This window comes from Arvicola amphibius, chromosome 1 (assembly GCF_903992535.2).
Source record: "Arvicola amphibius chromosome 1, mArvAmp1.2, whole genome shotgun sequence".
Lineage (NCBI taxonomy): Eukaryota > Metazoa > Chordata > Mammalia > Rodentia > Cricetidae > Arvicola > Arvicola amphibius.
The window spans coordinates 150119508-150222522 of record NC_052047.1 but is presented as its reverse complement, the minus strand read 5'-3'; the positions used below and the strand labels follow the sequence as shown (position 1 = coordinate 150222522).

Below are 103015 nucleotides of genomic sequence, written 5' to 3'. Positions count from 1 at the left end.
TCCGTGGGGTCCATAGTTCGAAATGGGGAAAACACGGGCGTGTGTTTCTTTCCCAGATCAGTTAGGCTGGGAAGGAGACTCAGGGTTCAAACTCAAATCTGGGCAGCCTCGGCACTGCTGTCAAGGGAGGGGGAAGGGCAGGCAAGAATTTGGATTCATGTTGTTTGTTTGTTTGTGTTTGTTTTTTTATAGGGTCCCAGCTAACCCAAGCCGGTCTAGAACACACTGCGTCGCCAAGAGCTGATATTGCTTGAGGGAACCCTGCTGGATCTCTCACCTGAGGGATTCTGGGCCTTCCTTGGCGCCGGGCAGCGATGGGGCCCACAGAAGGTATGAAGCCACAAGGCGGCGCCAGAGACCAGGAGAGGCGCGTATGTCTGGTGTAAGCGAGTTCTCATTGGAGATCTAGGAGGCTGGGACCCGTGCTGGAATGCTGATTTTCCAGCTACAGGGGTCAGTCAAGGCCTCAGGTCTTGGCGCACTCTCTGCATCACTTCCACAAGGCCCTTAACCTCTCTGAAAGCTGAATGATAAGAAAAGCCCATCCCTAAACAGCCTTCAACGCCACACCAGAGAGAAGGGGAAACTGAGTCCAAAACTTAGTGCTGCACTGGTGCAAAGCTGGGATTCATATTTGTACTGGATACTTCCACTGGACATGGTGGCTCAGCGCTCCAGAGACAGAGGCAGGCAGATCTCTGGGTTCGAGACCAGCCTGGTCTACATAGGGAGTTCTAGGATAGCCAGGGCTATATAGAAAGACCGGGTTGTAGAAGTGCACATCTTTAATCCCAGCACTCAGGAGGCAGAGGCGAGTGGATCTCTGTGAGTTCGGGGCCAGCCTGGTCTACAGAGTAAGTAGCAAGTTCCAGGACAGCCAGAGATGTTACATACACAGAGAAACCCTGTCTCAAAAACAACAACAATAAAAAATAAATAAAAATAAAAGAGCCTGTCTCGATAAATAAATGAATAACTAAGCACTCTGGATCTCTCAGGCACTCAGCTCTTTGGGGTCTATATTGATGTCTTGTTTGATTGTTTTAAAACTCAGTTGTATGTTTCCTGGGTTGGCCTTCAGTTCTCCACACTATAAAGCAAAGGTTGACTTTGAACTCATTCTTCTGCCTCCACCTCCTCCTATGTACCTGTTTCATAAAGTTTCAGGGAAACAATCCATCTTAGGGAAGCCCTCAGCCCCCCTGTATTAAGTTTTGTCTCATCATTTTGGCAAGCTGCTGCTTTCCTGTCTAAGTGGTCCCTACTGCGCATGTCATTGTAACCTCACTGTCAGAAAGCCCTCCAAGGCTCCCTCTCTGCCGGCCCCTGCTCTGGCTTCAACAGATGCTCAGACTTCTAGCCCCAACACTCACTCACAAAAGCTCCTAGACCTTTATCCTACTGGTTCTGTTCTCTGGTCTCCAGTGAACTAGGCTCCCTGGACTTGAGGCCTGGCTTTGCTCATGGGCAGAGCACTATACTTGACTCATGGTCCAGCCCAGTCGAGGAGGATTTGTCAGCCTCAGCCCCAGCAAGTCTGAGCAGTCAGGCCCTTGTCATTCTGTCTTATTCTGGTCACTGCCTCCCAGGAGGCTCAACCAGGTCTGCAGGAGGGACCTGCTACCCTGCAGCTCTCCCTGGCTTCCCAGGCTTCCTTGGTGTGGAGGTGTTGGCACCAGCTCTTGGGAGAGGCCCTGGCAGTAGATAACACCTTAGTCTCTTAAGGAGCTCCTTGGTGTTTTAAAGTGGTCACAGATCTCTTATCTCCACCAGAGACAGGCATGTTATTATCCACCCCCTTCACAGATCAACACAGGGAGGCCAGGAGGCAGTGACAAAGAGCTCCAGGTTCTTCGTGTAGTGCACACCCTGAGTGCCCGGCTTCCCCATTGCCAGCAGCAGCAGGGTACCCTGGGCTGTGGGACATAAAGAACAATGCAAGGCCTCACATACCTAGGTGGATTTGGTAAATGCTCCTGTAAAAGACCTTGGATGAAGAAAAGGAAGTTGCCGGGCAGTGGGGGTGCACGCCTTTAATCCCAGCACTCAGGAGGCAGAGTGGATCTCTGAGTTTGTGAGTTTAAGGCCAGTTTGGTCTACAGAGTGACTTCCAGGACAGACTCCAAAGCTACAGAGAAACCATGTCTCGAAACACCCCCCCCCAAAAAAAAAGAGAGAGAGAAAGAAGAGGAAGTTATAAGTTGTCAACATAGAGCTCCAGGCCCAGAGAAACTTCCTGGGAGAGACCCAGAAGGGGAAGGTACTCGGAGCAGGAAGCCTAGGTGTTTCTGATACCCTCTGAGTCTGGAAAGAACCAGATTCGGAAGAGTGCACGTGATTTTTGTGACCACATTTCGGGCTTCCTGAACTCAGGCGTGCAGTCCCCCCTTCTAAAACACACACTCAGCCCATGGGAGTGACTGCGTCTCCCAGCCCTGGTTCCAGAAGTGGCCCAAAAGCTCGGCTTCTGCATTCCAAGAATGGCTGCCTACCCCTCTCTACCCCAGAGCTGGGAACAAGAGGCTGGAGGTCGCACAGATCTGCTTGTTGTGGCTCAGGGATAGCACCTTGGGTGCGTCCTTACCCTCTCTCTGAACACTTTTTGTGTATAAGTGAAGAGCCACCTGCTTGCGTACAAAGGAAAATGGGGTGGACTGGGGCTCCTGTTGACCTAACATTTCTGTCTAGGAATAGCTATGGTGCAAGGAAGTCAATATCCCCACCCTCTGCTGTTGAGGGATTGTTTGAAGGTTTCTGTTGGCCAGTGGAGAACCCTCAGATTTTAACCCGTCAGCTCCTACACCGCTTTCCTGCCTGTCACACTGTGGTTATTTCCTGCGTAATATCCAATGTTCCAAATGGGTGGACAGATGGTGGTTTCATCATCCAGGGATTTCTTCCCAAATCCTCCCCTGTGCTGCTCCAGCTCACCACAGGGGCTCCCACGCTCTGCTCAGCAGCAGCCCATGTGGTTTTGCAATTACCAGTCTCTCTGGGTGCACAGGAAGCCAGGCCTGAGCCCCCTTACCTTGCATCCCTGCAGCTCATGGGCACCACCCTGTCTGAGCTGCTTCAGGGAAGGGTGGGTCTCCCTGTTTTATTCTGAGTGTTGGGTGGGGTACCATGCTCCCCACATTCCCCACCCTCCTGAATAGCCCTACCCAAGATGCTCAGGGAAGGAGGCTGAGCACAGGTCTCTTTGGAGTCCAAATAGGCTTCCAAGGCACAAGTCAGGCTCAGCTCCAGCAAGGAGCAGAGCTGGAGTTTAGACAGGCAGCTGTTTGATCAAGACTGCTGTTCGAATGCCGATTGCTGACAACTGATTCATTTACTGCAGTGCTGGGGGATTAAACCCAGTGTCTCATGAGTGCTATGCATACAAACTTTAAAGCATGTATTGGGCAGATTATTTGTATGTATAGGTGCATGTGCACATACATGCCTGTGTCCTTCCTCAATACCATTCACCTTACGTTTTCAGACAGGGTCTCTCATGGGCTTGGCTGGCTGGACATCCCAGCGGTCTGCCTGTCTCCCTCGTACAGGGGTTCTGAGCATCACCACCACACTGGTTTTATGAGGGTCCTGGTTATTGAACTCAGGTCTTTGTACTTGCCATTAACCCAACCCAAGCATTGAAGCTTTGATTTTGAAAGCAGAGGACAGGAATGGTGGTTGGTTGTCCTTTTATTATTTTAGGTGTATGGGTGTTTTGCATCCATGTCTATGTACCGATTTGAGCAGTGTCCTTGGAAGCCTGAAGACAGTGTTAGATCTGCAGGAACTGGAGCTAGAGTTGTGAGCTGCCACACGAGTGTCAGATCTGGAGCCTCTGGAAGAGCAGCCAGTGCTCTAAATTGCTGAATCCTCTCTCCACCCCCCTTGCCCATTGTCCTCTTACCGGCCCACTGGCCTTGGGCAAGCCCTTTGACCAAGTAGGAAGGATCCTGCAAGAGACCTCAGCAGCACACTCAAGCACTGGCATGTGCCGCACAGAAGTGGGCCCTGCACCTCTTAGGTCTCAGATTTGTGTGGTGCTGTGGGTTAGGATGACAGACTGTCCTGAAGGCCTCTTATCCTAGGGCTTGGGAGCAGGGTGGAGAGAATTTGCTTCCTGATAGAGCTTAGCTTCTAGGAAACTAGAAAGGAGGCAAGGGCGCAAGGGCCAGCCCTCCAGGTGGACATCTCTCCTTCATTCCCCACATGGCCCAGAGTTGTGGAAGCCAAACCTGCTCTCAAGTTCATGGGCAGCAGGTGATGCCTGCCTTTGTTCTGCCTCAACCTTCTAGTTCACTGGGCACCATGTGGGTATCCTCTGGGGAAATCCCTCAGAGGGATGGGCCTGAGTGGACAGAATACCACTAGGCCCCCAGGCAGGGTAAAGGCCTTGCGCCAGTTTTCTTTGGTGCTGAAAACTTGAGCAAGCACAGGACATCTATCTCTGCAAAGCTGACCAATGGTCCCAGGCTTCTAAAACCTCAGGCGGAGTGACAGCTTTGACTCTTTTTGAGCCTGAGAATAGTGGCAATTAAGGGTGAGGTGGGCTGGGGATGCACAAAGTGTGCTTTAAAAAGTGTTTCCATGAGAACCTCCTCAAGAACAGGACCAGAGTTGGTAGGCTTGAGTTTGAATCCTTTTGGCTACCATTGCTACATGTGTTGCCCTGTTCTGGGCCCTTACTGTATGAAGTAGCAAACCTAGCACAAGGTAGGACCACACTGAGTGTCAAGTCTGTGGCGCCTCCCTTGGCCACAGCAGAACCCTGGAGGCAGCTCTGCATCAGAGATAAACACCTGTTTGTCCCAACTGCTGACCCAACGGCCTGGAGCAGTCTCTCCCCAGCCCTACTTCCCATCTGCACCCTTCCGGACATGTCACTCCCAATTTGTCATCCTATCTGTGAAATCAGCTGGCTCTAACCAACCCCACCCAGAACTGTGAATTTGGTCTGCTTTGTGTCTTCAGAGTAGGCTGCCACTGTCTCCAAACCTGCCTTGGGGCAAGTCTTTGTTTGAAAGACCCCTCCCAAAATCCCAAGCACACTACAGATGACCCCATTCACCAGTCTGTAGCTACAAGGTGGTGGTCAGTGGGTCTCCAGTAATTCTGCTGTCAATCTCTGCTGGTGTTTGAACTCTTGGCCCTCCCTCCAAATCCCAAATTCTGGGACTATGGGTGGGCACCATCAAGTTCAGCTTCCAGAGAGTCTTGTCAGTTTCAACACTGCACAGGTGGGTGGGTGGTCACGGGCTTCTTGCAAAGGCTTCCGGGGGCGCCTCCGTGGCCAGGAAAAGACCATGGAGCATGAGAAGCTTTGGCACAATTAAACTTTCTTTAATACAAGGAACAAAGTCTTCGCCCAGGCAACCCCCCCCACACACACACACAGGTAAGGACTGAGCCCGCTGGACTTTAATGAACCTGTGAGGCCATCTCACCTAACTCTCAGCCAGCGGCCAGGGAGAGAGGCTGAGGCAGGGAGCTAACAGGCTGGAGCTCAGCATCAACAAGGCCCAGAGCAGTGCTGGGGGGTGGTAGGCAGCTCCCTGAAGCCCACCTGCAGTGCGGGGTGAGCAGGCTGCAGCCGCCCCACCCACCTCAATAGAAAGCCAACCACTGGCCATAGGGTGTGCCCAGAGGCTGCAGTGGGGTGGTTAAAGTGGTCATTTGCTAGCTCTGGCTTCTGGGGATCTCAGGACACCCAGACCTCCTTGGCTCAGCAGGGGAGGAGGGGAGGAAGGAAACGAGAGGGAAGGGGTTGGGTTTTCCCCAGTCCTGCTGCTCGGCCACTACACCCAGGCCAGAGCCACAGGCTTCCTCTTACCAGCACCAGACCACCCCAGGTCACAGGGCCCACTGCCCGCCCCAGGCAGCCAGGGGCTCCAGGAAGCTGCCGTGAAGACTGACTTGAAGTGAGGACATTTCAGAGCACTCAAGAGCAGGACTAGGATGACCTTCCCTCAGCTAGACCGCAAAGCCAAGGCCAAGGGGTCTGCTCTGTGCTGGAACTGATGGATGTTGGGGTACAGGAAAGGGAAGACAAAGATCACAGCTTTGAACAAGTGTCGTGGAGTTACTGGAAACCTGGTCAAGTATAAAGAGTCGCTTACAGAACGATACCTAGCTTATGTATTTTCCTGGAGGACACTGTCTCTCACTCCTCCTGTCCCCACAAAAGTTAACAGTGGCAGGGTCTTAACCTGTGGCTGCTGTGCTGGCTGGGATGTCAGAAACGGGTGTGGAAGCAACAGCACACCATAGCAGAGACATGGAGCAGCTTCCCCGAGTGCTAGCAGGAAGCAAGTCACTGCCCATGAATAAACCTCAGGTTGAAAACAAACTGGGGGGCTCCTGTCTACACACGGGTGTGCCAGGGTGGGCTGTGAGGGGTGGGTCCCCAGTCACTGTGGCTGCCTGGTCAGGGCAGGGCAAAAGTAAAGGCTGAGTGTGGTGGGGCTGCCAGACAGAGGAGGAGGCAAGAAAGAAGGCTGCCTCTAACATTATATATTAAAAATATCCATGGTTCTTGTGCACAAAATCCACTCTTCACATCCAAGCATCACCCATGCTTCCCGGCTGAACCCTGACAGCTTTAAAAGAAAGATGGTGGTTTTCCTATTCAAGAGCTGAGGAAACGCCGCTCAGTCTTTATGGACCTTGAAAGATGGTGACCCTTTCCCTCCCCAAATCTCTGCCCCTCCAGGCTCAGGCCCAGGCCCACATGGGTGGGTTAGGCACCGGCAGGTAGAAAGTGCCAGCGCCCTGGGGCTTGGGGGCGTGTGTCAGGCACAGCTGTCACTCATGCCTCCGTTTGGAGGGTGGGATGAGATGTGGAGGAAGGTCAGCGGGTAGCTCGTGGCCCTCTAACTTGACCTTGATAAGGTGGTTGGCCAGGGCAAACTCCTCATCATCCAGCAGGCCGTCCTTGTCCACGTCAGCCAGCTTCCAGATCTTCCCCAGCACGGTGTTCGGCAGCTTGGACTTCACCATCTCCTTCTTGGCGTTGGCGCCAGTGATCTTGCCGTTGACAGGAGACAGCGTATAGAAGATCTCGTCGTAGGTGGGTTTGTCCTTGCCAACCACCCACTCAACATCATCGATGCCCTCGCCAGCCCCCTCTCCGTAGCCATGCCCAAAGGGCCCATTCATGGTGCCATCAAAAGCCCCGCCCTTCACAGCCTGTGAGGGCATCAGGGATTCCTCCTGGCGCACCATCACCATCAGCCGGGCTATGTCGTTGGCCAGCATATCATCCACTGTATCTAGCAGCTTGGGCTTCAAGGCCTGGAACTTGCTGAAGTCCTGAGTCTGCAGGAGTTCCTGTGAGTGGAGAAGGAGAAAGGAAAGCTTGGACGGGACAGCCTCCCAGACTCCAGGCCCAGTGGACTGAGCCAGGCTACCTAAGCAAGGAGAGTGGGGATCCACTTACTGGCTCAGGCAACTAAGCTAGTGTTGCAGGCCTGGGCTCCACACAGTGAAGATTCCCCGACAGCCATGCCGCACCCCCACGCTGAGTCACCACATTCCCCTCTTCAGTGTCAGTGTCTCGACCTAGGTCAACTCTGACTCGGGTGGGGAACTGGTGACTAACCCAGCTGCTTCCTTTTGTGGTTCCCTCCAGAACCACCGCCCAGCCCCACACAGAGCACTCAGAATGGTCCAGGCTGGCCTGGGGACTGTACCTGCATCTTGCGCAGGCTCGGGAAGTCGCCAGGGGAGATCTGGTGTTCCCGCTCGATTTTCTGGTAGATTTCTCCCAGGTTATTCACCAGCTCTTTCTTCTTGCTCTCTTTCCCAAAGACATTGGGCATCTCCTTCTTGAGGGAGCTGATGATGTAGGCATGGACCTGAGGGGATAGGAAGCAGGGGGCATCAGGGACTTGCTTGGCATACTGCCCTGTGTCATCGAGGCCTCTAGTGCCTGAGGTTCACTCCTTGGGTAGAGGAAAGCAGAAAGATCAAAGTCAAGCTGAAAGTTGAAGCCACCATCAAAAGAACCCAAAGGCCCAGGAATGACACACGATTTTGACAAGGACCATGACAGCTCACTGCCACGGGAATGAAAGCAAGGAAAGGGCACTCCGAACAGAGGACAGATGATGATGATCTTACAGAAACTACAATTCAGTTCTGCCTGTTTTTCTCCCTGTGCTGCCCTCCCAATAATACAACATGCTGCAGAGCCCCAGAGAGCTGTGTGGGAGCCGCTGTCCGCCACACATCTACACAGTGCTCAGGATTCCCAAGCTGAATCCACTTGAGCAATAAGCCACATGTCACCAGAACAGGTCTGGATGACCCAGGACTAGAAAATTCCATGAAAGCTTTCCTCAGCTCCCCCAGCACATCCACTGCTCCCTATGCAGCACAGGGGACAGCCTGGCCCCAAACCATCCAAGATGCGTAGCCCTTCCTGGATCCTGGGGCTGGTGTCTGGGCCTTCCCAGGAAAGCAGGGGGTAGGTAGGTCACGCAAAGTCAGTCACAGGTCTGCCTGCACAAGCCAAGATGTCGCTGTCACTCGAGGGAAAGCAAGCCGCAGGACAGAGCTGTGTGGAGCAGCACTGGAGATAGGATTTCCAGCTGTGCTGACTGCAGTCCAGGGAGTTGTGCACTGCCAGGCAGCTCCTTTAGGACCCTAGGCAGCCAGAGGTGTTCGCATGAGTTCCTTTCTCAGACCTGCTCAGCTCATGAGGAGCTCCTACACACCTAAACATCTAGAGTTCCAGGGGTGGGAGGTGGGGGTGGAACCACCTCTGTACCCTCCTGTAGAGAGGATGGGAAATGCCTGCCACTTTGCCAGTCAGGGGACTTGAGTGACAATGGCGGACACTTGACAGTAGTGAAGGATAAAGTGTCAGTTCTGATTGCCCTAGCCAGAACCCCCCAAATATTTCATGACTGGCCCTGAAGTAGAGTGAGTGCCTGGTTTCTAGGGTGCAGACACCAGTCTCAGCAGCAAACAGCAACTGACAGAGCTGGCTGAGAATCACTTCTCAGGCCCTGGGGTGGCTGTGTCCATGGCCATAGGCACTTGGTGCCTGCCTCTCCTTCTCCATGGACCCTGGTCAGTTGTAAACACCCTACCCTGCGAGATGTCTCACTGGAGACTGGGTGCCTCACAGAACTGGTCTCTTGAGCCGAGAGGCAACTCCTTTCAAGGGAGGGGTAGGCAAGAACCTACTTTTGCGTTTGAGACAGTGTCTTGTTGTATTATTCAGGCTATCCTCCTGCCTCGGCCTCCAGACTAGCCTGATAATGGGTTCTTCACAGCATCTGCTTAGAGTCCATTTCTGAAAAACTGAACTGTGTGCTGAGAGTCTGAAAGGGACAACAGGAATCCCGCTGTCTGGATAGAGTTGCTATCCTCCCATCCATTCCACATCAAGTCTTCCTGTTCAAAGGACTCACCTGAACAGCCCTTCCCAGTGACTTATTTAGGCAACTCACGAGGCAGAGACTTCTAAGGCCTCAAACACCTCGGAAGCTCCTGCTGAGCCTGGGTGTGGCCCGCATTCCCACCAAGTGACTGGACTGTAGCATCCAGCACAGTCTGGGACCCAGATTGGCATCCATCTTTTTTCTAGTTACTTCTAGCTTACACAGCCGTCCCACGGAGTCCTCCTAAGTCCCTTTATCCTACCAGATGGCTCCCCAGTCCTCCACTCCACAGAACCCTTTACCTCCCCAGCGTCACCAGATAACCAAGCTTTCCCTTCAGAAGTGCACTGCTCTCCACGAAGTCCCCACTGTCCAATGCCGAGCTGGCACACTAGTGCGCAACCAACCCCCAGGGGTTTGCTGGAGTCCACGGCCAGTGCATCCCACTTCCCGTGGCCTCCTTTCTTCTGTAGTAACTTCCTATTTGACATTTCTACTGCGAATGCTTGTTGTTTGCATTTCTGATCTGGGTGGGGCATACGCCTCAGAAAGAAAGGCTGAGGTGACACAGGTTACAGGCCTTAGGCAAGAGTAGGCCGCACAGCAGTAGGACACTACTTTCCACACACAGGGAATGTGATCCATGTTTGCTAAACTGGGCCCCAAGTGCCAGTCCCAGAGCCCCTGGGCCTATCTGGTAGCAGCCAATCCCCTCACCCAGCCACAGGGTCTACCTTGGCCAGCCTGGCCCGCTTGATCAGGTCATTGAGCTTCCTAAGGGCAGCATTTCTGGGTAGAGACTGGATGTCTTTGAAGAGGTCCTGCTCCTCTGCCTCGAAGAGCTTCCGGTTGTCAGGGATAAGCAATGGGTGTGACCAGAAGGAGCCAATGTAGACCCGGACCACCTCGGGGGTGTTGATGATCTTCCCCAGCGACCACATGAGAGCTCCATACACTCTCATCAGCTGCTGGGTCTCAATCTGGTCCGCCTTGTTCAGCACCACACGGATCTTGTCCTCGTGATTTTTGAGGGCCTTGATAACTTCTGAGAACTCGTCTGAGATGTCCAGCTTGTGGGCGTCAAAAAGTAGGATGATGCGGTCCACGCGCTCAGCAAACCACTCGAGGACAGCAGCAAAGTCATAACCTGAGGGAGGAGAGGACTGAGCATGGCCTCAAGGTCCAGGCTTCCCTAGCCTTTCTGAGCACTAAGGTGGCCTGAAATTTCTAGGTTATTTTGTAAATTCCTAAATTGCTCTGATCTGAACAGCACAGCAGCCCAAAGGCAGACTCATTGATCTCTGCCTCAAAGGGTATTTTTGCCCATATGACATACACAGATGCTCAGGCAAAGCAGGCCACTAAGCTCATGTGACAGCTCAGCACAGAAACACACGCAGAGAAAGACTCGTCAGCTGTGCACCTTGAACAGCAGTGACACCCGCATCTGCAGCTGCCATCTATCCAGTGTCTAAACACCAGATTCTTGTGCAAGCCACACTCATTTTTTACATGGGGACTGGCAAGCTCAGGGTCCAAACTGGCCCATCACTTGCTTGTATGAATAAAGTTTTATAGAAACAAATGCACTCATTTACATGTCTATGCCAACTTTTGTCTGTAATAACTCAGTTCAATTGTTGTAACAGAAACCGAAAGGTCTACATAGCTGACAATACCAACTCCCAACCCTCCCAGAAGGTCTACTGACCTCTGTTTCCAACAAGCCCTCAAAAGTACCACAGACCACTTCCTTTTTCTGTAGGTCTTAAATGCTTCTCTAAACCAAGTTGCTGACCTGGGCAGACTTGGCCTATATCCTACTCTATGCTGTTTCCCACCCCAATTAAAGTGTCCTGAAGCCGGGTGGTGGTGCTGCATACCTTTAATCCCAGCACTATGGCAGAGGCAGATGGATCTCTGTGAGCTGGGGGGTGGGGGAGTGACCCAAGTCATCTATGACCGAGACATGACTGGAATTCCCCTTAATAACAGCACTATTAGCCCGGCATGGTGGTTAGTGCTGGCAATCCGAGAAGACAGAAGCAGAAAGAGCAAGGTCACGACCCTTAGCTACAGAACCAATTTAAGGTCAGCCTGGGAGATATGCAACTGTTTCAAACAAAACAAAACAACAAAAAAGTATGACCCGGAGCCAAAAAGATGGTTGAGTGTAAGGCACTGGGCGTGCAAGCCTGCTGACGTGACCCCTGGGCCCACAGATTGAGGAAGAGCAACAGCTCCGAGAGCCGTCCTCTCCGCCTCCACAACTGCACTGTGCCATGTGTTCGTGACACACAAACAAATGAAATTTAAAAATGAAGAAGAATGACTATGAGACTGTGTATGAGCCTCCTGTGGTTTCCTTCTGCGGACTGGGATGCAGATGTAGGGGTTAGAGGTCTGGACATCACTGTCTGACCTGGCCCGAGGCTGTCACTTAGGCCGGTGGCTTCTGGACTCAGCATCCATCCTGCCTGACAACTATGCTCCTTCAAATGTCACTCTGCTGCTCCCGGAAGTGAGGACTCCTCAGCTTTCATGGACACTAAAGTAGAGCTGGGAAGACTGGAAACAACACCTTAGAGCCTACGGCACAGCCTGACCTCTCCAGCGGACCCTGCACACTCTCCTTGGCCCTGGGTTCAGTCTGTCACTCGCCTAATACCCACAGGTTTTCAGGTCACCCCAGATGTAGGCCAGCCCTCTAAGAACCACTAAGTATTGCCAAGAGCCTGAAAGATAAGCCAGAGAAGCCCCTCATGACAGAAGAGGATACTGCCTGCCTGGCTCGGGCAGGCTCTCTGGGAAACCACTCCAGCAGCCACACCGTGGGAGGGCTGACGTGCGGCCCGGCCCCCAGATGTAGAAGGCATGAAGACGACAGGAGAAGGGCTGTGTCAAGGACTGCAGACACTGGCACACAACACCCCACTGTCCCAGTCACAAAGGCCTGTTGACACTGCACCATACAGCTAGGGAGAGACCATGGGGCTCTGCTCCCCATCCTGTGTGCAAAGCTCCTGGGCTCTGGGGTGATGGCATTTTGGAGGTGCTAGGCTAGACAGGCCAAGCAGAAACAAAGCTCGGAGAAATCAAATTAGCACTCTGCCACCAGTCCCTTCGGGGCCAGCGAGTCCCTCCCACAATGGGCTATCCAGAAAGAACACAGGCTTTGAAACTGGCAGCATAGTATGAGGATGGCTCTGGGTTCAACTCCAGGCAATGCCAGAAAACAACTAACAAAAACTAAACCAGCCCAATGAGACGGCTTGGCCAAAAGGCACCTGCCATGGGACCCCTGGGACTAAGATGACAGCAGAGAGAAACTTCTCTACAAGGCTGTCTTCTGACCTCCACAAGCCCAGCACACAGGGATTTGGAGCAGACTGGTCAGCAGCTCGGACCTCACAGGTGGAGGTACCCTGAGCTGCAGTCTGGGCGGGAAGGGTGGCTGGTCGGGTGTCAGTTTCAGGTTTCTGTGTACAGCAAGTACCAGGTCACTTCATGTCAGCGGTCAGCTACTAGTACAGACGGTCAGTTCCAAAGTACAAAGCCCAGGGCACCCTTGCTCCCTGCAGCTGGCTCTCAGAGCAGGGAGGGGACACCTAAGGAGTGAACTGTCAGCAGAAAGCCGGAAGGGAAGGTCTAGAGCAGCAGAACAGTGGGGAAGCAGAGGCCAGGAGAGGTGGCTATTGCCCAGGGCTCTCTGGGCTGTACCCAGCTGAGCCCCGGGGCCTGTGTGAGTTCTAGGAACATAGCACAGCGCTGAAGACACGCTGACTCTGGAACTCTGACTCCCCTGTGACAAAGTCAGGCCTCTGCTCCTTCCCACTCACTCACTGGGCCTCATCTAAAATTGAAGTTAATTCACACAGTTGGGGCAGCAGCGAGGCCAAATCCCAGTTCCTGGGAACAGGGGCACTCTGGGCCAAGCACCACTGGTCCTATTGGCTTTGGCAAGGCAGCCAGAATCACAGCAGGGACGCTGAGGTCACCTTCCCAAGCCCTACCCAGTATGGCCTCAATCCCTTTCCCTCTTGGTGGGGAAAGGGAACCTAGAAATGGGAGAAATGGGAAGAGCCTCTTTGCCTGCTCCTCTTGCTTGGCTATCACTTCAAGTTGGTTGTTTTTTTGGCTTTTTTTCTTTATTTTCCAGGAGGACAGGGTCTCACTATGTAGCCCTGGTTGGCCTGGAACTCACTATAAGACCAGGCTAGTCTTCAAATTCAGAGATCCACCTGCCTCTGACTCTCAAGTACAGGAATTAAGAGCATGAGTCACCATGTCCAGTGCCATTTAAGTCTTTTTCCTTTCTTCCTTTTTTTCCAGGTAAAGGGAATTTTTCATTTATTTAATTATTTTTGGAGTTTTAAAACAGAATGGCCTCAAACTAGTAACAATTCTCCTGCCTCAACCCCCTGAGGGTTATGATTGATTTCCTGTTCACTGTGGAAAACCACTTCTGGTGGGAGGAGACACTACGGGTGAGCAGACCTAAAGGGCAGCAGTCACGGGTCACAGGCAGATGACTGTGCCAGTGCAGGCTGCTCTGGCCTTCTCGAACCCTTAGAGAGGAGACACCAGTTTCCAGGGGCACTGGAGACCACAGTGCAGTGGCAGTATGGAGTTTTTATAATCAACAGTGCCCAGGCCTCACAGCACACTGCCTGGCATGTAGCTCAGGCAGGTGACAAGGGCTGGCAAAGCAATAGGCCTCAGACTCTTTAGATATACTAGGTAGGGTCGCATGTCCCTCCACACACACAGCAGCAAGCCCACAGCATAAAGGGCGCTGTGTGCCACTAAGAGGAAAAGAAGATCCTACAGGAATTGGGTGGTGGTTGAGCACACCTTTAATCCCAACACTCAGGGAGGCAGAGGCAGGCGGATCTCTGAGTTCAAGGACACCCAAAAATATACAGAGAAACCCTATTTCGAAAAACCAAATTAAATAAAAATAAAAAATAATTTTAAAAAATGCCCTACAGTGATACGCTGCACTGGCTGGCTGGAGAGAGTGGACACAGTTTCCACCAGAGACTCAGAGCTACAGTCAGAGAGAATGAGCTAGACAGATAAGCAGGGAGACGAGCTTCAGTGGAAACCAGAGCCACTTCAGATAAGGGACAAGTAGCCATGTCAATAAATGAAATAAACCAGCCTAAGAGGACAAGCCCCAACAACCATGGACCCCTCAGAGAGGACGGTGGAACCTGTGCTGGGATGGAGAGCAGGCTATTAGTGTTTACTGAGAAGTCTTTGGGAAAACAAAGAGTTCTAAGGTAGATAGGGTGACAGCTGCACAGCAATGTGAAGAAACAAACCACACTCAACTGTACCTTAAGAATGTATAAAACAGTACACCTTACATATATTAGGTAAATTTTACAAGAGTCAAAAAACAAAGGAAATTGCCTGGCAGTGGTGGTGGCGCAAGCCTTTAATCCCAGCACTTGGGATCTTTAATCTCAGCACTTGGGAGGCAGAGGCAGGTGGATCTCCGGGAGTTCAAGGCCAGCCTGGTCTATAAAGTGAGTTTCAGGGGGGCTGGAGAGATGGCTCAGAGGTTAAGAGCATTACCTGCTCTTCCAAAGGTCCTGAGTTCAATTCCCAGCAACCACATGGTGGCTTACAACCATCTGTAATGAGGTCTGGTGCCCTCTTCAGACCTGTGGTCATACACACAGACAGAATAATGTATACATAATAAATAAAATAAAAAAAAAAGAAAAAGTGAGTTTCAGGATGTGCTCCAAAGAGAAACCCTATCTCGAAAAACCAAAAGATAAAAATAAAGGAAATTCAGGTGTGATAATGCATGCCTATAATCCCAGCACTTGGAAGGTAGAGGCAGGAGAATTAGACATTCAAGGTCATCCTTGGGGAAATGATATATCTCAGGCTATGTTATATTCTTTTTGTGTTTTTGTTTTTTTAAGACAGGGTCTTACTATGTAGTTGCCCTAGAATTCACAATGTAAACCAGACTGGTCTCGAACAGAGATCCTCCTGCCTCTGCCTCCTGAGTGTTGGATTAAGGGCCTGGGCACCACACCTGGCTGACATTTTTCCTTTAAAAACAAAAACAAGGGCTGGAGAGATGGTTCAGTGGTTAAAGATTATACTGATTGTTTTTCCAGAGGACCCGGGTTCAAGTCCCAGCATTCACATGGCAGCTAACAACTGACTATAACTCCAGATCCAGGGGATCTGACGCCCTCACACAGACATACATGCAGGCAAACAAACAAACAAACACAAGATAAGACAGGCATGGTGGTCCACATTATACAATCCTAGCACTCAAGAGGCTGAGTAGGAACATGGCAAGTTTGATGCCATCTAGGGGTGTCTCAAAAAATTAAGACCCAGGGGAGGCTGGAGAGTTGGCTCAGAGGTTAAGAGCACTGGCTGCTCTTCCAAAGGTACTGAGTTCAACTCCCAGCAACCACATGGTAGCTCACAACCACCAAGATGAGATCTGGTGCCCTCTTCCAGCCTGCAGGCATATAGAACACTGTATACACAATAAATAAATCTTTAAAAAAAATTAAAACCCAGGGCTAGAGAGAAGTCTAGTTGTTCTTCCAAGATTCAATTCCCAGCACAGATTCATCAGCTTCTTCTGGCCTTCAAGAGCAGACAGGCATGCACAAATATGCATACAAAGTAATTCTGAGGAAGCAGAGGGAATAGAGTGGAGCAGAGCTGACCTGGAGTAAGTATTGGGGCTGCTGAGGGTGACCCCAAGGCCAGCAAAAGTGCTGCTCCCAACGCCTCCGTAGGCCCACTGTGTGCAGGGAGCCCAGGTCGCCCCAGGTGCTGCTGGCCCATCTACAAGTCAGCTGACCTTCCTGACAAGAGGGTCAGAGGTGGGGACCCAGGCTGTGATGGAGCACCCCACCCTGCAGCAGCACTCCCAAACACAGGTAGTTCCACAGCCAGGGAAAGTTGTTTCACACATTCCAAAAACTTGCGGAACATAAAACAATGGGGTGTTTGTCTCCATACACTCTTACTTCCTGTCATTCAAGCTGCATGGGCCTCATGATTTCTCACCACAGAGCTACCTCACAGTTTCCAGCTGTACTGACCCTGGAGACAGGAGCCCAGGGCTGGGGGACTAGTGGCACAAAGATGACTCCTCCTCATGCTCAACTTCTTAAGGAAGGACCACTCCAAATAGCACAGAGGTTAAGCAAGGGGACTCCACCCCTAGGCATTTGCCACAGGGAAACAAAAGCTCAGGTCCACGTCAAGTCCTGTACACAGATGTTTCTGGTATCTTAATTCAACTCTGCCTCAAAGCCGGGTGGCCCAGACCTCCTCTAGAGTGAAAGAACAGTGATAAAGAGGGGTGCCACCACCCCTCTACAGCAAGGAGCAGCCCAAGGGCTGGGAACATGAGGCTCTAGGATGATTCCATCTCTAGAAACAGTAATGTTTTAACAGCACAAACCCTTGACCTTCTCAAACACATGGATAAATCTCAAAAGGGCCAGGTTCCATCACAGAAAATGACCACTCTGCCTGATTCCACTTAAGAGACATTTTGGGCCGGGCAGTGGTGGCACACACCTTTAATCCCAGCACTCGGGAGGCAGAGGCAGGTGGATCTCTGTGAGTTTGAGGCCAGCCTGGTCTACAAGAGCTAGTTCCAGGACAGGCTCTAAAAAAGCTGCAGAGAAACCCTGTCTCGAAAAAGAGAGAGAGAGAGAGAGAGAGAGAGAGAGAGAGAGAGAGAGAGAGAGAGAGAGAGAGAAAGAGAGAAAGAGAGAGAGAGATCTTGGAAAAGGCAAGCAGCAAGCTTAAGCTTCAAAGACAAATGCCACTGAGTTACCTGGGACAATAACTCAGAAGAGACTGACTGTACAGGGACGTTTTCCAGTTCAGGGGATGCTCTATATCCTGGTAGCAGGGGGTATGGCTTTGCAGAAAGGGTTGATCCAACACATGTAATGTGGCTCTAAATGCATCTTAACTGAAAATAAGTGACAGCACAGCGATGGGAGGAAGGGCAGACAGACTATGGTTGAACCCACATTTCAACCCTGAACCCCTTAGACTCAGGAGGCAGGTGGGCCACTGGAGCAGGCCACTTGCCCTCTCAGAACCCCCAGCCCCTTCTCTGTAACATGACAGTAAGTTCCCACCTCCGAGACCACTGGTAAGGCTGGGTGTGCAGTGCATGCCTGGCAGACAACCAGCGCTCTGTGAATGTTTGCTCCTATTTATTTCAGGCATTTGCACTGGGCCCCATAAACTCAAATCTGATGGATGAGTAGGCAAGGGTAGCGTCTAGGCGTGAAGAATGCTGCGTACCCCAAATATAAACCCAACATTTGCAGGCACTTGGGCCAGCTGCTCCCTAGCCCGCTGCTGGGAAACAGGTGCCAAGGCCAGCACAGCCTGGTACGACGCCTCCTCAGGCAGAGCCGGCGCACCCACACCAGAAGGAGAGGCCAAAGCAGCATGCTTGCCTGGAGTGGGGGAGACAGGAAGGGATGGGGGTTGAAGGCTTTGGGCCCAGTCAGTCCTCAGGGGGCTGTGGAGTTCTGAGGAGAAATCCAGCTGAAGCAGAATTGCCTAAGCTTCCTCTCTGAGACATTACTCAGAAAACAGCAAAGTCTGGGAAACCCTGGGGTTTTTCAGTCTCATTATTAACTGGCTGACATTTGCACACTTAATTGTGTCAGGCATTAGGTAAAAGCCCAGCATACAGGAGTCCCTATCACGGTTACCAACAACCCTAAATGTCCACTTGTTACAGACACTTGGGTTTCTGCAGTACTAACCTGGGAGCTAAATCTGTGTCGTCCTGTGTGGTAGGCTCTGAAACCAAGAGGGGGTTCAGCACTGAGCCTGGCCCCAGGCTTCTGGGCCAATCCCTGAAAACAGTCTACAAAACATCCTGAGACCAGGCTGGAGAATGTCTATGGCAAACATCTCAGGGGATGGTCAACAGGGCAGAACTACCATGGCATAGCCCCACTTCTGGGTCACTGGGCTCCAGGATGCATGGATGGGAGTCTGGGCCAAAGGTCCTAGCCAATCTCTAGGAACAGAATAGCTTAGGCTGAGCCTGGGAACCATGACAGTGGTAGAAAGGCAAATGAAAACACAGAGGAATAGTCAGATTGGCCTTGAGCTCTTCCAAGGAGAGCATGAAGTGCTTTTTGGTTTTTGTTTTAACTATTTATTTATTTGTTTGTTTGTTTGTTTGTTTATACAGTGTTCTGTCCTCATGTCAGAAAAGGGTACCAGATTATGGTTGTGAGCTACTATGTGGTTACTGGAAATTGAACTCAGAACCTCTGGAAGAGCCGCCAGTGTTCTTAACCTCTGAGCCGTCTCCCCAGCCCCGCATGAGGAGGTTTCTGGCTGGAGACAGGGCACAGAGAGAAGACACAAGACAGCATAGCTATTCAAAGTCCTCATGTTTCCTGGACTAAGGTCTGGCCATGGTGGCCTATGATTCCAGGAAGCCCAGCCCAGCAATAGCCTCAGAGGGTCTGACCCCACACAGGTGCCCATGCTGACAGTTTCTCTGGGCTACTCTGCAGGTGCACAGAGCCCCTCCCAGGTCTGAGTCTGCAGACACTAGCCAGTTGTGCGCCCCCCAGGCTCATCTCTCAGTGCTCCTCAGACAGAGTTCCTCATCAGAAAACAGTGCCTTCCTCCTCTACACAGCTACAGAGATAACACAGAGGGGCACACAGATAAGACAAGATAGTAAGAGGGCAGGCGCCAGGCCAGATAGGATGGTACTTCGCTAACCCTAGCTGAAGCCATACTCCCTCTGCTAATAGAATTTTCCTGGGGTCAAGCGAGGTACCAAAGTTACAGCAAAGCTCACAGTCATACAGTGACAATGGCAGGCAGGGCCCTGGCATGCTCCCTGCCACTGCCCACCAAGGACTGACACAGGACGCTCACAGTCCTAGGTACAGTGTGATTATGTAGTGGTAATGACCCTGGAAGCCAAGGGCATCAGCCCCACTCAGCCCTGGATGCCCTTTGAATCCCTTTATCAGTCACACGAGTGGCACTCAGGAATAAATGCTGCTCCCAAAGGCCACCTTACCCTGCTGACACAAGAGAATGTTATCTCTCAAGTTGCAGCAGATAGGCAATGTCAGGAAGCTGACCCTGGGACCCTAAAGGACCACAATTATCAGGGGTCCCTAGCAGAGCCAGGGCAACTTGACCGCTTTGGTTTATGCCAGCCCTACTTACCATTCTAGATTGAATTTCCTGCACATATGAGGGAACGTGAGGGAAAAGGCTAAAAGTTATGAGGGGTTAGCCAACAGGGTAGGAATGAACCCAAAGGGAGCAGGCAGGGGATGATGTGTTTTCCAAGGAACAATTATCGACTTCAGCAAAGCCTGTCACTCATGCCACGTGCTCTGAGGGAAACACCTGCTTTCCACGGGAACAACTCCCCGGTTCACTGCTGGGTGGGGTCTCTGAGATATGGCTTCCCTCATCCATAAGCTATGACCACTTTGGAGCCACACCTCTAAAAAGGGCCACGTGATCATCTTGATCATCACCATGAAATGTTCACCCCCAAATCTTAACTGGGTAACATTTAAATGGGGACTGCTAGGATTATGGAGGGGGAAAGGGTTAGAACAATTGGTTCCATCTTGGTATTGCACTGCAGAACCCACTTTCAATGGGAGCCTTCTGCAAACAGAAGAAACTGGTTGCAGGGACCCATTAGCCACCTGAAGGGCACAGAAAGCCCACAGAACTAGTGTGCCGTGTCACCTACACAGCGTCCTGTCTGTGTACACCAATAGCCTCTTTAGCCCTAACCAAAATGCTGCAGGGGGTGCGGTGTGGCTCAGTGGTAAGAGCACTGATCCAACACACTGGAGACTCTAGATTCAGTCTCCAGCACAGACACAAAGAAAAAACACACTCTCAAAGCATCACTTCGGTGGTTTTCCCCAGACACAAGCAGTTTAGGTCCAGCCATGTTGCTCTGCTAGCAGGAAAGCAACAGGAAAAGTCGTGTCCCTGTGGCCCCAGTGGCATGCTGGGGATCCCAGGGCATGACATCCGTCTTCTGTCCAAGCTGGTCTGCCGGGAGAGCAGGAGGACACAGCAGGGCAGACCAACACCACTATGGTAAGTGCTGGCAGCCTCTTGAGCTCCTTCTGAGGAGCTACACGGGCTACAGGAACCTCTGACCCTTCCCATTCCACCCCTCCCTCTAGCCCTGAAGGCCTCACCTCCGCCTTACCAGCAGTGGCATTCTGGCAAGATAAGCCTCTGGGGGCGAGCTATTGTCCCCTATCTGAAGCTGTGTTCTCACCACACAGCAGCCTGCTGGAGTCTGGCTCAGCCCAAAGATAAGCCTGTGGGCCTCAAACAATGGCCGAATACCTCCGCCTAAGTGCGGGCTGGACCAGGCTCCTACTGGAGTTTTTCTCTTATTTAAAAGAAGCTTACTTGGATCTTCCAGCTTTACTCTGGCTTTGGGGAAAGAGTTATTTCTGGGTTCCCTTTATGAGCCTACAAGGACAAGAACCCCAAATCCTCTCTCCCCGACTCCTACCACCTTCACTTCACCCTAAAATTCCATGAGCAATGGTGTTCCAGCAAGGAAAGTGCAATGCCAAACATGGCGGTATATACCTTTAATTCCAGCACTGCAGAATATACACCTTTAATTCCAACACTGCAGAATATATACCTTTAATTCCAGCACTGCAGAATATATACCTTTAATTCCAGCACTGCAGAATATATACCTTTAATTCCAGCACTGCAGAAGTAGACACAGGTGCATCTGAGTTCAAGGTCAGCCTGGTCTACAGAGTAAGTTCCAGGACAGCCAGGGCTACTAGTGAGACACTGTCTCAACATCCCTACCACCCAAAAAAGAAAGAAAAGAGTATTGTTTACCTAGCTTTATCTCTTTTCTCTTTAGGATGAGAATTAAACCTGAGGCCTCATGCATGCAAGGCAAAGGCTCTACCACTGAGCTATATTTTCAGGGGTGTTCATGTGTGGGGGTCAGAGATCAATGCCAGACATCTTCCTTTGTCCATTTTCAAACAGACTAGCTGGTCTCTGTCCTCCAGTACTGGGATCACAAATCATACCAGCTGCACAGACACAAGTTTGTATGGCGGGCACCTTCCCAACTGAGCTTTCTCCCCAACGCCCCCCCCCCATCTTTTTATTTTGGAACAAGATCTCAATAACTTGCCCTGAGCTCACTCTGTAGCCCAGGCAGGCCTGAAGCATGAAGCATGTATGTTTTGTCTCATCTCTGAGGAGCTGGGGTCACAGGCTTGTGTCACTTGTTCAGAAGGTGTTCTCCTAAAACAGGTTGACTAGTAAAAGCAGTAACAAAGAAGAAATGTGGCCCCTGCTTTTTTGCAAGGGTCTCAAAAATCTGTTCCCTTGACCTTCCAAGAGAGTCAGTCACTCTCATAAGAATGGGTGAGGCTGAAAACTTAACCAGTGTCAGGTATGAGGTCCACTTAGAATCCTGGCATCTGGGATACTGAGACAGAGGGATAAAGAATTGGAGGTCAGCCTGTCTCCAAAAAAATGAGGAGGAGGAGGAAGAGGAGGAGGAGAAGGAGGAGGAAGAGGAGGAGGAGGAGGAGGAGGAAGAAGAAGAAGAAGAAGAAGAAGAAGAAGAAGAAGAAGAAGAAGAAGAAGAAAGACGAAGAAGACGGCGGAGGAGGAAGAAGGAGGAGGGAGGAGGAGGAGGAGGAGGAGGAGGAGGAGAAGAAGAAGAAGAAGAAGACGACGACGAAGAAGAGGAGGAAAAAGAAGGAAGAGGAGGAAGAGGAGGAGGAGGAGGAGGAAGGGAGGAAGAGGAGGAAGGAAGAAAGAAAGAGAAAGAAAGAAAGAAAGAAAGAGAGAGAGAGAGAGAGAGAGAGAAAGAAAGAAAGAAAGAAAGAAAGAAAGAAAGAAAGGAAATTCAGCTCAACTGGCTGCTTCTAACCCAATCAGAGACAGCACTGTGGTCTGTGCACAGCTCCCACCATGCTCGCTGGGGTCCCTACAACCACAGAAAAGAGGAGGGAACACCACAGCTGCAAGGACACACAGGCTTGGTCCCAGGCTACTAACTTCAACGTGCCCTACCTCACAGCAAGGGCCAAAGGACAGACAAGTAAGTTAATGAAAATAAACGTAACCACAGGTGCTTGTTAGAGCTTGAGAATGGAAGTGACCTCCTGCCTTGGCCTCCCGAATGCTGGGATTAGAGCTGCTACCCAGGCTCTTGTATGTCTTCCTTTTCTTTCTTTCAAACTTTTCAATTACATTTTGTGTGTGTGTGTGTGTGTGTGTGTGTGTGTGTGTGTGTGTTTGAGTGCCACGGCATGAATAGACAGGTCAGAGGGGTGTGTGTCTGTGTGTGTGTGAGAGAGAGACAGAGAGAGAGAGAGAGAGAGAGAGAGAGCGCCACAGCATGAATAGACAGGTCAGAGGATAACTAGTGGGAACTGGTTCATACCTTCCATGATATGGGTTCCAGGGATCAAACTCAGGTCACCAGGCATGGTGGCCTTTAAACACTGGTCCATTTTACTGTTTCCTCTCTTTTCTCCCCCTTTCTCTTTTTCCAGCACTGCTCTTAGACACATTTCTTTTTTTTTTTCTTTTTTTGCAGTGCTGGGGATTGAACCTAGGGCCCTGTGCATTCTCGCCCAGTGACCTCCCCCTGAGCTACATCTCCAGTGAGGGTATTGTATTTCCTCCTCTGTAGAGGTTAACTCTACTTCTGGCCAGCCCTTAATCACCTCCTGGAAGGTATTCCAACCCAATGGCTGGTGCCTAGCCCTCTGCTAAAGAGCCAGGGTTAAAACAAAGTCAGGCTTGTCCTGAACCAGGACCTCAAGGCAACGTGATAGACAGACTGGAGGATCCCCTAGCCTTGTGATCAGTGTTGGAATACAGCCTGTGAGACAGTTCTCCGACGCTCCAGCCCCTCTTTGAGATGGGGGTCTGTTTTTGTTTTTGAGACAGCCTCAGACTTGCTGTGTAGCCAAGAAGGACCCTTCTTCATGAATTACTGATCTTCTTGCCTCTCTTTCACTCCAAGTGCTGGAAGCCAGACATGCGCCACCACGCTCTGTCTGTGCTGTACTGGGGACTGAACCTAGGGCTTCTGCATGCTAAGCAGGCACTCTACTAACTGAACCCCACCCCCAGCCTCCCAGCCCCTTTTAACCACTCTGGAAAACGTTGTTATCTTTATGCTTTATGGAAATAAAGTTTTATTTCATAAAATAAACAAGCCTAGAAAAATTTTAAAAAGCATGGCGAAAGCTGGCCAGAGCTGACACAAGTAGACTGACCAGAGCACCAGGACCTAGCAGAAAAAACCCCTGCCCTGGCCCTGGGAGGCCGCTGAGCAGCAAGGGCTAAGCAAATGTAAGCAAATTTCCACCAGCGCTCAGGCAGGCGGTACACAAGTTTCTCCTTTTGCCAAGCTGGCTGAACTAACTAGGAACTGACATGACACCGAGAGGCACAGTGTTCCTCCTACACAAAAGGGGCAAGGAGGCCAGGGGTCAGCCAACGCTGGCTGGACACTTGGGCACAGGTATCAGGCAATTTCCTGCCATTTTGCTTCACAGCCCAAGGCCGAAGCCTCAAAGGGTTCAAAAATACCTGGCCATCCAGCATGGACTGGACTGTGATCTCAGCTGGGCCATTCTTGTCACCTGAGCACAGGAGGCAGCTGTGGCCCCTCAGGTCACCAATGTGTAGATGAGGTATGAGGTAAGAAGCCTGTCACCTGAATATATTTTTTAGAGCCTGGGGCTGGAAGAAACCTGGAAGGCAGCAGGGGTGTGGCTCTCCAGCACAGAGCCGGTTACCTCGGCTGATGCGCTGCTTCTCGCCAGACAGGATCCCGGGAGTGTCGATGATGCTGATGCTGTCCAGGACCGGGTTGGGCAGTTGTGCACACATGAACCTGCAGGGCAGTAAAACCAGGGAGACATCAGAGTGGGGCTGACACTGACTGATCCAGGTCATGGGAGGGCTTTTTAGCCTCTCTCCCCCTGCAGAAACTGAGAATGCTATCAGAAGGGTCTAACTGGAGAACAGCAGGGCTTCCCTCCTTGTCATCTCTTCCCCCCGGGGTTCCCGAGTTTAGCTTCTCAGTTGCTGACTTGTTAGCAAAGCTGTATGAGCCCAGACCATGCTTCAGTTCTGAAGGGAAACAGAAGCGTGACACTGAGACTTTGCAATTCCATCCTAAAATACAGTGGAAGGAGAAGGCTGACCTGCACTACCCACTCATCTTCACAGTGCTGTGACATACAATGCTAACACAGAATAAATAAGTGGAAAGAAATAACACAGCTGGGCATGGTAGCGCACACCGTTAATCTGAGCATGCAGGAGGGAGAGGCAGGCAATCTCTGTAAATTCAAGGCCACCCTGGTCTACAAAGAGAGTTTCAGGACAGCCAGGGCTACACAGAGAAACCCTGACTCAAAAAATAAAATAAAATAAAATAAAATAAAATAACAACAAAAAGAAAACCCAACAGCTTAGCTGAATTCCCAAACACTAAAGAGGAACAGTCTCTTTCTGTGTATGTGTATGTACATGTGTGCAAACACACATGACGGCTAGAGATTGACCTCAAGTGTCTTCCTTTATCATCTTCTGCCTTACTGAGACAGAATCTGTTACTGAGCCTGTAGCTCACAGATTCAGCTAGGCTGTCTGGACAGGGGGTCCCCAAAATCCACCTTGGTATCCACCCAGGCTGGATTGCAGGCCTGCAATACGATCCTGTACCCAATGTTTATAGGGGTGCTGGAGCTCTGAGCTCGCCGAGCCATCCCCATCAGCCCCTGGGATGGTCACTTTCTACTGCTGCTGGGGCCAGCTGCTTGTGAAGGGACTGTGATGGGCCACCAGTAGTCAAATGGTGTGGAAGGAGTACAGATACACCATTCTCTGAAAGTCAAAACCAGCCTCAGGAGAGAGGAAGCCACAACAGAGAGGGAAAACCCTTCACGGGGGCTGAGCTACCAGAGAAAAGCCTCCTTTAAAAACCTCTCTAATGTCAGCAAAGAAAATACAGATCCATTAGACCAGACCCATTCATTGTCTGCCAGACACAGACTCCAAGCTGCTCTTCCAACAGTGGGGAGCACTCAGGCAGATCAAGTGTCTCCTGAGACCCCACACCCCGATGATGATCAGTGTCCCCACAGGCTGGAGGGACTAAGTGAAAGGTACCGTCTCAAAGTGCAGAGACCCTACTGCTGTAAGCCACTGCAGGCCAGACCTGAGTTTCTTCTTGCTTGGGAAGAAACTCCTAGACTCAATGGAGAGAGAGAGTGATGGAGGAAAAAAGGAGTGGAAGTGGAGCTGGCTCTGAGAAGCAGCACACACAAAAGGGCCCAAAAGGAGCATCTGCAGGTCCAGGAGAACCCGCTACTCTGCAAGGCCTGATAAGTGTATAGCAAGAAAGGCGGGGGCAGAAAAATGCTTCTCTTGGCAACAAGATGGAGACTCCAGTTCGTAGGACAAGAGGGTAGGTCTAGTTATGCAAGGAGGAGCCATCACAAACCACTCTTGGGTTTCCTTCACGTCTGCTTCCATCTATTCCTCTCACTATCTCTGCGGAGCACTCAAGAGAAAGAGAAAGCAAGTCAAGTTCATGGCTCAATAGGTCCCTTTGAGAGTGCCAGGAAAAGCTGTATCAGCCAGAGAAAAGCCCCCTTTGTTGTACCCTCCCTGGCCAGAGGCACCATGGTCTGAACATCCTGACACAGCTCCAGTCTTGGACTACACCAGCATCTTAGAGACCCTCTGGAATTGGGGTGATGTCAAGAAGGAAATGTAAGTATAGTTCTTGGATCCCCTGGACCCCATGCTATCAAAGTGCCCGGCCTTTGCCAAGGGTTCCTCAGTTGTTCCTTTTTTGGAGACAGTAGTAGTGAGCGCACTAAGCACAAAGAACAAGCCATCAGCATGGCCTTGCTTTTGACAGTTCATTGGGGCCTGGGCTTCATGAGTTAATGAGCTGGGGGTGGATGGTGTGTGAGATCCTTCCAGCTCTTCAGCTATGCATTTCCAAGGTGCCAAGTTCCTTGTTTCAAAAGGTCTGCCCTCACAATGAGGGGAAGACAGGGCACAGCGGCTGGATAGTGAAGGCTCACAGGAGTAAAGGCTTCTCTCTTGCACTCCTGAGGAGGAGACCTAAGGCATAAATGAACTCCTCCCAAGCGCAACAGCCAAACTTCTCAACAGAGTCTGAGCCAACGGCCTACCTACAGGTGCAGCAAAGTTCAGAAAACCTTAGGGAAATGCTCCAGGCTATGATGACCACAGCACTGTATTCATCCAGGCCTGACAAACAAACACCATCACCAGAAAACAAGACAGGCTGAAATTGCCTAGAAGGGACACATACAACATTAAAGGTCAGGTCCATGCAGGAGGCAGGCAGGCCTGGCAGTGAGCTTGCTCTAGAACAAGCTGGCCCGCCCTGGACGGCTGGACAGTGTCTGTAGAGGAATGTGTTCATACAGGGCGGAGACCTGGAAAGCACACTCAGATTCTTTCCTAGGCTGTTCCCCCAGGCTGAATGCAGACTTCGAAAGGCACGTAGAGTTACTCCTTGAAAGAGGGAGCACAGAGGGCAGGGTCTGTGAGTCCTGTCGTGCCTTCCGGAGGCGGGGGCCGGGATGCCTGGCTGCCTGTACAGAAGTGACCCTGGGTGTTAATGCTCCTCAGACAGACAGGCCACTGTGACTCATTCATAGCACCTTAAGGAGCTGAATCTCGCCTCACCCCTTAAACTGGTGACACTGAGACTCCTATCAACTCTATAGTGAAATGGAGGAGCCTGGTCATTTCATGGGTCTCACGGTTACCGCTCCCTGAAGTCTCTTGAGACAGCACTGACTCATTAAGTTTTTTTGAGACAGGGTCGTCCCAGGGACTCCTGGCTGGCCTAGCATTTACTTAAGTGCTACTTTTAGGAGGGCTGTTGAGACTCCCTTATCCCCTGCCTTCAATGGGGGCTGCCCCTCCTACACAGAACCACTGTCCCTGGGGATATGAAGCAGACATAGCAGCGAAGGGAACATTTAAGTCCTGGGGTTCCCCATGACACTTAAAAAAACAGACTCAAGTGGAGAAGGAGGGAGATTAATGAGAATGAACTGGGGGCCTCCGGAATGAGGAATAAGAAAAAGAGGACAGCAAGGGCTCATCTTCCTATGGCGGCCCCTGGCTCTGGGGTCTGCGGGGGGTGGGTGGGGAGTGAGAGTTAAATTGATATCCTGGAAGATTCTGGGGGTGACAGAAGTCAGAAGAGTGGCCGATGCCTATTCCCCCGACTCCAGGGTAGTCAATGTCTTTGGGAGTGGTCGCCTCGGGTCTGGCTGGGGCTCTTGGAGACAAAGGCCGGCGGGGCAATGGCTGCGGGGGGTCATGGCGGTCCTCGCGCCCGGAGAGAAGGGGTAGGTACCTGTTGAGGAAGGCGTTGCCGAAGGCGTTGAGCTTGCGGAAGGGGCGCCGCGGGTCGACGACGAGTGCGTTGCCCGGCACCACGCCCTCGGTGGGGCCGTGCATGACCGCGATGAAGGAGTCGGTGGTGGGCTCCGGCCCGATGCGCATCCCCGGGAAGTCCTGCTCGATCAGGTGGCGAATGAAGGTGGTCTTGCCGGTGCTGTACTGGCCGACCAGGAGCACCATGGGCTTGTTGTCGAAGTCAGCGTCCTCCAGCGCGGGCGAGTGGAACTCGTGGAAGCGATAGTGCTCCTCCAGCGGCAGCAGCTTCTGCGCGTACAGCAGCCGCAACCCCTCGGCCACCGTCTGGAAGAGCTCCGGCTCCTTCTTGCGGCGGGCATCCTTGCTTACCCAGCTGAACATGCTGCCGGACACTGAGCAGGCTGCTGCGGGACGGAGCGGCGGCTGAGCGGGACGAGGGCTCGCGGCCGAGGAGGGGCCGGCCGGCCGGCAGAGGGCAGCGGGGCAGGGGGCGGGGCGCGGCCCACAGTGCGCAGGCGCAGGTCTGCGGACGCCGAACACGAGAGCGCCCTCTGCAGACAGCCGCGCGAGCCTCGCCGAGCGGCCCCTTTATAGGCGGGAGCCCGGCACAGCGGGGCCGCCGCCTCGGGGCCGGCCGGAGCGGGGCGGGGCGGGGAAAGAGGCCTCCAGGCCCTGCCCCACTCGCGTGCCACGTCTTCTTCTGCTTCCCATTGGCTGATTTCAAATCTCGCGAGCCCGTGGCTGCGGTGCCCTGGCAACCGCACCTGTTTTGCTCCGCCCCCCGAGGGGCGGCTCGCGGAAGTGCTGCAGTTGGCCGTGCCAGAGTCTGGTGCCAAGATGTAATTAGCCTGAGCATCCTCCTGCGCCAGTCGACTGTGCTCCCCAACCACAGTGCTTCCACCGGCTCGGAACCCCAAAAGCATCGGAAGCCCGGGCGCTGTCTCTTTTCCCGCTTCCCTAAGCCTCACCCTTTACTCTTTTAATGGCTCTGGGGAGAGGGGGACAGGATAGCGAAAATAGGGAAAGCTGAGAGAGTAGAGGACAACGGGAAGAGAAAAATCGGCAAGGAAGGAGGAGTGCGGCGGGACTCCACTCAGGCAGACGAGAGAGGGACACAGCAATGGACACACGTGACGTGAGCTGGAGGGGAGAGGTCAAGGTCTCACCGAAGAGGTTTCGTCCCGGTATTTGGGCTAAAGAAGTTGAGGCTTTCTGGTTACTTGAGTTTTGAGGAAGTGAAATCGGAAATTCCCCTTGTGAGGAAGAGGGGAAATGTTGGGCAACAATGAAATGTGGTGGGAACTTAGGGGAAATCAAAAGCCCAAGAACTTCCGCTTTCCTGTCAGGGACACCACCAGTACCATCTTTTGTTTGGTTCTGTGTCCCAGCCTCTCACCAGTTGGCGGCTGTGGGCTCATGCCCTGCCATCATCCCTGGCCACACCTAGCCCCCCCCCCCCCCCCCGGCTGTCCCTGCTGATGAGACTTTCCAGTGGGTGACATCAGAGATTTGGGGGTTGTGATTGTTAGGTAACCAATATCAGATCACCTAAGTGGAAGGAGGAGCTGACACACACCTGTGGTCTCAGCTGTTTGGAAAGCTGAGGTTTGGAGGATCACTTGAATCCAACAATATGAGGCCAGCCTGGGCAACAGACTCTGTCTTCAAAAAAAAAAAAGACAAAATATTATTGATAGAGTTAGTCTTAATGGTAGAGCACTTTGCTAGCGTGCACAAGTCCATGGGGCCCAACTCCAGCACCACTCCAACAAGCAAAAGGCCTGGGAACTTGAAAGCCTTGGGTCCAACGTCATAGCTTTGAGAGACTTGGAAGCCAGAGGGCTGGACAGGGAAGAAATCAGGGCGGGAGGAGGAAGCCCAATGTGTACTGGGAATGAGTCAGGTAGGATCCAGGGAAGGCAAGGTGGGGAGGTTTGGTCGTCCACTTCCGAGATCATTGCCAGAGGAACAAATTCCAACCTGCTTGCAGGCCCAGGCCCCTGACTTCCAGCTTTGATCTGGAGTTTCGTTTTGTGGGGTGGGGGTTGTGAGTGTACCCTGAACAAGTCAGAAGAAAATTTTCAGAAGTTCTCGCTTTCTGCCACGTGGGGCCTGGGAACTGAACTCAGGTCATCACGCTCCTTGACAAGTGGTTTTTCCCACTGAGTCGTTGCCAACCCTCATTTGGTTAGCGTTCTTTTCGGCCATCACTGTAAAGGAAAGAAGCTCTTGGGCACAGCTGGGCAGGGCTGTCACCATGGCTGTGTGTCAGCTGGTGACCTGGAGCCTCAGGCAAGCCCAGTCCAGACTCCCTCAGCCAGCCTTAGAAGTTCAATGATTTTGACTCCTACACAGCCTAGACAAGGGGTCCACCCCGGAGATGTAATTTCAGGGCTGGTTCAGAGAAGAGCCGGAGGCTGAGGAGTCTAAATGAGGTGGTTGTTTAGACATCTGAATAGCTTGGCGGTGCTGTCTCCAGCAACACTCACGCTGACCGGCCATGGTTTCCATGTCTCCCAAGAGCCCTGTGTACTGAGAAAACCCAGCCCTAGAAAACTGAAAACACAATGTTCCTGGATTATTTATAACTGAAACGAGATGATGTGTGTGCTTGCTCGACTTTGTTCCAGGAGCTGAGGGCAAGGGAAGGGGTCCTCACCCTTCCTCTTTCTTTCCTTCCCTTGTTGAGGCTTCCCCAAGGTACTGGCTGCCTTCCTATCCGGAATGTCCCAGATTGTGAAGCTCCTGATTTCCCTCCCAGTTTTGAGAAGGTCACTTTCTGTTTGGTGAGAAGGTATAGAAAGTGAACAAGCAAATTGTGCTTTTGGTTTCTCTGCTATTTGGCCTTCTGCTGTTTGCCTGGGTCTGGGACAGATGGGCAAGATTCAAATATTTTCCTTGTGCCTGACAAACCCTGCCCACTGCCAGTGATAGTAGTGCACACACACACACACACACACACACACACACACACAACACCCCTATAAACTGGAAGAGCAGGCATTGCCCCAGCATGTATCTCCCACTTCCTTGCCCTCAGTTTCCTTGGTCCTCTATTGCCTGGTCTAAGAAAGTGATTGCAATATCCCCAAAGACAGATTTTTAAAAGAATTTGTATATGTGTGTTTTGTCTACATGTATGTCTGCACAAAACATGCATTCCTGGTGTCACTAGGGGCCAGAAGAGGGTATCACATCCCCTGAGACTGGAGATAATGGTACTTGTGAGTTATTATGTGGGTGCTGGGAATCAAACCCAAGACCTCTTCACGAGAAGTCAGTGTTCAACAGCTGAGCTCTCTCTTAAGATCCAACCCCCCCCCCTTTAAAGATGTATTTATTTATAGCACATTGGTGTTTTGCCTGCACATATGTTTGTGAGGGCTCCAGATGCCCTGGAATTGGAGCTACAGACCATGGTGAGCTGCCATGTGGGTGCTGGGAATTGAACCCAGGTCCTCTGGAAGAGTAGCCAGTGCTCTTAACTACAGAGCCATCTATCCAGTCCCTGCTTCCCCTCTTTTTTTGAGGCATGGTCTCACCATGCAGTCCTGGCTGGCCTGACACTCATTGTGGAGACTAGGTTGGCCCCCAACTCAGAGATCTATCTCTGCCTCCTGAGTGCTGAAATTGGAGGCGTGCACCGCTAAATCAGGGTTCCGAAAGACAACTTTTGAAGGGGGAGCTTTTCTCCAAATATGGTAAAAGAATTGGACTAGGGAAAGCCCAAAACACAGGTTTCTCCCTGGCTGAGCAGTGGGTCATTCTTTCCACTGAGGAAGTCTGCACATAAGCACAGACTTGTGCCCCCACAGTTAGGAGTAGATTTGGCAGTGGACCAGTTCTATAAAACTGTAAACAGGCTGGAGAAATGGCTTAGCGGCCAGGAGCACTTGCTGTGCAAGCATGAGGACCTGAGTTCAAATCCCTAGCGCCCATGTAAAAAGCCTAAGAGACAGCTCTTCCAGAGGTCCAGGTTCAATTCCCAACACCTACCTGACAGCCCACACCTGTTCCAGTTCCAGGGCTTCTGACACCCTCACACAGACATACATGTAGGCAAAACATCAATGAACATAAATTAATGAAAATAGCTGGGTATTGGTGATGTAAGCCTTTAATCCCTGAATTTAGGAGGAAGAGACACTACCTAGTGAGTTCCAGGACAGCTAGAGCTATATAGTGAGACCCTGGGGCAGATGTAGGGGAGGCTGGAGCCCCAGTGCTGTGATGGCAAACGCAGGTGCATCTCTGGGGCTTAATGCCTACTGAGCCTAGCTCCAAGTGCAATGAGAGTTCCTGCCTCAAGGGAACAAAATGTTGAGTAGGACACCTGACATCCTCCACTGGCCTCTCCAGCTGTTCAGGGACTCGTGTGCCCATATACACTACAAAAAACCAACCAGGTGGCTGCACACACCTCTAATCCCAGCACTCAGGAGGCAGAGGCAGGCGGATCTCGGTGAGTTTGAAGCCAGAGTTAAAAGTCAAAAAAAAAAAAAAAAAAAAGGGGAACGTGGAGAAGGGGAGGAGTCTGTTCCTCTGCATTCCAGGTTTTTCAGTGCTGACTGGAATCTTGGTTGTTCTCATATACCAGTAAGGAAAAAGTCTGAGGACCAGGGTGTCAGGTGACTTGCCTGAAGAAACAGGCTGACAGAGGCTAGACCTTTGGAATCTGAACTCACTCTGACCCATCCCACTTGCAAGTCCTGCAGTCCAGAGACTCTTGGTAAAGTTCAGGCTGGTGAGGACTCCACCCTGGAGCTTGCCTGCCCCTGCTCCGCTGCATCTTCCACACCAGGCCTGTTCCTGCGCCAGTTGACGCCTGAACCAGACATGTGCGCATGCAGCCAACCACAGTGCTTTGCAGAGCTGAAGTCTGGACACCTCTGAATGCTTTCACTCAAGTGACAGTTGAGGCTGGGGTAGCTTGGTGGAGCGCTTGCCACACAGAGCACCGTGTCCTGTACCCAGCAAGGTGCAAACCAGGCAGAAGATGGAGGCAGGAGGATCAGAAATCAAGGTCACCCCTGGCTACACAGGGTATTAAAAGCCAGAATTCATTAGATAGGATCATGAGATCCTCTCTTTAAAAGAGTAAAGAAAAACAAAACCAACCCCCATAAAAATCCTTTCTTTCTTTCTTCTTTTTTTTTTTTTTTTTTTTTTTTGGTTTTTCGAGACAGGGTTTCCCTGTAGTTTCTAGAGCCTGTCCTGGAACTAGCTCTTGTAGACCAGGCTGGCCTCGAACTCAGAGATCCGCCTGCCTCTGCCTCCTGAGTGCTGGGATTAAAGGCGTGCGCCACCAACGCCCGGCCCCATAAAAATCCTTTAGTAACTGCCAGGCTAAAGAAGACACCTGCTACTGGCTCCAATTATTAGGCCTCTGGCCGCTGAAGCAGGAGCAACAACTGAGCCACTGCAGGATGCAATATACATCACCTTAAGGGCACTAGCCAGCCTGGCTACCCTCCTAGCCCTTACGGCAGGACCCCAGGAAGTGGCTTATCATTTGAAATAGGAATATTCTGTCATCTACAAAAGAGTGGGGGCAGAGAACATTGGAGGATCCCATTCAGGATCCTGGGATTCCTTTTAATACGGTGTCATGGTCCACACCTATGAAGTCGGCCTATAGGAGGCAGAGGCTGGAAGATTGTTAAAGACCAGCCTGGGCTATATACCAAGATTTTGTCTCAAAAACCAAGCTATACATATGAATTGCAGAGATAGCTAGCTTCCCAGCCTGGTGTCAAGTTGGTCCCTCATATGTGAGCATGGCCACTGCCTTCTGAATGTCTCCTCCAGGCACTTTTGAGGGTGGGTCTGGCCTGTGTCTTGAGGAGCTCACAAAGAAGTCAGTCTGTCATCTTCCTGCATCCCATTGGCTAGGCTTCCTGCAGGAGAGGTGAGATGGCCCCTGAGTGGTCCTTGCGGCTGTCCAGAATGTCTGTGACAGGACAGCTGGCTTACTGTCCCCATGGTCCAGCAGAGCCTTCCTCTGACTGCATCTTCATCCTCAAGTACAGGCAGGGGTGACAGTGATAAACATTTGAAAGGGACCTAAGGGACATCCTCTCACCAAGGCCATGTGTGCCCAGCTCCATGCTCACTCCCAGGAGCACGTGTTAGGCCATCCCAAGGATGGGTGCAGTGGGACCCTCCCCAGAGTGGAGCCCAAGCCGAGGTCTGCTGCTTATCCCTCCTGTGTCCTGGTTCCTCCATTCACAGCCGTCCCCAGCAACACTTTCTTGCCCTCTTGATCATTGTGGAAGGCAGAATTGCTAAATATCCCCAATATCCTTTGGCCCTGGGGTGCGCACCCCACCCTAGGATTAAACAGTGTGGATTATTCCTGGTAGATTGTGTTAGAAGGCCTTCCTTTCCATAAGGCCATTGTCCCTGCAGGCTGATGGACTTACATTAGGGCTTTTGTTTATTTAAAGGATTTCTTTTGTGACAGGGTCTCACTGTGCAACCCTGGCTGGTCTGAAACTCAGGCTGTAGACCAGGCTGACCTCAAACTCACAGATTCCCTTGCTTCTGCCTCCCCAGTGCTGGGATTAAAGGTGTGTGTCACCACCATCCAGCTGTTTTTATATTTTATGTGCATTGGTGTTTGGCCTGCATGTATGTCTGTGTGAGGATGTCAGAACCCCTGGAACTGGAGTTACAGACAGGTGTGAGCTGTCATGTGGCTGCTGGGAATTGAACCTTAGTCCTCTGAAAGTCCTCTTTTTTTTTTTTTTTGAAAGAGGATCAATGTCGGATGGTGGCATATGCCTTTAACCCAGAACTTAGGAGGCGGAGGCAGGCAGATCTCAGAGTTCAAGGCCAGACTGGTCTACAGGTCAAGTTCCATGACAGCCAGGGCTACATAGTGAGACCCTGTTTCAAAAAGCAAACAAAAAAAACCCCAAAAGAACAACAAATTTTACTATGTAGCTAAACTGGCCTAGAATTCATAGTGATCCTCCTGTCTCTGTCTCTGTAATTGTGGAATTACAACTATGAATCACCACACCCAACTTTTTGTTTGTTTGTTTGTTTTGTTTTGTTTTTTTGAGCTTTTTTATTTTTATTTTTTAAAGATTTATTTATTATGTATACAACATTCTGCCTCCATGTATGCCCGCACGCCAGAAGAGGGCACCGATCTCATTACAGATGGTTGTGAGCCACCATGTGGTTGCTGGGAGTTGAACTCATGACCTCTGGAAGAGCAACCAGTGCTCTCAACCATTGAGCCATCTCTCCAGTCCTCTTCTTAGCTTTTAGAGCCTATCCTGGAAGTAGCTCTTGTAGGCCAGGCTGGCCTTGAACTCACAGAGATCCACCTGCCTCTGCCTCCCGAGTGCTAGGATTAAGGCATGCCACCACTGCCCGGCTTAACACAGTTTTACAAGTTAGCCCAAACTTTCCTTGAAACTGCCTAGGCCTCAAGGTGCTAGGATTACACATAGGAGTCTCCATGGATGGCTCCCATGAACTTCCAGAGTCTTCCCGCTGGACAGCTGCAGAAAAGAAAGGCACAGACTCAAAACACAAGAACGTGTCAGTGTGTATCTGGGAGCAGTGGCTCAGGCCTGTGAGCCCAGGTACTTGGGAGGCTGAAGCAGAGAAATCACAAATTTAAGGCTGCCCAGCCTGGACATCCTGACTCAAAAGTAAGGCCAGTTCAGTGGGCAAAGGCATTTGCTGCACAGACCTGAGGACTTAGGTTCAAGCCTAGATCCCATGGTGGAAGGAGAGGATTGACTCCCAAGAGCTGTTCTGACTGCCCCATGAGTGCTGTACACAGTCACACACGTGTGAGCACACACACACACAGCAAGTAATAGTAATTCCTGAAAAAAACCAAAAAACAAAATTAGGGCTGCAGAGATGGCTCAGTGGTTAAGAGCACTTGTTATGTGAGAGCCAAAGTTACATTTGAAGTTTTATTTACTGTGCCAAGAGACCCGTGAAGCAAAAACACTTCTGGTCTGCAAGCCCCTTGCCCAAGGACAGCCAGTTTCTGAACTGCTGGAGACTGTTGTCTAGGGACGATAACAAGGCATGTGTTTTTCATTTCCCTAAACAAGTTTGACCCGTCAGCACTGGACTTACTTGATCACAGGGGCGGGAGGTTCACAGACTGGAGGTATGTCAAGATGTATGCTTGCCTACTCTTGCAGAAGCGCTGGATCGATTCCCAGCGCCCACATGGCAGCTAAGACCCCTCAGTCACTCCATTTTCCAGGGTATCAGGCTCCCTTTCTTGGCTCCTGGAGCTGTATATATATATATATCTGTGTATATATATATATATGTGTGTGTGTATATGTATATATATATGTATATATGATATACAGACATACATGCAAGTACCATCAGACAAGGAGATGGAGCTGTCCTATCACCGCCACAATGGCAGGGACCGTGGCTCCCAAGGAGAGTTCTTGTTTCTACTCTCAGCACCATTAAAAAAAAAAAAATCAAAGTCCAGGATGTTGAAAAACCAGCATTAAAGAATGGAGAAATGCCAAGAAAGGCCAGTGGGCCACAGCTGGCCAGGGCGCTCTGCAACATCTGGACAGGGACTGTGACTTGAAGAACAGGGTTGCATCAGTGGGGCAGACCTAAATTTGGCAACTTTGTGGTTGTGTAAGGGTATCATTTTTTCTTAGGAGATACATGTTGAAAGATTTCATGGTGAAGGGTCAGGCCCTGTATGCTGGTCTCTGGTAGCTCAGGAAAAAACCGTGAGAGATCAAGAGGGGAAGCAGATGTTACTTTAGAATACCAGCTGTCCGAGAATCCAAACAAAGGGTCTGTAGGTGTTGATTGTTCTGTTCTTGCAACATTTCGGAAGGTTTCACAATTGTTGGAAAGAAAAACAAGGTGGCCTGAACCCAGGTATCTCCTTCCCCCTACCATGGAGACTGAATTCTGAAGCCCCACTGCTCAGAGCCCTAAGGAGGACAAGTGCCAAATCTGTTTATACTAAAAATGAAAAAAAAAAAAAAAACAATTGGTGGCTGGTGGTGGCACATGCCTTTAATCCCAGCAGAGACAGGTGGATCTCTGTGAGTTTGAGGTCAGCAGAGTCTACAGAGGGAGTTCCAGGACAGGCACTAAAGCTACAAAGAACCCTGTCACAAACCCAATTATTTTTATTTCATATAAAAGAATACTGTTGAGCCCCTAAAAGAGTAAACTAGGATTCCAGAAACCTCAGGGGAACTTAGCCAGACCCAGTCCTGCCAACTCCCTGTATGTAAACAGTGGTAACCCATTATGTGGTTGTTACATGAGGACCCATTCTCAAACCCACTCAGTGGAGGACAACACTGTGGCGGGAACAGTTCAGAGGCGCCAGGAGGGACCCTGGGGAGATGCTGTTCTTGCTTAAGAAACAGCAGCCCCCGCTGGGTGGTGGTGGCGCACGCCTTTAATCCCAGCACTCGGGAGGCAGAGGCAGGCGGATCTTTGAGTTCGAGGCCAACCTGGTCTACAAGAGCTAGTTCCAGAACAGGCTCTAGAAACTACAGGGAAACCCTGTCTCGAAAACAAAAACAAAACAAAACAAACAAACAAAAGAAACAGCAGCCCCACAAGAGGCAGATTGCCTTGGGGTACCGAACAGGTCCAGCTCTGTAGCGGTGTCCCTGGCGCCCCCTGGTGGTGGGTTTGAGACGTGAAACTTGCAGAAGAGTGCGCTGCCTCCTCCCGGGTTGCCTGGCGCTCTCACTGAATTTTCTGAATGTTTCTGTTCCTGGCCAATTGCCACCTTCAGAGCAGCAAAAGCTGAACTCAAATTCACCTCTCAGGAATCTTTGTTGGTCATACTCGCCCAACTCTTACTCCTTTCCCCACTAGCCCGTTCTTTGCTGTAGGAGTGTGAGTTATTTGCGCATACTTCCGGGATCCTTGGTTAGCTTTGTGGTTCCATGTGTGCCATGATGGCAGTGATGGGTCAGACAACGGCTGGCACCTAAGGATCTCCTGTCCCCAGGCACTATGTCAACCCCACCTTATGATGTCTCTCCCTAAGAACTTCTATTTACGCAGTGGTGAGTGCTCCAATAAGCATTTATTAAGCAATTCTTGTGTTAATCTCTGAGTCTATAGGAAGCAAAGTCAGTGACTGTCACTCCCAGGGATTCCCGGATTGTAAAGGAAATAGATGCTGGTGGTGAAGCACGCAGAACAGGGTCACTAACAAGTCACCTGCAGCAGGGGAGTGGGTGGGGCAAATGACTCAGGCAGGTATCCTGGAGGCAGAATGGGAGGGAGCCAGCAAGGGAAGATGTTCATAGGTCCAGGGGCTGCTGGGGAAAGAATGCAGGTCCACAGGGGTCAAGACCCTGGACCAGAGAGAGCTGGGTATGCTCTGAGTTGAGATGCTTCCCTGAAGCATCAGAGACCTTTATGAGCTGCGCAGAGATAGATGGAGGTGACCCAGGTAAGGGGCCACCTGCCATCGCCTTCTACCATACACCAGCCCCTGGGATGGAGCAAGGGATGGATGGTCCGGTGCCCATCTGTTCAGTCAGGGCATCTCCAGTACCTGCCAGGTACTGTGTTTGCCACAGGCTGAGACCAGCCAAGGATTAATAAGCAGTCAGATAAGGGTGATGGGAGAAGCAGACAATGCAGGATCAGAGAAGATCCCTGAGCCGGGCCTTAGCTATGTTGAATGGGAACCCAGGAACAGCTGAGACCGTGGCGCCAAAAGCACTCAGGTATGGAAAGGGGGAGAGAGAATTCAGGACCTGAGCCATCCGTTTTCTTGTTGCACTTTACGGGTGGTGAGTGGATGGACACACAAGCACAACCGGCAGTGGGACCCAGTGAATGCAGTGCTTAGGGAAACCTCGGGGTCGGGGACACTTTGAATCAATCCCCTGAAGGACCCTAGGCTGGGAATGAGCTCAGTTGGCAGAGAGCCTGCCTGGTCTGCATGGGGCCGAAGCGTCAGTACACGCATAGGCAGGTCTGGTGGTGCATGGTTGTAATCTTAGCAATTAGGAGGTAGAGGCAGGAGGATCACAAGTTCTTTGTCAGTCAGGTGGTGGTGGTGCATGCCTTTGATCCCAGCACTCAGGAGGCAGAGACAGGCAGATCTCTGTGAGTTCGAGGCCAGCCTGGTCTGTAGTGAGTTCCAGAATAGCCAGGACTGTTTCAGAGAAACCCTGTCTGGAAAAAAACAAAACAAAAAACCAAAACAACAACAAAAGAAGTTCCTGGTCACACTATACTATACAGAAAGTTTGAGGCAAGCCTGGGCTGTATGAGACCCTGGCTGAAGAGAAAAGCTTCTGGCTGAGAAGCACAAGGGCCTGGCTCCTCCCCTAGCACCTCCAGAACAAGGCAGCAAATGCTTGGGCTGAGCCTGGACAGGGATCAGTAAGAGTGCGTGCGCCTAGTGCTATAGACAATGGTACATGCCTGTATACCTATAATTCTCACACTTTGCAGGGAGACAGGTTCAAGGCCAGCCTGGTCTACATAGCAAGTTCCCGCCAACAATCAAAGAGTGTGGCAAAGAAGCCGTGGAGGGACAGCATATTTCAAAGGCAGACGCAGGTGGAAATGTGGAAAGAGTGGGGGTCTTGACCTTGACGTCTTTCTCCCCGCCCCCACCCCGCTCCTTCAGGTTCTTTCTTGTGGCTGGCATTGAGGCGAACATACCTGTGACCTATGGAATTGGCAGCCAGAGGAAAAAACCAGAGTACTGGCTGTCAATTCATAGGTCAGAGCCCTGTGCACTCCATCTTGGCAAGCTGCTGACAGCCTTCAGTCCCAGGCCTGAGGACTGCCGTGTCTCTGCTGGGTGGCTGTGGCTTCTCTTCCTCCGTGGGTACCAGCCTCCACCCCAGATAACAGCAGCCCCACTGGAACCAGTGGGCACTTCCACATGGAGTTGCTGTTACAGGAGGTGGGAGCCACTGTGGTCAGGGCAAGACTGCAGGCACCTCCTTTCTGGCAGGATCCTGGGAAGAAACCCCACAACTGCCCGGCCACCCGTGCCCCTCTTGGCTCTAGGTTCACACTCATTTTATTGAGGCTTCTTATCATTCACCCAAGGTCCACACCTGGCACCCCATAGGACGCCAACCTTCTTCCTGGGCGAAGTCCAGGCTCAATCCTGGAGCCTCCTCATCAGACCGGGAGTGGCTCAGATTTACAGCTCTCCTGCAGCCTTTGCCCTCAAGGCCCCTTGTTTCCTCCTAAATACATCTGGGGCCCAGTTACTGCTTTTGTCCACCCTCAGGGCTGCAGCCACAGGGCAGAGGGAGAGCAAAGGAAAACTGGGCTGCAGCCTCCAAGGATCTCGAAATGCCACTTTCCTGAGGGTGGAGGGTGGCCCTACGAGGAAGCTGGAGACAGGAGTGAAGGGACAGGAGAATGAAAGAGGGTGACTGAGGAGCTGAGAAACGCTTGAGGAAGACCGGAAGCAAACAGACAAACAGACGGGAGGTAGAGGATAGGGACCCAGGCTGACACTCAGTGGTAGGGGTGCAGAGCTGGAGGCTCTAGGTTAATCATCAGAACAGCAAAAAAAAAAAAAAAAAAAAAAAAAAAAAATTAAAAAAAATACAGGGAGTAGAGGAGTGGGCGCTGGTCCCCAGCCAAGTTCATTGAGTATTAAGAGCAGGAGTATGGGCAGGCAGTCCCCGGAAGAATTCGATTCCTCTACAGTCTAAGTCAGCCAGGGCCTGGGAGCTGTGCCACCTCAGACAAGTAGCTTAACTTCTCTGAAGTACTACCGGCTCCACCTATGCAAGTGGGAGGCCATCTTGCACACTGGTCTGCACTGGTGAGAAGCACCTACCCTTCCACCCACTCTGTCCCTGTGATGAGGAGCTGGGACCCCTGAACTGACCCAGGGGTCAGTGAGCTCATCTGCATTTTCATCCCTTCCACAGACCCTGGCCCAAAAGGCTTCAGTGACGGGCCAGGGTCTGTCCTGCTGGGACTCAGCAGTCTGGAAGGAGAGGGAAGGTTCTGGAGTGCCCCATTTTGGCAGTAAGTAGTAGAAAAAGACCCAGAGAAGCAGAGGGTGCTGCCAAGATCCCACTGCTGGGCCTTGGTGGGAGGGGAGGTCTGCCCTGTCCTTTGCAGACAGAGGCCAGCAGCAAATCCCAAGGCCTAGGTAAGCCCAGCCTCCTGCTGCACAAGGCACCAGCACTTCGGAAGCATACATAGCAGCTGTTTAGGAATTCTGTCTCAGGGCTGGGCAGCTCCAGACATAGACACTGCAGCCACCTTACCCAAAGGAGTAACACTGAGGCCACAGAGCAGTAATGGGCATTCCCCAAAGTCCCAAGCCCACCTCTTTTCTTGCTCAGAATGGCCGACGGCTCAGGGCACAGCAGCTTTCCGGGAGAGCCTGGGAGATCTTACCTCGCACCTAGCTGGCCTTCAGGGCACAAGGAGGAAGTGGGGCCACCCGGCCCAGAGCCTTTTGAGCCGTTGGCCCAGCCCCGGCAGTGTTAATGATTACCTCACTGCCATCAATACTGATCACAAGTGGGGTCCGAAGGGCAGCAGACCTGGACTGCGCCCCAGCTGGTGGGGCGGGTCCAGGAAGAGTGCCAGGCGAGACCCTGGCCACCATGGGCTTGTCTCCTCTCAGGTTTCACTGGCTTGACTTCTTGTCTAGTCTGTTGGCCCCAGATAACCACAGGTAGTCAAAATGGAGGAGGGAGGGAAGAAGGGTAAGGGTCAGGTCTCTATTTATTACTCAGATCTATGATGGGGCCCAAGAGACCACAGTTAACTTCAGTGGCCACCAGGACACCCATCAAAGTGAGGGACCTTTGGTTCTAACTTGTTCCTTGGCCGCCCACAGACCACTCACTTCCTGGCAGTGCCACTGAGGGTGGAGTCACTGGTGTGGCTCTCTAGTGAACGAGGAAAGCGGGGGGGCAGTGGGTGTCTTCTGGAGGCCATAGTATAGTCCCAGTGTCTCCCCTTTAAGGCCCAGGGCATCCCAAAAGCCTTTTGCTGAAGATGGTGGGAACAGCCTCCATGGAACCCAGGAATCAGCCTTCTAGAGTGGGACAGTCCTGGGTGCTGTCTCTGCTGGCAGACAAACAGGTGTGGCCTTAGGCCACAATCCAGGGTTTTACAGGGCTGGCCTGGAGCCCTGCTTAGCTCCAGCCCAAGAGTAAGGCTAGGTGCTGGGGTCTTACAGGGATAGAATCAAGAAACAGGGCTTTGATATGGGCTCCTAGAGCCGTTCCTTCTCTGGGATCACCAGGCGGCTCCTCCCAGCCTTAGTCTGCAACTGACAGCAGTGCCAGGGTGAGGCACCCAAGATAGTCGCTAGGTCGAGCCCAGGTCACACCAGTAGAAGTCTGAGGGTGGAGTGTGGTGCCCTCTGGTGGGCAGCAAGCAGGTACTGCCTGCAGAGATGGGAACTGGCAGGGCAGGCTGGGGCCTTTACGGGCACACATGACCTGGAAGAAGGGCTGGTGGTGGGCAAGTTTATTCCACTTCATGCAGACACTGACCCACACGCTCAGGGATCTTAAAAATACACTGACACACATGACATCTGTCCCCCCACCTCCCCATGAGACACGGAGAGACACTTGGCTGAGTGGGGTCTGCGGGTCCATCCTCATTCTGGAACAAGGCAGCAGTGTGGGCCCAGGTAGCAGGGAGGAGTAGCGTCCTTTCTCCCCAGACGAAAGTGCACAGACAGGGCAGAGGCCCCAAAGCCGCGAGGGCCCCACTCTCACGGCCAATTGGCAACAGGCAGGCTGGGCAGGAATCCTTCACAGTGGCCATCCCTTGAAGGGCCTGGTGGCCTAGCTGTGGGTCACAGCAATCAGGAAAAACAGAGAGCTGGTGGCACCACTGTGGCTGGCCTGGACAGGGTGAGCATGTTGGGACAGTGGGTAGATCTCAGGTGCCTGCAGTCAGTCCTGGGTCTCCTCCAAGCGCCACTTGAGAGCATGGTCCTTGTGAGCGTCTGGCAGGATCTGGTTCCGCATGCCCCCAAGCACGTTGGATGTGGCCTCTGTTGCTAGGATTATTGGTTTTTACCACTGTTGGGGGCAGCTGTCGGATCACACCCCCCACGGCACCCGTCAGTCCCTTCTGCTCATGGCCCCTTGATGCCACATCACAGATGGTCTGGCTGTATCCAGGATGCCCTGGGAAGTCAGAGGTCAGTGACAGAGTGCGGATAGGGCAGCTGGGCGTGGGACTAGGGTGGTTCTCACCTCTCGGACAGCATCATAAGCCTGGCCATGCCCTCCCGGAGGTCAGCAGGTTGTTGACCTCTGCGCAGTTTCCGTGAAGAACGCTTGTCTTTGTAGGGAGCGGGAGATGGAGGATGCCGGGGACAGGATGTCATATACTGTCTCAGCTGTAGCCTGAGGACACCAGAGTTGGAGAATGACAGATGGCCTGGCGGGCCAGCCTGGGACCAGACCTCCTTCAGCGTAACTGTTCCCTGTTGTACTCGGCCTACTTCCTTGCCTGCCTTTCCCATCTCCTACCTCAGAAGACTTCTTTCTTACATACTGTGTGAATGCAGTGCCCTAGAAGCCAGAAGGCCCAGGATCCTTTGGAGGAACTGAACTCAGGGTCCTCTGCAAGAGCAGCAAGCAGCCTTAACCATCAAGCCATCTCTCCAGCTCTTCAAAAGGCTTCCTTATATTAAGGGGACATTAACTATCCTTTCTGGGCCTGGCAAGATGGTTCCAAAGGTCAAGGCATTTACTTTGAGGTGACATGAATTCAACCCCCCAACCTCAGAGACGCACATTGGTAGAGAATTGATTCCCCGAAATTGTCTGACCTTCAAATACAAGCTAGGGTACACACATAGAGTGAGTACATTAAAAAGGGAAAAAACCCTTTTAGGCTTGTGAGATAGTTCAGTGGGTCAAGGTACTTGCTGCTGGAGCAAACTTTTCCTGGGCCTCACACCCAGGCAGCCCATGGCTGAGACCTGCCTGAGCTGTCTAGTTCTCCAACTAGAAGGCAGCCCCTGTACAGTCCAACCCAAAGAGTCATCAAAACATGCTCACTGCCCAACCCACCTTCTGTCCACCCAGCCCTGTCTTCTGTGTTCTGTCCACTCCCAGCCTTTTCCAACCAAATTGAACTAACTTCTCCACTGCAGAGTGTGGAACCCTGTCCTTCCCTCTCTGGGCCCAGCTCAAAGGTCTCCTGATACAGTGTTCCACATGCCCACAGGCTCACCCAGTCCCACCCTGGAACTCAATCACTACCGGAAGGACCAGGAGCTTTGCTGTGGTGGAGGATGGGGTGCGCTCTGGGGCCCAGCACAGCCCAGAACCTGGATGAGTCAGAGCCAGTTCTTGCAGCCTGCACCGTGCAGTCACCGCTCACAAAGGCTCACGGGCATGGACTGTGGGGCTCTGAGAGCCGAGAACAGACTTTTGGTCCCACCCCCAGGAGCCACCAGGAGCCACCATGGTCATGGTGCCTTTATCTATGCCCAGCCTTTTCAACCACGAGGCAAAGACACCAGGAGCCTGGGGCATGAGGGTGTCCCTTTCCTGTCCAGTCCTGCACTCACCTGGATGGCCTGGACGCAGCCGGTTGCTCAGTTCCAGAGCAGCAGAGGCTGTGGTGACCCAAAGGAGGCAGCCCCCACGCTGCAGCCCCCGAATGACGGCGCCATCTTTCCTGGTACTGTTTCAATGGGTAGCCACAGGAGGTCCCGGAACCCCTGGACTGTATGTATGGAGGACAGGATTCATCAGAGAGAGATGCCAAAACTGCCCTGGCCTCTCTTCCCTGCACCAGGACCTTACCCCTTTCCCAAGCCAGTTTTTTTTTTTCCTTTTTAAAAACAGAATACTGTTAGGCAGCTTCCCCGGCCTAGCCTAGTCCCCATTCAGGATGTTCTTAAACTAACAAGCAAACCCTCCTGCCTTGCCTCCACAGGATTACGGTGTACGAACGGTTCCTCACAGCCAAGCGCAATTTCAAGAGTTCTTAGGCCTTGACGTTACCGGCCTGTGTCCCAGCACAGACTACATGAGATTAAGTTCAAAACATAAAATAGGGAGCCAGTGCTCTCTTAACCCCCCAGCACTTGGAAGACAGAGGCAGGGGAAACTCTGTTGAGTTCCAGGGCAGCCAGGGTTACATAGTAAGACTCTGCCTCAAAAAAAACCAAATAAGATAAAACAGGAAGGGTCAGCAAGATGGCACAGCAGGCTGGGCGGTGGAGGCATATGCCTTTAATCCCAGCACTAGGAGGCAGAGGCAGGAGGACCTCTGTGAGTTTCGAGAGCACCCTGGTCTATACACGAGCTTAGCTCCAGGACAGGCTCCATAGCTAGAGAAATCCTGTCTTGAACCACCCACCCCCCAAAAAGAAAGAAGGAAAGGAAGGTAAAGGAAGGAAAAGAAGAAAGAAAGAAAGAAAAGAAAGAAAGAAAGAAAGAAAGAAAAGAAAAAGAAGGGTCAGCTATAAGCGGTCCTTGTCAGCCAGGTCTGCTGACCCGAGGTCAAACATCCAGGACTCCCAGGGCAGAAGGAGCTGTCCCCTGACCTTTGTATGTGCTCTGTAGTAGGTGGCATGTGTGCAACAACCCACAACCCTCATACACAACAAACAAAGAAGAAATGGGATTGTTGTGAAAAGTGTTCGCCTTCCCTTGACACTCCCCCCCTCTTCATCTCCTATTTGTTCTCAGAGCCAGATACTCACAGAGCTGCACAACTGAGTGCATGGGCCCACACCTCCCAGCAGGCCAGGGCAACTGATTCTTGCGGATGTCTTGAAGCCATTCATTGAGGGCATAGCCCAGCACCTTGTCCACACCCAGGAGACTGAAAGGGAGAGGCAACAGGGGACGAGGTGGGGGCAAGCCACACACTGAGAGCTCAGGGGACAGTGTGGCTGGGGTCTACACAAGACAAGAACTGCGAGCACCCCCGGCGCCCCAGTCTTACCCAGCAGTGTGGAGCAACAACAGCCTACTACAAAAGAGAAACTAAGACCTGAGTAAAGATTTGGCCAAGGCATACGACCCGTGAGAAAAAAGCAGAGGAAGGCTGTGGCCCCCAAGGGGAGCTGGGGCTCACCCCATGCTGGCAGTAGAGGAAGGCTGTGGCCCCCCTCCAAGGGAGCTGGGGCTCACCCCATGGCCGGCAGCAGAGGGAAGGCTGTGTGCCCCCTCCAAGGGAGCTGGGGCTCACCCATGCCGGCAGCAGAGGAAGGCTATAGCCCCAAGGAGAGCTGGGCTCACCCATACCAGCAGAAGAGGAAGGCTGTGGCCCCCCAAGGGGAACTGGGGCTCACCCATGCCGGCAGCAGAGGAAGGCTATGGCCCCCCAAGGGGAGCTGGGCTCACCCATGCCGGCAGCAGAGCCTCTTGAGCTTCAGCTCGGAGCAGTTGAGCTGGGCCAGGCCGATGAGGAGCCCTGTGAAAGTGCCCTGTTGGGAGCGGGGACAGGGGTGTGGTTATGTTTTGGGATACATACGGTGAATCTTGGCCCCCAGACCCTGGACCTACAGCAAGTGGCTCACACAGCTTGCCTGGTGGCATCACTCACCACTTGGTCTACGGTGACATGCTTGCCATGGTAATCCAGGCAGATGGGCACCTCGGACGTGAAGCGGAACTCCCTAGAAGGGGAAGAGGGGAAAGGAGAATCTCTGCTCACTGACCTACTCGGCAGATATCCTGGTCTCAGAGCCCTCTTTCCTACCTGAAGTAGATGGGTTGTGGGTCAGAGGAGCTGTGCCACTGCCTGGAGCCTCCTGGGGGCTTGCTTGTTGTCTCTGTGCCCTCAGACTGCCCTTCCTGGGGGCTGCTGGGCCGCTGTGGGGTTTTTCGGTGGGCTGGAGGAAGAGAGGTCACAGACCCAGGATGAAACTGGGGATGGTAGGGGTGGCCAGAATCTAGACTCCCCTCCTTGCCTGGTCCCCTCACCCTCAGCTGAAGCGTCCCCCTGGGACCATGGGGTTGATGCCAGCTGCTAGACTGGTGAAAAAGTCCTTGAGGAAGAAGAGGGCATCCTGTAGAAGATTCTGGGTCAGATTCAGGACCTGGAGATGGGGGGGGGGGGGGTCACGACCAGGTTCTGCCTTTGTCCACTACTCACCTGGTCTACATTGAGCCTTAGAGGCATCATGGAGACGCGAAGACAACACTCTGGCCCTCCCAGGCTGCTGGTGGGAGCCACATGCAGCGCCTTGATGGTAAGCTGATGGCGGAGAAGAAACTAAGTCCTACTCTACTGCGCTTTGGAAACTCCATCCCAGCTGCCATCAACCTGCCTCCACCCATGCTGTTCTCGCCCACCAAGGCTGGGCTGCTTTGTCCTCTGACACACAACACCTTCAGGTCTATGGAAAGAGGCTGCCCGCATCCAGGCACGCTCACCATGTTAGAATGTGTGGCGCCTAGGCAGTCGCTCACTCGTGTGCAAAGAAGGAACTTGTTGATCTTAGAGGTGGGCAGTCCGGTCTCTGAATCTCCAGCTCTTGAACAATAAGCACCTGGCGGGACAGTGGCCGGCTCTTCCAGCTCCTGGCCAGGGTTCCCCCTGGGGGCTGGCTCTTCTGGGATATACTTCAATGTTGGAAGCTCACCTGTGGGTGGATGAGGCCTGAGTTGGTCCTGCGGCCCAAGAGCGGAGTCTGGCTGAGGCCCATACCTAGCTGCTAACACACCACTGTACTCCTCTGGCACCACCACTGGCCACACTGAACTTGATCAGCCCAAATCCCTCCAACCTTTCCAAAGCCTTTGTTCTACTTCAAGTGTGCAGACCCACCTTGTCAGACATTGCTGAGGCCCATTCTGTCCCTCACTGGTCTCTAAATGCCTTCCTTCTACCCAGGACGGCTCCACCCTCTCTAAGCCATTCTCCATACCAGGGGTGCATGCTTACCTTTCCTGTCCTAGGTGGGGCCTGACATCCCCTCCACACCTGTCCTTGTTCTTGCTCACTGTATGGTTGAGCCCCAGGACTGATTCATCATCTCCAAACTTTGTTACAGAGGGTTTTATTCTTTCTGGATGCTTTGGCTCCCACCCAGTCTTCGAGTTACTGCCAGGATAGCTCTTCCCTGAGCCCTCCCCAGCTACTAACATTGCCATGCTTGCTCAACACCAAATGGGCTGCTCTAAGAAACTTGGAATCCCCTGGCCATTAATCCAGCACTCAGGAGGCGGAGACAGGAGGAGCTCTGTGAGTTTCAAGGCCAGCCTGGTTTATAGAGGGAATTCCAGGACAAGGCTTCCAAAGCTACAAAGAAAAATCCTGTCTCAAAAGACAAAACAAAACAAAACAAACAAAAGAACCCCTTAAACACCCTTTTGGGCTCAAGTCCTTTGGACCTTTCTCTTCTTCACATGACCTGTGACGTTGCTATCCAACCCCACCTCACACGCCACTGCCCTGCTCTAGCTGACAGGGGTCTCTCTCTCCCCCACAGCCTCACTTCTGTGCTCACCCTCACTCAGCCTCGCACTCACTTTGCTGAGGCTGGATCTCCATGAGGACCTGGTGCTGCCGTCCAACGCCGCCTTGGGGTCCGCCAGGAGTTCTGGGCCGGTTGGGACGCAGAGGAGCGGGAAGGAGAGACCCTGGGGGCTGTGAAGCCAACTCTTGCTCTGAGAAAAGACACGCAGGAAAAAGTTAACTCTAATTCTAAGGAAACATCTGCTCTCCTCGACTTCAGGACAGGCCTTTTAGCCTAGGGGAGGAGACCCTCAGGCAAGGAAAAAAAACTCAAGTTCAGGGTGGAGAGGTGCATGAGGCTTGAGGTTGCCAGCTAGGCTATACCCAGATCCTAATGCCACCAACTGCCACCCACAAGCCTCTAACCTGTAAGTGGGGTGAAGGCCAAAGTCTCTACCCCCATAGAGGTGCCAGATGAAGGAGACCTCCCGTAGGACCACACGGCTGCTAGGCACTGGGAAATGGGCAGGTGCCCGCAGGAGGTCCGTGCTTCCTAGAGGCTGGGAGAAGTGTCCATCGTGCACGATGATGGGGCCTGGATGCAGCTGCGTCACAATGGGCTCTCTCCATCTCGGGGCTACCAGGAAATAGTCAAGCAAAGATATGTGACAAAGAGGTGGCCAAACCCAGCACCTGCCTTTTTTTTTCTTCCTCTCCTCCTCCTCCTGGACTACCAGCCCAGTGCCTTGTGTTGGCTCCTCTGGCCCTGTCACTGACCCTCAATGAGCTCGGACAGTCCGCTGCCCTTGTAGTTACACGGGTAACTCCCATCTGCCACCTGGCCCTCTTCTTCCTCTATCCCCTGTCTGAGTAGGACACTGGTGTCTCCTTTTTTTTTTTTTTTTTGGGTTTTTCGAGACAGGGGTTTCCCTGTAGTTCCTAGAGGCTGTCCTCGGAACTAGCTCTTGTAGACCAGGCTGGCCTCGAACTCAGAGATCCGCCTGCCTCTCTGCCTCCCGAGTGCTGGGATTAAGAGGCCGTAGCGCCACCATCCGCACCCCGCCCGGCGACACTGTGTCTCCTATTCTAGATTTCCACCTGTCCTGCTTCCTGGCTGCTTCGCCTAACCTAAGAGTTCTTCTATCAGTACTGAGCAACTACCGTGAGCATCCAGAACCCCCATCCCAACACACACCGCGATGCCAAGGCCAGGAGCATCAAGGATGCAGAACTCATCACTGTCCAGGGGTCCCCCATCCCCTCCTCTTCTTTGTCATGCTCCTTTGTCTTATAACAGGACTCCATGGTATGAGAAGTGCCCCCAGGAGGAGGCGAAGGGGCCTGGGCCCCACTCCGTTCACCGGGGAACAGATAGACGGAGACAGGAGAGGCCTGAGGAAGGGGGCCACCTACGGGAGAAAGTGGCCAGTGTGAGGAGATGCAGCTGAGGGTACCTGAGTGTCTGGTGTCCCTAGAGCACCCTCACCACCTGATGACTGGGCCAGCTCCCGCAGGCTACGCCGCTCAGTATCCAGAAGAGCATCAGTCAGGTCTCGCTGGTTATGAGGGCTGTCTCCACGGGAGGGCATGAGGGCAGGGAGGCAGGGCTCTCTGAGAGCTGGCAGGAGAGGGAGAGAGACACGAGTGAGCACTAAGAGGGGTGCGTCCCAGGTAGCCTCCAATCCAGGGCCTTGCGTTTGTATAAGAGAGTGGCCTGCCGATCTCTGGTAGCCTATGTGGCCAGGCCTCACCTGTACCTTCTGGCCAGGCGATCTCCGTGGGGCTGGGGGGGCCGGGGTTGGGGGGTGGGGTCACCGGAGCTGGTTTACGTACTGGAGCAGGTTGACTAGCGGGCGCAGGAGTCGGCACAGCTGTGTACAAATGCACCACATTGTTGGAGCAGCGCAGCATCGAACAGCGGCTGGCTCTGTGGGGCGGTGGGCCATAGCATTGGTACAGGAGCCACCACATCCAGGCTCCCCACCCGACAGGAGCAAGGAGGACCTTTACTTGTTTGGTCTGCTGACAACTGATGGGGGAAACCCATGTTCCAGGGTACCCGCCCAGGGTACCCGCCCACCCTGCCCCTGACTTCAGCCTAATTATACAGAAAACTGCTATCTCACCATGAAGATGGAGAAAAAACTGGAACCCACAGTGGCTGTCACCCTGGGTCCCACCTCTGCCTGCCTGCAAGTGCCCTCTGGTGCCCCCAGTGAGTTGAAGGACACTCACAGTGTTCCCTGGAGAACACTAGTGGCAGCCTGGCAAGGCAGGGGCATGCACTGTGACCCTCTTGAGGCCTTCCCGTGACCTCTGGTGCCAGTCACTTACCAGCCTGCCCTCGGTGTTCCCCTTCCAGGTCTTGATTACAAGCTCGTAGGAGGTCAATAGTCCAGGACACAGACGTAATCTGAGGCAGAGGGCAGAAGATTTCTCATGGTCTCCGTCCGTCCCCCGTCCCGCACTACCCACCACGACTGTGTCCAGTACGGTTGTGAGCATGGATGTGGCAAAACATGCATGTATGTGTAGCTGAGTATAGGTCAGACAGCTGGTGACATCTGGCTGCTCTGAGTGTGGCAGGGGGCTTGTCCCTCAGTGTTGGGGGAGCCCACCCCAGACCCTGCCCACCTCGCCGCAGATCCAGGGTCTCCACCTCACACTTGTCGGACATGTACAAAGCGAGTCGTCAAGGATGAACCTGGTGGGGGGAACAGGGCTGAGAAGGGGCCCGGGAGCCACTGCAGGGGGCAGCCCAGTGGTAAATGGGCAGAGGGGGTAGGAGGGGTCCTGGAGGTGACGGCAAAGAGGTCCAGGTGACTAAGAAGCTAGTGATGGGACCTTGACAAAGCACTGTCCCTTGACAGGGGACCTGGGAAGACCCTGCGGGTTCTTACCCTTATGGGACTTCAGACACTCAGACACTTTCTAATTTGCATTGAACTGAGACTTCCCAGTGTTGAGGTTCCCCTTTCCTCCCTTTCCCCCACTTCCCCCACAGCATTCTCTCTGCTCATCGGTCTATCCATCCAGTACATGCTTGAACACAGGACCTGACCCACACTGAATCACTGTCTAACCTGAGGTACACATCTTTGTAGTTTTGAGACAGTCTCACTAAGTTGTTCAGGGGAAGCAGGACTGGGATCACACACCCCTTGTCCACCAATACCAACCAATACCCAAAATTTCATTTTTTTTTTTTGAGAGGGGCTTGTGTGTGAGCCATTCCTTCCTCCTCACTACCCCTCCTGCAGGGATCACAGGCTTGTGCCATCGTGCCCACCTAGGACATTTTTAAACTGTGTAGCTGGTGGAGGTGGTGAAATGTAGCTGTTGGTAGCGTAAGCATGAGGCCCTGAGTTAAACTAACCATTACCAACTAAAACAAAACTTTCTTGTGTGGGTAGGAGTTGTCAAGACAAGGGTTTCTCTGTGTAACAGCCCTAGTTTGTCCTGGAACTCTCTCCATAGAACAGGCTGGCCTCAAACTCCGAGATCCACCAGCCTCTGCCGCTCCCAAGTACTGGGATTAAAGCATATACCACATACTAGCCCAGCTAAAATAAAAGTTTCAAAATATTTTTTTAATCTAAATTTTCCAGTAGGCATTGTACTATAGGTCTACGTCTTTCCTTCCTTCTGGAGCTATGTTGGAGCTGCACCCCATGCAGGGCTGCATTTGGCTATGTTCTGTTTCTAGCTCTCCATTCTTTTGTATACTTTTAGAACTGGCCAAGAAGAAATTACAAATCCAGGACACTGCGGTTTAAGTCTGATTTTGGATAGAAGAACAAACAACTCATTCCTGAGGACATGTGAGAATATGGGACACCCATCACTCCAAATACAGATAGATGTCTCCAAGGGCCCCGGGCAGACGGCAGTAGGAAGTCCAGCACCACCCATGTGGGTGTGGAGGGACCAGGTCTGGGGTAAGCGTGCATACCTAGCAGGAAGGTAGAGGTTTCCATGACAATGTTGCTGGAGAGGGTGAAGGTTTCAGCGGTGATGAGGACTCGCACAGGGAGGTAGAGAGGCCTGATGGGGCAGATACAGGCTAGAGCGGTTCCTTCCATCGGAGGCTGCCCGACCCTACATCCCCAGCACCCCAGCCCAGGTACCTGTAGTCCACAGCACAGGATAATAGGTGTGTGTGCAAAATAGTGATGACCGTTGGGGGCATGTAGCCCAGCACAGGATCATCCAGTACAATCCAAGAAGTCCAACAGCTACACGGGCAAGGGTGAGGGCGGGGGAAGGGGGTCGACACAGAAGACAAAGTGACCTCTTCCTCTAATACTGGCCTAGCACCCTGCCCATTGCCCACTAGCTGTCCACCATACCCCTGGTCAGGAGCGCTCTGACCAAGGTAAGCTCCAGTCCAGTATTTTCTTTTCTATTTTTTGCTTTGTTTTGTTTTGAGAGCAGGGTTTCTCTGTGTAAACAGCTCTGACTGTCCAGGAACTCACTCTGTAGACCAGGCCTGAACTCACTGAGATCCGCCTGCCTCTGCCTCCCCAAGTATTGGGATTAAGGCGTGGCGCCACCACCACTCAGCCAGGCTGTATTTTTCACACTGGCCTCTTTAGCCATGTTTGACCTGTTTGCTCAATCAGAAGTCCAGAGTTCACGGGCCATGTGACTTCCAGGCACCTTTGCTCACCTGGGAGTGCCAGCTCTGCTCAGGTGGAGCCATGTAGTGGCGTAGAGTGGTTTTGTGCAGCCTTATTGTCACCAAAAACTCCTGGGGAAGGAGGTGCAGTCGGTCAGTCGGGAGGACAGGTGGATGCCAAGCTCCAGTGTGCACCAAGGAGGGCAGTTTGCCCAAGTCAAGCGGACAGCGGTCAACAGAAGAATCCTCACCTTGACGTTCTTGTGGGGGGTCCAGGTGGATTCGGACAGCTGCAGAGAGCATGGGGGGGCCCTGACCCTTGCGGCCCAAGGCTCCCCGCTCAGTCACCCCTTCCTCTGATGGGTAGATGGTGGGAGCTATCTGAGCCGGAGGAGCAAAGCTGGGGACTTCCAGGTGAGTGGGCAGCAGGTAGTCTCAATGGCCGCTGAGGAGGAAGCCTGTGAGTCCTGATGAGGCCACTGACCATCCCACTCACAGCCCACAGCCACGAAAACCTCCCTCCTCCAGCCTGATATATACTCAAGTGGCCCCCAAACCTCGATGGTAAGAGTGTTGCCTTTTCAGCTTCCAGGCAGAAGTAGCCAAGCCCTGGTTGGCCACGGTACTGGGTGACACTGAAGATGGTGCCCTGCTCCACATCTAGCACCAGCTCCCCGTGAGTGACATCCAGACCGCTTCCTTCCCCCGTCTCGTCCTGCAGATGTGCACATGCTGAGTGTCACTGCTGCGCCCATAACTGCTAAACAACCCAGAGACAGCGGCCCTCTTGGGGTCCTAGCCTGAGGCAGTTCCAGTTCCTCCCAGACTTGACTGAGTCTTAGGGCCACGTGCTGCCAGCATGAGGGGGACAGACAGGCGCCAGCCTGCTGCTGGAGGGACTCTCATGCCTGACATGGAGAAAGGCTAGGAAGTGGCTGACAGCCGCGAGGGGTTGATGGGGTGGTATGGGTGGGCAGGCAGACTGTATGTAGCAATGGGTGCTGCCAGCCCTCTAAGCTTTCTTACCGTCTTGGTTCCTAATGTTACCCTGGTAGGCTTGTCTGGCTGGACAAGAGGAAGTCCCTGGAGTTTGTGCTGCCTCACCTTAGCATCACAGAGTGCAGTGATCCGGCCCATTCAGCACTGTCACCAGTGTGGAGAAGGTACTCTGGGCCTGACGACGGGAAGGCTCGGGGGCAGGAGTCTGGTGGGGCACCGTATGCCATTGAGAAGAACTTGGGTGTCCCTCTTCGTCGGAGTCTGAGTCTGAGTGAAAGTTTGGCGTGGTTGGAAGAGATGTGGAAGGCTGGCCCTGCCCCGCCTGTACCTGGACTCCTCCTTGCCCGCCTAGCCAGCATTCCTCTCATCCCAGCTTGAAAGGACCGACTTGCACATCTTAGAAGCCCCATGAGCCAGGTGGCCGAGCAGCAGTGGGCGTGCCGTGGGCAACGAGGTCTTCAGGTTCCCACATGAGCAGGTCATTGTTGATCCTGGCATGGAGGCAGTGACAAGCGGAGGTCAGAGAGGACAGGGCCTTGAGCCTAGCCCAGCCCAGCCTACCCCATGTCTCTACCTGTTGTAGATGGATGCTTCATAGACTTCCTGCTGGGGCAGGAAGATGTGGGCACTGGGCATGATCACATCCAGGGTACAAGCGAACATCGACAACGTCCGGCTCTGGAATGTCCTCATCTCCTCGGGATCATCCAGGGATCACCATCTAGACAGGAGAGGGAAAGTCAGCCAGGGACCTGCCTGGGTCTGTGTCTGGCTTCAGAACTGGAGATTCTGGCATCCATCCCGCCATCCATTCATCTATCCACTGGTGCCCCTTCTCTCCTGGGGTGGGGGACGTTCATCTGGATACAGTGCCCAAGCATTCCCCAAGACTTCATGAATCTCTGTAATCCTCATAATCGCCTTCAAGACAGCAACTCCAGAGAAGGAAACACACAGGCCACCAGGGAGCAGACCTGTCTAAGAAGGTCTTTCCCCAGGCTCTTCGCTGCCTTACACTTGGCACCAGTACCCATCAACTCAGAAGAGGGTTCCGAGGCCCAAGAGCACACTGGTGAGAGATGGCTGAAGTGGCCAGGGTCCTGATCTTGGTGCCTGAAGGGCCTGCTGCTCCTGGTGCCTCCCTCCCTATCCCTGGGCAGGGTGGGTGCTTTAGAGTCCCTTGTTACCCAGAACAGGCGATGCTTCTCTCAGCAGTGGCCCACAGGTGGCACCCACAGCGGAGAGTCAGGGAGCCTCACCTCCTCGGTTTCATACATGGTCCTCTTGGAGGGAGAAGGGCGAGGGCTCAGGCTGGCCGGGAGCTCACAGGGACTCTCGGTAGACAGTTCTAGGTCCCGGCCTTTCCTCAGAGGCTGTCTCCCAGTGTATGCCACTGGAGCGGGGGGTTCAGGGTCACCACTACCCTGCAGGACACAGACCTGTTAGTGGCCTGCCATCAACACCAATAGATCCCTCCTCTCCAGTTGCCCCGTCCAGCACTCCACTTACTGAGGTAGAAAGTACTTGGCCCCAGTACTCCTGGGGTCCAGAGCTTTGGAGACTCGCAGGCAGGGGACAGGTGGCTTTTCTCCATCTTCGTAGATTCCTGGAGGGGCCAGAGAGCATAGGGTCTCACTGCTGAGATCTTTTCTTTTCTTTGTAATAATTTATTTACTTTTATTTCATTTGTATTGGTATTTTCCCTGCATGTATGTCTATGTGAGGGTGTCAGATCTTGGAGTTAAGAGACAGTTGCCAGCTGCCATGTGGGTGCTGGGAATTGAACCACAGTCCTCTGGAAGAGCGGTTAATGCTCTTAACCACTGAGCCATCTCTCCAGCCTGATACCTCTTTTCTTTTCCTCCCAATTGCTGGGTCAGGTCAGTGTCCCTGGGATAAAGGGGTCTTCTTGGTCTATGCTGGGGTCTGCTCCAACTGTAACCTGGACCCTCCTTAATCTCAAACCCAGCTCCCCAAGAGTCCCAGGCCTCTGTTCCAGCTGTACCTGGACATACTTACCTTGCAGGTCTGAGCAGGTCAGTTCCAGGCGGGTGGGAGCTGGGGGGCCAGGCCCACTGTTGAGTTCTGAGCAGAACTGGGGCTCACTCAGCTCCAAACGCAACTGCTCAGCCCGCACAGATTGGCCGGCCCAGGGATCCCGCTCAGGCCGTAGGTCTGGGATGGGGAAGCGTAGCCTCAGGGTGGCCTGGGGTGCAGAGAGTCGAAACACTGTCTGCTGCTCGGTGGTCTGTGGGGGCTCTGTCTGTGGAAGGGCTGGGGGTCAGACGAGCTGTCACAGGGAATTTCAGCGCCTACTCCCCCCACCCGCAGTGCAAAAACCGGCAGGCAGCTCACTAGTAGGCCAGCGGGTGGCTCAGGGGGTGTGGTGGTTTGACGTAGCAAGGCAGCAAGTCGGTCCAGGGACCCCAGCTCCACATCTGCTTGGAAGCCGGCTAGGTCCAGCGACAGCTCTGAGTGGCAATGGCAGGCAACAGAACGCCGGGACCGGCTCTAGTTAGGGGTAAGGGCTGTGGTGAGTGAGGTGAGGGTAGGAAGGAGCTCCCACAAACAAAAAAAACAGAGGTTTCCCAGTGGTGAGAGGGAAGCTGGGGCAGGAGTCATAGCAGGGACAGAGGGGCTTTAAACACCCCACAGGACCACTGTGCGCCTAGCTCCTTTTTAACCTTTTGAGACAGGACCTCATTAAGTTGACTGGGCTGGCTTTCAACTCAATCTGTCGCTCAGGCAGGCCCCCAACTGGTCCTCTTCCTGCCTCAGCTTCCCAAATGATGGAACTGCATGCCTGTGCCATTACCCCATCATGCTGGCTTATACAACAAAAGTACCAACCTTGGCTTTGTCAACCTCAGAGGTTCAACAAAGGCCAGGAAGGGGAAATCAGACCACAGTAATAGCAAGATCAGAATAAGGACACGCAAGGGCCTCTGAAGAGAGGAGTAGCTTGGCTGAGGCAGCAGTGGTTACCTTGAGCACCCGGCGCAGGGTCTGTGTGTGACGCAGGTGGGCACAGGGTCGAGAGGAGGCTCGGGAGTCTGAGTGACTGGGGAAGCTCAGGATCTACAGGGGGACACACAAGGTAAACAAGGCCAGGCTGCCCTGAAGCCCCTGACCCCAGCCCCTCCTCTGCCCTCACCTCTGTGTACTCCGGCTCTGAGGTGGCTCTGGGCCACAGGCACTCTAGTACCTCCAGCTGCCCAAAGTGCACATCAGTGCTGCTTGTCCTCCGACCGTGGCCACCAGCCCGCAGCTCCCAGGACAGCTGCACAGCTGTGCCTGTTAGTCTGTGGGCAAGAATACAAGCTTCAGGGGGAGCTGTGGGATCTGGGAGTTCCCCTCAGGCTCCTGCCTCAGGCTGTGGAGTGTACCGGACATGACTGCAAGGGCAGGCCCTTTGGAAGCATGGCCGGAGGTGGTGGAAGTCTCGGGAACCGAAGGGGCCATCTTTGGCAGCATCAAACGCAGCAAAAAAGTGAGTGTTGAGGTCCGGTGGTCCTGAAGACGGGGCGGCTGTCTGAAGCAAGGTCAGGGTCACACCTCCCAGGGTCATCTTCAGCAGCGAGTCAGGGCGCATGGTGTCCGCAAGAGGAGTTGGAGTCGGGGCCGGCTTGCCTGGGGGAAGAGAGGCTTCAATAGGGGCTCCTGGGAATCTTAAATGGAGTCACTGTTGGCCACTGAGCAGAGGGTTGGAGAAACCCTGGCTAGGCCTGGCATGGTGGCACACACCTTTCCCAGCACTCGGAAGGAAGAGTCAGGCAGTAAGGTGGATCTCTGTAAATTCAAGTTCAGCCTGGCCTATCTAGGGAATTCCAGGCCAGTCAAGGCTACAAAAGTGAGACCTTGTCTAGGAGAAGGAGGAGGAAGAGGAAGAAAGAAACTGGCTAAACTGGACAGTGGGGGCCAAACCACACGTGCCTGGAAGGGGTGACACCTAATTCCTCTTGGGTGCCAGGCCCTCTGACCAGGCTCAGTCTAGTTCTCTGAAGGTGCTAGAAGGATCATTTAATGTGATAGCGCACCTATCCCGTCTTTGACCTACACACTTACCTACTCACTAAAACATCCAGCCTGATCTGCACTATGCCCTTTTACAGAAAGGGGAACTGAGTCCAAAGAGCTGGAGTTCCTGGCCCTGAGTTTGATTCCCAGCAACCACATGGTGGCTCACAGCCATCTATAAAATAAGATCTGATATCCTCTTCTGGCACACAAACAGAACGTTCATACATCAAACACAAACTAAATAAATTTAAAAGAAAGGAACAAAGAAAGAAAGAAATCTAGATTGTGCATATTGCCTTAGCCGCTTCCACCGAGTTAGGAGCCTGGAGAACCCCACTGCTGGTGGTCTACAGGCATCAGAGACACCCTGGAATAAGTGCCTAAGGGGTCGACTTACCACCTGAGTGGGCTGGGGTAGAGGGCCGATGGAAAGCCATGTTACTGTGAACAGAGGAGCCCAGGTCTACGCTGTACATGGAGAGCTCAGAGACAGCCGAGGTCACACTGCTCGTGAGGCCAGCCATGGAGAAGAAGAGGTCTGGGGGCGAGATGAGGGGCAGTCAGGAGTAGATAAGCAGGGCCCCCCAGCTCTTGCACTGACATAAACTGCCCCTTCAATCTGCAAGGGCTTGGCACCCACCAGTGCTGTCCAAACTGAGGGGGTTGGTGATGGGGTGTAGGCTGAGGGACTCAGCCACAGCACCCGCCTGCAGCTGCTGGTTCAGATCCTGCTCAATGAGCCACAGGTCTTCAGCACCCAGTGGACGGCTCTTGTTTAGCTTGTCAGTCAGGCCTCCTGGGTCTGTAGGAAAGATGTTTCAATATAGCCTACATGGTTACCCCTAGCTCACCCCACCTGCCACCCAGCGCCCAGCAGCCTCACCTGCAAGGTTGATGGCACTGAGCAGTTCTTGAAGCTGCTGGAGCTGGCATGGGGTCAAGAGCAGGTGCAGGGAGCCCAGCTGTCCTGATACCTCCAACTGAGGACCAAGTGGATAGCCGTGAAGCCCTTAAATGTCACCTAGCCCAAGAACAGCAACCCACCTACTCATACCCTGGGACACAAGATACCAGCTGTAATGCAAAACTTGCTATCAACTTGCACAGACTTGGCCAACCTGATCTTTCAGAGTCTCTGCTTTTTCAATTGCCAAGAAGATAGCAATGCTACTCTCCTCTCCGCCCCCAATCCTCACTGCAAGAACTGAAATTAAGTCAAGCAGTGATAACACACAAGTCTTTAATCCTAGCACTCAGGAGGCAGAGTCAGGTGTATCTCTGAGTTCGAGACCAGCCTGATCTACAAAGCAAGTTCTAGGACAGCCAGGGCTACACATAAAAACAATGCCTCAGAAAACAAACAAACAAACAAAAAAAGAAAATAAAAAAAGAACTGGAGGACTGGAAAGATGACTCAGAGGTTAAGAGCACTGACTGTTCTTCCAGAGGTCCTGAGTTCAATTCCCAGCAACCACATGATGGCTCACAGCCATCTGTAGTGAGATCTGGTGCCCTCTTCTGGCTAGCAAGCATATAGATAGACAGACAGAACATTGAATACAAAATAAATAAATAAATAAATAAATAAATAAGAAATAAGTGGAATTATTCTATAGTCTAGGCTGGACCTGAACCTGGCAGCCTTTGTCAGGCTCCCAAACATTGGGATTACAGGTATGAACCGCTATAGCTGGTTCCTCCCGTTTCCAGCTAGAGGCCAGTCAATCAGACACTTCTGGGAAGGAATGTAGGCTAGGGCAAACTCTCAAGGCCTAGGACTCACCTTGGGGCCCGGGAAGGCCTCGTTCTGCTTCAGCTTCACTATCAGCTCCATGTACCCTGTGCAGCTACCAATCTGCAAAGGGGGCTTTGGCGGGTCCAGCTGGGAGGGGCAGCTCCTCAAAGTGCAGGCGGACCCCTGTCAGCTGCAGGAGCTTGTGCAGGAAGGCAGGAGGCTGGTGCACGTCCACAGGGGGAGCCTGGCTCGGGTCCCGTACTGACTCATCACAGTACTCCAGTCTGCGGAGCCAAGGGTCTGGCCTTGTCTAGACATCCCAGGCCAGAAGCTCCTTCTTTAAAACTGTCCTAGGGGCATGGAACTGAGGAGCCTGGCTTCCATCTTGGAAACTCAACTAGCCTTGGCTTCTCTGGGTGTCAGGGTCCTTGGACTCACAGGGCCTATACCTGCTGGCCCTAGATACCAGTGCAGGCTCTCAGCAGGGCCCACTTCTAACTCTCACCAACCCTGCCCTACCCTGCCCTATCCTAGGAGGCCAGCAAGGATTGAGGCGTTTGTCTTCCCTCCTTACCTCTGTACCCGGACCTCCACAGCCACGCCACGGTCCACATTGCCCACTGAGTGCTCCACCCTCACTACAGTGTCCAGAAAGGTCACCTTGATCCTCCGAAGCACTGTGGAAGAGCGTCTAGAGTTAGGCAGTTCAGGGGCAGCACAGTGGAGCTCGTGCTGCTGTCTAGAGCCCGTCCTGTAGACTGTGGCGGGCCCAGGAACAGACTATAGAGCAGTGGTCCTGCTCACAGTCTCAATGGTCTGTGCGAACATTTCCAGTCCCTCCAGGGGCTGTGGTGGTTCTGAGGGTTCAGGAAGCCCTTCACGCAGGCAATTCCTGGGCCAGCTGAAGGCTCGTGGTCATGCAGGAGGCCAGGTCTGAGAGTCTGCAGCCCCTGGTCCTGTGGGAAGGAAGTGGGACTCGGGCAGACCTGGGTCATTTCCACAGCTCCACCCTTGGTTCTTGCTCTGCCTCACCTGGTCCCTGGCGTGGTTGCAGGATAAGCTGGAGGCCTGACACACACACAGTGCAGTGGTCAGTGAGGAGTGCAGCCCAGGGGACAGCCACCTCAATGGAACTCAACAAAACCTTCCACCAGTTCCAGCGGCGACTCATCGATCTCAGAACCTCGTCACAGACTGGGCAAGGAGGCAGGTTAAATCAGCTCACTGAAACTCCAGATACGGCTACCCGCCACAGTCCTGCACAGCCATTGTCTTGGAGAAGTCCCTAGGCACCATCTACCTTGCTATATGCTATTTACAAGGCCCTCCCTCTGGCCCTGACCTCTTTTCATCTCACTTTCAAACTGCTCAACCCTTTGGACCAGTTTAAAAAAGTTTCCTTCTCTGTAGGGTTCAAAACTTCATTTACTGCTGGGTGTGGTAGCTGCATGCTTTTAATCCCAGCACACAGGCAGGCGAGGGTGAATCTTCTAGATCTAAGCCAGCCTGGTCTACAGTTGGTTGGAGTGCTTGTCTAATGTGCTCTAAGTCCTGGCTCCCATCTCCAGTAGAGCAAAATTGGATATGCTGAGCCTCAACCTGTAATTCTAGCACTAGGGAAGCAGAGACTGGAAGATCAGGCTGGCCTTTTTGAGCTAGAGGCCAGCCTGGGCCACATAATACTCTGAGCACCTTCTATGTGACAACCAGAGGCTGCAGGAGTAGGTAATAAATGCCTTTACCTCCCAGTCTGGCTAGGCCAGCCAGGGTCTCAGAATGCCAAGCACCAGGAAGGGGTGAGTACAACCTACAACCTAACCCAGCAGGGCACACCTGGGATGGGGCAGTTGAAGAGAGAAGAGGAAGCAGCCAGGCAGAGGGAATAGGTGGCCCTAGCACAGGCACAAGAACAAGTGGAGGGACCTAGTCAGGGTGGGCAGCAGGCAACCCATGCTCATCCAGGCAACAAAGAGTTCAAGGGTATAATGTTCAGGAGAGGGATTGACCTGAGGCCACGCGGGCCCCGAGTCCTAGACCCACAGTAGAGCATCCCTGCCCACCTGGGAGCTCCTAACACAGAGGACAGAAATGTCTGTGCTGGGGTTGCATCCCTGCCAACCTGTGAGCTCCTAAGGGCATGAGTCACTGGCCTTCTCCCTATGACCCCAGGTGCTCTGGGTGGTACCAGAGAGGGCCTCAGTAAACACCTGCTGGGCCCATGAGTAAACAAACAGAGTCAGAGCCAGGAGGCAAGAGGAGACTGACTCAAAATTTCTCCTCCATGGATGGGGAAACTGAGGTTTAGGTTTAGTAACTCCAAGTAAAATGGAAACCGAGACTGGGAGCCAGGCCTTGCTTCCCATCTCCACTTAGTCCCGGGCATATGGTATCTTTGAAGGGGTCAAGGAAAGTGAAACGCCCCTGCTGTCAGGGGAGGCCAGAAAACAGCCAATGCCATCGACTCCCCAAGAAAGGAGCATTAGAGAGATGCTGGGATCTCTTGCAGGGCAGCCTAAAAGGCTGAAGTAACAGGCTGGAGGCCTCTTATACCAGGCCACTAAGAGATGCCACCAACTCTACAACTCAGTATTCTCAAGGCGTGGCCCACCTCTAGGTCTTTTTGAGTGGAGCTGCAAACCCAAAGGCCAGCTTTAAAAAAAAAAAAGGAGAGAAGGGAAGAATGAGAGAGAAGAAGAAGAAGAATAAGAAGAAGACAAGAAGAAGAAGAAGAAGAAGAAGAAGAAGAAGAAGAAGAAGAAGGGCTGGAGAGATGGCTCAGAGGTTAAGAGCATTGCCTGCTCTTCCAAAGGTCCTGAGTTCAATTTCCAGCAACCACATGGTGGCTCACAACCATCTGTAATGGGGTCTGGTGCCCTCTTCTGGCCTGCAGGCATACAGACAAACAGAATATTGTATACATAATAAATAAATAAATATAAAAAAATTTAAAAAAGAAAAAAAAAGAAAAGAAAGAAAATGCGACTGTCACATGCCCATTCTACTGCTCTGGAACTGGAGGGATGACCCCATACCAGTATAAACTGGAGCCTCTAATTGGTGGTTTCTTGGCTACTCCCCAGTCATCCTAGCCGTGACTCAGTGCCCCTCATCTGTCACCTCCGGCCTCCTGCCCCTGATTCCACATCTTAAGCCTCAGACCTTCTAAACTCCAGCTTCCAGAATCTCATCCCACCCCTACCCCCACCCCCATCCAGCCCGAAGGGAGACCTCAACACCTTTCCTGGAGGGCTGGCCTCAAGGAAGAGATGCCAGGAATCAAATCCCTCCCAAAACCCAAGCTAGGTCCCTCCCACTCTCCCAAAAGCAGGAAGTAGAGAGCAGCAGCAGTCACACGAGGTGTGGATCAACACAGCAGGCAGTGACGCTGTTGTTGACATCCACATCCGGGGACGATCGGCACCCTTCATGCCCAGGATCATAGGGGTCAGGAGGTCAGGACATTTTCTACAGGTGCCCCTGGCAGGGCTCTCAATATCCCCCAAAGCCTCCCCTGACTAACTACCTCAATTCCAGCTCTGTCACAACCCTAGCCGGGCTCCCCGGCAACCCAGTCTCTTGGCTCTCCTCCTTAACTCTCGGGAATCCCCTTTCCCAACCAGCTCCCCCTAACTCCATATGATAATGGTGCCATTCTCTCGGCAAGTGACACCCATTCCCCAGCCTGTTTCTCCCCTTGAGGGGCGAAGACGAGGACTCCTGTCCTAGTTCCTGGTTAAAAAGTGAAGGGCCAGCCAGGGGGCCTGGCGGAGACGGTGGGAATCCACTGGCCTCTCCAAACACAGTGCCTGTTCTCCAGCCCAAACCTTCCGCGAAGCGCCTCCGGTGGTCGTGCTCCCTCCCTTCACACCATCCCGGCTGTGCTGTGCCTCCTCACCCAGGTCTCCAGGTGAATATCCCGCAGGGCAACGCTGCCCTTGTACAGATCCAGGCTGAGCTGGTCTAGGCTGAGGTGCTCCTGAAAGAAGTGACCCAAGTAGTGCTGTAGCAGGTAGCGGCAGACACGCTCTTTCACACAGTTCGACCATGGCCACAGCCATCGTGACATCTCGGGGACTGTCGGGCCCGGGCCGCTTCCTCTAGCCGCCAGCCGGCGACCTCCGTCCGGCTGCGTTGTTCACTAGAGCCCCTGGTTCGCCCCGCCGCTTCTCTCAGCGCCAGGCCGCGCCCCCGGACGCCCAGCCACGCCCCCACGCTCAATGCCATTGGTCATTGTAAAGGGCGAGGCCTGCTGATTGGCTGCAGGAGGCGGAGCCTCGAGGAGCGAAAAAAGGACCGACCGAGCTCCCGGCGAGATAAAGTGCTCCCAATCGTAGTTTACGCTTGCGCGTAAATTCTGCGTCGGCGGACCTTTAACCTCCAAGCTACGAGCTGCGGGAAGGCTGTAACCGAAAGGCGACAGTCAGGCCGGGAGGAGTGCGCATGTGCAGATTTAGGTTTGCCCTCCTTTAGGTGATTGGGAAGAATTTAAAGGAACACTGACCCACTAACTTGTAGACTGCTGATTAGAGGAGTAAAGTCAGTGGCGAATGCTGCAGCGCGCATTTGGGCACAAATACACATTTGCAGTTTGTAAAACTTTTTTAAAACCACTTATCTCATTCAGTCTTATTAGCAGCTCCCTAAAGAGGAACTATTATTGTTTCCATTTTTGTTTTCTGTTTATTGAAACAGGTTTCTTTGTGTAGTTGGCTGTCCTGGAAGTGTGAGGCTGGCCTCGAATTTAAATATCTGCCTGCCTCGGACTCCCGAAAACTGGGATTAAAGGCGTTTGCCACCACCGTCCCCGCCCCCTCAGCAGGTCCCCAAAATTACTTTTTCCAAAGACTGACTTTTAGATAAAAGAGCCAGCATTTCCCCTCAAGGACTTAAGAGAGTTCCTACCTGCTGAAAGGAGTCATTCTCCTTATCTCTGGCAAGGGGGCGTGTGGCTTCCATTAACACATGCCATGGTGCCTATTAGCATATCAAACTGTAAACTGGCCTCCGGGTACCCGCAGTCCCCACTCACGAGTACGTGTTACTTTACGGAGTTTTTGCTGGCACAACCCTGTCCCTAGAACCTCTCCAGCCCAGGGGCTTTGTTTCCCTTCCCCCAGCTTCAGATTCTTAGATAACCTGCTGCCATTTTGACCACAGGCTCTCTTGGTCCTCTTTGCCCTCTTCTCTTCTCTTCTCTTCTCTTCTCTTCTCTTCTCTCTCTTCTCTTCTCTTCTCTTCTCTCTCTCTCTCCTCTCCTCTCCTCTCCTCTCCCCCTCCCCTCCCCTCCCCTCCTCCCTCTCCTCTATCCCCCCCCCCCGCCCGCCCCCCCCCCCCCCCCCCCCCCCCCCCCCCCCCCCCCCCCGCCAAGTTCATTCTCCTCTCCCTGCTCTGGCCTCTTCCAGATGCCTCTGACTGTTCTCTTCCTCTTATCTACAATAAAAGCTTTCTCCTCAACCATATTTTGGAGTCATCACGTCCTCACTGTCATTCAGTTTGCTATTGTTCCCATTTTTAAGGGCTAGAAAATAGAATTAAAGGTTGCTTAGCCCACCACCAGGAAGATCTCCCCCTCCCCCTTACAAAGGAATGCACAGCAAGAGATTAAAGGACCTTCCCTTCTGTGGTCCTTAGGGCCCTCACTGAAATAATGGCTTTCCATATCTCTAATCCTAAAATCAATAACCCAACTTCCCCCAAAGCAGGATTCTTCTGTTTTCTACAGCCTGGAAGCTAAAAGTGACTTTGAAGCTTTTCTGTCATTGTTTTGAGACTAGGTCTCACTGTAGATTATTGGCTGGTGTGGAAATTACCATGCGAATGAGGCTGGCCTCAAACTTGTGATCTTCCTGCCTCTTGGACTTTTAAGGAAAAAAAGTCGCTCAAAATTCAGTTTGGTGCTCATACATTATTAGTGGACACAGGCTAGTTCACTTGGTAAATGCAATCGAGGGCTGCTCTCCTGATAACAGTGGCAGACAGAGCTCAGGAATTGAAATAGAGACGGAGGCCTACAAAACCTAAAATGTTTATTTTTTAATCATTTAGAGACAAAGTTTACCCACTTTTCTTCTATGAAGTTGGTCACCAAACCTTTTCCATATGACAATCATAAAGAACACCCATGACTAATTGGGATTCTATTTTAGCTTTGCTAGTTTGACTCTCAGCTTGAAGAAGTCTGGTGTGGTAAACCCTGTCTCAAGAAAGGGTTGTGGGACGTGAAACGTGAACTGCAGAAGTCGCTCAGTTGGTGCAGTTTTTGCCCTTCCTGGGTTTGATCCCAAACATCACATAACCGAGTGTGGTGGTCAGTGCCTACAATTCCAGAGTCTGGGAGGTGAAGGCGGGAGAATCCTCTGCTAGACCACCTCCAGGCTAGCCTGGGCTACTGGAAACAAACTGGGCATGGGCAGAGGCAGTAGGATCTCTGAGTGCTGGGATTAAAGGCGTGTGCCACCACCGCCAGCTGTTTGTTTGGTTTTAGTACAGGGGATTGAGCTCAGGTCCTTGAGCTAAGCAAACACTCCCACTGAGCTGTGCCCCCCCCCACACACATACCTTTCATCTGTTTACATCTCTCCACCTTTCTGTTAGAATGGCAGCAGGGCAGCCCATTCATTAAGTGGAAGGGGCTTCACGATCTTCAAGAGAACTGGGGAACTCTGTGGAGGCCCCACTCAAAGAGACAGATCAATAGGGACAGCTATTATGAAAATATCTGTGGTGTGACTCAGAAGATCTAGCTCCTTGACAGGCTTGAACAGTCCCACACTCACCAAATGTTTATTTAACAAATGATAGGAACAGGTGAACAAAATCAGGGCTAGGAATGGTGTTCAATTGGTAGAGCACTTGTTTAGTGAGCATGCAAGAAGCTCTGGGCTCAGTCCCCATTGTTACATAATTTGGGTATACTAGCCGGGCGGTGGTGGCGCACGCCTTTAATCCCAGCACTCAGGAGGCAGAGGCAGGCGGATCTCTGTGAGTTGGAGACCAGCCTGGTCTACAAGAGCTAGTTCCAGGACAGGCTCCAAAGCTACAGAGAAACCCTGTCTCGAAAAAAAAAAAAAATAATTTGGGTATACTGATGTCAGTTTGTAATCCCAGCTTTGAGAGGTAGAGGCATAAGGGTCAGAAATTCAAGTTTATCCACCCTCTGCAACTTAACAAGGCTAAGGCAAGTATAGGCTACCTGAGACCATTTCTTGGGGGGAAGAAATTAACACCTGCAATCCCAGCAACTGGGAGAGAAAAGCAAAAGGATGGCTGTGAATTCAAGGCCAGCCTGGGCTATATAGCTCTAGATAAGCCTGGGCTATAGAGTGAAAAAAACCCAAACTAGTTGTTCTACACCTTTGATCCCAGAATTTGGGAGGCAGAGGCAGGTGGTACTCTGTGGAGGCTGGGTGTGTATAGGACGCAGTGGCACACACCTTTAATCCCAGCACTCTGGAGCAGAAACAGATAGATCTCAGTGAGTTTGAGGCCAGCCTGGTCTACAAAGTGAGTTCCAGGACAGTCAGGACTGTTACACAGAGAAAAACCAGAAAAACAAGCAAACAAATAAATAAGTTGTAAAGAATAGGCAAAATGTAAAAGGATCACCCACAAAATCTAAGCAGTGAGTTCCAAGACAGCTGGGATAACACAGACACAGCACAACCAGAGAGATTTTTTAAAAATATTTATTTATTTATTATGTATACAGTAGTCTGACTGCATGTGTGCCTGCAGGCCAGAAGAGGGCGCCAGATCTCATTACAGATGGTTGTGAGCCACCATGTGGTTGCCAGGAATTGAACTCAGGACCTTTGGAAGAGCAGGCAATGCTCTTAACTACTGAGCCATCTCTCCAGCCCCCCCAGAGAGATTTAAATAAATATAATGAAACTTTGCTAATAAGAGATAGTTGGGTGGTGGCATATGCCTTTAATACCAGCGTTTAGGAAGTAGAAGCAGGTGGATCTCTGTGAGTTCAAGGCCAGCCTGGTCTACAGAGCAAGTTCCAAGACAGACTCCAAAGCTACACAGAGAAACCTTGTCTGAAAAAAAAAAAAAAAAAAGCTGGGTGGTGGTGGCACACCTCTTTAATCCCAGCACTTGAGGGACAGAGACGGGTGAACTTTTTGTGAATTCAAAGCCAGCCTGATCTACAGAGCTAGTTCCAGGACAGGCTCCAAAACTACAGAGAAACCCTGTCTCAAAAACCAAAAACAAACAAAGAATAAGAAGAGACTTTAAAATTTTTTATCTTTCAATGCCTGTTTGAAATTCAGTTCAAATTCCACTTGTAAAGCAAAGGACGCAGCAGCTCAGCAGCAAGCCCTGGTAGTAGCAGGCCCCCTGCTCTATCCCCGGGGCTCCTTTGTCCGGTAGCTTTACCCCTGCCTTGTCCCCACGGTGCCTGGTCAGCCTGGTCTGAAGAACCAGCACAGAGGGTCTGTGGAGGGTCCTAAAGCCAGCTGGTGCCTGATCCTGCTTTGGATGACAGACTGTGCCCCCATGGGTCAGTCTCCTGTCTGGGCCTCTGGGTCCTGGTCTGGCATAAGAGGCTCTGTGCATCTGACTTTCCCAATTTATTATTTGGCAGTAAGGGAGGAAAGTCCTGTTCTGAGCCTCGGAGGTGGGCCAAGTAGTGGTTTAGAAGTTCCTGTTCTGCCTGGCAGATGAAGAGCAAAGGGAGTACTGGCTGGGTCTCCATTTATGCGGTCCTAGATTTCAGCTCAACTGAACTGTTGGCCTCAACCCAGGCTTCTGTTCTTTGTTGCTCTACGGGTGGGCACGCCTTGGGGACATAGGCTTCTGCAGCACTAGGTGATCACCAGGGGACAAAGCTGGGTGGGGCTATCCCAGTTCCCCTGACCACACTGTCCAGGCACATTGCTCTCTCTCCTGCTGTTCAGCATGGACCAGTTAGTCACCTGGGAAAAACTTCGGGGTGAAGACCTCACACCTCACAATCAATGTAGGGAATTGATTGTTGGAGTCCAGGTACTATGAAGGGGGTCCAGGTCTTCAGGCTGAGAACTTTTGGCCAGAGTGCCAAACTCTTGGAATATACCTGAGTCTTGGATACCCAGCACTGATGTTTTTATCAATAACGCTGACTCTCCAGGGCACATCTTGGAGCCAGAGGAGGTGGGAGGTCCGGTTGCCTTAGGGTGGGGGCAGCTCCAGGGTGGTACTTCTGTTCTCATGATTTGCCATCCCAGGGCTGGCCCTTTAAACTACAGACCATGATGTCACCATAGACAGCAAGTGACAGGAGGGGCACTGCAGGCCCGAAGGATGGACTACATTTCCCAGGACCCTCTAGTGAACCACACCCCTCCCAGCAGGCGCAAAAGCAAAGCCGACTATTAACCACTCCAACGCCGGTACAAGGGTTTTTAAAAGTATCTGGCTTCATTCTGGGCTGAGTATGGGCCTCCTGTGGGGTTGGCCTGAGGCATATATAGCCCAGACCAAATTGTGGGCCTGGTACATCATGCTAGGCCCGTGTTCGGACACAGTTCTGGCATTAGAAGTTTCCGACCCCAGAATCCTCTTCTTTCCCTACACAGTGTTCCTTCCAGAATTCGGGAGTCCATCTCTGAGCTGGAGTCCGTCCCACTCTGCTTGCAGGTTTTAAAAGCCTCAGCTCTGTCCCGGGAGTGCAGAGTCTGTCCCCGGGGTTACCCGTAATGTCTGGTCGCTCCCTTTAAGCAGGGCGCGGACTACATTTCCCAGCGGCCCCGAGGCCTCCCTGACGCAGCCCCCCCAGAGGAGGGGAGGTACGGGCCGGGAGGGGGGGGAGGTGACTTGATGTCATCCTGAGCAGCTGGGCGGCGGGTGCCGGTGCGCAGCGAGCAGGGGCTCCCGCTGCGCTGCACCGCGCGGGTCTGAGTCGCGAGATAGCTGCCGAGGATCGCGTGCTGCTGGGGTCTAGCCCAGAGCCCGCCGAGCGCCCGGCCCCTTCTGGGGCTGAGCTGGGGGCATGCTCCAGCACCCCCAGAGCCCGGGAGCGAACCCAGGAGCGCCGCCGCCCAGCCCCAGCGCCCCGAGCGGCGGAATCGCTGCTAAGGACCCTTGAACCGCCGTCCCCTTCTCCGAGTCAGCCTGTAGGGGTCGGCGGCCAAAGTCTGGGTTTCTGAGAAGTGAGTGTGTACCCTACTACCACCATGAGGTTTGGAGATCAGGAAGGAGCTGGATGCTGGGAGAGATGCTAGGGTCTGAAAGGGGGTGCATGAGAACAGGACCCCTATTTCCGCGTGAGTGCACCGGGACGGGAGGCATTAGTGGAGCAGGGGCGTCCCACTGCTCTAAGGAGCTGGAGATACTAAACAGAGTCCCCATCCTGAGTAGAAGCCCTAGGCCGTATATGGGGAGGGGCTACTTTAGAGCTTGGGTCTGAAAGAAGGGAGGGACGTACTTGTACCCTTGTTTGGGGGTCTAGCAAGGGGATGAGGGAAAAGAAGTGAGAGGATTGGAGCAGCACACGGGCTGTCTCCGGAAAAGAACCTACCTGCTCTCTGTGTCTCTCCTGCTGACCTTTCTAACCTGACTTCTCAGAAGAGCCAGCGTGGGAACCCTTACTGGACTCTTCTGGACCCCCAAGAAAGATTTGAGCCATTGCCTTCCTACCTTGCCTGTCCCCCCCAGGACTGGGCATTTGCCAGAGGCCCTGGGGGGGGTCAGGACTGTGGTTGTGCCCCCCTACAACACGCTGGTCAGGATGGATCCCAGTTAGTGGCCTCACTCAGCTTCTTCAAGACCCACAAGGAGCCCCCTAGGCTCTGAAAGGTTGACTGCTGCCCACTGGCCATGGAGACAAAGCTGCCCCCTGCGAGCACCCCCACAAGCCCCTCCTCCCCAGGGCTGTCTCCAGTGCCCCCCCCAGACAAGGTGGATGGCTTCTCCCGCCGGTCCCTCCGCAGAGCTCGGCCCCGCCGTTCACACAGCTCTTCTCAATTCCGCTATCAGAGCAACCAGCAAGAGCTCACTCCACTGCCCCTTCTCAAAGGTGAGCTGTTGCTATCCGCCAACGTACCTGAGCCTAGGTAGGGGAGGACCAAGGGAGAAACACCCGTCAGGTAGAGTTTGGATACCCTTTTAGGCTGGGAACTCCATTGGAATGCCCCCCAGTCTCCAGCCCTCTGCTGACGCATGGCCTGACTGGCCTGTCATCTCTGGAGGTGGGGCATCTGGAAGTGGTGCCAGGGGCAGGCAAGGGCCAAGGGTGGGGCACACAGCCTACATTTCAGGAGGCTCCTATCAGTGCAGCCAGCTGCCTAGGTCTTGGGGTAGGTGCTTGGCGTGATTCCCTGTGACACCTCCAACCTCACTCCTGCCCCGCTTTCCACTTCTGGCTGATAAACCCATGTGCCACCTAGGAGTGAGGCAGTGGATGTTTGGGGGAATGACTGTGTATCTAGAGCTTGTGGTATTGCTTCAAAGTGATGAAGTCTCTGATCTTGGATTAGAAAAGAGGACCACCTTCCTACCCACATCCTCCCAGGCGTGAAGGATGGCACTAGAATTGTTGCTAGATGTACCAGAGTTACCCTGGTTGGGGGCAGCTGAAACTGCTTGGAAAGTCAGAGCCCTGGCAGCTGTGGTCCAGGCTCAGTCTCCCCGTCCCTCCCCTCAGATGTGCCAGCCTCTGAGCTGCATGAGTTGCTGAGCCGGAAACTGGCCCAGTGTGGGGTGATGTTTGACTTCTTGGACTGTGTGGCTGACCTCAAGGGGAAGGAGGTGAAGCGTGCAGCCCTCAATGAACTGGTGGAATGTGTGGGGAGCACCCGGGGTGTCCTCATTGAGCCTGTCTACCCAGACATCATCCGCATGGTAAGCACTGTCCAGCCTCAGGGGACGAGAACCCTATCCATCCACCACTAGGCCCCCTGTTGGGAAGAATTAATGTCTGCTCTTCAGCTTGGCCTCAAGGGCCATGCTTCCATCTCCACTGAGCCCCACTGAGCCCAGCACCCACTCAGGAGTCCCTCTCCCTGCTGTCCCCGCACCTGTGTGAGCTGGTCCTGGGTACCTGTCCTTCGAGCCGCTTGTCTCCCATGGCCTGACTCTGGCATATGCTATTCTATGAAACCCTCTCAGGAGTTAGACTCTTTGGCCCTAAATGCCTGGAACTTCATTGCTTTCAACCTTACCGTCCCACCACATCCATTGGGAGATGTGGGAAGCCACCCCTGGGCCCCCAGCCCCTCCCTGGCTTAAGGTTTTCATGAAGTTGGTGTTTACATGAAGAGTGTCCAGAGGAGTAGGTTGCTTGCTGGGGAGTAGGTCAGTCCAGGAGAACTGGATAAGGAAAGGGTTGGTGGTAAACTCAATGCATGGCCTCAGGTTCAAGTCCCATAGGCTCAGTGTTCTTGAAAAGTGCTTGGCCTGGTGCTACGTGCCTATAATTCTAGCTACATAGGAGGCTGAGGCAGGATGGTCACAAGGTCATTGCCTGCCTGGGATATAGATATCTCTGAGAGTTCCCAAAACTTCTCCCTCCAAGGTCTCATCCTTAAAGAACCCTGACTTGCCCCCCTAGATATCAATAAATATCTTTCGGACCCTGCCACCCAGTGAGAACCCTGAATTTGACCCTGAAGAGGATGAGCCCAACCTTGAACCTTCGTGGCCACATCTACAGGTGTGAAGGGCTGGGGAGCAGGGGTCTGCATTTCAGAGGAGATTGGAGGGTTGTGGGGGGAGTTTGTATAGATGCTGACTGTTGGCTGAGAGGGAAGTCGGCCAGGCTGTAACTAAGTGCACCTTTTGGTCTGTCTCCAACCTCCAGCTGGTATACGAGTTTTTCCTGCGTTTCTTGGAGAGTCCAGACTTCCAGCCCTCTGTGGCCAAGAGATATGTGGATCAAAAGTTTGTCCTGATGGTGACTTGGGGAGCCCAGGCTGGGTGGTACCATATGGCAGGGACAGGCTATCTGGGGACCATGGGGATAGGATGGGAAAAACAGGGGTTGACATCTGGACTTACTTACCCTGACCCTGGGTCCTACAGCTCCTGGAGCTGTTTGACAGCGAGGACCCCCGGGAACGTGAGTACCTCAAGACCATCCTACATCGGGTGTACGGCAAGTTCCTGGGTCTCCGGGCTTACATCCGCAAACAGTGCAACCACATCTTCCTCCGGTAAGCGGCTGCTGCCTCTCAGCAGAGGCCTGGGAGAGAGGCAGGGAAGGAGGGACCTGCAGGGACTACCAGGCTGTGTGAGCTATGGTTTACAAAGGTCTGTCTCTGCAGTGTAGTACTGATGATATGGTGCCTGTGACATTAGTAGAGAATTGAGTTTTATTTCCATTTTACAGATGAGCAAATAGAGGGCAAGTAAGAATAAAGGAAAGCAGAGGTCAGTTAAGTATTTAGAGGGATGAGGACAGCCCAGTCGAATGTAGGGTCTAGATCTTCTGATCGTATCAGGTTTTCTACAAATGCTACTGAGCACCATATCCGCTGGGCATTGGGAGCCCCTGTGACCTTGTGGTTGAAACTATGGTTTTGTATTTGAGTTTGGTTCAAGTATTTGGGTGAAATCGGGCAAATTCTTGAAGTTCTCGGCTTACTTCATTCTTTGAAGTGGGCACAGCGCCTGTGCTAATGTGGGGCCATTCTCCAGATGAAGCCAGATGGGGCCTCCAAAGCATCTGGCCAAGCTGCTAGAGGTGGGGCCTCTGAAACATTAGCTGTTGTTTCTAGTGATAAAACAGAGAAGACATGCCCCCTGTTCTCTAGGAGCTCAGAGTCCATTAGCTTCCCCACTTATTAACTTTGAGGCAAGTAGCCTTTAACTGGAGTCTCAGCTTCATCTCTGTAATGGCTTTCATATGCCCTGCCTCCCAGGGGGATTTGGGGAATTACAGTGCAGGGTAGAGGTGTTTGTCGTTGCTTTGGTTGACTGCGTGAAGGTTGAAGGTCCTAGGCTGGGTGCCTGCTGGCTGGCTGGGCATCAGGTAAGGACCGCTGGGGACTGGAAGAAATGAGCTGGGACTGACAGTGGCAGAGGCGGCTGGACTGGGAAAGACATTTTGCCTGTGGGTGAGGACTCAGTGGGGCCTGCTTTGGGGCACCAGGAAGGGTGCACTGCTGTGGGTTGGGGAGAGTTGGACAGCTGTGCAGGGTGAGTCAGGCTGGGAGAGCTGGACCTGTCCCAACGCTCCCACCCTCTAGAGTCTTCTCCTCTCCGGCAGGTTCATCTATGAGCTGGAGCACTTCAATGGTGTGGCCGAACTGCTGGAGATCTTAGGAAGGTAATTGCTTTGGCTGGAGTTGGGGTTCTCCCCCCCTCCCCCCCTAGGAAGGACTGGGGCCTGATTGGCTGAGCCCTGCAAGCTGGGGGGGGGAGTCTGGTAGGAGAGATTGGGGCCTGATTGGCCAAGCCCTGCGAGCTTTGGGGGGGGGGGAGGTCTGGTAGGAGGGACTGGAGCCTGATTGGCTGAGTCCTGCTCTCCTCCTCTCCAAAGCATCATCAATGGCTTTGCGCTGCCCCTGAAGACTGAGCACAAACAGTTCCTGGTTCGGGTCCTGATCCCCTTGCACTCTGTCAAGTCGCTTTCTGTTTTTCATGCCCAGGTGAGCCCCAAACCTATCCCTGCAGTAGCAGCTGCTGCTGACATTCAGGGCTGCCTGTGGGGCTGGGAAGTCAGATTGACATTCACTGCATCCTCTTACCCCCTAGTCTCTAATTCAGTCTCCCTCTACTTGAGAGCTGACCTCAGACACCAGCTCTGTGCTGCTGGGCACTCAGGAGCTTGGTGCCTTGAAGTCCAAAGCAGCAGTAAGTGCCCAGTGAACAAGAGTGTGAAGGCAGTAATGAGCAGATGCCTGGCACGCTGTCCTGGGCAGCGAGTTCTTGGCTCCTCTTCCTTCTGACCTTGGCTCCCTCTTTCCATCCTGGTCCTGCAGCTGGCATACTGTGTGGTACAGTTCCTGGAGAAGGATGCCACTTTGACAGAGCATGTGAGTACCTTGGAGGGAAGGTGGGCTCCTCACTCTTCGGGTCTGACTCCTCCTCCACCCTACAGGTTATCCGGGGGCTCCTCAAATACTGGCCTAAAACCTGCACCCAGAAGGAGGTATGAAGGGCTCTCCCAACCCTGAGAGTGGGTGGGAGGGCTCAGCTTCCAGAAGGCAAGCAGGTACATGCTTTAGGGGAATGTGAGCTGCTGCCCTGCCCTCTCCCCAGGTGATGTTCCTGGGGGAGATGGAAGAAATTCTTGATGTCATCGAACCCTCCCAGTTTGTGAAGATCCAGGAGCCCCTCTTCAAGCAGGTGGCTCGCTGTGTCTCCAGCCCCCATTTCCAGGTATGTGACAAAGGCAAGTGGGTCAGGGCAGGGGCACAGCCTGGCAAAGTTTCAAAGTTAGTCTAACATAATAGTCTTCTCTCTCCTCAGCTTCTCTTCCAGCCTTACAGACCTGATAATAGGGAGATGCTGGCCTTAGGGTCATGAGACCTAGGGCCAAACCTCAGATCTGTATTCCACTGGCTGAGAAGCCTTTGGGGAATCACTTCTGGGTCTAAGTGGGTTTCCTTGATCAAAAATGGGGCAACAATAGTCATTCATATTGTAGTGACTGGAATTCATAGTGGTAAACACAGCAGGGAAACTGAGGCAAAGTGGGCTGCAGGACAGTTGGCCCCTTTCTTTTCTTGGTAACCTTAGACATCACTGGTCCCACTTTCTGGCCAGAAGGCTCAGTCCCCATGCTAGACTAGACTCACTCTTAGGAACCATGACCTGGTGGAAGCTGATTCTTCCTCACGATGGCTCTGGTGTTTCACTTTGAAAACACCTTGAGGTACAGGAACTCATTTTCTCCTGACAACAGCTGTGGCGATGGGTATTCTTAGCCCCACTCACACAGCAGACAGCTGAGGCTGAGGAGCTGCATGCCTTACCAAGGCCGCACACGTGCAGTGGGCTCTGGAGGAGTTGGAACTGTGGTGTTGACTGAAGCCATGCTTTCTCTCCTCCATTTGTTTCCTCCAGTGGGTTAGATAAGCTCGCGGGATGGGGTGTGGAGGTCGGAGGATCCGGGTTTGGGGGGTAAGGCTGAAAGATAGACCTTGTACACTCAAAAGCCATTACCAGGCCCTCTCTCTGCTTCCCTTGTCCAGGTTGCAGAGCGGGCTCTGTATTTCTGGAATAATGAGTACATCCTGAGCCTCATTGAGGACAACTGCCACACTGTGCTGCCTGCGGTATTTGGGACCCTCTACCAAGTGTCCAAGGAGCACTGGAACCCGTGAGTGCCCAAACCTTGTGCCCTTCAAGTCAGGCACCACAGCTAGTCCAACCCCCAGGGCCATTCCTAGCTGGACAGAGAGCAAATGTCAGGATACCAAAGGGCGGTAAAAGGGCATGGAAATGGCAGTGTTCAGGGACCAGGGACGAGCAGCATGGTATTTCATTCACCTCCATAACACCTCTCCTTGGCTATCAGAACCATCGTCTCGCTGATCTACAACGTACTCAAGACTTTCATGGAGATGAATGGGAAGCTGTTCGACGAGCTTACGGCCTCCTACAAGCTAGAGAAACAGCAGTGAGTGCTGGGTCGGAGGCTGGCCACTGGGGAGGGACATCAAACCATCCCAGTGTGGTCAGCTTCACCCTGTTTCCAGCAGGGGCTGCTCACTGACTGCTCCTACTCCCTGTACCAATGCCTCAGGGCAGCTCACAGCCTGATTTCCCTCTCCTCTCTCTCCTCACCTCTCCTCTGAGCCGAGGCCCCATGGAGTCCTGGTCTCTTTGCAGTGGGGTGGCCGTGAGGGAGGCTAGACTGTTGGCAGTCAGGAGGAAGAGCTTCCTCACCCTCTCTCCCCAGGGAGCAGCAGAAGGCCCAGGAACGACAGGAGCTATGGCGAGGTTTGGAGGAGCTGCAGCTACGACGGCTACAGGGGACCCAAGGGGCCAAGGAAGCCCCCCTTCCTCGGCCTACACCCCAGGTGGCTGCCAGTGGGGGTCAGAGCTAGACAAATCTAGAAGAGGAGAAGCTAAACCCAGAGCTATCAGCCCCTCCATCCCTTCTGCCCAGGGGCCCAGTGAGGCCCACGCCTCCCCGGGGTCTTGCCAGAGTGGTTCTAGGACTCCCTGTCAGCCCCATGGGAACAGATTTCATGGAGGGGAGACAAGAATGCAAGTTGGTAGTCTTGGCAGCAGAACTCTCAGGCCTTTGTGGCAAGATTCTGGCAAGACTAGACCAGGGCAAGTGTGCAACTGGGAAGCTGCCATCAGGGATCCTCCCCTGCCCTATACTGCTGGGCTCCCATCTCTGCTCCTGGCCTGGGTCATGGGCCTCAGCCTGGCCAGGGCCTTCCTCATTCCTACCATGGGGGCACGGTCTATTTATTCTGCCCAGCTCACCCTCAACAAGACACTGACCAGGGACATTCTCCTCTCCTCTCCCTTGCCCTGTACTTTCTTGTCCCCTTTTTATTTATTGGGCAGGGGGAGGGGTGAGGGCACAGGCAAGAAGAGATTCACATTGTCCTGGGTGTGAGGGGGGGTTACAGTAATCATGGTCTGCTCCCTTCACCCGGCTAGGGGGCAGACTTAATAAAGAGCGAAACTCAAGCATTGCTTGCTTTATTGAGGGCAGGGGTGAAGGACAGCGTAGCAATGAGACTGCTTATAAACCAGGTAAAAGGAGGTCATAGTCACTGACTCTAAGGAGGGGCAGAGCTGAAGTAGCCCCTTCATTGGAGAAATCCATAGCATACAGTGGCAGGACTGGAGCCTGAGCCATTCAGGCACCTAGTAGCGGGAGAGGCGGCACATATCACACTGGCAGGCCCTGGCAGTGAAGATCTCAAGCTCCCCTCGCTGGTTCCCCACGCAGTCCAGCCACACCTTCACCTGTTGGAGGAGGAACCCAAATTTGTTCTGATTCCCACCCGGGTCCCTACCCTCATGACCCCGTCAGGCTCAGGTCCCTCACCTTTTTTAGCCTGCTAATGGTGCAGCACTGGGAGATAGAGGTGATATTGTGTCGGTAGCCACTGGCCACCAGCACAGAGTAGCGGGAAGGGAAGGCGCTGGACTCACAGTGTCCTACACAGGCCTGTGCTACATGGGAGCCCTGGCAGGTGCCATGGCGGTCACTTCGCACTGTTACATTGAAGGCTGGAAGGAGAGGAGAAAGTAGCCCATGAAGACTGCTGACTGGGGTCTGTCTGCAGCTCTGGGATACCTCTGCTCTTGCCCCAATCCACTCTCACTAGCAGAGTTACTCACGGTGCAAGTGGCAGCCTGGGATGGCTGCCTCCCCACAATGGCCTTCAATGACTGCCAGGAAGAGCAGGCAGAAGAGCCGGACACACGGTGCCATGGGCATCTGAAAAGGAGTGGGTGGGTGGGGGAGGTCTTTGAAGATGTGCCTTTCTGCCAACAGGCCAGGGCTGCTGGGTCTTCTGACTGGTGAAGTGTGCCTGGGTGGTGCTGTCTGTCCTGCCTGTTTTTGGCGGGAATATGTGGGGTGTTTGCCACTCTGCCTGGGCCACTCCGAAAGGGTGTGAGTGGCCATTTCGGGATGGGACTTTCTATTTTGTGCAGATCTTCCCTAGAATGTCCCACACCATCTGGGTACAAACCTCTTCCCTGCTCCATGTGACCTCCAACCCTTCTGCTCTCCCCTGCTTCAGCAGCTCCCCAGCTTCAGCATAGACAGCAGACTCCAGTGCCTCCTGCTGGTCTCCAAACTGGTACTGGTTCTCCAGGCTTTTATTTGCTGTGTTTTAGAGCCCCGCCTTCCTAGAGATCAGCTTTCAGGCCCCTCCTAGCCTGAGGCCTCAGCACAGTCCCACCTGGGGATTACGGTCTGAGGTTTCTTCAGAGAGCAGCCTCTGTTGACATTTCCCTGTCCCAGAAGGCTGTCTAGGGTGGAGTACTAGAGGAGCTGAGGCAAGCTCAGAAGTGGCCCAGTGTGACACGTGTGCAGCTGGGTTCTCTTCCCACCAAGCTTGGGCAGGACTCTTCCCTGATCAGCTGTTCTGTCTAAAAACTATGACCCTCTTTTCAGTTGCCTAGATGCCTTGTAGTGATTGCAAAGTAATGGGATTAAAAAATAACCTTTTTTTTTTTTTTCTTAAAACAACCTCATTCATTCCAGAAGCAACTTTGAACTTCTGATCCTTCTGCCTCTACCTCCCAAGTCCTGGAATAACAGGCATGAGCCATCACATCCAGTTTATGTTGTTCTGGGGTCAAATGCAGGGCTTTGTGGATGCTAGGGAGGCACTCCACCAAGGGAGTTACATCCCCATCCCAAGAACAAGATTCTTTTGTTCAAGGGGTGTCCCACATGTAGGGGCACCTAAGTTGTGCTTGGTGGCAGACTAGAGGTAGGTTCATGTCAGTCTCCCAGTGTCTTGTGAATGCTTTCTCCTCATGTGGCCAGCTGCAGAATGAATTCTGAGCTAGAGTCTCCCTAGTCCCTGAAACAACAGGGAGTAGACTCCAATCTCAGCAAATCGGTGGTGTCCAGCTCTGGTTATAGAGGGGCTACCTACTGAACAGCACATTCAAATACCCTGCTGTCAAATGACACCTGGGACAAGGCTATAACACACTGAGGGTTGTGGATGCAGTTCAATGGCAGAGCACTTGCCTAGCAGTTTGAGGCTATGGGTTCCATTCATTTTTAGCACCATAAAGAACATTAACAAGCCAGGTGGTGGTGGTGGTGACAGGCTCAGGAGGCAGAGGCAGGTGGATTTCTGAGTTCAAGGCCAGCCTACTCTACAGAGTGACTTCTAGGACGCTCAGAGCTACACAGAGAAAACTGTCTTGGGAGGGATGGACAAATAAAACAAAACAACCCAAACCAAATAAACAAAACAAAAAATCCAAAACCACAATAAACAAAAAAGCAAAATAAGAAACCCAAAACAAAACACAGTAACAAAGACCTCAGCTGAGTAGGAAAGGGCCCAGCTCAGAAAGCCTACAGTTGTTGTAGGAGCTCCTCTCAGCCCACTACCACACTGACCTGGTTCAGAATAGGGCAGTCCACAGCCTGCCAGAACTCAAGGGATACTCAGAGCTTTCAAATCCTACCTTTTATTTTCCATATGAGAAGAAAGGGCCACAGAGGTCCTTTGGTAAGCTGGTCCCAGTCAGAATGGGCACTCAGGTCTCCAGGCTTTGGAGCTGTGCCCTTCAAGAATAACTTTCAAATTATGTTTGGAATGGTAGGAGAAAGGTGGTAAACAGAATTTGGGAGGAACTGGTGGTGTCCATGTTGCTTACCCTCCCATCCCTGATCCTGCTGCCTTTTGGTGTCTTCCTCCCCAGATCCCAGGTCCTTCAGTACCAGCCCCCCTTCCAGAGCACCTCACTTCTCCCTTTTCCTTGTCAAAGGGACTCAGAGGGACCTTAGCATTCTAGCCTTGGGCTTCCTTCCCATCAGGAACCCTCTGGCATGTGACAAACTGTTTAAAGACCCGAGGTGACAGGGCTTTACAAGTAATCCCTTCTCATATCAGACTTCACTGAAAGTTAAAACACAGATTCGTTTGTTCAGAGCTAAAAGGAGTTTTCCTAAATGTCCATCAATTATTTTTTTGGTTCTCTGAGGCCACATAAGTCCATGATGCTTCTCTAAATAGTCCTTTGGTTGAAGAAAGGGTTTGGGCACCTTAGCCTTCTCCAGGGGCCCTAACTTGCACAGGCTTCCAGTTACACTGATGAACTAGTTTGTGTTCTTGTGAAGGAACCAGAGGGAAAAACAGGTGGGGAGCATTTTACATTTAAGGCATTATCCTTTGGGATTCAACCAAATGAAGAATTCCTTTTGAGGCAGTGGGACTCACGCTAGCGAACCTTGTGTGACCCTATTCCCTGACCCCTGGTAAAGAACCGTAAGAGCTGAGGTCAGGTGAGCATCCCATGTTGTTCACTAAGCAACAACCCGTGATCAGGGGAAAAGGTCTGTGAAGGATTCTCTGGAGTTTCTCATGCTCTCCTTCACCAAATCCAATCAATAATCCATCATGAACAATTATTGTCATTAGAATCCTGCATATTAGAGACAAAAGACTTAAACCTTGGGGCAGTGGAATTCTTAGTGTTTTATTTTTTATTAAAATTACATTTTATTTTGTGTGACTGTGCAAGTCATGGTAGACATATGGAGGTTAAACTCAGTTATTAGCTTTGACTACAGTTGCTTTACCCATCAAGCCACCTTGCAGGACCTTAGTGGTGTTTTGTTATTGTAATTGGGAGGGGGCAGAGTGCAAGTGCCTGCAGAGGCCAGAAGAGGGTGTCAGATCCTGATGGTTAGAGGTCTTGTGGACCCCTTCATGTGAGTACTGAGAGCCAAATTCAGGCTCTCTGCAATAGCAGTCTGCCCTCTTAACTAGTGTCTCTCCAGGCCCATCCCTAGCGTTTTAAATATGTAAAAAAAAAAAACAAAGGCAAACAACAGGATAAACTCACATGGGATTCAGTCTGTGCCCTCATCCACATAACCCAGGAATTACAGGAAGAGGATGGTGTGTGGTGGTGCAGCTGGGAGCCCAGGACAAAAAGATGGCGCACTGGAAGCCAACCTAAGCTATTTAACAGGAATGCTTGTCTCAAAAATAAACAAAATGGAAGCAAAGGATGTTTGGTGGAGTCACTGCAAGAGAAAGTCCTCTTTCCAACCAACCACAGCCACCGCCACCGCGCTGTAGTGCCTGGCAGGCTCACTGACTGCTCTTCCTGAAGAAATACCGAAACGGGAAGAGAGTGCTGCAGGGAGGAGAGCAGAGGGGTCTGAGACTGAGGAGGTTGCGTCCCTTCTCCCTGGTTCCCATTAGTGCTTCATTAGTTGGGGCATTTTGCTCTGGGGAACCACAGAATGGAAATTCAAGTCTAAAACAGCATTTGAGAAGGTACCCAAATTAGATTATACCCGGAAGGGGGAAATAAAGGAAAAAGAATTGCAATAGGATGGTTGAACTCTAGATAGACAAAGATTGCTCAGTGTTCTCTCTAAAAAGGATTCTGAACATACACCTAGATTCAGAGGGGAGAGTGGAAGAAGCATTCTGGACTCAAATCATCTGAATGACCCAAGATAGACAGATGTTTCTGTTCAAGCAACATTTGTGAAACAGGCTTGTGAGGGCACCTCAGGGTGGAAAGAACTTTACACACATGAACAGAGAGCTCAAAATAAGCTTGAGCAACAAAGTGAGACCCTGTCTCAAAAGGAAGAAACCTGGTGTGGTGGTGCACATCTTTAATCTCAGCACTCTGCAGGCAGAGGCAGGAGGATCTCTTAGTTCAAGGACAGCATGGTCTACATAGTGAGTTGCATGCCAGTCAGGGTTACCCAGTGAGACCTTGCCTCAAAAAACAAAAACAAAAACAAACAAAAAACCACATTCTTTTAAATTAGGGCCCTTGTTTTCTATTTCATTTCCACCATCTATCTTTGATACAACTGAGAAATCTCAGTAAAGACTCTACTTGTTCTCTAGTCTTTCCCTCCCAAGACTGGACCTAGAGACTGCTTTTCAGCTTAAAGGCAAATAATAATAATAATAATAATAATAATAATAATAATAATAATACCCTGTTTTACCTTAGAAACCCAAATAAGCCACTGGATCCTGGTTCTTTAGGTGGTGGTGGGTTGCTACGTTGCAAGGGAGGGACAACCAGCCCTGGCAGGCTATGCTCCAACTTAGAATCTGTAAGGGAAACAGGCAGACGGAGAAAAGAGACTGGCCCAGAGGCTCCATGAACTGAGAGAACACAGGGCAGCCTCACACACCAAGATTTATTTAGAGCCAGGTGAAATGTTTGTTCTGACCTTTCCAATTTCATATCAGCTCAGTAAAATTCTGTTCTGTCCTTGTGCGTTTTCAAAGTCAGGCTTGAGATATTTACACATCTCAAGTCTCAGCCATCCACCAGAGCTGACATGTTTCCACAAGGAACCACAACTTGTTCACATGCTTATACCCTGCATCTGGCTAAATGTACCCCCATTCCAAGTCCTTGTGCTGGGTAACAGATAAGAAAGCTGGAAGAGGGCTGGAGAGAAGGCTCACAGGTTAAGAATGCTGACTGTTCTTCCAGAGGTCCTGAGTTCAATTCCCAGCAACCACATGGTGGCTCACAGCCATCTGTAATGAGATCTGATTCCCCCTTCTGGAATGTAGGCACACATGGAAACTAACATTGTATACATAATAAACAAATAAATAAATCTTTTTTTTTTTTTTAAAGAAAGCTGAAAGGGCCGGGCAGTGGTGGCACACGCCTTTAATCCCAGCACTCGGGAGGCAGAGGCAGGCGGATCTCTGAGTTCGAGGCCAGCCTGGTCTACAAGAGCTAGTTCCAGGACAGGCTCTAGAAACTACAGGGAAACGCTGTCTCAAAAAACCAAAAAAAAAAAAAAAAAAAAAAAAAAAGCTGAAAGGGCATGCCTCATTGGGCATTCACAGGCCTGGCAGAGCACCTGTCTATACCTTCATTCTTGTTTTATGTAGCCCGGGGCAGCCATGCAACGAAGCACTGCACCTTACCTGGTTTTGTAAGGCGCTGGGGATTGTCCCCAGGGTTCTGTGCAAGTGAGGCGAGAATTTCACCAACTGAGCTCCAGCTCCAGTCTTTGCACCTTCAGTCTTTTTTTTTGTTTTGTTTTGTTTTTTGAGACAGGGTTTCCTTGTAGTTTCTAGAGCCTGTCCTGGAACTGGCTCTTGTAGACCAGGCTGGACTTGAACTCAGAGATCCACCTGCCTCTGCCTGGGATTAAAGGCGTGCGCTACCACCGCCCGGCTGCACCTTCAGTCTTAATGCAAATGCCCCAGGGGAAGAGGAGAAAGTACTTCCCAGAACAGTTCTTCAACCCCACAGAAGAGCAAACCACATCCCTCCCAACTTCCCTTCGAGCCCTCTCACTTTGTTAGGAAATGTTTCGGAATTGCTGGACTACTGAGTTCGCTGTCAGAAGCAAGGGGATGCTGGGTACGGTAGCTCGTGCCTATGATCTCAGCAAACAGAAGGTTCAAAAGTTAGAGGCCAGCCTGGGCTCTACCACAAGAGCCTGTCTCAAAGAACAAAACCACCCACCGAACAAGAATCCACCTAAACCTACCCTGTTCCTGGACATCAGTGGCATCAAAAACTGGGGTATCCTGGTATTCTTGCTGGGTTTCTCCTTCCCTGTTCTGTTTTAAAAAAGGAAAAAAAGGCTTGAGGGCTCTGTGGTGTAGCATTGTCATGTCTGCTTTACACGCAGTAGGTCCTGGGTTTGAGCTCCAGGGGACAACAATAACAAGATCAACCTTTTTCATAAGTAGCCTGCAAAAAGTAAAAACCTGAGACCTAAAAAATGCCAAGGATAAAATATTAACTTCATCCTACAAGGTCTGTAATCAGGGGGCTACTGGCTTCTGATATGCCTAGCAGGTGCCTTCTGTAGGACTGCTCTTGTTCACACCAGCTTCCAACATAGTCCCTCTAAAATCATGTGCTGCAGGAGCTCAGAACATGCCACCTGGGCTTGCCTCTCCATCCCTATTGCTGAGCAAATGTCATTTTAGAGACATGTACAGTTCATGGGGCAAGACTATACTACAAGCCAGTGTCATGAGGCTGCTCTACGAGTCTGTAGTGCTATGATTGCAAAATGGGTGGTTGTTGTGAAGGAAGGTTCCGCAGGGGAAGTGACATTTGGATGGAGCTCTGATGGATGGATGGGATTTTGTCATAATTGGGGTGAGGAGCTGGTCAGGAAGAGCAGGGCTTTCCGGGCAGAGACATGATGAAAAGGGCACAGTGCCATTACTGAGTAAATACAATCAGCATAGCTAGAGTCAGGCATGGTGGAAACAGGACAGCTGAACAGCCAGTATAATACAGTGCGATCTTATATCTCTCTGTGTGTCACTGCTTGGTAGAAATTCCTTCATCTGTTGAAGAGGATATCCTACAAACTGTTTCCAGGTCTGCATTTCCAGTAAGCATTCTGAAGGTCAAAAGCACAGGCATACATTTTCTTGGAAATATCTGCCAGCTGGTTTGTCCTCACCCAGCATGGCCTGTGCACCTGACTGTACAGCAGCATAGCCTGTGCACCTGATTGCACAGCAGCATAGCCTGTGCACCTGACTGCACAGCAGCACGTATGCTATTCAGGCTGTGCTTCTGTTGAAGACTTTGTACAGGGTGGCTGGAGAGGCAGAGTCACAGTAAGTCCTAAGGAAGTCATCTCTGATCCCAATTCTAAGCATAACTTTCAAGTCGGAATGGAAGATCTCCCTGAGATGAGCTTCCCCATAAACACTTCAGAGCAAGGTCAGCTGCGGGCGGACCCAGCTCATATTCCTATACAGCTGAGAAAGAGCTAAAGGGAGGAAGAAAACCATTCTTACCCCCTAGACAGAAAGGAAGGATTTAGAAGGCCTAGGTCTAGTTTCATGAAAGTACGAAAGAATAATTCTTTTTCCCCCCGAGACAGGGTTTCTTTGTAGCTTTGTAGCTTGTTCTGGAACTTGTTCTGAAGACCAGGCTGAACTCGAACTCATGGAGATCCACCTGTCTCTGTGCTGAGTGCTGGGATTAAAGGCATCAACCACCACCACCTGGTGAAAGGCTAATTCCTATAAATTTAAGAAAACTATGATTTTGGACTCAAATCTTGCTGCAGAGATGACCAAACAGAGCAGTATCCATGAGGGCTGGATATAAGGGATCAGAGGGCAACAGTCAACCCAGAAGTAAGGAGACTGCTCTTACAAGGGTAGCGTCCCTTGAAGGCACAAGCTGTAAGGGAGGAAAGACAGCTGAGACAGTGGTACCATTGGAGACAGCCAGCGGGTGTCACACCTTGAATGGCACAAACTGTTAAGAGCCAGTTCTGCTTAGAAGTGGGGAACACACTGTGAGCAGTCTGGTCCACATCAGGGCCATTTACCTGTGCTCTCCTGTCTTTTAATCTTTTCATAGTCTGGGTTTCTAAGTCTGGGACCTGAAAGACCAAACAGAAAAGGTCTTCACTTCTTTATTCTTCCCCAAACATCTCTTATGAGACAAGTGTTATATTCTTCTAAGTTCCCTGCAAACTTTTCAAATGTGTTCAGACATGTGCAACCCCCCCCACACCCCTGTGCTGTATGTGATCCTGTACCCAAATTTCCCACAAAGGGGTGGGGTGCCAAGCACTGAACCATGGGAGCAAATTCAATTTTTCCAGCTCAAGTGGCTTGCACTGAGAGTCTCTGTGATTACTTTAATTTAGGAGAAATCCTCTCCCTGGGAACAGAATCTGTGAAGGAGGCTGTCTTTGGGTGTTGAGTCAAAATCAATAAACATGCTCCTTTTGCTCAGCTTTTCTCTAAGCTCAGAATGAGGTTGAAAAGGTAATTATGTTGAGTAAGAAGCTGTGGGTTCTGTTCTTGCGGGAGATGATGTGTCAGACTAAGAATAGGAAGGTGCAGAGGACAGTGCGAGGGAAATGCTCCCTCACAGCAATTATCTCGTTGTGTAGAGCTTTGTTCTCCAGAGTTCCATGTACCCTCTTATTCTTTCTCATTTCTCTTTCTGCCGCTCCAAAGGCTGGGAGCACAGGAGACAGCTTTCTACCTAAAACCTCATGGGCTGTGGGGTTGTGACACAAAACTGGAGCCCCATCTTCTAACCTTCTTCCCAGAAGCAGAAATCTAGATCCCAAGGGCACAGTCAAGTAACTGATAAACTCCTGGAATAAGTAGCAGGTTTCACATGTATGTTGGGTGTCCTATCCCACAACATGTTAGCAAAATGGTGGACTGGAAATAAAATTGTTTCGTTACCTTTTTAATAATTAATTTTATTTTATGTGCATTGGTGTCAGATCTCCAGGAACTGCAGTTATAGACAGTTGTGAGCTGCCATGTGAGTGCTGGGAATTGAACCCGGGTTCTCTGGAAGAGCAGCCAGTTCTCCTAATGCTGAGCCACTCTCCAGCCCCTTGCTTCATTTCTTCACTCAAAAATATTTTAGGCGCCTTTAATCCCAGCACTCGGGAGGCAGAGGCAGATGGTTCTCTGTGAGTTCGAGGCCAGCCTGGTCTACAAGAGCTAGTTCCAGGACAGGCTCCAAAGCCTCAGAGAAACTCTGTCTCGAAAAACCAAAAAAAAAAAATTTTTTTTAGGTAAATTCCTGTGATCCTGATGGATGTAAGGCCTGTCACTGTCTAGCCCCTGCTGATCTGTCCAGTAACGTTTCTCAGCACTAAGTTCTGGGTGCACTGGCCTGCAGGCATGAAAAGCATCACACTCTTTCCTCCTGGCCTAAGTTCTTCAAAGGCCTCAACCTGCCCAGGGAACTCTTTCCTCATGACCGTTTTGTATCCATCAGGTACCCAGTGCTTCCTGTACACAGCATCTTGACTGTCTGGTCTGACATTCCTGGCGGCTTTAGAAGATGACAGCCCAAATACTTGGCACATGGGAGACACAGAATAGTGTCTGGAATGAATGAACATGGTAGATCCTTGCTCCTTTACTGATTGTGTTGTGGGCCTAGGAAGGTGAAGGGGTGACTAGTAGAGGAAAAATTGTGAAGCTTTGAAGACAACTATTGGAAAGGAGCTTTACAATGAGGAAGTAGCCAGTATATCAACATTAAAATGAAGGAACAGACCCATAAATCAATAAAATCAAACCAAATAAAATCATTGGGACAGCCAGGAGGTGGTGGTGCACACCTTTAATCCCAGGACTCAGGAGGCAGAGGCAGGCCGATCTCTGTGAGTTCCAGGTCAGCCTAGTCTACGCAGTGAGTTCCAATATAGTCGAAGCTACAGAGAAACCCAGTCTTAAAAACAACACAAACAAACAAACAAATCACTGGGACAGCCTGTCACTGTTCTAGAGGCTTTGCTCCTTTTTTGTTTGTTTGGTTTTTGCTTGTTTGTTTGTTTCTGTTTTTTGAGACAGACAGGGTTTCTCTGTGTAGCCCTGGCTATCCTTGTACTTGCTCTGTAGACCAGGTTGGCCTCGAACTCATAAAGATCCACCTGCCCCTGCTTCCCAAGTGCTGGGATTAAAGGCAGACGCCACCACTGCCCAGCTGTTCTTACGTTTTAATTGATTTACTTTATTTTAAATTATGTGTATGCGTGTGAATATGTACATGTAAGTAAAGTATCCACAGAAGACAGAGGCCTCTGTTGGCAGGAAAGATCCCTCTGGAGCTGGAGGCAGTTGTGAGATGCCTAACCTGAATGCTGGGAATTGAACTCATAACCTCTAAAGAGTATATGATATTAACCACTAACCCATATCTCTAGCCTTTTTAATTACTTTATGGGGGGTTAGGAGCCGAGTCTATGTAGCCCTGGCTGACTTTGAACTCAGTGATCTGTGTGCCTCTGCCTCACTAGTGCTAGAATTAAAGGCATGAGCACTCATGCTCTGGCCTAACAACATTTACAGTCTCTTCTATGTAGATGTATGGGTGAGAGGTGCCTGTAGGTGTGCTCGTGTCATGGCGTACACACAGAAGTCAGAGCACCCTGTATGAGTCAGTTCCTCCTTCCACCATGTGGTCCTCAGGGGAGAAGTGAACTCATTAGACTTGGCGGCAGGTGATTTTGCCAAATGAGCCATGAGCCATCTCACTGGCTATTTGTTTTTGGTTTGGGGCTGGAGAGTTGGCTCAGTTGTCAAGAGCTTTGCCTGATCTTCCAAAGGTCCTGAGTTCAATTCCCAGCAACCACATGGTGGCTCACAACCATTTGTAATGAGATTTGACTATATACATAATAAATAAATAAATTAATTAAGAAATTATTTACGTGTGTGTGTGCGCGTGCATGCACATGTGTGAAAGTATCCACAGAAGCCAGAAAAGGGTGTTGGATCTCCTGGAGCTGGAGTTACGGGCAATTGTGCGTTGCCCAACATGGACACTGGGAACTGAACTCAGGTCTTCTGCAAGAGCCTCAATGCTCCTAAGGGCTGAGCCATCTCCCTCTGTTTATTTCTTTAAAGACTCTGTGTAGAACTGGAGGACTGTGAACTCAAGAGAATTCAGAACCTGTCAGACTTCTAAGTGCCAAGATTAAAGGCATGTGCCACCATGTCCAGCTTCCTCCATTTTTTTCTACAAAATAATTTAAAATTTATTCTTTCACAACTCCATAAATGTAAAATAAATAATATATTTAGATCATCTTTACTCCCCACTCCACTCTCTTACCCTCCTTCCCCTCGCTCTGTAGTCTTTCTTCCCAGTACATCCCCTTCCTTCCTCCTGCCATGTTTTCCTTTCCCTAGAACCCACAGCTTAATTAGGGTTGCTTGCATGTATGTAGGTGTAAGATTATTTACTGGATCGTGGGCAGCTTACCAGTAGCTACACTCCTGTATAAAACGATTCCCCTGTCCTCCAGCAGTTCACCTTAGTTAGGGCTGAGCCACCCTTTAGCTTCTACAGCTTCCTTGTCTTATTTCTTTTTAGACAGTGTCTCACTCCACAGACCTGTCTGACCTAAAACTTATAGTGGAGTCAGGCTGGCCTCAAACTTGTAGCCATCTCACTGTTTTGGCCCGAGCACTGGACTTAAGGTGTGTGCTACTACTCCTTACCAACTTCTAGTGCCCATCTCATCTGCTAAAGCAGACACACACCAGACTACACACTCCAGTGTAGACTAAGGCAAAAGTTTTCTACAGTGAGGATTCTATATTGGATTTCACACTCATTCAATACAGACCTATTTTAAATTATAGAACACAAGCAGTTTTTAACTTGAGAAGACAATGTGAAAAGATCCATGGTTATGTGCATTATACAACCACTTTAGGGATAGACTGTGACAAGGACAGAATAGTTGGATGTCATTAAATCCAAGAATGAGTTTAGTCAGTTCAATCTGTAGCAAGGACCAAGCTGAGCATGTAATAGGAATCCCGGCCTCTAACAAAGGAGCCATCAAAAACCTCACAGCCTCCAACTTGATGCTTACCCTCTTTGTTTTCTTCAGGGGCTTCTGATTACTGAAGGCTTCACTAGAAGTTTCTATCTTGGCCCTGAAGTGGGGGAGGAAAGCCCAGGAAATGTCATTGGCTATGGCAACATTACCACATTCAAGTAAATGTAGTCCAAATGAATATTTCAGCAAGTTGGCTATTTTTATACTACTCCTGGCTGGCAGGAAAAATTGTGTGGCAAAAATTTCTTTGGTTGCTTTAATTCACAATAGAATTTCAATTGGAGACATTTAAGGACATGTTTGAGAAACAAAAAATGTGATTGACAGAGGTATCAAACTATGAAATATTCTGATGAAACCCAGGGGAGACTTGGGGCCTCATCACTGTGGGAAAATTAGTTAAATAAAATCAAACCAAGTCTTATGCCTCAGATATGCTCACATTCCACATGGCTTGTCACTGACACATTACCTGAACCCATAGGGTCAGCCCCTTCCTAGTCCATCTTCACTACATCTACATCTAAGGGCCTTAGGCTGTAGGAGACCTTGGCACAAAAGCACCCTTGGGCTGGGGAGCAAACCACGTCGTGGACTATTCCAGGTGCCTTCTCTCTGGGATTCCAAGAATGACTAAATTGTCTTATTGACTAGTTCTTCTTTGAGAGAGGATCAAAAGTACACAAGTAGCCTCTACAACAGCACCTTCTGCATGCTTGAATATGCTCAGCATTCCCCCTAACAACTCATGCACACTGTGTTTTCTTTTAAGACAAGATCTCACTAGCATCCTTGGCTGGCCTCTTGTAGTGAGTGACTCTACTGCTTCTGCTTCCTGAAGGCTGTGTTTACAAGTGTGCACCACCACACGGACAGTATATTGCATACATTTTACCCAGTTGCTCATGGGATAAAACAGAATTCTATTTTATTTGTTCTAATTCTTTCAAAGTTTTTTGTATGTGCATGTTTATGTATTAACAGTGGTGTTAATACATACACATGTACACTGGTGTGGAGGGTGAAAGACAACCTCCAGTGCTCTTTCCCAAGTGTTGTTCGCTTTTTGTTTGAGACAGGGTCTTTTATTGGCCTAGAGCTTTCCCAGTAGGCTAGGTTGACCAGCCAGTGAGCCATAAGTTCGCCTGCCTGCATCCTTCCAGCACCTCAGTTATAAACCTGTGCCACCATGCCTAGCAGCCCCCGTGGGTTCTGTGGATTACATTCAGGTCCTCAAGCTTGCATGGTAAATACTTTAGCCACCATGCTATCTCTTCAGCTTCCTTCTGTTTTTATATAATAGTCTAAGACTTCCTAAGTTTTGTGCCTTCCACAACATAATGCCATTATTTATTCATTAACTATGTTGAGTTTAGATTTATAGAGCTATGTTTCCTCTTAGCCTTTGTTTGTCTTTTCTTCTTCTTGTCCTCTTTTTTTCATTTTTTTCTTTTCTTTTTTCTTTCTTTCTTTCTTTTTTTTTTTTTTTTGAGGTAGGGTTTCTGTGTGTAATACCTCTGTCTATCCTAGAACTCAGTTTGTAGACCAAACTGGCTTTGAACTCACAGAGATCCACCTGCCTCTACCTCCTGAGTGCTGGAGTTAAAGGGGGATGCCACCACTGCCTGGCCTGTTTTGATGTCAAGGCCTCACACTTGATAAGCGAGCACTCCTCCAAGCTACAGTCCAGTTCAGCCTCCATCTTGATAAACAGAATGATCTTACTCTGATGAGAGACTGTTCAAATTAAATAGAAAATATAAACTTATTTCCTTTCATCAGTTTGCCCCTGGGATGGACAAGGTACTGAAGAACCCTACAAATCAAGCAACTGCCCAAGGGCAAAATCAACAAATAGCAATAGGTGGCAAAGCCTCTCTATACCACTGACCTGTGTGGTTTTGGCCTGCTAGGGGAGTTGGGCTCATCCACAAATTTTCGTTTCTGCATTGTGGTTTCTTCTGCCTTCTTCTCAGGTAGGACCTTCAGGAAGGAAACCAGACTCCTGTGAACCCACATTTTCTAGAGTGGCTCACGGTTTAGGAAGGCCCAACATAGAGGACTGCCAACCAAAGGCAATTGGTAATACCTCCACTTCAACAAGATATTCTGCCAGAGATATCGCCTCTGAAATCTAGATGAAGGGAGACATGATCTCATTTTACAGTTGGGATGGGATCTGAGCATCAAGTGAGGGGCAAAGGCAGAAGAGACAAGAGCAGCACTTTTGAGGCAGGAAAGGCAATTTTCATTTTATATAGAAATTCAATATTGCTGGGCATGGTGATGCACAAGCTTAATCCCAGGACTCAGGAGGCATGTGGATCTCTGAGTCTACAGAGCAAATTCCAGGACAGTCTGGACTGCTACACAGAAACTCTATCTCAAACAAACAAAGAAACAAACAAACTAGCTGGGTGGTGGCGGCGCACGCCTTTAATCCCAGCATTTGGGAGGCAGAGGCAGGAGGATCTCTGTGAGTTCGAGGCCAGCCTGGTCTACAAGAGCTAGTTCCTGGACAGGCTCAAAGCTACAGAGAAACCCTGTCTCGAAAAACCAAAAAATAGAAAGAACAAACTTACCAACTCAAGAGGACTATCATCTGTTGGTTTTCCTACAATGGGAAATTTGAACATCATAATGGATCAAGACTGTCTTACCTGGGTTTCTGAACTTAATTTTTGGGAAATGGATTGAGACAAAACTTCTGCTTGAGCCCTTTCCTCTTCTGCCTGGAACCATTTTCCCTACAGTGTCTTGAGATTCTGTCCTACCCTCCGGAACAACTGCCACCTTTAAGCTGAAGTGGAGTTGGTTTACGCCATACTTCATAGGATGCTCTTCAAAAGAGGATGTTTTACTATCTGACAAACTGGGTTGTTTTCCATCTAATTCCCTTGAGGCAGTATCTCTCACTGAATCAGAAACTCAGCCTTTCTGATAGGCTGGCCTGCCAGTGAGCTCCCAGGATCTGCCTGTTTCTATCAACCCTGCCAAGGTCAGGGTTACAGGAAAGTGTGGCCACGGGCAACAGGGAGTCAAATTGAGGCTCTTGTGCTTGCATAACAAACATTATTACCCACTGAACCATCTCTTCAGCCTTCTTTTGTATGTTTAAAATTAAACTAGCAGGTATTTATTTGCTTTTTAGTAAAATAACCGTATCTCTTGGAGATTAATAACTGGGAAATAGTGTTAAGATATCAGAGGCCTGGCATGGCTTTTAATCACCTTACTCAGAAGGCAGAAGCAGGTAGATCATTGTGAGTTCGAGGCCAGTCTAGTCTATATAGTGAGCTTCAGGGCAGCCAGGGCTACATAGTGAGACCCTGTATCAGAAACAAAAACAAAGTGTTTGCATAGATTTCTTTCACTGAGCTATTACTCTCCAACCAGACTATGTATTCCCATCCAACAATATTTAATACATACAACCCCTGAAATTGGTGTCTCTTCGCCATTTAATGAAAGAGACGCAGGGAGATTAAATAACTTATCATAGTTCCTAAGCCAGGGTATTGAGCCAAGTTTGGAGGAAATGCTTCAGAGCTCTGTCCTGTCAGTTAGAGCCTGGTGGTTTAGACAGCTACATGGCACTCAGCTCATCCTCCTGCCTATTCCCTCTTCTACCACTCATTCTCCTCACTACTTACCTGTAGGCATATTTCCAGTAAACCATTTCATCTCGACATACAGAGTAAAAACAAATGGGTAGGGAGTCAAGATGATTTCTCCGTGTTTAAACTTCAGGTGGGAAACTCTCTCCCACTTGCTTTTATCTGAGGATGGTGCTAAGGAAACGAGAAAGGAGGACAGCATGTGTTCCTGGTAACTATCTGAAGGCTGAGGCTCTAGCTCTCCTTTCTCTGACCTACCCTTCAAACTGTCTTTGGTCTCACTGCTTCCACTGAAATCTATGCTGTGACTTGTAGCTCATTAGCAGCTGGGAAAAGCCAGATGTGATGTTGCATGCCTCCGATCACAATACTCAGGAGTCCGAGGCAGGAGGATTACTGTGCATTCCATGCTACCTTTGACAATATACTGAGTAGTAGGCCAGTCATGGCAACCTAGTAAGACCAGCCATGGTTAACTACCTCAAAAACTCAAAGGTCAGGCATGTTGTTTTACATAGTGATTTCAAGGCCAGCCTGAGTTCCATGAGATAGGGCCTATCTTAAACACAAACCCACTTTTCTGGGGGAAAAATAAGACACCAGGAAGGAAAGGATATAGGGAAATACAGTGAAGTGTTCTGTAACAAAGGGCTGCAGGCTGTCCATGTTTGCCAAGACTGCACGGATAGAATCCTGAAAAAGATACTTAAAGTTATTTTAATACTGTTGAAGCTCAGCTAATCTTTCCATTTATATCTTCTACTCTTTTTAAAACATATGATGTTTGTTGTTGCTTTTTTTTTTGAGGCAGGGTCTCACTGTGTAGCACTTATTGGCCTGCAACTCACTATGTAGACAAGGCTAGCCTCAAACTCACAGAGATCTACCACTATAGAGATCAGCCACTATACCCAGATTTATATTTTTTTAATTAAAAATGTTAAGAGATTGATTGTGGTATCAAAACAAAGAAACAAACAAAAATTGTTTAGAGAGATAGGGCTAGACAGATGGCTCAGTGGTAGGAGCATTCGCTATTCTTCCACAGAACCCAGTTTCAGTTCTCAGCACCCACGTAGTGGCTCACAACCATGTTTTTACTCCAGTTCCAGGGGCTTCACCATCTCTTCTGGCCTCCACAGATACCAGGTACTCATAGTGCACAGATACACATGCAGGCAAAACACTTTTTATGGGTGCTGAGGATCTGAACTTAGGTCCGCATGCTTTTGTGGTAGGTACTTTTCCAGCCTCTAGAGCTGATATTTTGAATCATTAGGCTACACTAATTCTCAATTAATATTTTCTAAAGGAATAAAAGAGAATGATAGCATTGTCCCTGAAACTAATAAGAAATGAGAGAAAACAAGTAGAGCGGGAGAGATGGCTCAGTGGCAAAGAGCACAAGCTTCTAGAGGACCCTGGTTTGATTTCCAGCACTCACGTGGCTGCTCACAACCTGTAACTCTAGTTCCAAGAAATTCAACACCCTCTTCTGCCACTGCAAACACTGGGCACATGGTTGTTGCACAGACATGCATGCAGGCAAAACATCCACGCACATAAAATAAATAATACAATTTGTAACAATGAAAGAAAACATATAAAACATGTTTTGCTGCTAGATATGGTGGCACATACCCACAGCACTTGGGAGGCTAAGGCAGAAGGAGGACTATGAATTCATGGTTAACTTAGGCTTTATAGTGAGGACTTGCCTCAAAAATTAAAAAAACATACTATGGATCTGCCAGTGCATCCCAGCATTTGGGAGGCTGAAGCAGTTGGATCTCTGTGAGTTTGAGGCCAACCTGGTCTAGAGAGCCAGTTTCAGGACAGCTAGGACTGTTACACAGAGAAACCCTGTCTTGAATACTAAAACAACAACAACAAAAATCTTTGTATCTGGGAATGATGGTATATGCCTTTAATCCCAGCACTTGGAAAGCTGAAGCAGGAGAATTGCCATTAGTTCCAGGTTATGCCTGGGCTTCATGAGAAGTACCAATCTAGTAAGGGCTATTACCAAATAAGACCCTGTCTCAAAAATCAAGAAAAGGGGCTGGAGAAATGGTTCAGGGATTTAGAGTTCTGACTGTTCTTCTAGAGGAACAGAGTTCCATTCCCATCGCCCATATGGAGGCTCACAACCACCTGTAATTCTAGTTCCAAGGGATCCAATGCCCTCTTTTGGTCCTTTTGGACACATGACATACACATATGGTACACAGATATACATGCAGGCAAAGTATCCATATTCATAAAATAATAATAAACAAAAATTGAAAATAGAGTTGGGGATGTAACTTAGATGATAGAGTCATGCATATTAAATAATATCTAGCACTGTATAAACCAGGTTTGGTGATGTACACCATAATCCCAGGCAGGAGGATCAGAAGTTCAAGGACATCCTCAGATACATAGGCCAGCCTGGGATTTATGAGACCTTGCTGAAAAAACACACATGCACTCACCCACAAACTCATGCAAAGGACCAACGGTAGAGGCTCATGCAATCCCAGTACTTAGGATGAAAAGGAAGAAGGATCTCTGAAAGTTCAAAGCCAGTTTGGTCTACACACATTCTAGGCCAGGCAGTAATATATAGTGAGACCATGTGTATAAAGTAAAACAAAAAAAAAATAAACAAAAAAGCAGCTTTTGACCCTTAATATGCACATAAATGTATGCAAATGTTTTCTAGCCTGGATATGTGGCAGGCATTGAACACACATATTTGAAATTTATACCATAATCTTGAAAACAAGTTAACTTTATTTGACAGGTGAAGAGACAGACTGGGACACAGGACCGGGCCCCAGAACTACAACCGGGCCCAGTGCTTTCACCAGTTTAGTTTACAAAGCTGTATCCCTGCTCAGTCTTCTTTCTGGAAATCTCTAACAAGCAGAGCTGTTCAGAAAAGGAATGAACATGAACTTGGAACAAAGCAATGGCAAATGTTTCCAATTTAAATGAAGACACAGTCACTTGTCAGTGTATTTACTGCCCAGTTTCCTGAACGTCAAACACCAGGCGGTGGTTGGGATCGTGGCATTCCCAGAGCCCTGGAAGGCAGCAGTCCTCCGGAAGCTCCTTTGTGCCAACTGCCACAACAGAGCTGACCTGTCTGGGAACCCCCGTGGAAACAAACAATAACCCGTCTCAAAGGCGCTCATACTTTAGTGAGAATTGAAAAAAGATACGGCTTTAAAATTTTCTGCAAAAAGTGGCTTCTTTGCATGGAGACACCAGTTTACCAGGTGGAGTTTACTCAGTATGAGGGAATAATAGAAGCCTAGATATGGATTTATCCTTGCCTTGAGGAGTAAATACTTTCTTCAGAAGTTGTCTGATTTTTTTCCTACCTCCAGCTCCTGGATGATGACTTCCTTGTCCTCTATTTCTTCTTCTCTAGAAGGTAAACAGACAGGTACCATAAGACAGCAACCCCTGTCCAGCATCTGCTTTGTGGTGCTAAAGATACCACATACATTACAGTCTGGTTGACCCATTGCTTGCCTTACATTGGGGTGTGGTTTGAGCATTAGTTATCTCTCCCCTGAGTCTTCCCTGTTAAATTTCCAAGACCTTTTATTTCTGTTGTGATGGTTAATAATATTTTAGAGCATATTTTTAAAAGTCTACTAAATTGGAGGGGCTCAGAGCACTGAACCTGGGCTTTGTAGTATATCCAGTGCAAATATCCTACCACTGAGCCGCACGTTGGCCCACTATTTAATTTTATTCGAACTAGGCTGGAGAGATGGCTCAGTGGTTAAGAGCATTGCCTGCTCTTCCAAAGGTCATGCATGAGTTCAATTCCCGACAACCACATGGTGCCACCACCATCTGTAATGAGGTCTGGTGCCCTCTTCTGGCCTGCAGACATACATACAGACAGAATATTGTATACAAAATAAATAAATTTTTAAAAAAGAGCATTGCCTGCTCTTCCAAAGGTCCTGAGTTCAATTCCCAGCAACCACATGTTGCCACAACCATCTAAAAATGAGATCTGATGCCCTGTTCTGGCCTGCAGGCAAGCACACAGAATATTGTATACATAATAAATAAATAAAATATTTTTAAAAATTTATTCGAACTGCCAAGCACTGCAGCAAATGTCTGTAGTCCCAGTATCTTAGAGGTGGAGGTAGATGGACCAGGAATTCAAGACTAGACTCAGCTACACAGTAAATGAAGTTGATCTGAGCTGCAAAAAACCCTGTCTCAAAAACAAAATAGTTTTAACTGATAAATAGAAATATAAAAATTTATGAGATTTCAGGAGTTATTTCTTTGTCTTTCCCTAAGACAGGGTCTCATTGTGGCTCTGGCTATCCATGAACTCACTCTGTAGACCAGGCTGGCCTCAAACTCACAGAGATCCACCTGTTTCTGCCTCCCAAATGCTGGGATTTAAGAAGTATACCATTGCACTAGGCTTCATCATTGTATCTTAAATTTCTTTAACTTAAATTTTTTCCCTAGTTTTTATTCTACATGTATGGGTGTTTTGCCTTCATGTATTCTATGCATCACATGTGAGAAGTGACCACATATGGGAAGAGGGCATTAGATTTCCTTAGGTTTGAATTACAGTTGATTGTGGGTGCTGGTAATTGAACCCTGGTCCCATGGAAGAGCAGCCAATGCTCTTACCCACTGAACCATTTCTCTAGTCTCTCATTACTATTTTAAAGTATGTGTGATGGCTATTCTTGGTTGTTAGCTTGACTACATCTGAAATTAATCAAAGCCCAAGTGGGTAGGTACATCTGTGAGGAATTTTTCTTAATTAAGTCATTTCAAGTAGGAAGACCCACTTTTAATCCAGATCTTTAGAGGTGGGAGGATATACTTTCATTTGGGCCACACCTTCCACTGTCAGCCTATATATAGGACATGGAAGAAGGAAGCTTGTTCTCCTTGCCTGTTTACTCTCGTTTTTTTTTGCTGTCAAGTTCATTCCTTTACTGGCATTCCATTGGTAGACAGACATTGTTGGGCTAGCTGGACCACATCCTGTAAGCCATTCTAACAAATCCTCTTTATTCATATATATAAATGTGTGTGTCTCTCTGTGTGTGTGTGTGTGCACACACACACACGCATGCAAGCACGCACAGTCTCATTCCCTAAGCTCTGTTCCTCTAGAGAACACTGATTCAATACACAGTAAAACAAAAAGCACTAGCCAGGCAGTGGTGGTGTACAACTTTAATCCCAGCACCCGGGAGGCAGAGGCAGGCAGATCTCTGTGAGTTTGAGGCCAGCCTGGTCTATAGAGTGAGTTCCAGGACAGCCTCCAAAGCTACACAGAAAAACCCTGTCTCGGAAAAAAAAAACAAAAACAAAAACAAAAAAACCAAACCAAACCCCAACAACAAAACATGCCCTGAGGAAATGTACTTGTGTGAAGCTTTAAGTTGCAAACTGAATGAGTTGCTCTTTTCATGCAATAATATTTACTTGAATAATTAGCTGATAAACAAATTGTCTGCTTAATTAGCTGATAAACAAATTGTCTGCTATTCAGCTCTGTGAGGTTAACATACATTTTCTCAAAAATAAATAAAGCAAACATGTCAAATCAAGGAAAACAATTGGCAGTATTTGCTATCAATATTAAGTTTTGGGCTTTTGAGAGAGAATTTTGAAAAAAATTATCTTTTTTCCCCCCAAGACAGGGTTTCTCTATTTAATGGTTCTAACTGTCCTAGAACTCTCTTTGTAGGTCAGACTGGCTTTAAACTCTGAACTCAGAGATCTACCTGCCTCTGCTTTCCAAGTGCTGAGATTAAAGGTCTGCACCACCACTGCCCGGCTGGGTTCTGGAAATCTTATTCTGATCCTTTGGGAAAGTAATACATACTCTTAACTGCTACATCATCTCTCAGGCCCTATTTTATGTATATGGGCGTTTTGCTTGTATGTATGTCTGTGTACCACATGCATGTGGTACCTGTGGAGGCTTAGGCCAGAAGGCCATCAGATCCACTGGAACTAAAGTTGCAGAGAAGTCACCACATAGGTTCACAGAACAGAACCCTAATCTGGAAGAGAAGTCAGTGCTCTTAACTTAATGTGGGATTCCCCTCTGTATGCTGTGAATACCACTGGTTAATAAAGAATTTTCTTTGGGCCTATTGCAGTGCAGAATAGGGCAAGGCGGAATTCCAAGCAGATAGAGGAGGAGAGAGTAGGCGGAGTCAGAGAGAAGCCATGTAACTGGACAAGAGACAGACGCCTGATGCCAGATGCTGGACAGAACCTTACCAATAGGCCTCAACCATGTGGTGATACACAGATTAATAGAAATGGGTTAATTTAAGATATGGGAGCTAGAAGCATGAGCTAATAGGCCAAGCAGTATTGTAATAATACAGTTTCTGTGTGATTATTTTGGGTCTGGGTGGCCAGGAAACAAAAGAAGAGCCTGCAACTACATTGACTGTCAAGTAATTTCTCCAGACCTATTTACAATTCTTTCTCTCTTTCTTTATTGTTTTGAGACAAGGTCAAGCTGAAAAAAATTCTGAGAAATATCTCCTCAAAGCCACATTGACCCTACTTTAGGAAATTCTATCAATAGCAAATATAACAAAGACTAAGTATCTGGGAAGGCCTGACCAGGTGCTATTGCGGTCACTTCCCTGGACTGAGTCAGGCAAAGATGAGGACCTGGAGGAATTCACTTGCCTGTGCTAGCATGAGCTATCTCCCACCTTTCAAATTACCTGATACTGTCACCATATCTGATTTTGAACTTATACACATTGGATCCTGCATGAAGGAACCTTGTCTCTGGAAAAGGGTAGGTGAACGGTTTTAAACTCATTGTGTCTTGACGGTAGCCTAAAACAAAGTAGAAATATTAATCAGAAAAAGTTGAAGATGTCTCCTTAAATACAGGAAAGGAAGCCTGTCAATCTGCAGCATCTCTTGAAGGATAAATGTTCAACACAGTACCAGTGCCCATAAACCAGACTCATTCAGCATGGCTACTGATTAGCTGGACCCTTCTCCTACCTATACAGTGAAGATACATGGTGTGCTGGACCTACATCTATATAAAGGCAAAAAGACAATATTCAAATTTGAATTTTATTACTGTGCTTGTTAGTTATGTTTTTGTTCTCTGTGTGTGTGTTTTGATTGCTTTGTTAACCTGACATAACCTAGAATCATCTGGAAGAGGGAACCTCAACTAAAGAAATTCTTCCTAGACAGAATATTGTATACACAATAAATAAATAAATAATAATAAAAAAGAAATGCTTCCTTCAGATTGACCTGTGGGCAAGTCTGTGGGGCGCTGTCTTGACTGGTGACTGCTGTGGGAGGGCCCAGCCCACTGTGGGAAGTACGACCCCTCCTCAGGTGGCCCTGGGTTGTATGGGAAAGTAGGCTGACCAAGTCAGGGGGAGCAATGGTCTCTGCTTCAGTTCCTGTCTTTTCCCGATGATGGACTGTAACTCCTCAGCCAAATAGATCCCTTCATCTCCAACTTGCTTGTGGTCATGGAGACTTATTGCACTAAGAGAAAGAAAACCAAGACAGCTCACATTTGGCATGAGCTCAGGGATAAAATCAAGGACACTATGATTCTCTAAATTACTAGGGCTTTTCTGTGCCTCCCTTCATTTTATAGTAGAGATAATAAATACTTCAGTCCCTTGGCCTTAATATGTAGAACTCTAAATGATAAGTAGGCCCACAGTTTCCAAGGATCAAGGTTTCCTATATACAACTCCTACACATTGATTTTAGATGAAGCAACTGAGATGTAATAAACAGAATAGGCAAAAAAGAGAATTTTAAATCTCAGCCTTAATGTCCTTACTTGGTTTCTTTTCTTTTCTTTCTTCCTTTCTTTCTTTTTTTTTCAAGACAGGGTTTCCCTGTAGTGTCTAGAGCCTGTCCTGGAACTAGCTCTTGTAGACCAGGCTTGCCTCGAACTCAGAGATCCGCCTGCCTTTGCCTCCCGAGTGCTGGGATTAAAGGCATGCGCCACCACGGCTTCCTTACTTGGTTTCTGAATGTCAGTCTTTCCTCTCTTCTCTCCATCTTTCCTTTCCCTCTCTAATAGGAAAAATTTCAGACAAGTTCTTACTTTGTAACCCAGGCTGGCTTGGAACAATGTAGCCTACACTACTTTCAGACTCATGGTAATCCTCCAGCCTCAAGCTGAGAGCCTTAGTTTTCTTACAGAGTAACAACTGTTGTTTTTGCTTTTTGAACACTGAGTCCTTTATAGTTCTGGATGGACTTCAATACCCTATGTTTCCACCCTGTGCGACCCCCAAGGATGACCTTGGACTGATCTCAGCCCTCTAACTCCCAAGGGCTGGGACAATAAGAGTTTTTGTTGTTGTTGTATTTGTTTTGAAGATGGGTCTTGGTATGTTACCCGGTCTGGCCCTGTCTTAGTTAGGGTTTCTATTGCTGTGACAAAACACTATGACCAAAAACACAAGTTGGGGAGGAAAGGGTTAATTAGGCTTATACTTTAACATTGCTGTTCATCACTGAAGGGAGTTAGGGCAGGATTCTGGAGGCAGGATCTGATGCACAGGCCATGGAGGGGTTTGTTTACTGCCTTGCTTCCCATGGCTTGCTCAGCCTTCTTTCTTATAGAACCCAGGACCAGCAGCCCAGGAATGACACCACCACCACAGGCTGGGTCCTCCCCCATTAATCACTAAATGAGAAAATGCCTTACAGCTGGATCTCAAGGAGGCATTTCCTCAGCTGAGGCTCCTTCCTATATGACTCTATAGTTTGTGTCAAATTGACACACAAAACCACATAGTACCAGCCCAGATATACTGAGCTCAGCCTTCTGAATAGTTGGGGCTACAGGGTATGTCACATGACCAACTAACAATTACTTTTGCTACACCCTATTCTAAATGCTTAATATGTATTTATCTCACTTGCCACAAGCCTATGCAACAAGTAGTATAAACCTAACATACTAGGAAACCGAAGCACTATTGAAGGAGTATATATGTCCATCAACCACTCTGTTAGCCCAACTTATCAAGATAATAAGCATAAAATCATTTTGTAAATAGTAAAATATCATATAGTCATATAAAGGATTTTCATTTTTCTTATTTTCTCTTTTGGTTATTTGAAACAGGATTTCTATATGCATCACAGAAAAGCCTTGAGCTCATCATTAATCTGGCTAATTAGCCCAGACTTGCCTCTCATTCACAGCAATCCTCCTGCCTCAGTATCCCAGAGTGCTGGAATTACAGGTATGAACCACCACATTCTGTATTATTTTCATTATTTTTTTCCTCTATATTATCTTACACCATTTCTATTCAGCAGCAGAAAATCTTATATGGCAGAATTATAAAAGCTATGTGCCAAAAGAAACGGAATTTTCTGAAATTTCCAAAGTTCAAGTCTGAGCTGTCAGTAAGGAGATATTCCAGTGTCTGATCCTGGCTATTTGGGAACAGAATGGAGGTGGTTGGAACAGGGACTATTTAGACAGAATTTCAGTCAAACTGAAAAGCAATGGTTGCTATGTGCAGAGTTATCCAAAGGATGTGCTATGCATATCCTGAGGGGAAAAGCCTTGAATGACCCTTGGACAAGGCATGGCAGGAATCCCAGGTAAAGCTGATAAGTCTGGGTTCCAGGTGATTTTTCTAAGTAGGTAGGGAGCCCACCTGGTGAGGCTTAGGCTGCTGCCCTAGGAACTCAGTTATTCAGAGTTGTAGATGCAGTAACCTAAGACATGGGGGCACCTGAGCAAAAGAAAGGACGTTTGCTAAAAATGACTAT

The 103015-nt window shown here is 50.6% G+C and overlaps 5 protein-coding genes across 6 annotated transcripts; 1 reads left to right on the top strand and 4 right to left on the bottom strand.

Moving 5' to 3' along the window:
- Nucleotides 1-6503: 6503 nt before the first annotated feature.
- On the bottom strand, nt 6504-28439 carry Ehd1 (EH domain containing 1). Its single transcript, XM_038342050.1, has 5 exons — nt 27868-28439; nt 24245-24342; nt 10115-10527; nt 7683-7847; nt 6504-7320 (listed from the first exon to the last, which is right to left on the bottom strand). The coding sequence occupies exons 1-5, from the start codon at nt 28269-28271 to the stop codon at nt 6796-6798; spliced, it is 1605 nt and encodes a 534-aa protein (XP_038197978.1). The 5' UTR covers nt 28272-28439; the 3' UTR covers nt 6504-6795.
- A 13914-nt stretch (nt 28440-42353) lies between these two features.
- Atg2a (autophagy related 2A) lies at nt 42354-63850 on the bottom strand. Its single transcript, XM_042054421.1, is given in 69 exon segments — nt 42354-42928; nt 42930-43027; nt 43030-43042; nt 43112-43134; nt 43137-43200; nt 43202-43264; nt 44440-44454; nt 44456-44557; nt 44560-44597; nt 45583-45704; nt 46229-46311; nt 46431-46503; nt 46587-46725; nt 46821-46896; nt 46983-47084; nt 47264-47278; nt 47280-47311; nt 47314-47347; nt 47350-47467; nt 48358-48416; nt 48418-48499; nt 48714-48924; nt 49479-49535; nt 49538-49696; nt 49777-49851; nt 49854-49905; nt 50045-50139; nt 50142-50166; nt 50169-50195; nt 50197-50214; nt 50622-50678; nt 50681-50700; nt 50922-50975; nt 50978-50994; nt 52242-52331; nt 52415-52503; nt 52505-52522; nt 52957-53037; nt 53157-53174; nt 53176-53350; nt 53463-53620; nt 54010-54039; nt 54041-54182; nt 54287-54303; nt 54305-54395; nt 54479-54609; nt 54611-54625; nt 55164-55268; nt 55270-55308; nt 55310-55328; nt 55414-55510; nt 55924-56167; nt 56260-56415; nt 56890-56982; nt 57059-57206; nt 57291-57534; nt 58322-58462; nt 58565-58726; nt 58808-58904; nt 59708-59815; nt 59817-59943; nt 60234-60337; nt 60464-60547; nt 60549-60586; nt 60589-60615; nt 60692-60794; nt 60796-60842; nt 61402-61582; nt 63555-63850. Coding segments are annotated over 69 exon segments (5931 nt in total). The 5' UTR covers nt 63726-63850; the 3' UTR covers nt 42354-42805.
- A 5590-nt stretch (nt 63851-69440) lies between these two features.
- Nucleotides 69441-77239, top strand: Ppp2r5b (protein phosphatase 2 regulatory subunit B'beta). Of its 2 annotated transcripts, XM_038344173.1 has the most exons (14): nt 69441-69795; nt 70211-70661; nt 71289-71485; nt 72195-72296; nt 72444-72536; nt 72665-72795; nt 73851-73910; nt 74124-74232; nt 74566-74619; nt 74685-74735; nt 74846-74965; nt 75781-75908; nt 76107-76208; nt 76491-77239. In XM_038344173.1, the coding sequence occupies exons 2-14, from the start codon at nt 70463-70465 to the stop codon at nt 76636-76638; spliced, it is 1494 nt and encodes a 497-aa protein (XP_038200101.1). In that variant the 5' UTR covers nt 69441-69795; nt 70211-70462; the 3' UTR covers nt 76639-77239. The 2 variants fall into 2 exon arrangements, with proteins under 2 accessions (XP_038200101.1, XP_041911731.1); XM_042055797.1 differs by lacking the exon at nt 69441-69795 and having other exon boundaries at nt 69807-70661.
- A 180-nt stretch (nt 77240-77419) lies between these two features.
- Gpha2 (glycoprotein hormone subunit alpha 2) lies at nt 77420-77999 on the bottom strand. The gene is made up of 3 exons (XM_038318373.1): nt 77900-77999; nt 77604-77788; nt 77420-77521 (listed from the first exon to the last, which is right to left on the bottom strand). The coding sequence occupies exons 1-3, from the start codon at nt 77997-77999 to the stop codon at nt 77420-77422; spliced, it is 387 nt and encodes a 128-aa protein (XP_038174301.1).
- Nucleotides 78000-81354: 3355 nt separating this feature from the next.
- Nucleotides 81355-100049, bottom strand: Majin (membrane anchored junction protein). Its single transcript, XM_038317568.1, has 10 exons — nt 99949-100049; nt 96574-96619; nt 93820-93895; nt 93239-93364; nt 92168-92199; nt 91477-91568; nt 89619-89682; nt 83760-83832; nt 82239-82347; nt 81355-81400 (listed from the first exon to the last, which is right to left on the bottom strand). The coding sequence occupies exons 1-10, from the start codon at nt 100047-100049 to the stop codon at nt 81355-81357; spliced, it is 765 nt and encodes a 254-aa protein (XP_038173496.1).
- Nucleotides 100050-103015: the final 2966 nt, after the last annotated feature.

Coding starts and splice junctions, on each gene's coding strand:
- Ppp2r5b (XM_038344173.1), top strand. CDS start 70,463: ATGGAGACAAAGCTGCCCCCTGCGAGCACCCCCACAAGCCCCTCCTCC. Junction 74,233..74,565: donor TTTCTGTTTTTCATGCCCAG/GTGAGCCCCAAA, acceptor CTGGTCCTGCAG/CTGGCATACTGTGTGGTACA. Junction 74,620..74,684: donor ATGCCACTTTGACAGAGCAT/GTGAGTACCTTG, acceptor TCCACCCTACAG/GTTATCCGGGGGCTCCTCAA.
- Majin (XM_038317568.1), bottom strand. CDS start 100,049: ATGAGTTTAAAACCGTTCACCTACCCTTTTCCAGAGACAAGGTTCCTT. Junction 93,365..93,819: donor ACACTTCACTGTATTTCCCT/ATATCCTTTCCT, acceptor CACCATCCTCAG/ATAAAAGCAAGTGGGAGAGA. Junction 82,348..83,759: donor CACTGATGTCCAGGAACAGG/GTAGGTTTAGGT, acceptor TTTCCCTTACAG/ATTCTAAGTTGGAGCATAGC.
- Ehd1 (XM_038342050.1), bottom strand. CDS start 28,271: ATGTTCAGCTGGGTAAGCAAGGATGCCCGCCGCAAGAAGGAGCCGGAG. Junction 10,528..24,244: donor GAAGCAGCGCATCAGCCGAG/GTAACCGGCTCT, acceptor CTCCTCCCTCAG/GTTATGACTTTGCTGCTGTC. Junction 7,321..7,682: donor CGAGCCTGCGCAAGATGCAG/GTACAGTCCCCA, acceptor CTCCACTCACAG/GAACTCCTGCAGACTCAGGA.
- Gpha2 (XM_038318373.1), bottom strand. CDS start 77,999: ATGCCCATGGCACCGTGTGTCCGGCTCTTCTGCCTGCTCTTCCTGGCA. Junction 77,789..77,899: donor CCCAGGCTGCCACTTGCACC/GTGAGTAACTCT, acceptor CTCTCCTTCCAG/CCTTCAATGTAACAGTGCGA. Junction 77,522..77,603: donor CCATTAGCAGGCTAAAAAAG/GTGAGGGACCTG, acceptor CTCCTCCAACAG/GTGAAGGTGTGGCTGGACTG.